The sequence below is a fragment of the Python bivittatus genome, unplaced genomic scaffold (assembly GCF_059951505.1).
Source record: "Python bivittatus isolate LINGU-HERP-01145 unplaced genomic scaffold, Pbiv_v1 ctg000330_np1212, whole genome shotgun sequence".
NCBI classification, from domain to species: domain Eukaryota; kingdom Metazoa; phylum Chordata; class Lepidosauria; order Squamata; family Pythonidae; genus Python; species Python bivittatus.
Genome location: NW_028277058.1, coordinates 53,201,839 through 53,308,022, shown reverse-complemented (window position 1 = coordinate 53,308,022; position 106,184 = coordinate 53,201,839). Strand labels below are relative to the sequence as shown.

Genomic DNA, 106,184 nt, shown 5'->3' with positions numbered 1-106,184 from the left:
CCAGGTCTCTAGTCCCCAACCCCTACATACCAGGCTGGACCAATGGGACTGCTGTCTCAAAATCTCCCCACTCCAGCCCTGGCTAGCAGCCAGGTCAGCCCATCGGGACTTTTGACAGTGCAGCTGTCCTACAAGGCCAGAACTTGAGCATTCCCCCCCCGCTTTTACTCACTCCAATGGCTGGCTCACGCCAGCAGAACAGCAGCCATGCCAGGCCACTCAAACCCATATGCCACAATCCAATTTCTTTAGTTTGAGACATTCATCCTGATATTATGGGCACTAAGGTTTTATAGTCTCATTTCTCGGGCCTGGGGAAAAGCTTTGAGTGCAAAGTGATTCTCCACTGCATCCATCAGCAAGTTCTGAGGAAAGGACAGAGACTCTCCTTCTACAGTAAATAAAATTATTAATACATTAAAAATGTTAGATTGAAACCATAATGTATGTATTTATAGCTTTTCTGCTTTAAAATTTAAGAATGTGTAATATGTATTGTTATGATGAGTAAATGAGTATGATACATCTAGCAGTGCCCGTGGGGTGGTTAAAAAAAAGAAAAGAAAAAAAGCACGGTGGCCCATGATGCACCGTGATAGCAGCCTTGCTCCTTTTGTACAAGCATGTGATGTGAGCACACGTACCAAAGGGGCAAAGCTTGCATTGTGATGCCATTATTTGCCATTGTGCTTTTTCTGACCCCTTTCGAAGGGTCACTAAACAGGGCAGTCATTAAGCCAGGACTACCTGTATACTAGTCATACAATGGCCAACTGCATCTATGAGAAGTTCACAAAGAGGACATTAAGGCAGTTCCATTTGCCTAACTGTGAGCCCAGGAACTACACCAAAGTCCCATTTCCCCTTCAAATCATGCCAGTCCTTCTCTGCTATTTTGGGGGTGGCACTACAGTTTCCAGTAAGTCCTCTGAGCCAGACGTTTGAGATCTCCCAGGGGTAATCCACTTCCAAAACAGACGTTTTTCTCCAGAACACTATGTGATACCTCAAAACTGCTTCCAGTTGATTTACATCTGGAAGCTGCCATATTGCCTTTGGAATGGCATAATCCAGAAGGGGAGTAGAATAATCTGGGGTTCTCTATATCTCTAATCTACACCTTTCAAACTAATGAAGAATCTTCATGTGGAAATGCAGCTGGAGAACTTCTGGATTTGTCAGACCTGCTTTTTGGGCAACTGCTCTCATCATGACTGATCTGGTATTGCTAAAACACAACAATAAAGGAATTTGAAGATCTTTTTATGATAGAAAACTATACAAGTTTTACTAAAGTCTGCACTGCCTTCCTTTCTGGACTATACTTGCCACAGCAGCTGAAGTGAGATCATTCTCAAAGTTATAAAAAAACTCTACAAAGCAAGATGTCATAGGAATGGCCTGTGTCCTTAATCTGAGAATGAGCATGCTATCAAACTGGGTATTCCAAAGAGAAACAGCACATTTGCAGTTGAAAAGACACAGAAGAAAATGTTGGATGATCTTTTACAATCCTACTCCCATGTGTGTTGTGGTGAAAAAACTCACCTTTAAAGAAAGCCAAACAATGGAGAACTCCAAACTAGTTTTCTTTATCACATTAGCAAAGAAACACATTGATCACCAAAAGCTCCCAGTAAGCAAAGCCAGGAGCCCTGATTTCAGACAACACAGATTTTATATAAGTGTCATCACATTATGGCATATTCTACAGAGTATAGGTTGATTCCCCTAGATCAGAGGGACCTAATCACTGTTGCTCATGACCTGGTCACCTCTTGTTTGGATTTCTGTAATGCGCTCTACATGGAGCTGCCCTTGAAGAGTATCCGGAAGCTTCAACTGGTGCAAAATGCAGTGGCACAGGCAGTTATGGGTGCCCCTAGAGCGGTACACGTTACACCTCTGCTTCGCGAGCTGCACTGGTTGATAGTTTGCTTCTGGGTCTAATTCAAGGTGCTGGTTTTGATCTTTAAAGCCCGTCATGGCATGGGGCCGGGTTACCTGAGGGACTGCCTCTCCCCGATTACATCTGCCCATCCCATCGGATCTGGCAGAGAAGGCATGCTGCGGATACTGTCTGCCAGGGAATTACATTTGGCGGGTCCCAGGAGGTGGGCCTTCTCTGCTGTGGCACCCGCCTTGTGGAATCTCCTCCGCCTGGAAGTGAGATTAGCTTCATCCCTCTTAACATTCCATAAGTCCCTCAAGACCTGTCTATGTGATCAGGCCTGGGGTTCCCAGGGGCCCGGGGAGATTTTATGATGGCTCCCTTATTAATTTTATCCTCTCCCGTTTTGTGTGCTTTTTCTGTTTTTTATATGTAGTTGTTTTTATGTATTTATTTTTTAATTGTTGTACGCCACCTAGAGTGACCTTGTGTGAGATGGGCGGCTATATAAATATGATAAATAAATAAATAATTGAATAATTGTTTTACAGTCTTCAAGATAAGGAAGTAGAGAGTGTCATCTTCTGAAGGCGAGGGTCTGCTTCTCCAGAGAAGAAAAATCACACGTAGCTAATAGCTTATTGAAAGCACAGATGCCCTATAAAGTACCCTTACATGTTATTGTAACAGGGTGACTCTTCTTGTTCTATAAACATGGGGAAGCCTGAATGAGTTTATTATCTGTATTCTTCAACTCAACCAAAGGACAGCTGACCTACATGTCAAAATTTCCTTTACACACAGGGAGGATCCAGTCCCTCATCCAGCTGCTTGTACAGGATGTGCTGATTTTGAGGCTGCCCAGACAGAAGAAGGGAGAGAGGAAGACTGGCCAACTTCTTCATACCATCGCTTATCTGCCTGCATGGAACGTAACCTGCTGTTGCTGCTTGAAGATTTGGTTTGGCTTGTGGACTTGGTTTTTATTACTGCACTCTGTACATTTTCTTGTCTCAGGCTTGCTTTCTTTGCCAGGGGCCCATTCTACCTAGCTGCACCCTGAAGACCACTCTTGGAAATGACTTCTTTAGCTAAACTAATCTAGCCTCACTTCTGCATGATTCTACATGCTAATTTTAAATCAGGAATTCAGGTGGACTCTGGCGTGAGTGAAAGATTTCTTGTTTTTTTTCTTTTTTCGTGTGTTGGAGTCTCCCCATCCCCATTTTTTATTCATTGTAGGTTTAATATGATAGTTTATTTTATGCTGGTTTTCATTTATTGTAATTTGTAATTACGCATTATAATATGTTTTCTATGTTCTAAGCTACTTGGCTTTTCTGAAGAATGGGGATACAGATGCATACACAGAACAATCATTTTAAAGTATAATAAGTAAATTCAGTAGATTAGAATGTTTTTTTTTCTATTTTTTTTTCATTTTTATTACATATAAACATGGGTCTTTAACCCTTCCTGAGAATATTGGCCTCTCTCATAGGAATCTCTTCCCTGACAGCTGAAATATTACCTAATCCACCTCCTCCCCAAATCATTTGTGGTTAATGTCATCATTTCAACATCTGCAGGATGCCTAGTGATATAAGCCAGGCAGGGCACTTGAGACATCCATCAATGCAAAGTTGAATGCCAGTTCATGCTGCAATAATCCTATAAGCATGAATACCCCTGAGGTCAACCCTGCTACTCAGTGAAAGCAACAACACATACAACTCAATATTCATAATGTAATGAGTTGCATAAAGAAACTACTTCTATGAAGTTTAGCTAATTATCAGCTACTAGCATAGCTTAGTCCTCAATCAGTTTTTTTTTTTTTTTTAAATTTAAGAGCTTGAGGCAGACAGGGGAAAATGAAAGTCCATGATCTTGCAGACAGGGATCCAGGTGACTGTGAGCTAAGAAATGACTAAAAATGTGTGATGATATATTTGATTGGATCGACCTTTTTTCTAGTACAGAGGATTATGCTAGATTTTAAATTACATGCTTGGACAAATCATGCAGAAAGTCTCGTTTATCTCTCTTGAATCATGAGTCCTGGATGCATAAAAGAATGCCAAAGGTCCAGAAGCTATCTCTGACTTCTTAACAATAAAAATTAGTTACAACCTTCAGCAAGTGATTGAAGACCTTCTAGTTATTTATTTATTTACCATATTTATAAGCTGCCCCAGTAAACTAGAAGTCAGGCACTACTAGTGTATGCAGTTAAAATTATAAGAAGTCCAAACAAAGGCAAATAAAAATTAAATATACGAAAGGCATAAGGACAAACTGGGGGCCAAATGCCTGCTAGAATAATATGAATTTAATTTACTTCATAAATATATGGAAAGAGGAGGCCATCTTCACTACTAGGGGTAAGTGAAGAGAAGGACCACCACTGAGAAGGCCTGTTGTCTGGTCTACTCCATGTGGGCCTTGTGGAGGGGAGATGGGTGGGCTCAACAGGCCCTCTCTAGGGGTCTGTACCAGCCAACCAGATTTTCTCTTGACAAGGCATTGTCCAATATATCCCAGTACAGTGCCATGAAGCACTTTAAAGATGATGACTAGCACTTTAAATTGGGCCTGGAAGGCAGGTGGCAGCTAATTCAATGACTTCAGGATAGAGGTAAGTCTATCTATAGCATTGTCCTGTCAGAAGCCTTACTACCACATTTTAAACCAGCTGCAATTTATGGCTCCTTCTGGAGGCAGATTCTAATATGGAGTAGAGCACCTAAATTGTGTGATACGAAATGTCATTGATAGGTCTAAGAAGACCAAAGTGGGTGTATTGCCCATCCAGTTTCTGACAATTGTCTACCGGACTGACTGAAGCTGTTTATGTCCCACAACTGAGTCTGAAACCTGACTGGAAAGGATCAAGATAAAACTGTTTCTTTTAGTATTGTCTGAGATGGAACTGCTACCATGTTCTCCACAATCCTCTCCAGAAAAGGATGTTGGAGACCTAGAAAAAGTTGTCAGTACTGACTGGGTCAAGGAAAGGTATCTTCAGGAGAGGGTACACTACTGTGTCTGCCTGAAGTGTTAATGGTTTTCCCAAATCCAGCTGCACACATACCATGCCTGACCACGTGGAGCAACCAGGAAGAATACTAGTCAAGATTACTGGTGGCAGCATTCAAACCAAAGAGGACCCTGGCTGTTTCCTCAGACTCCACAGTGCAAAATAATTCGAAATAATTCCACAAACATTGCTCCACTTACTGCTGTAGATTTTGTCCAGCCAGAGCCCAAAGCAGAGCAGGTATGAGCCAGTTTATCTGTTAAGAAACTCACAACTTCATCCAGCATGCCTGGTGGAGTTGGAGTTCACCCTTTCTTCTCCAGAAGGGTCTATGTTACACAAAACATGGCTGCTGACTGGGAATCCTCAGATGCAATAAGTGTAGATAAGAATTCCCATTTGCTACTGTTATCACCACTGTGTAGACTTAAATTTGAGCTCTTATCAGTGCTTGGTCACATTCACTTCTGGTTTTACTCCAATATCACTCTAGCCATCTCTTAAGTTGCTTCATTTCACTTGGCTGTTCAGTAAACCAAGGATCTGGCTGGGATATGCAATTGGAGAGAGGGTGTGCTGAAGCAATTATATCAAGTACTTTGGCTACCTCCACATTCTGCAGGCCAGTCAGATATGAGACAGAACAGTCTGCCAGAGTTGGGAAAAACTTCAACCACCCTCTGGAAATCATGTGGATCCATTAGGTGCTGGAGTGGATCGAAGTAATGGATCTGCGACCCTTGCAGAGATTCAGGGTAGTCAAGGAAGTGATCTGACTACAGCAAAGGACAAATACATATATTCTCTATCTGAATCTTCAGTCTCAGCTGTTCTGAAGCAAAGACTAGGTCTAGTGTGTGCCCAACCACATGTGGGGGACTGGGATTACTTGTGACAAGCCCATGGTTGCCATGGACATGAACTTTCAAATTACACTGAAATCCTCCCCTAGGGCATGGAGGTTGAAATCTCCCAGGACTAATAGTCTTGAGAACTCCACTACCAGTCCCAAATCAAGCTCCAGGAGCCCATAAAGTGCCACTGCTTGTCAGGGCAGCCCAATTCCATGCAAAGTCACTTGCATCAAATCGCTTTTGGAGAAGTGCTCTTTGCCACTGTTCACACATCTTCAAGAAAACAGCTACCTCTTCCCCATCCTTGAGGTTGCAGCTGCTGCAGGAATTGATAGCCATCTGGGCAGATTTTTGATAGGGCTATAACCCCATCACTGCCCAGCCAGGTCTCAACAATGTGTCGCAGGTTGGCATGTTCGTCTGTCACCATGTTGTGGTGGATGCATATTGATTTGCATTAACCAGCAGCAGTTGGAAACCAAGGCCTTCAACAATCCAATGACACAGGCCCAGGACAGAGGCTTCTAGTTTAGAATAAGGGACCTGTATTAACATGTTGGTGCCCTTCTCCTGGAATGGCCTACCCAGCACCCCCCATGATACCTTCCCCTGCTCAACGCATTCATGATATGGGGCCCTCTCATAGAATCCCAGAAGACCTCCCAGGTACCTGGCCATTCCTAATCCAACATGCATCATCCCCTCATTCAAACTACCAGCACCAGCCACCATGTACAGGCAGAGCACTTCTGCAGGCCAATCACACACTCAATTACACAACTCTAAAACCTGAGTGTCCTTAACTAACTATTATAGTAACTCCTCACCCTATTGCATCCTCTAACTATATTCTTGTTGGGCCAGTTCTCACCACCTCCATTCTCGGGAACTCAGTGTTTCCAGATATAACCCCTACCCACTCAATTTTCTCACAAGAGGGAGGTAATCCCTTTCCATTTTTCTCTGGTTCTCACGGAGGGGAAGCAGATCAAATCAAACTAAAGTCCTCAAAATCATCTTTTTGGAGGGTCCTTTCTACTTGCTTATCTCTGCAAAAGTATCCTGGCCAGCTGGACCTCTCCAGCCCAAAGCAGGGACACTTCCCACAGGCAAATCTGGAGGTCACCATGCAAGCTTTGGTTCCCTCTCCAAAGCCAGTGGTTTGTGCCTCCTGGGACGTGGTGTGTTTCCTCTCACCAGCCTGTTACAGCTTGCAGAGGCTCTGTTTCAGAGCTTGCAGAGGTTCATAGGATTTTCTCCGTTTCTCTGCTGTGACCACCAATTCTGCAGCTGCCAACATTTCATCAATAGCAGTGATGATGAAATTTCTAAGCTCTCCACTAAACCAACACAACATTGATCATTGTTCTTGTGCAGACTCACCTTCTGAGGACAAGATGCTTTGTCCAGTGACTAACAGCACCAGATGCAACTGGACACAGTGGGGATAATCTCAATCTCTTTTCTTTGCCATCACTCTCCCTCCAGTCACTTTCACTCCTGTCTTCTTCATTCAGCCGTCTTTCTTTCGCTTTCATGAATTTATTTTCCCTTCTCACTTCTTCAGTTAAGAACACTTTCACAGACCCTCTCATTTCCATTAATTGTTCCCTAGTTCTTCTCTTACCCTTCAGAAGCAAAACAGATACCAACCCCAAAGCCAAAATCTGTTGTAACATTCTAATAACTACCCATGGAATTAAACTAATCATAACAAGTGCCATCTTGCAATAAATAAATAAAAATATTGTTGTTTGTTGCAAATCAAACTTTTATTTTCTCAATAGTAAGAGATTTAGGCACAATAAATCAATAGTCAATAGTATCACCTAGGTCTGTCCCATTTTCAAGATTCTTTAAAAATTCCATCTGTAACAGAAGAGAGGTCTCCTGTGTCCCTAATCATTTTGCAGTATAAACCAGTGGAAATTAGATACCATCACTACCTCCTCTGTCTTTCCTCAGCTCCAAAAAGAAACAATTTTAGGTGTATAAGCTGATCATGTTATTGATGAAATGAGACCACTGCAGTATGAATGTCATGAGACTGCACAGGATGACCTACTTAAAAGAAATAATGGCTTAAGGTTAAATTGAAAGATGATGGTTCTCTTCATCATCTTTACAGAAATTTTAGCATAACATTAAATGCTTGCACAATATAACAACTATTATATGCTTTTCCATACAGTATATGCTCTAATTTAGCACTTGAAAGGAAAAAAGATGTCTTTTTCTTTCTGTTGTCAACCCTCCTGTTTTATTTTTTTCCCTTGAGACTGCAATGTAATTGTTCTTGTGGCCAAATCAATATCACCTCCTGGTTGACTGTCTTTGGGATTAACTAAAATAGAGTGTATATTGGCAATGAAATCCTGGGCATGCTTACTTAGAAATAAGTCTTACTGAGTTTGAAGAGTCTTACATAAATACATTTACATAGAATTGAAGCCTAAAACTAGCATTTTGTGCATACAGAGAAATAATCATCTTAATCTGCTACAGCAAAAACAATTAATCATGTGTTTTTCTGATAATCTTGAATCTACTAAATGGATTTCATTCCAAAAAAGCATAATATAAGTATTAGTTTTGCCATAAGATTCTAAGTGTTTTTACATGCACAGCATTTTCAGCATGTTTAAAAATGTCTGCGTTCAAATCATAGCACCTGGCTACAAATACAAAGCAGAATCCCAGAAAGTTCAAGTTTTAAAGAAAAGACCTAATAAGGCTAAGGGATCCCCCATTCCCTAAACATGGAAATGGTGGGAAAGAAGAATTATGCTTGGGCTCTAGTTGCTGAGCAAAAACTATTATGGTACAGTGCACTGAAATCTGAATTCTTTTCTCATATAGTACTTTAGGTTTTAAGACACTTCACTGAAGTCTCCTAGATAATAAAGGCTGAAAGCCACATAGAGATCTGCCATGATTAGTCTGATATTTTATTAATATTTTAACTAAGTTATTGAAGTTTTTTTTTTAAATAAAAGAAAAAGTTGTCAACATGTATAGATTTTTGCTTGTTATTGAACTTTAAGCTGCCAGGTGAGGATCTATGGTGGATTAGACGTCACTGGGAGCATCTCCACAAGCCGGGACAGCACCATGGCAAAGACTGGAGGCCAGAAAGCAAGTTCTGACTGACAACATTCTCTCTGGAGAAGGAGAGATCATGAGATCACCCACTTGTGCTCTGGATAGCTGCTGCTCATGAGGAGGCCGCAGAAATTGAGTTTCTTGTAGTTGATTGTGGGTTGAGTAGCTTGGGAGCTGAGGGATCACCATCACACTCAAAACTGCTGTGCAGGCTTTATGGACACTTGACCTGCAAAAGCCTCACTTTCTTAAACACTTTTGGATACAATTAATTTACAACTTAAGAGAGATCTTCTGACTGGCAGGAAAGAATAAAGACACTTGGTGAGTTGCCTTCTTTTTGAAATTAAGAAGAGAAAAAAAATACTATCTTAAAGGATTTTGACTTAAAAGTAAAAAGCTTAACAAGATTGTGATTTGAGAAAGTTTTAAATGGATAAAGGGGGCAGTAATTTTTAGAAAACAGAAGAATATTTTTTTCTTTGATGAAAGTGCCTTTGAAAATAGTAAAAATAACTAGACAAACAGGTCAGACCTTCATGGGAATGCTGATTGTTTATTATTAAGAAAAGTAGATAATTGGTGGATTTTACACTGTAAAAAGACAAGGGTTATATGAGCCAGACTGTATGACTGTAGCTAACAGGTTAAAGAATGTATGATAAAGTGGGCTAAGAATTTTGGTTATAATATACAGATGGATGAATGGAAAATATTTGGTCAAAAGGGTTGAAATTTACTTTATGTTATGATCTTAAAGAGAATTTTTATAAAATGATGTATCATTGGTACATGACACCAGAGAAATTATCTAGAACATATAAAGGCATTTCAAATGTATGTTGGAAATGTGAACAAGAAGGGACATCCTACCATGCTTGGTAGACATGTCAAAAAGCTAAAAAAATTTGGATCCAAATACACACATTGATACAGAGGATTTTAATTGAAGCCAGAACTTTTCCTTTTAGGACTAATGGATACACAGTTAGAAGTGTTATGGAAGATTATTTCAATATATGATTACTGTGTCTGTGGCGAGATTATTATATGTACAAAGATGGAAAGATTCAGCATTACCCATCATGGAGGAATGGTTCATGAAGTTGGCAGAACTTGCTGAAATGGCCAAACTGACTTCTTTGATTAGAGAAAGGTCATCACTGACATTCATCGGTGACTGGAAACCCCTTATGGACTTTTTGTGTAAAAAAGAAAATGATTTTGTGACATGGTTTTGATGAATAGGTTATAGAAAGAAGGGAATTATGATGTAATCTTAGAGGTTTGATTAGAATTGTATGTATAACTGCCAAGAGGAAGATCAGAAGCTGCTTCTCCCTATTTTTTTTCATGTTTTATTTTCTCTTCTGTTCTTTTTTACCTATCTCCTTTTTCTTTATCTCTTCTTTTCCTTTATTTTCTTTTTTGCTTTTTCACATTTACTATATTTTTTCTTTGAATGTATTTCTTATTATATATTTAAAATCTTTTAATAAAAAAAGAAGGCTACAGGAATTGATGGAATATCTGCAGAAATATGGTAAGCTCCAGAAGAAGAATCAGTAAAGTTTCTAACCAAATTATGCTAGCAAATCTGGGGAATGCCACAGTGGCCAAAAAACTGCAAGAAGTCAGTCTACATACCAATACCAAAGAAAGGAGACTTAATGGAGAGTACAAACTATTACACAATAGCCTTATTTTCACATGATAGCAAAATAATGCTTATGATCATCCAACACAGATTGGAGTTTACAAGGAAAGAAACATTAGATGTTCAAGCTGGTATTAGAAGATGACCAGGAACTGTTGCATATTGGATAATTGAGAAAGCCAAGGAATACCAAAAAGAAGGCAACATGTGTTTAATTGACTATACTAGTATTTTTAAAAGTGTGGTTTGAGGACCCCTGGAGGTCCCCCAAAACCTGCCAGGAGTCTACGAAATCAAAATTATTTACCAGATATTGAAGATATTTGCAAAAATTTAACACAGCGCACTCTTTTCATTATTTTTTTGTTAAAAAATAGGGTTTTTATGAAAAATATTTTATTTAATATTTAAATAAATTTAATATTATTAAATATTGTTTAATGTTGTTATTTTTACATGATTAAATAAATAAATAAATATATATTCTATGAATGTATCATTTTTAATTTTTAACATGATAAATATTGATAAATATAACACACACAAATAAAAGCTCTTTTGGGGCCCTCCATAATTTTTAAAAGTGGTAAGGGGTCCTAAGAACAAAAAGTTTAAGAAACACTGGACTGTAGAAAGGCCATTGTGTCAATCATGTCAAGCACTGGGATGTCCTTAGGCAACTGGGAATCCCAGAACATCTCATTGCCCTACATTGAGCAAGGCTGGATTAGAAGAGGAGTATGGCTTTAAAACCAGAGGAAGAAACATCAATAACCTGCACTATGCTGATAACACTAGTCTGACAGCTAAAACTGCACATGACCTGCAAGCTCTAATAATTAAAATAAAGGGACACAGTGAAAAAAATGGGACCACAATTGAATATAAAGACCAAAGTAATGACAACAGGAACAGTAGAGCCAATTTTTAAATGGACAGTGAAGATACTGAAGTGGTGGATAGCTTCTGCCTTTTGGGTTTGACTGTTAATCATACAGAGAGCCAATTTGGTGTAGTGATTAAGGCACTAGGCTACAGTCTGGAAGACCATGAGTTCTAGTTCCGCTTTAGGCACAAAGCCAGCTGGGTGACCTTGGGCCAGTTACTCTCTCTCAGCCCTAGGAAGAAGGCAATGGCAAACCATATCTGATATCTTTCCAAGAAAACTGCAGGGATTTGTCCAGGCAGTTGCTAGGAGTCAAGATTGACTAGTAGTAAGGTGGATGGACTTGATTACAGTGGTGACAGGTGCACCATTGGAAGATCTGAAGGGCCAGGTTGGGGACAAATCATCCTGAAAAAGGTCTATTTGTGAGGTTGCCAGAATCAATGCTGACTTGATGGTGCATAATCAATCAATCAATGCTGGACTAAACTATTGTATGAAAACTGTATGTCCCTACCTACTATATTTCATTACCCTCTCACTTGTTTTCTCATGTTGCTCCCACCTCAGTCACTGAAGGTGATTCCTTGCTGAAAATAACACTTAATGCCCTAATAAATGTATAAGTCTTTAAGGTGCCACAGGGCTCTTTATTGATTTTGCTGCAAAAGTCTCATATAGCTACATCTCCAGAAGCAAGTCTTTTTACTCTTTTTCATAGCTGCATGATTACACTTGCCAGATTGCAGCCTCAGAAATGTTAAAAAGGACTCTCATGCTGACAGAACTGCTTTCCTATTTCCTGAGATTCCTTTCTCTTACTTTAAATGCAATATTTAGGTTAGCCCAGATATGATCTTGCAGAGTGCAGAATTAGATTCTGCTTCTTCTTTTAAAATCTTAATCTGCTTCTATCAGTTTTCTTTCATACATTTAGTTAGATAAAATCTATAGGAACACACACTCTTCTCTTTGTACTACACAGTAGAGTGTGCAACTATAGTACATGAAAAAAAAAGTATTATACTACTTATTATTTTCAATCCTACTGAGGGTATATTTAAAGAAAGCTCCTGCAAAGTAATCTTTTGCTTTTGTATCTCTATTTCTCTCTTAGCAGTGTCCTCTGAAGGAAACCTACTACTATTGACAGAAACTCCAATGCTGATATGGGGGCAAAAAAAGGAGCAATGTTTTCACACAGAACTCATAAATTCACACAGGAGGAATTCTTGAAAAGATGTCATTCTTCACAAAAGGTAACCTGTGATATTATTTGAATTTATGCCTCTGTGTTTTTATTAAAACTGGAGTTGCATGTTGACATGATTTTTTTCCCTTTTGAGTCAGTGGCTAAATATAGTGGAACAAAGTGGTGTTTTTTCATTTATTTATTTATAACTGTTTCAACTGAAAAATTCTAAGCAGAGTATAACAGCAACAGCAAAGCCAATGTAATAATAACATAAATAAAATAATCTATAATAAAACTTAGTACATCACAAAAACAGTTCATCCAATAAGAACTCCACAACATTCAAGTCCCAAAGGCCTTTCAGAATCGCCGTATTTTTACAAGTTTCTGGAAAGCCATGTTAATGGGAGTTTCATCTCTTTGAGGTAAGCCAAGTTAGGAAACACATTCCACAAGAATTACTGGAATTCTATTTTATTGGTAAAATAAATTGGTATGTGATAATAAAATGGTATGTGAGTATATGGTAAAATAACATGGTACGGGAGTCAGATGGTAAATCCTCCCTGGTATGGCAGGGGGAAGGTGTCAGCCCTATAAGGTAGACCAGACTAAGAAACCAATGCCATGTGGGTCTAAAACTACTTTTATTAAATATTGCAAGTCTGCAGGGCTGGCTCTAGGCTAAGGCCAAGTAGGCACTGGCTAAGGGGTGCCAAATTTTAGGGGGTGCCAAAATTAGAAGAGACTTCCAAAAAACTCAATAAAAACATGAAAAGCAGTAACAGCACACCCTGCTCAAGGGTTAAATATAATTTCACAGAATTTTTGCTATATGACAACAGTGGGTGATGTAATTAAAATTACTTAGAGCGTAAGTAGGGTGAACATGTCCGAGAAAAGAAAAAAAAACTCCGAGGCTGAAAATTGTAAAGTTCATAAACTTGAAAAAAAGAAAAGAAACAAGAGGGTGCCTTTTTGAAATTCCTAACAAAATTGGAAGATGAGCCAAACCATAGGGGGTCCCAGAATGTGACTTCACCTAGGGTGCCAAAATGTCTAGAGCTGGCCCTGCAAATCTGAAAGTGTTTCCTCCCTCCTTCATTTTATTTTTTTTTATATTTCAGATTTGTCACCACCCATCTCACTGCAGAGCAACTCTTTATCTTCATGTGAATTAGGGAGGCGCTGATCTGAGGCATTTTCTCAAGTCTGATTCTTGGAATGGGCTCAAGCCCGCTTCCCTGACCCTTGCCTTGGTAACCCACCTTCCCCCGTCCCTCAAGGCCATCCTCCGTGTCCTCTACAGATGGCTGGTGAGAACCCCCAAGCAATTCCCAGGTTGAAAGGGCCTGGACAGGGGTGCCGAGCGAGCCCTGGCAACTGAATGCTCGGCAGTGGCACCATTCAGCTTTTCACCTAAACCTGCTTGCTCTGCCACTCCCCTCCCTCGGGTTTTCTTCTTGTCCCGCGGATGGCCCTGGGATTATTTAAAATGAGAACACGCAAATTGGACTATTTTGCATCTTGGCTCTTATGCAGATTGGGGAAGCTATGAAGGAAGCTATTTCGCTGGAAGGTGGAGAGAGAAGCCTAGGCAATTTATTCAGAACTTTCTTAACGGCTCCAGCGATTCCTGAGATGGGAAGCGTTTTGCGGGTGAAGCGGTGCAGGATGAAGGGCAGAGGCACTCCGGCGTCTCAAAGGAAGAGGAGGATTTTCTTTTCCTTCTTCACTGTGGCTTCCTAGGCGGGATATACAACCCGCACACAGATGAAGGCATACATCTGACACGCTGGTCTACCACTCCCAATCGTGAGTGGTGCAAACCTGGAAGCGCGGCCTCCACTCCTTCCCGCGCTTCCCCCGCTTTATCCTTCGCGCTCCCTCCGCCGCCTGCCACGAGCAGACGGTCCCGCTCCCGCTCCCGCCATGTTTATCAGAAAGGCGGAGCTTGCGCCCGGCAGTGGCCAATCACGCAGCGGGGCGCGCGGGAAAGCCGTTAGGCGAAGAACGGCGCCCCGTGACGCCACAAGAGCCCCCCGCGCGCCCCAGCCCCGCCCCTCCCCTCTTTCCGCGCGCTCGGGGATTCTTTTGGTCCGGAGGCGGCCGGGCGTCAGGTCGAGCGGGAGCGGGTCTGCGGGGGCGAAACCCCATTGCCCCTGGCTGGACCGGGGGGAAATATGCCGCGCAAGGAGCCGCTGACTCCACCGCAAGAGAGGAGCGAGGCGGAAAGCGCCATGAGGAGCTGCCAGGCACCATGGAGGCCAGATATCCTCCCTCCCTCACGGTTCCCACGCGTGGCGGAGGTGCCTCGGGTTGGCTGTCTGTGGAAACCCCGGGCTTGGGCAAAGGCTGCCCTATGAATTAGGACCCCCATTAGCGATTGGGTGGGATGTCCGTGCCCAACCTTCCCTTCCAGGCTCAGTCCGTTCATCCTTGGAAGGGAGGAAAGGTCCGCCGTGTCTTCCTTGGCATTGGAAGAAATGGCTTAATTGCTTCTTGTCCCTTGGGAGACATTTTCCTCCCGTATGCCATTATCCCTATTTAACAAGAACAATATATACCTGCCACGCCATTCCCTTTTGGAGAAGGAGCATTGGGCAACGCGTTAAGTGAACAATTTCTATTTCTTCTCCTTCCTCCTCCTCTTCTCTTCTTCCTCGTCCCATGTGCCATTATCCCTCTAACAGGAACAATATATACCTGCCACTCTATTACCTTTTGGAAAAGGAGCATTGGGCAGCATGTTAAGTGAATAATAATAATAATAACAATAATAGGTTTTTATGCTGTGTTTCTTATATATAAGTTCAAGGTGGTAAACATACATAATATTCCTGCCTCCTATTTTCCCCAAAATAAGCCTGTGAGGTGGGTTGGGCTGAGAGAGCAACTGGTCCAAAGTCACCCAGCTGGCTTTCATGCCTAAAGGATCATTTATAGCTGTGATCTCAGAGCTGCTTTTTGTAGAAGCTCCCAATGGGGGTGACTCTAGAGGACAACCCAGATATTCCTCACCTCCCCACTCGAAAACAAAGGTATCCTTGCAGTCTGAAGTGGGGGGAGAAAAAAGAATTGCTGTCTTCCAGATTATATTATGCCTGTAATATACACTCCAAGGAAAATAACCCCCTCTTCCCAACAAGTTGGAGAGTGCACGCCTGCCTATGCTATGTAGAATGTACTATTTGTTTGAAATATTTTTAATGTCCTCAAAGCAGGATTTTGGAGGCACTTTGTGTGAATTATTTGGGTGTCTATGATTAATACATCCTGTGAATAAAGATTTATTTTTATTTTGTAAGATGCATGACTTTTGCTTCTGCCTTTCCAATCTGTATTAACCATTGGCTCTCTAAACTCTTTGAAATACATTTTTGTTAATCACTGGTTGTAACTTTTTTATTGGTTGTGATTTTCAAGGATCAGTAGTTTTCAACATTTAAAATACTGTCTTATGCAATAAAGCATTCTTAACTGCTGTCCTATTGAAATGCCTATTTTAAGCATCTTGGAGCAGGTGTGTATGTATGCAGACATCTATATATCTAGGTTATTTTTGCGGGTATAACAACTTGGTGTGTATATTTCAGCTTAGTACCAAAGAGAAACGAGAAGCATGATTTATATTGATCTCTGATTCCCTTAACCAGCTTTCCATTTACATGGTTTTTAAGCATTATCCATGACAGATTTAGAAAAGGAAAGATTAATTTGGAAACTACCCTGGAACTGCTTAATAAATTTGACATTCCTTTTGATTATGTTCACGTGAAATACATTTTTAAGGTGAGAAAATATTATTTAATAGCTTTAGAAGTAATATTAATGTGCTAACTTTTATTTTTAAAGATACATTTATAACATACCAGATATTTACCAATTTAGTTATCATTTCTTTCAATTATCATTTGGGGCAATGGCAAATTCTTTGTGGGACACTATGTAATTGTGTGTTTCTTACAGTGCCATGTATGATAGTCAAACATCAGAAACCAGTAGAAGCACTACATATCCATGGTAGAACTGGTGGAATGTCATGCAAGTGGTATTGGCAGTGGTCACATTGTGAGGTTATTGTATTAGTTAATTTAACACATTAGCCTTATATATTCAACATCATCCAATCATATGCCTTAATTAGGAACTCCTAATTTCAACTTCTTTTTGCAAAAACTATCATGAAGGTACCCTGTTTGTATCAGGACCGTATTGCTGAGGGAGAGATGATCAGTGTCCACTCAGTGAAGGTAGTTTGGGGCTTTTTCTGCTAGCCAAACAAGACTGGCTCTATGTTCTTCTCTCTGGAAGGAAGCCCTAACCCACCTTTCCAGGAACAGGCTGATTTGCAAGCTGTTCTTTTTTAAGTGTAGGTGGCTGAGTGATTTCACCAAGCAGTCACTAAAGTAGCAATGCTGTTGGTCTTTTGTACTGTAGAAGCATCACTGCTTTGAAAGAGAACCACTTGCTGAGCTGTTCTGTCAAAAAAGTTTGGAGGTAGCTTTTTGGCTTTGAATATTATGACTAAGCTTACATTTCTGAGTAACCCACAAGCCCCCTAAACTTCCTTTAAAACTTTACAGTTCTGAAAGGATAGTTCACCTATACTGTCACTTTGATGACTTTGTTAAAATAAACTGAAGGAGAAATAATTGACCTTAAACTTTCAAATGTATTATTACTTTTCTTGACAAAATTAAATATTTTACATTTTAACTTAAATATTTTAAATATTTCCTCATCTCAAGGTAGAAATATTTATATGTTCTGAAATAAAATATTCTTTTATGATACAGCCAAATACTTCATCTTGCCTTTTGATTGTTGGAAATATATAGGCTTTTGCTTTTAAGATTTTTTGAAGAAGTCAAAATATTTGTTGAAAAACAGTTGTAATCTTGTAGCACTGGGAATTTAGTGCCAATGAAATCAATTGGTCTTATTTCTGGATAATAGATTACATTGTAGATATCTGATTCACTTGTTTAAATTGCTAAGTATAATCAAAATAGTTTGGGATGAATTTCTTAAAAACTGATTTAGGTTTTATCAAAACCCTTAAAACGTATGACCTGGATCTAGCCTAGTTAGGCTGAGGACACAGCAGATAGCCATATTAAAGTACAATCCTCCATTCCTTGAGTCAGCAGAGAAATATGCTGGCTTGTTTGCTGAACCTAATTCTGCCTCAATAATGAGGCAAGTGAGTGCTGCTGTCCGTAGAGTTTTGATACAGGACAAGCTAAGGAAGGTGATTTCCCCTCTCACTGAATGTCACTTGCTAGTGGGGGGAAAAAAGACAAGTTACTTTCCTTAACATGGCCTGGGGCTGAGGGAGGAGATGAATTTGATAAATAACTAGATTTGGGTTTAGCTACCTGTCAAATCCTAGGACAAAGATTTGTGGGGTGGGTGGGGCTGTCCTCTTTAACAAGGTAGCAGATCAGGCAATGGGCTTTCAGCTGAATGGCAAAAGATGCCTGGTTAAATAGGTGAAGTTGTGCTGCTTCATTTGGCAGTCCTCTCTGCTCCCTTGGTCACCAGAATGGAAATAAAGCAGAAACAGATGTTGAGAGAGAGCTCTTTATCTGTAATGCCTCTGATCCCACATATCAAAGAGCTGGTGAGAAGTAGCAGACTCCCAGATTCTTCTGCCACTTGTCCCAACCCTGCATTCTGCTATCAGGGTTCGGAGATATGTCAGGAGTACTGGAAAGTCAACTTGTGTGTCCTTTAGTGCTTGTCAGCTCCTTGGCACTTCACCTCACAACCTTCTCGCCATATCAATCAGCTGTTTTTCAAGCTATTTTTAAACAGGATGGGAGCAGGGCTGCGTGGGATAGCAGGAGAATCTGGGAGAGAGAGCTCCTAGCTGCCTAATCTCTAGTTGCATCTGATCTTATCCCTCCATAAGATCAGATACCTAGTGGATAAAGAGCCATCTGCTACCTCTTCCTTCCTTCTGCCATGGATGCAGAAAAAACAGGAGAGATGACTCTTTATCCTTGAAGTCTCCAATTGTAAGAGAAGCAGAAAGGGGGAGCCAACTCTACCTTCCTAGTTTCCAATCTCATGAAGCTGATTTATGCAAATGTAGATCTGGCAGGAAAAGAGCTGTGTATCCCAAATTACTGTATGTTGCATTCATAGGTATGACAGGTAAATATTAATAAAGTTTAATAATATTTAACTTTAATGTTAACAAGTGTCAGGGAGGATGTGTCTTGAAGTGATAAAATTTGTATTCTATCACACTTCACTATGCAGGGTCCTTTATCTTATCACTAAATAGCTGCTGTTTGGGTTGAGCCAGGTCTCTGAATCAGGATTGGCTCAATGACTTGACAGGTAGAGGGAGAGAGCAAGAACTGGACTTGCCACCTGCCAAAGCAGAATGCTCCTGGAAAACGGTCCCCTGGGATTGGAAGAGGAAGGGTGCTCACAGCAGCCTAAAGTGATCAACAGAAGTAGGGCCAATCCCAACTTTTGACCAAATCCACGGCAAAAATTGTGTTGGGAGAAAAGGGAGAACTAAATACAACTTTAAGCTGGCACAGATATGAACTAGGGATGAGATGAAGGCAATGTTATGGTGACACGTCATATAAAAACAACCAGCCTTAGAATTATCAATGAAGATATCTAAGTGGTGGATAACTTCTGCCTTTTCGGATCAACCAACAGTAAAGGAACAAACAGCCAAGAAATATGCTGCAGACATATTGGTAGAGCAACCATGAATGCCTTGGAAAAGATATTCAAATGCCATTAATGTGTCTGTACCTACAAAGAACACAGTGGTGCAAGCCATGGTTTTCCCTATAACACTCTGGAAGTTGAAAGTTGGACTTTGAATAAGCAGTATAGGAAGAGTATTGATGCCTTTGAACTTTGGTGTTGGAGAAGACTCTTGAGAATATCATGGACTGCCAAGAAAACAAACGGATGGATCATCAAACAAATCAACCCAGAGTTCTTACTCGAGGCACAAATGACTCAAATTATTTTACTTTGGACACATTATGTGAAGATCTAGCTTTCTGGAAAAGGCTCTAATACTGGGAAAGGTGGAAAGAAAGAAGAGGATGATCAACAGTACAGTGGATGGACTCAGTTACAGTGGCTATGGGTGCACCATTGGGAGACCTGAAAGAATAGGTTAGGGATAGATCATCATGGAGAAAATCTATGCAGTTGCTAGAAGTCGAAAACTACTTGATGGAACATAATCATATAAAAACAGTTACTGGGACATGTTCATGCCACAGTTGTGGTGTGAGGATGAGCCTTTAGATTGCAAACATCAGCCCACTAACCTGGGAATAAACTGCATTGGATATAGTGATATTTATTTATTAATAAACATATCAAAATATTGTCCATTTTTTTACCTTAACAGAAGGAGAGATATACAAATACCTGGGTCCAAAGGAGAAAAGCTACTTCAGATTTAGAATGAAGGCTTTTGCTAAATACAGTGAGGTGCCTGAGTTGGGACTGAAGCATCTTTCCCATTTCAGATTTGAATACTGTATGCCTCTAAAGAGAAGTCATGTTTAATTTTTCACAGTGATATCCATGAGGACTAGCTGAAATTGTATTCAGTTGAATGAACTGAACATTACCTGAAAAAGAGTGATGCTATAATTTAAGGAAGATTCTAAATTTCTGTGTAATTTATAGTAGGATATACAATATTAGCAAGAATGTAAAATCTTACTTCTAGCTGCAAATGATATTCTTTAGAATAATATGCAGATAATATTCTTGGCTATGTATGAAACAGATACATTATAGTACAAAATACCAAAATATATCTGAAATGTAAATCAGCTAAATAACTAGAAGGAAAAGTTGGCTCTTGTTCCTTTTTTGCTTGCCACTAATATTAAAAACTCATGTCCAAAAACTCGACATAATCGATTGATACGATATCCTTGTGATTACTGTGGGTACATAAATTAGCAGAGGTAACTGTTGTGAGATTTGCCCCATTCGACAGAGAAACTCTCGTGACACGTGTGGTTCACAAAGAAGGTTTACTCATGCGTAACGTAGTAGTCACAAGCAAAGCCAGGACTGGCTTGGTACAATTGCATCACTTGTTATATTCCCCCCTTCCCGCGCTTTTTCCCACCTCGTGATCGCGTTGCAGCTGTGGACTATTGGGCCCCCCAATGTCCCCCTTGATCGTTCATGATGGCAGGGTCGGTCAGAGTCCATTGTCCTTGATTGCCAGTCCCCCTCCGGCTGGGTTGGTCCCTCCCTGCTACGTGCAGACCCGCGGGTTCTGTGCTGCGTTGCGATCTTGTTTCGCTGCCCTGCGGCCCCGTTCCTTGCATGCTCGCGCCGTTATCAGTTCATAGTTAAAAGCTTCCGCTGTGGTTTTCCTGTTTAGCTGGCCGCAGGTGGCTCGTTAATTAGCGGCGCTTTCGGTTCCTCTTTTCCCCGCTAGCTACCGCCGGTGGATTCCGCGTGGTCTGGTTGCGAGCTTCCCTGCAGCCCCGTGCTTCCCTGAAGCCTCGTGCTGACCGAACCTGACAACTGTCAGCCATTGATCAATAACCCTAACCCATTTGGTGGGGAAAATGCATGCGACAGCCAAAATGAGCAGATGTAATTGATTGGTGCACAAAACTCACTGGTAGACAAAAACTTTTTGGTGAACAAAAAATGAAAAAGCTGGATAGTTTTGCTAGAGGCTTATAAATAAAGATTAGCCCGGGAACATGCTTATTTACCTGTTTATTTAGTAAACTACAGCATAAAAACCAAACACAAGTTGAAATAAGTATTGGTTTCCTATCTGATTGTCTTAGAAGCTAACAAGTCTGCTTTATGACAGCCCAGGGCTATAATAACTACCATACTACTTTACATTGGTATGCATTCAAATAAAGCTTTTCAGTGGCAAGGAATACAAAATATCCCTTCCTCTATAGAAGCCCATTCCATCAAGATTGAGAAATGTCTAAAACATTATTTGCTTTCTGTTCTGGTTGTGTTTTGAAAAAACATTACTCCATCCATATCATAGCTGCTTGATTTGATGTCCTATTGAATAAAATGCTGAACTAATGATGGCAAGAAGGTTTTTCTTATGTTCAGTTTTAATTTTAAATATGAGCCTGATTTTAAAGACAAGATTGGGGAATTGGATTTGGCTGAATTATTAAATATAGCCTTTTACCTGAGCCCTCCAATCCAGAGGAATCTATTTCATCTGGTGTCTATCTTCTCCAAGTGGGGAAGATATATGTTTGGTGAACTGGCCAGCCAGAAACTTCCCATGTGAGCTTGGGTGAAGTTCAGACAAAAGTCGACCCTGCTAACAATCTTACAGGGTAACTATAAGGTTGGGTGACAAACAGCAGTGGGGGGAAGAGGTCTGTTGGACCACAGTGCCACTTTCTTGGTTCAAGAAGTATCTAGGAATAGTAACAGAATGTATATCATCAATTTTATTTTTATATTAATGGTGTCATATGTTGTATATATCTTGTTATGCATCTTTTTTTCTTTTTAAGCAGGCAAGTGATTCACTGAAGGCTGGAACTATTACTATAGAGGATTTTAGAAGAATATATCGTGCTATAGCACATAGAGGTGAAATTCATGAGCTTTTCGTAATCCACTCTCTAAATCACAGAATACTGTCGCTATCAAATCTAGTTGCCTTTCTCAGAAATGAACAGTTTCAGGCTAATGCTGACGAAACAATTGCATCTCAACTTGTTGCAAAATTTGAGCCCATTGAAGAAGGTATGCTGTATCCTTAATTTCTGAATATCATATTTTTTTTACTAAATGGAATTCAGTAACATTAATCATTCTTTTCATATCTTTTAATATGTATACATTAATTTAGAAATAAAATCTACTCTCAGGAATCTGAGAGTATGGGCTACTTTTAACATTGAAATGTCATAGATTTTCAACACAAATTACTTCAGTGAAGGCAAAGATGGAATTGTCCTTCAGTTGTCATGCCAAAAATTCTTCTACTTGCTGGCATTTCCTCATGGAATTCGGCTGGTGGAGGGGAGAATAATAAATTATGTGCTATTTTGTCCTGCTTTCCAAAGTAGCTTTGGACAAGGACAGCCTGCTCATCTGCTCTTTCTTAAAGAAAAGGCCAATATGTGCATGTATTTTTTTCCCCCATTTTGTTTAAGCCAGCTGCTGCTGGAGCACAGTGTCCCTTCCTTCACTTGGTAGTAGTTTGGATTGAGAAATGTTTGCTGCTGGGCTCAGATGTTTTTACAATCCACAAATCCCCAATCCCCAATGAAATGCAAGGAGTTAACAGTGGTGATCTAAAATAAAAGCCAGCAGTAATTGAGCCCTGTGAGGATACCATTTTATGCATGTTGCACTGAAAACTTCATAGAATAAGGGACAGATATTATGTAGCTTTAACATTTCCATCTTTGCTGAATTTACATCCGGAAGATATAAATGAGAGGTCCAAGAAAATTAATTCTGGAAAAAAGGCATCTCTGGGCAATTTACAGTTTTATTCCTAGTTTATACTTCAATATCTGACATCTGTTGATGTATGTATGTATGTATTCCATTAATGCTTAATTCAATTAAAATTATAGACCCTACAATTTAATAAACAGTGGCCAGGTCCCATAGACCAATAATCAGGACTTTATAGCCAATGGTTTCAAAGGACAGTGATATATTTACTTGGGCTAATGTGATAATTCTTCTCATTTGCCTCTGGCTAAGATTTAAGTCAATATAGCATGACATGCTCAGACTGTAAGCTGTATGGCACGGGGAAAAGTGATATCCAGTCTGCAATTGTAATTGAAAGCAGGCTGTGCAGAGAAGTCTTAAAGAAAGTAGAGAGTAAAATGAGAGATGTAATCAAATGCTGATAAATCTGAAATGTGCTTTGAAAAATCTAATCCTGATTAAACTTACATAGATTTATTCTCAAAAAAAATTAGAATCTCTAATGAAATTTTAAAAATGACAATACATAATTTATGTATATAAAATTGTGATATGTTCATAGCCTGAATGCATTGCAAACTTTAAAATTTTTATTTATTTATTTTGAAGAATAATATTCTATTTTCCTATTAAAAGGTACACAAAGTAGCCTATGATTAATTTATTAAACTAGTAAGACTCTACAGAAGCAAAGCTAAAATAGCAGCATCAAATAAAATCAAGAGCTCCAAAAAGGTGTAGATGATGCAATGTTAATTGTGAATTCTGTTAAAGGCTTGAAAGAATAAGATTATTTTAGTTGGTTATTAAGGCATCAGAGAAATTAAGGCCCTCCGTACTTAATCTCAGACTTCCCTCCTAGCAATCTGGACAGGAAAAGTTAATTGCAAGAACAATATTAGTAATATTTATTAGAAGGAAGGTTAAGTTTACTATACAAGAATCCAAGTGAGTATTCTACTCTTAAATGATGCACTAATACATAGACAACAGGGTATTTGTAGCAATGGTCACTGGCTTCAAAATGGTGGGAATAACTAAAGCTCCATCCCTTTTTATGTGCCTGCTATGCTTGTGATGTACATTAAAGAGTGGGTGGACTTTGATCACCTGATTGTGTCTGCCATTTTTAGACTGTAGCTATGGATGTCCCTGAGAGATAATATGATGACAGAACCATCTTCGATTTTCTTGTGCTCTTACAAATACAGGGGCTAGAAGCCTGCTTTTGGGGATTAACAGAAACATGTTTCTGTTTACTGTTTTGCTATTAGACCTCTTATCAATATAAGAATCAATCCTCACATTTAAAAGAACAAATAAACAAGAGAACCAGAAAGGAGTAACGCTTGTACATCTAGAGGTCAGCATGTTTCTGAACCCTAGATGTACAAAAATTAAAAGAATAGGAACATTCAGCCTAAGGAAAAGGATGAAAAGAGTAGATATGCTAAAAATACAGGATTTACCTTTTAATATTTTAGATAATGTAATCCATACAAGTTACAAGCATAGCCAAATCCTACATTTGTCTATTCTGAGTATGTCAAAAGAAATTAGTGTACTTGGCCTTAATCCCTACGATGTTCTATCTAGAATTGCATCATTATATTTATCTCATAAGCATTGCTTAAAAAACTGTTTTATTTCAGAAAGTGTGTGCTAATTCATAAAGTGTTGAATTAGACATACAGGGCATCTGTCTTGAAATTAGGTTGCTTGTATGATGCTAATGCTGATCACAAAGGATCACAGACTGGAAAGATTTTTGTCTGACTCTTTCTAAGTATTACACTCCATCAATAGTTACTCAGTTATTTCAAGAATGATTTTCTTCCCTACATATGAAAATGAAATTGTTTCAGATCCATCTTATGCATTTTATGTCATGCTATTTAGTTGTGGATGTTGCATTTTAAAAAAACTCAATTTTGGAGAAAGTCAAAAGAAAAAAAAAACCACACCTATATACATATACATATACATATATGCATATACACATGCACATATGCAGTATATAAAAGGTGGAAGGAGCATCTTCCTGAAACAGGTAAAATAAACCCAAGAAACAGACAAGAAAAAATTACTAATGCATTTTTGCCTATTACATGGAAATGTTGCAAGGAGAATAGAGATGAATTATTCACACTAGTCAGAAAGAATTAATGGCTGTGGCCTCATTTCTGTACCTGATGTTAAAATATGAGTGAAGTAAAGTGGTATACTACATATGCTTAGGAAAAAAACCAAGAAGGAGATAAGGTAGTGATGGCTGACTAGGCTGCCATTCATACATATGACAAAATTAAAGCTTGGGTATTTCAGGCTGTCTATCCAATGGTCAAGGCACTGACCATATATCAGTGTTTCTCTAACCACAAAACTTCCTAACTCTGTAATAACTTACTAATAGGAACACAAGGAGTGTTTCCTACATCTCTAGTTGATGTTAATCTCTGGGTTAATTTTTCTTAATACATTTTGAACCCTAAAACAGATGCTTGAACACAATATGTATGGATTTTTGTTTGCTTCTTTGTTTTTAAAGTTCTGTATGAGTGGCATCTAAAACTTTGTTAACCCCCAAAAAGTAATAATCTAAATTATTAATATCATTTGAAATTCAGCCATGAAAGGAGCTGGTTTACTGTATCTTTTGATATTGCCCACATCCAGTGAATTTCTGGAACTAGTTATAATTAAATATAAAAGAAACATATGGATAGTTAGTACTTTAGAAGCCATGGGTTCTTCTGGGTTATCTATTCTTATTAATTGAAGAATGGGATAAGGTGAGGCTGTGAATTAGTTTGAACATAATGCTAACTTATATTCACCTTCACCATGGTATGACTATAAGGAATTGCCTAGAATATTTTACTTTTATTTTTCATTATGCCTTATGCTATCTGAATTAACATTTTAATAAAACTTAGCTATGATCAATTAAAATAAGCCAATCAATCTGTGTTTTAAAAAAATAGTACAGACTGCCAGCCAGTATAGTGTAGTGGTTAAAGTGTGAGATTAGAAGTGTGGAGCTTAGGGGTTGACTTTGGAAGCTCTCTGGATTGACTTTGGGCCAGTCCATCTCTCTCTGCTTAATCTACCTCACAGGATTGCTGTTAAGAGGACAAATAGGAGGAGGGAGCATTATGTATGCTGCCTTGAGCTCCTGTACAAAAAGCAGAATATAAATCTAATAAAATACATACATTAAAGCTGGATGATATGCTAATCAATGGGCAATTTCAAGTGAAGGAGCCATGCTAGGAAAAGAAAGAAAGGAATCTTTAGCTCCACTTGGACTGAGCTCAGTTTATGCATATTGTTACACCTAACTGATACATGCATTAGTTTTATAATCTTACTAATAATAATACACTAGCAAGAAGGAGGAGAAATAAAATCAAGTTAGAGGATGGAACTGAATAGGGTGCTAATCTGGTGTTTTATTTGGAGTTTATCTTTGATTTGTGTGACTATTTCTTATTCTTGATATTGTTCAGATTTGCCTATTACTGTATATATTTGGTTTTCATTTTACTGATGTTGTATGTTGCCCAGAGTCCTTTGGGATTGGGGCAAGACAATGCTGAGGCAGAGAGTGGTGGCTGGGCAGTAAGCCCAGACCTGCGGAGCTTTTTCAGAGAAGGAGAAGCCATGAGATCTCCCATCTGTGCTCTGGAATGCAGCTCTTCACAAGTAAACCCACAGAATCCAGAGGGACATTGCAGGAGAGTTGCAGGTAGAACGTTGGGAGCTAAGGGAGAAAGATCGAGCTCACATCCTCAAGCAGAGCCTGCTTAAAGGACACTGAGTTTGCCCACTCTACTTTCTAGACCGTGTTTGAGTGGCAAAATTTTTAAAGTTATAGAGATCTGCAGACCAGCAGAACACCTAAACCACCCAGTAATTGTACCTACGACCTGAAGGATTAAAGTAAAAGTAAATAAATAATTATATGGATTTAGAAAGAATTAAAAGCAAAAAGTTTGCCAAGAATGTAAACTAAGAATATTTAGAATGGATTAAGGGGACAGCTGAATTTGGAATATTGTTTATTAAAGTACTTTTGAACTAATTAAATAAGTAATACATACCTCTGTGGGAAAGAGGATTATTTAAATTTGTTAAGAAGAATGATTGGTTGACTTCCATAAATAAAGAGATAAGGGGAACTAGAAGCTGTGAAAGACCACGTGACTATAGGTAGTTCTCGAGTTATGACCATTCATTCAGCTACTGTTCGAAATTACGATGGTGCTGAACAAAGGAATTTATAACTGATCCTCAAAGTTCCAGCCATTGCAGCGCCCCTGTGGTCACGTGAACAAAGTCCGAGTGCCTGGCAATCAGCTTGCACTTATGACCAGTTACAGCATCCTACGGTTACATGATTACCATTTGTAACCTTCCCTGCCAGCTTCCCCCCAAGCAAAGTCAATGGGAAGCTGGCAAGGAAGGTCTCAAGTCACTGGGGTAAGTCTCCCCCCGCCTTTCTTCCCTCTCACACACTATGCCTTCCTTCCCCCCTTTGCTCACACACACACCACACCCTCTTTCCCCAGCCTCCCTGCAATCACACACAGGGACGCACGGACCCCATGCTCTCATTCCATGGCCTTTCTGAGCTTGCACTGCACTGAGCACCCCCTCCTCTGACTTGCGTGGCCTGCATTGGGCCTCCCTGGGCCTCTGTCCCCCGTGGGACCCCTGTGCTCCTTACCTGGGACTCCCTCTGCTTCCCACTTGATCCTGCCTGGATTGCCATTGCTAAGTGATGTGGTCAGGCGATGTCGCACTTTACGACCACATCATGATCGCAATTCCAGTCCCAATTGCAGTTGTAACTCAAGGACTACCTGTATAGAACTACAGAGTGCCAAAAGGGATTAAAGAGTTAAGGATTTAGGAAAAAAAGAAGCCTGTCTTTGTTTTCTATTTCTCTTTTCTGGATTGTAAATTAAAAGAGAAAAATAGTTACTACTAAAAAAGCAAAAATTGCAGAAGGGAGGAGAGCATCATTACAGGGCAAATAACAGTAAAAGGAATTACAGCAGAGATTTTACAAAAGACATTTGAAGAAATGGGGAAGAATGACACAGCATTAGTGACAGCATCAGTGACTGAGGCTGTAACTGCAGCTGTGACTGTATCAGTTAAAAGAGATCTGACTTCACTAGAAGAGAATGGAGGAAAGATTTACAAATATGGAAGAAAAGATGAACAAAAAATTTGAAAGAATCTACTACAGATGAGTGGAGAGGTTAAACAATTTAAAGGAAAAATGGAAATTTTAGAAAATAAGACAGAAATAATAAATAGACAAATGGAAAAAGATTTGGATAATTTGGCACTATTGGAATCAAGAGAGAAAGAGTTTTATTCTGGACTGAGAACAGTTCCAGAGGAACCTGGTGAAGATATTAGAGAGAGGGTTGTTGCATCCTTAGTAAAATTTTTGGAAGGGGATGAAGAAGATATGGATGCAGACGTGGACAAAGTATACAGAATTAATACAAGATATGCAAAACTAAGAAATGTACCAAGAGATGTACTTGTGTGCTTTGTCAAGAAGAAGACAAAAGACCAGGTTCTACAACAATATCTTAACGTTAAGGATAAACAATTCAGAAGTAATTTTGTTTAAAGAAATACTTATCAGAATATTGGAATTGGAGGAGATGGGATCAAAAGGAAGCATCGGCACAACAAATACAACCACACATTGAGGAAGAGACTACTATGTTGGGAGCTACAAGTATAGACTTTATTAACAGAGGAATGGATTGTGAAGATGGTTCTTGATCTGTTTGATGAGGGATAAAACTAAGTACTTTTATAAAAGACTGGAAACCCTTTATGGACTTTCTGCTGATAATGGAAAAAAATGAGTTGGTGACTTTTGCATTTGTAGATCAAAAAGGGTTGAAATAGGATAGAAGGGAACTATGTAATCTAATCTTAGAGAGGAAGGAGGGATAATGAGTTTGTTTGTAACTGCTGCAATGAAGATCTGGAGTCACTTCTTTAGTTATCTTTCTTTATCTGTATTGTTTTTCATACTTTTTATTTATATATGTTTTCTTATTTATCTTTTATTCATATAAAAATCTCCAATAAAAATTATATTAAAAAGAAAGACCTCTTCTGGGATGATCTATCCCCAACTTGGCTCTTCAGATCTGCCAACAATGTACCCACTGCTGCTGTATTCAAGTGTAACCAACTTGATGCTGGTCAGCCTCTTCTTCTCTTTCCATTCACCTTTCCCAGCATTATAGATTCCTCAAGGGAGCTAGGTCTTGCATAATGTGTCCAAAATATGATAATTTGAATCTGGGTTACAATTACTGTACAATAAGCAAATAAACATAAAGACAAATGGTAAATCTCACTTTAAAATTTAATTAAATTATTTTGGTAATATTTTTTAAAATGAACAATTCAACATTGTAGGCCAATTGAAACACAGCATGTTTTAAAACTTCTTTAAAGGTCAGTGTGGATGGTACTCTTATTGCACTGAGAAATTAGTTCCAAAGATGTGGGTTTTTCATGAAGAAATACAAGCTGGGCCCTTAATCTTTTAAAAACTTTCTGTAGCCAAAATCTTGTCTTGCTTTTTGCTATTTATTTTAAATTCTTAAAAGTTATAAAAAATAAGTCTTCATTTTTTTGTATTAAGGTTTGAAGGTACCCATCAGTTTTCAGCCTTGTCCCTTTTAAGGTGTCTAACTTCATTAAAGCTGTTACTAAGTAAATCAACTTTGAATATTAAGACTTTGAAATTATTTTTAAGGAATAAATGCATGTTCATGGGAAATAAATTATCATGGAATTTAGAGATATCTTCGAGGAACTCCACCGAGGACTGTGTCAAGACTTTGAATCAGTTATGGCAGTTATGCTGGGAATAGTCTGTCTTCAGAACAAGATGTTATAGAACAAGATATACAACAAATTCCATTTGAGAATACGAATGAAACTTTGGATGAGAATCTGCCATCAGATGCAAAGAGAAAACTGTATGAGCTTTTAAAAATTAAGAAATAAATAAAAAAGGCATTCTCAGAGAGTAATGGGAATAATTCTTTTTTGTTGGATTTACCAAAGAGACTGTTTAAAGAATGGAAGAAATTCATAATAAGGATCAAGAACTACTGGAACAGATTACAGAAAAGGATTGTTCTGTATATAAAAAAAAAGAAATATAAATTGGCTTATTTGACTTGTTTAAATGGGGCATGTTATTAGTCTGGGTGGTTCTTTTTGGATTTACTGATATTTTGACTGGAAAAATGTGGTACACTGGATTTGCTTATTTGGTGTTTAAATTCTTTATTTTCTGTATCCTAATTGTTTAGTATCGATATGATTAGTGTCTAATTGTGTGAATTTTTTTTTAGGAGAAATTAGCTCTTTTTGTGAGGTTAAATTTTAGTCTTCTTTGGTATTAGGATGCCAGGATTACTTTATATTTGTGAATAGTTTAGAGTTGAGATATGGAATGTTTATTTGAATGGAACAAGTTGTTATTTGGGCTGGTTATCTTTGGAATAGTTGGTATTTGGAATGGGTTGTGTATTGGAGTCTATGTTGTTTTTTTAAAGGAGTCTCTTTTTGTTATGTCAAACTTTAGGCTTGGTTTGCTTATACTTTTTTAGGCCTTTTAAATGGGGTTTTGCTCACAGTTAAGAGTCAAGGTATGGAAAGTTGAGTTTTATATTTGTTAATTAATTTTAATATTTTAGAGCTCAGTTTGGACTTTTTGCTGACAATTGGATGAGAAGATGTTACTTATTTGATTTCTTTATTACTAAGAGAGGGGTTATGGGATGAAGAGTTTATATTTCTTTAGAGAAGAAATTATGAAAATGTTTATTACTTGTAATGAGGGTGGGAAGTCACTTTCTTAAAAGGGGGGATTTTTTTGTTTTTGTTTTCTTTCACTTTGCATTATCTTTTATTGTTCTTTTTAAAATCTTAATAAAATTATTGAAAAAAAAAGGCTGGCTGGAGGTAAGGATGGGCCTTCTGAATGATTTTACAGGTAGTCCTCAATGACCCTAATTGGGACTGGCAACTCTGTTGCTAAGCAAAGAGGTCATTAAGCAAAACATAATGTGACCACCCCACTTAGCAATGGCAGTTCTGGCAGTCCCAGTTGCGGTCATAAAGAGAGGCACCATGTGACCATGACTTGCGACCTCCTGCCAGTTTTCCCATTGACTTTGCTTGTCAGAAGCTGTCTGGGAAGGTCACAAATAGTGATCACGTGACTGTGGGACACTGTGACCATTGTGAAAGGATTGGTTGTAAGTCACTTTTTTCAGTGCCATCGTAACTTCGAATAGTCTCTAAACAAATGCTCGTTAAGTGAGGACTACTTATATTGGGCAGTAGGAATCTTTCAGGACAAGGCCTTTGCTGCATTTAGGCAATAGAATAGATTCTGCTTCAAGACAGAATTACCTCTCCTTTCTGCAGCTCCTAGGTGCCCTTTGAGTTTGCTCCAAAAGAGTAATTGGCTAGAAATCTGGGATGGCATTTGGGTAGGAGGAAGAATGGGGATATGCTATTTTATTAGTAGAAACCATCCCAGGTAATGTTGAATTTTTTATAAATTGAAATGGAGTTTTTGCATAATCTTAATATAGTAAAATAAGTAATATACTAATTAAATTAATTAAATACAAATTATTAACATTAATTGTTTTTCTTTTAAAACTTAGTGCACAGATAGGATGTGTTAGGTCACATGTGGCCCCTATTACACTGAGCTTGATGCCAAAATTTGGTGGCAGATGTTAAATTTTGGCAACGTATTTTGGGGTGGTTTTTCAGGTTTTGAGTAGGTTTAAGTGTAGAAATGGTAGCAGTTTGCTTCCCAGAGGCCCATCATTTCCCTTTACGTATATTCTAAAAAACAGTCTTAGAAATGTCAGTTGTCTCATTTCCAGTGACAGTACCGATGCTGGCAGATGGCCTCTTCCAGGCTGTCAGACTGAGAGGCCGAGTTACAGCTTCTGACTTTCCAGGACTTTTTCGATGCCTCATGCTGCAGCTTGTGGCTGTAAGTAAAAGATGGTACATGGAACTTTAATGGCAAGTAATGAAATCATAGACAAATGCACTAGCAAATCATACCTACATCAAACAAGGCAAATAGTATATGTAAGGATAATTTACAAATAAGCTGTGGTATTAAGAGGATTCTGGTTATTTTAGGTTTGTTAGGTATAACTAAGAATGTGTGTGTGTGTGAAATCTCTAAGTTTAGCTTGACTCCTAGTAACTTCATGGACATGTCTACATAGTTTTTTGAGTGATAGTATATAAGTGATTTCCCATTCCTCTCTTCTATATATTCCAGAAAACACTCCTTGAAACTTCCCACATTTGCTTTTCTGTGACTTAGAAAAACATGTCAAAATCACTAAAATGTACTACAGTACATAAAGGCTAACCTTCCATCGCTGTACAGTACTCTTGTGAGAAAAAAAAAATGCCTCAGCAATTGCTAAATTATTCTCATGGCTAAATAGCATGAAACTACATGTCTAGTCCACTTGCCAGGATTGACTTGTTTTTTAGTAGCTGTTTTGCCAATGATTTCACAAGCGGAGATTTTTGTTTCAAAGTTCTCTGTCCAGGAGGAATTTTTGAACAGAAACGTGATGTAAATTCAATAAATCTTGCAGGTCAGCTTAGGAAGAAAATAGGTTAAGGTATAAGCCTACAAACTTACAAATATATTATTTTACTTATGTATCTGTCACTGTATCTATAGGCTCTGAGGATGGAGAGAGAAAATATTATGTTTTGGGTTTTTGGTAATACTGGATAATAAAGGCTATGTATTAGCAGAACTTAAATTGTTTCTTGATTTGCTTTTGTTATTTTCCTACTGCTTTTTTTTCTTATATTAAAAATATCTGGAATGTACACTTCTTGTATACAAGAAGTGTCACTGTCCCACATTGTTAAGATCTGGATACAAATATTCATGTCCATGTGGATGAAGCAGATTCATGGGTCTTTCACTTTGCAGGATTTGGTGGGTCATTGGGTAGCTAGATGAAGATGATGGTTCTGCTTACTTAGCTGCAGTTTATGTACAGTACCCCATAATTACATGGGACCACAAATGAGTTATCTTTTGCATCTGGATGCATATGCAGAGAGAGCCAAAGACGGATTGCAAAAGGAAGCATCCTTGTGAAAGATAATAAACAAGCCAATCTCCTCCGATCTGGCAGCTATGGCAGTTAAACTATCCTCTTGCCTGAAACATCTGAAATAGAGTCTTTAATTGCTGTTTGTGTTCATAAACTTTGTGTTTGAAAGTAGTATATTTAGTCTTATTGTCTTCTTAGCTTCTCAGCACTTAGCAATAATAGCATCAAATTTGTTGTATGGCAGAGACCTGCTGAAAAGGACTTTTGCTTGAACATCAATAGCAGCATAGTTGTGGAGTGTGGCAGTATGAAATGCAGTAGATAAATAAACAAATAGTATTTGGGATGTAGGTTCTGCTTGCAGCACTGGAATAGGAGGATGAGATATGGTGCGTTGTCTTCAGGAGTGTAGCCTATGCTCTGTTAACATTTGGAAGTATAGCAGTGAATGCAGTCATTTAATTAGCTACAGCTTACATATCCCAGGGGCTTAAATGTAGAAAAGTGTTTCTCCTTGAAAAACATAGTTTCTCTCTTTCTAAAGAACTTGTAGTGTAAGAAAGTGAGCCTTGGAAGTAATTGGAATCAAAGTGAAGAACAAAAGTAAAGCATGCTTTGGGTGGAAATAAAGTCAGTCATGCACTTCACACTCTCTGAAACCCCCATTTTATTCTGCCTTTGCATCTTTTTAAAGAGCCCATTTCTTTATCCTCAACCTTGTAAGTCCCAAATGCAAAAGTAAATATAGTTTAGAAAGAGAAGCATGTTATACTTCTTTTTTTTTAAGTCCAATAAATAAATTTATCTGATCCATGATAATTTTTTTCTAAAAAAAAAAAAAATCTAAAGAAAGGAAAATATTAATATCCTATCTAAACAGAGTATTTGGAAAATCAGTCCTATTAACAGCAAATGTATTTGTCTATCTGCTTTTTTTCAGCATTTCATGATATTCCAATGTGACTAAGGAATGATGTTCATTAATTTTATCCTGAAGTGTTTTTTAAAAATTTTATACATGTTCCTTATGTAGAGTAAGCATTTCTCCTATGAAACCTCATATTTAACCCTAATGCTGGGAGGCTCAGACTCTCATGATAAAAATCCCTTGAGCGTTTATAAAATGTGCATACATGCGTAGAGATACACCACATATCAACAGTACATTGCTATTTTATTTCTATATCTTTATATCAATATATTAATGTTGTGTGATAGAAAGGAGACAAAACAATTTTAATGGTGCTTAACCTTCATGTGTTTGAACAAGGCCTTTGAACTAGTTTGAGATTTACTATTTACTAAGGGCAAAAATAAAGAGATTTGGGTGTCAGATACAGAATGGGTGTTAAAATATCCAGTGACTTTAGGAAATCAGATCCTTTAAGTCAAAAACAAAATTTTTGGAAATAAGAGCTGCAGCATTGTTTTAGAATCAGAGGACAGCATTCAGCTAAGAACAGAGCTTTAAGTTTCATTGTGTTAATAAAAATAATTTAAGCACAGATAGGATTTAAGACCCCTAGTTGAGTCCCACTGAACTATTTTTTGAATAAAATATGAATAGGCTTATACTCTGACTGGCAAAATTGTACCCATAGGCCACAGAATCAAGCACAGCCCAGGCACCCCTTCTCCTCACAACCTCAGTAAATTAAAAGAGGTACAGTCTCCTAAGATCATGAAATCTTTTGTCATTTTGACAGTTTCAAATGAGAACTTGCAAGATGATGGTGCTTTGTTTTGTTTGTTTGGCATCTGACCATATGACAGACCACACAATGGTGCCCAGGTGAACATTCTGAAACAGTCACAGGCCTAGTACTAATGGCTTGTATATGGAAAAAATATGGCAAGATTTATTGGTTTACAGTATATACTAAATACACGCACAAGCATGTGGCATAATGTATTAGCTAATGTCAAATGTAGTTTGTAATCTAACTGATATATTCAGCATCAGTTTGAACCAGCAAAGACTCTTCAGAGGGAACCTCATTTATGTTAGCCTAACCTGAATAACCATGGTCAGACAAAAGCCATGGTCAGATGGTGCATCAGCCAAAGCTCATGAAAGACATCACTCAGTTACTGAACTGATAAATAAGTTTATATGAGCACATCAAATAACCCATCATATGTGATTCATTTTCTTTCAATTCCTCATCACTTAATGCAAGAACAATTTAGATTTTCATGTGTGATCTGATAATTCCATGTTTCATTAATGTATTTAGTCTGGAATATTTTCAGTTTGTGCTTAATTTTGTTTATATCCATGCTGGAGATATGTATGTTTTTATGATGTTCTGGCTTTCAGCAAAGAGAAAGAGAGAGATGACATTTGAAGGATTTATAAGATATGTGACTTCTGAGGACTGCACGATATTTAAAAGTGAGCACAGAACTGTTTACCAGGATATGTCCCGTCCGCTATGTGAATACTTTATTTCATCCTCACACAACACCTACCTCATATCTGATCAGCTAATAGGGCCAAGTCACCTGTGGGGCTATGCAAGGTATTTGTATCCATTTTGAATCATTAGTTTAATAGAATAAGTAGTTCAGTAAAACAGCTTCTTCTGTTTTCCTGAATCTCATTTCCAAAAGCATAAATTAAAACATCGTAAAAAATTAGAACCCACTGAAAACCACAAATAGAAAGCAAAGTAGCTAGAGTACAATTCAGTATGACAGATAAATATTTCAGTGTTGCCATCAGGTTTTGATTTAAAGGGAAGAATATACACTTTCAAAATATAAATTTACCAACGAAACCCATATAGCCAGTGCCAAAGCATGCTAGGGTAAGAACGTTTACTTTGCATAAATATTCCAATGCATGATTTACAAACTCATTTCCCTATATTTATGTATATATATGGAGTGTTCAGAGTTTCTAAGATTTGCTAGAGCTATTTTGAGGCAGACCATAAAAACATAATGAACAATAAGCTTCGGAGAAAAAATGAGTGCTAGAACTTATAGGACTCTAGGGTTTCTCATTAAAGAACCAGAACTTACCATGTTATGTGCTGTGCTTTCCCAATTCCAAGAGTTCTTTAATTTATGTGGATACATCCTGTGCATAGAAGGAAGGAGTCAAGAGCAGACAGAAGGAGATTGGCAGCAAAGGGAAGAACAAGCACTTTGAGCAGACATTGAAAACCCAGAGTTATCGGGAACCAATGTCAAGGATAAGGTTTAAGGTACATATGCTAATAATTGAGACAGGCCTCCCAAGAGTACTAGTTTTGTGGACCTGGGGACAGTATCTACAGAACGTTTGTCACTTAAGAGAGGGGAAAAAAATCTAATTGAGCATAGCTGAACTCGTAGTGACTACATGCATCCATGTAATTTTCTTGGCAACAATATGAAAGTGGCTTGCCATAAATTTCCAGGCTAGCTTAGAGCTCCACCCTTGAGATTTCATGACAGTGTCTTCTGCAAGTACTGATCAGGTCTGGCCATGCTTGGCTTTCTGAGATCAGCCAAGATTGGTGAGGTGCTGTTGTCCTGAAGTGTCACTTGGGTATGATGAACACATGCATACAACCATACAAAACATGAATAGCTAGCAATGTAAGGGGGTTAAAGGGGGACAGGGAAACAAAAGATATGAGTCATAACTCCAGTTCTTTAAAACTGCTGAAGCCTTTTCATTATTTCGTAGCACATGGCTCTGGTAAGACAGTAGGAATATATTAGCCCAGATAAATCATGTTATGGGCCTGCACATGGCTCCTTATGGAAGATCACTGAACACTGCTTAAAGGTATACTTCACAATATGAAGGCTTGTTTAAACAGCCACAAGCTTTTTGAATTTGTTTGTGTCTGACACAGATTAGTTTAAGAACCAAGGAATGGACCAACACTGACTGTTCTTGTAGGACCTTCTATCCAGTTCTGATCTGGACTCCCACAGAAGTACCAAAGATTTCACAAGAGAGTAGCTAATTGCTGTCCTGGATAGATCCTGGTGGAGTTTCAGAGGCTGGGTGCAGGAAAGAAAAGCAAACTAAGGATCATTGCAGAACCTGTTTTGGAATCAGTTGTGACTTCTAATAATCCTGCTGCTAAGAGACTATCTCTAGGTTTGTCTCCTCTGAGCTGTTATAATAAATTTTTGTGCTCTAGCCTACCTTGACTCTGTAGGACTTCCTGTTACATCTGTCTTTAAAATAACTTTTTTTAAACCATGTACAGCTACCTTATTTAATAAGGTTCTGTCTGACAAAATGAATGAACAAAGAGTGCTAATAGTAGTTTGCCAGTAGAGTTCAACAGAGTGACAAAAAAGAAGAATGAACAGAGAATCTGTATTTTGAAGGATTGTATATTCAGTTGTGGGGGGTGAAAAGTTTATCTCCTGAATAGCTGTTGAGTGCAAGAGTTGTGTCTTGAGAGCTATTGATTGCTCATTGCAAGTAACTGAGTGCTAAGTACTCCTTGCTAAGCAGAGACTATAGGAGGAATATAAGGGAGTCAGGGTCTAGGAAGTGAACTCACTGAGTGAATGGACAGAGATAGCTAAATAATACTTTTCCATGAGAGTTCTGTGGGGACTGAGGAAGAACTGATACATTTTCAAGAGCTTGTATCTGGGTAATTTGAAACGCTGAGATGGGATCAAGAGAAAATAAAGACGTTTCTACTGGTAGTGCCTTCAGAAACAAGAGTGAAGATGAATGTTAATAGTGGTTGTGGCATGTTTGTGTTCCTGTCTGAGAATATCCCAACTTAACATTTGCATTAAGTACAAGTTTATAGCACTCTTTGAAGGAAAAAAATATCAAAAGATTGGACCAGGAAGTAGAAACATTTCTGCTGATGAAATAGGATGCAGATTTAAAAAGGAGATGCTACAACAAAAACTTGACAATGGAAGTAGTTCTGTATAGAGAAGACAATCAAAGGAGCAAACTGGTGGATGAGAATAACAGCAAGAAGCAAGAGATATACTATACAAGATGCTCTGTACCACTAAAACTCAAAAATAGTTTTCAGGTTTCCCCCCCCCCCCCAGAAGAACAAGTTCTGATCTAAATGAGAAGGGAAAAAAATGCAATGTGAATCAAGAGTCAAGGTAGTTGATTTCTGAAGAATAAAGGAGATTCAGCTCTGCTTTATAAGAAGACAAAGAAGAGTCATGATAATTGGTTATCTTCATGATAATTATGAAGAATTAAAACAAACATATGCTAATTGAATCCATTTGATTTGAGTCTGCTCTCTGCCAGGAGCAATGACTGGGGATGTGATCGAGTTGAAGCCTAAGTGGATGAGTGAATCAACAAATGATATTGATGGGAAATTTGGTTTCTGAGGTCATGGTCTTAGCTATTTAGATGTTGTTTTGCTGGTTCAGGATGTTTTGCATCTCATAAGGCTGATCAAAATGTATTAGGCCAAAACACAACAAACTTGCTTCGAATGTCTGTATATTGTGCAGGTTGGATCCAATGAAGGCAAAAACCCTGAAGTAAGGAACTCCGATAAAGAAGTAAGAGTGTTGTTGCAATGGGGCCTTTTAAACTGCTCTGTTAAAAACCAGATAACAACAATGGCCCATAAAGCTAATGGCCATTGTCTCTTGCTTCTGTACAGGAAATATTTATTGATTTATTGATTGATCATATTTGTATAGCCACCCATCTCACAAGAGAGTGACTCTGGGTGGTGTACAACATTCAATTAAAAAGAACCAATAAGTGCATATAAAACAATAATTAAAATCATAAAAACTATAAAACGCACACAAAACAGGAGAGGATGGTGTTAACTGTACTAAGGAGCCATTGCAAAATCTCCCTGGATAAGCTACAACTCTTACTACCAGAAGGCAAATATGATTTAATAGTTATAATGGAATCCTGGTAAGATGAGTCCCTTAATTGGAATATAGCAATTGAGGAATACAGTTTGTTCAAAAGAAACAGAAACAGTAGAAAGGGAAGGGAAGTCACGTTTTGCATTAGTATCTATTTCTGCTCAGAAATCCAGGTGCCATTTAAACGTAGCATTGTAGAAAGCATTGAGATTAAAAAAAAAAAGTGGTAGAACAACGAAAGGCAATAATGTTAGTGATGTCTATGGCTACCTTCCAAAAGCAAATTGCAGCTGTTTCAAACAGGCATGAAATAGTAGTACTGTAAAGGTAGTCTTTAATTACCCTGACATCTCTTGAGAGACAAACTTTGCCAAGTGTGATTCTGCCAGGAAAATCCTGATTTGTCTTGTTCACAACTTTATCTTTCAGAGGGTGGAGGAACACACAAAAGCATTGGCCCTCCCACTTGAAAAGACTTAGCTGAGCAAGTAGAAGTAGGAACAGGAAATATCCATTTAATATTCATTTAACATTTAACATTTTCTTAATTTGAAGGGAAACTAAATTTGAGTGCAATTGACCATGTATCTTGGACTTCAGAAAAGTGGATGTCAATAAATTCAGAGCAAGTTGAATGGATTCCATTGCAGAAGAAGCTAATGGAAAAATAAATTCAAGATGGATGAGAATTCTAGGAGATACTAAAAGCATAATTGCAAACAATTCCAATGAGGAAATAATGGAGGACACAGAAGAAACCAACATAACTACACAAAAAGCTTATTAGAGTTCTCAAAACAAAACAAAAAGAGCACATGTAAGAGAGTCACGTCACTAAGGAAGAATAGATACAGATAGCCCTGGAACTGTGGAGGATGCTAAAACAAATGGGATTCTTTTCAAAATAAAAGGAAAAAATACTAAACTGTTTAGTGAAAATGGCAAACACTGTAACAGGTAACAAATGAAAGGTAGAGCTATTTCTGTTTTGGTTTTGTTTTCCCAAAAGAAAGTATGTGTTCTATTAGGATTGAAGCTCATTACTAATAGAAACATGGTCAGAGAAGACCTCTTTACTTTGAATGAGTAGAAGGCTATGAATTACATCCTAGAATCCTGAAGTAATTTGCTGATGGTGTGGTAGAATCTTTATGTATTGTCTCTGAGAGATACTGGAGAACTGGTGAAGTGCAAGAATGTAGTTACCTATGTATCTGTATTCAAAAAATGGGGTAGAAAGGTCTAGTGAACTGAAGACCAGTTAATCTGATACCAAAACAGCAGATCATAAAGGAATTGATCTGTTAGTATCTTGAAATAATGCTGTTTTTACCAGAAGTCAGTATACATTTATCAAGAGCAAATCTTGTCAGGCTAACTTTATCTCATTTTTAATTGGACAACTTCTTTAGTAGACTGTGAGAATACTGTAGACATAATATATATTGATTTCAGCAAGACATTTGGCAGAGTACCCCATGACATTCTAGTTAAGTGTGGGCTGAGTGGAATAATAATAAAGTTGGTATAGAGCTGGTTCAAAAATTGTATTCAAAGAGTGCTTTTTGATGGTTCCTTATCAAACTGAAATAAAGTATCAAATCCCACAACTATTCCATGCAAAGGACACAAAATTGAGTGAGATAGCTGATATCCTAGAAAACAAAAATAAAATTTAAACGTGTTGATTGGTTAGAGAAATGGGCTGAAAATAACATAATGAAATTAAACAGACAAATGCAAAGTCAAATGCACAGATATAGGATAGGAGATATTGTATTTGGGTTGGTAATGCTATTTGTGAATCTGATTTTGGAATAGTAGTTAATTGCAAAGTGAATATTTATTTATGCAGGTTAATATGTCTTTTCAGTAACACCTGACTCTAAGCAATGTGATGTGTCTGCGAAAAAGGCAATGCACTTGAGTAGTGTGTCCATTTCTGGGCAATTTACTTTAAAGAGGATGCAGATTAACTGGAACTGCTCTCCAAATACCTGAAAAGATGTTTCTCAGAAGGTCAAGAACTTATTTTCAAACATGTGCAGGACATGGAACAATAGATTTAAATTAAGATAGGCAAATTCCAGTTGAATGTTAGAAAAAACTTCCTACCAGTAAGAGCAATTCAGCAGTGGACCTAAATAACCACAGAAGTGGTATACTTCCTTTCCCCGTATATGTGCAAACTGAGTGAAGATAATCCCTGTCTGGGATGCTTTAATTTGGTTTCTTGCACTGATCAGGGGATGGACTCACTAGCAAAACTAGCAAAAACATTGTCTATTAGAATAATTGTCTATGATTCTAAAACTATATTTGATTACATTAAAAGGAAAATTAAAATTAAAGCCAAAGTTGGTTAATATTCAATACATGGATTCCCCATCTGCCTTTTAAAGTATTCCAGGAAATCATGCTGTGTAATGACTTCTGCATTTGTTGGGATCTTAAGACCCATTGAAATTAATGGAACCTAGTTTTATGTCCTTTCTTTGGGGCACAGATCTTAGTACACTTGTCCCTCAAGGGCTCACAGTGCAATAATCTTTTCCTAATAGCGATACATAATTTACTTTCCAGAAGCTGTAGCAAGTACAATTTGCATAGTATGCTACAGCAGTTGTGCCACAACATTAAGTTTTGGGGATACTGTTGGATAGCCCACTGTCCATTTTTTGACAGAGAAATACTTGCTTTAGAAACTTAACTTTTTTCCTGAGGATTTTTCTGAGTGAACTAGTCAAGTTAAAATAAATGATCTACATGATCTACATATAATATGCTTTATATTTTTCTTACATTTGCATTTCTTAGCACCACTGCAGCCAGACAACTTTTTAATCATCTGTGGTGTTTTTGTTATGAGTGTTTTCTAAGAGTATTTTTCAGACAAAACTTCCCACAGTATAGCCCTATGATGTGCCATTTCAGAATGTCTGGAAACATGTCATAGCTTGAGAATCTGTCACAATGTAGTCAGCCATCCCGAGTTGTGAGAATGAGATAAGCAGCCGTAGAAATTGTATATATAAATAAATAAAAACTGCTTCCATATGGAGCAATATCAATGGATGTTACCAAAAGTAGGTTAACAAATGTTTGTGAAACAAATTGAATTTGTGTTGTGTAGCTAGACCAGGCACCAAGGGCTTTCCTTTGCACCAGATACTGACTATTGCCTCACCACTGCAGCAAAAGAAAGCTGGCACTGACATGACAAACTTTTAATGACAGTGTTGACTGAGTAGCTCTGTTTGTTTTTAATAATATGAATCCACATACTGTATTACAATTCCTTGTGAGGCAAAATGTCCATGGCCTAGTTTTGGTAGAATTGGAAGTGGAAATTTTTTACACTCCTTCCCCTAGCTGCGTTAGAGGACATCAATTCCATTAGCTTCGCACCAGTCTAAGAATGCCAGCAAATTGTTTTTGTTTTAAGTTTCTCAGTAACTTATCTGTGATCCCATCTCTAACTTTTTTTTTTTTAGTGCTCTAATGAAAGGATGTCGGTGCCTGGAAATTGACTGCTGGGATGGACCCAATAATGATCCAGTCGTTTATCATGGATATACACTAACAAGCAAAATTAGCTTTAATTCCGTCATCCAGGTGATCGACAAGTATGCCTTTTTGGTAGGTACATGTGTAGCATACATGGCAGATGTTTTAAGATATTCTTTCAAATTAATTCCCCACATGCCTTCAGGGTTTTGACGGATGACAAGAATTCAGTAGTCTCCTCTCAAAATCATTTTCAGCATAAAATAGTAGGCACCTACTGCATGAACAATGAAACAATTTCCTCCTCCTAAAAATGAGCAGAGCCAAGTAAATGCTTCACTGCTCCAGTGCAGTGGAAAGGAACAGGTGAAAGAGGATGGAATGAATGATCTCTTTACCACCAAAATGGCTTTGTTCCTCCCACTGGTGCAGAAAAACCATATTGTTAGGTATGAAAGCATTTTATAGTAGAAGCACTATGAGCCGCTTACTTGGAAGCACTTTAAGATGCCACAGTATTTTTTGTGTCTTAATGAAAATATCTGTAATTGCAATATTGCTCATTTTAGTTTTATATATTTCCTATTTGTGCAATTAAGGATGTTAATAACTTTGAAATTGCATTTCCAGGTTTCTGATTATCCTCTGATATTGTCTCTGGAGAATCATTGTAGCCCTAAGCAGCAGGAAGTTATGGTGGATTATCTAAGAAGTATTCTGGGTGACAAGCTGGTTACATTTACAATAGATGAGACCATGCCAACTGAATTACCTTCTCCTGAGGTAACATTTTAAAAAAAATGTAATTGGTACAGTTATTTCTTGAGAAGTGTATGATATTCCTCTAAAACATTACTATACTTTAATTGCTGAAAGAGAATTAATTACATTATATTGTTTTACATTTAGAGTTATTAAACAAATAGGAAATAACCAATATGCCCCTATTAAGAAGAAAATGTGTGTATCTGAAGTTCAAACCATGGAGGAAAAGGAAATATAGCAATATAATATATTTTGGTTCTTGAATCTTCCAGTATGTGTCGTTTCAGCCTGAAGCTGAAAAAATCTTATATCAATCTGATATTTAATTTAGAGTGTACTTGAGGTAAAAAAAACTGTACAAGTGGCTTGTATAAAAAATATTTATTTTAGAAATATTTAAAAGCATTACAGAATTTCAGCTTCTAATCCCTCACTTTATTTTAAAGCATATTTTAAAATAACCAAATTAGTCATCACTTCTTTTGTACGAATCATTCTGTAATTGGTATAAATATGAATTAGGGTGTAAGGACATTACCAGAATAAAAATTCATTCCTTACAGACATCTCATGTTGTACTATTTAGAAGATTTGGGAAGGAATAACAAATATGTAAGACCTGTTGTCTTTTTGCCCCTAGTTTCCAAGCATAATTGTGATGTAGTTGGAAGAAACATAGCTACTCTGAAGCAGTTTGATTTTGGTGCTAGTAACATGTGAAGAGGCCCACACACTTGTGGTTCTGAAATATATTTACAGGAATATTTTGTTACCTTTAATGCATGGATTTATCTCAAATTTATATTTGAAGAAGCAATCAATTGTAACCAACATGAGGCATTTTCAGCAATGTACCTCTCTTCCAGTTGCATACTCTTTGATTCTTTTCTGCAGTTCATTTGGTCCAACCCAAATATTTTACTCATCTAAAGACACTAGTGGGAGTGGGAGCTGATGATAGGGCTGATTGATTGATTGATTGATTATGTGCCATCAAATTGTTTTCGACTCCTAGTGACCACATAGATAGATTTTCTCCATGACAGTCTACCCTAACCTGTTCTTTCAAGTGTCCCAATGGTGCACTTAACACCACGTACCTGAGGCCATCCACCTTGCTGCTGGTTGTCCTCTTCTCTTTCCTTCTACCTTTCCCAGCATTAGAGCCTTTTCCAGAGGCCCAGAGAGCTGGGTCTTCAAATAATGTGTCCAAAATAAGATAATGTAAGCCTGGTCATTTGTGCCTCTAGTGAGAACTTTTGGTTGATTTGTTTGATGATCTATCAGTTTGTTTTCTTGGCTATCCACACTATTCTCAGGAGTCTTCTCCAACACCAAATTCAAAGGCATCAATACTCTTCCTATCCTGCTTCTATAAAATCCAACTTTTGCTTCCATAGAGTGTCACATGGAATACCATGGCTTGCATGATTCTGATCTTTGTAGGTATAGATCCATCACAGCATTTGAATAACTTTTCCAAGGCCTTCATGGCTGCTCTATTAAGCGCTAGTCTGCAGTGTATTTCCTGAATGCTTGTTCCTTTATTGTTTGATGGTTGATCCTAAATGGCAGAAGCTATCCACCACTTCGATCTCTTCATTGTCAATTCTAAAGCTGCTTGTTCTACTTCTTGTCATTAGTTTGGTCTTTTTTATATTTACTTTTAGTCCCATTTTTTCACTGTGCTGTTCGACTTTTAGTACTAGGGCTTGCAGATCCTTTGCATTTTTGGCTATCAGGGTAGTGTCATCAGCATAGTGCAAGTTATTGATGTTTCTTCCCCCAATTTTAAAATCACAGTCATATGTTACTTTTTCCCATAAGGTTGAAAGAGTAGGGGGAATCTAAGAGTGATCCACAATGGGTGAGGGCAAGCGAGGCTGTGCAGCCATGAGGAAGCAATTTGCCTAGGAGAAAGAACTCCAAATCAAATCCAGAAGAGGATGACAAACCACTTCTGTATTTCCAGCAAAACTATATGGACATGGCTGTATCATTTAAATGAGTTAGGTGCCAATGATGATATCCTAAGATATAGTTCTGTAGTTATTGGGGACGAGTATAGAATCTCCATGAATAGTTCTGGAGGTGATGATGTAGCCAGACTGAAGCTGCAAGGAATTCTGGTAACTGAACTGAACTGTATGGTTTCTCACTTCACAGGGACACATACAGTAGGAACATGGAATATTAGAATCTTAAACCAAGGAAAAATTGAAATCCTCAGAGTGGGAATTAACTGTATTAAATTAGGTTTCCTAGGTGTAAGTGAAAGCCAGTAGACCAAAATGGGCTAGATGATTACATGATATACTGTTCAGGCATGAGTCCATGCAAAAGAATAGAGTGGGGATGATACATAGAAAATGAATTGCTAAGCATGTACTTGACTATAACCCAGTAAATGACAGATTGTATCTCTTAGTATCAGTTGGGTATCCAGTAAACCTCAGTGTTATAAAAGAGTATATCCCTACTACAGATGAAATGAAGGATGACATTGAGAAATTCTGTGGCAGCTACAAGTGATACTAGATGCAACACTAGGAAAGGACATAGCACTAGTAATAAATGATAGGAGTGCAAAAATTGGAGAAATTATGGAATCTGAAATAACAAAAAAGATTTGGATTTGTTGACAGAAGACATGTTAATAGAGTTTTGTGAAGAAAATTTATCATTCCTAATATCCACTTCAAGCAACTTAAACAAAGAATCTGTACCTCGAAATCACCAAATGGACAACATAGGAAACAAGATGAAAAAGTGCAATGTAGTCTAGTCAGGGCACTTTCAGGTACAGTTTGTGGAACAGACCATTCATTATTGGTGTCAATTATACAAATTAAACTTAGAATGTTAAAGAGAGTAATGGTGGCAGATCCGATATAATACAGTCAGAATATGAAATCTGTATAAAATTCAATACTTTAAACATATGTTAAAGAGAACATGAGGAGCTATTGGAAGAGATAAGAAATATTGTGAAAAACAAATTGGTGGGGGGGGGGGATCCCAACATTTTAAAGAGGAAAATATCCAAATGGCTTTCAGAGTAAGCTGTCAGGACAGCCAAGGAAAGATGGAGAAATGTTGAACAACAAGAAGAATGTTCAATGACTGAATGTAAACCTTCAACCATATTAGCAAGGGTGACCTTGCCAGGAGCTCCTTTTCCCATTATCTTCAGAAAAGATAAGGCAGTGTCTCACTCAAGCATGTCAATATATGAAGGAATATAACCCCCAAAAGGAAAATGAGATATCTTTTTAAGGAGTTCAGAGAAATCACAGGAAAATGTACAGCTAAAGTAGGAATGCTCAGGAGTAATCATGAGGCAAATTAGATTAAAGGAAGATGGAAAGACTATGCTGCAATCCTTTATGAACAGGATTATATCATGACAGAAACACTTGTAGGAAGGGAATGTATTTAGGAACAGACTCTATTAGAAAGTGAGGTGCAATAGGCAATAGATCAAATAGGAAAGCACCAGGAGATGAAATGCCCACTAAACTATTTAAAGCTGCAAGAGAAGAGGCAGTTAAAGTGTTAATAGCTTTTTGTCACTAGTCTGTTGAACAAGACTGCAGCTTAGACAGGGGTGTCCACAAGCGGATAAAAAACCTCAAGGTTGTGGGCATGACTGCATGATCAAAGTCCTGCCTCTTTTTAACAGGCTTCATTGCATGCATGCAAAAAAGGACAGGGCTTTGATTGTGCAGTCATCTGCTACCTTGCCTTTTTCAAGCTCCTATGGATGCCCACAAGATCAATGTATATTTATATTAAGGCCTACCTCGTGACAGTAAGAGTGGCAAAGCAACAATACTTCTCTGCTCTTATTGCAGCTGTGGATTACCATCCAGTTGCCTTGTTTAAGGTGATACAAGCCCTTCTGAGAAAGGAGGACTCGGAGGTTTACCTACAAGGCCGGGTGGAGGAATTTGCAGAGCATCTGTTGGTCAAAACTGCTCAGATTCGTTCCAAGTTGGACACCAGCTTTGATACAGGTCCAGTGGAGATGTCTGGGGCACAGTCTTGCCCTGTTATCTGAGAATGGTTTGATCCTGTTGGATCCTGAAGAAGTGGACAGGGTCCTTACTACTGTGAGCTTAGCCACCTGCTTCTTAGATCCATGCTCCTCCTGGTTAGCTAAGTTTGCCTGGAGGGTGTTGTGCAGTTGAATCCTAGCAATGGTTAATTCTTCATTTAGAGAGGGGGTTGTTCCACTGCCTCTTAAGGAGTCATTAGTTTGCCCCTTCTCAAGAAGCCACTGCTGGATCCTACCATGCTGGACAATTTTCATCCAGTGTCTTCCCTTTTTTAGGAGAGGTGGTGGAGAAGGTGGTTGTGCAGCAGCTTCAGCAGGCCCTGGATGATGCAGATTATCTGGACCAGTGTTTCTCAACCTCAGCGACTTTAAGATGTGTGGACTTCATGCTGGCTGGGGAATTCTGGGAGTTGAAGTCCATATAACTTGAAGTCGCTGAGGTTGAGAAACACTGATCTGGACCCTTTTCACTCAGGATTCAGGCCTGGGCATGGGACAGAGATGGCATTGGTTGTTCTTTTGGATGATCTCTGACAGGAGTGGGATAGGGGTAGTGCATCTGTTCTTGCTCTTCTTGACCTCTCAGTGGCCTTTAATACCATCGACCATGGTATCCTTCTGGATCAGCTCCAAGGGTTGAGAGGACGGCACAGTATTGAGCTGGTTCTGTTCCTTTCTGCAGGACCGGTACCAGTCAGTGTTGATTGGGAGTGAGAGGTCATGCCCTCGACCCCTGTTATGTGGGGTTCTGCAGGGTTCGGTACTCTCTCCACTCCTGTTTAACATCTACATGAAACCGCTGGGGTGAGATCCTTTGTTGCCATGGGGTAAGGTATCATCAGTATGCTGATGATACCCAGTTATATATCTCCTCCCCTGGCAAACTAAGCGATGCTGTTGATGTCTTGTCCTGGTGCCTAGAGGCTGTGGGGTTCTGGATAGAGAACAACAGGCTTCAGCTGAACCCTGGCGAGACTGAGCGGCTATGGGTTTTTGGGTCTTCTGGATCTGGGATCTTACTATCTTTGATTCTGGATGGGGTTGCACTACCCCAGACAGACCCTATGCACAATATGGGGGTCCTTCTAGACTCATGACTCCTCGAGGAGCAGGTGGCAGTTGTTGCTAGGAGGGCCTTTGCACAGCTTTGTGTTGTGCACCAGTTGCACCCCTTCCTAGACCATGAGGCTCAACTCACAGTCAGTCATGCCCTGGTCACCTCCAGACTGGATTACTGTAATGCACTCTACATGCGGCTGCCATTGAAGTGCATCTGGAAACTTCAACTGGTGCAGAATGTGGCTGTGCAGGCAGTTATGTGTGCCCCTAGGCATGTTACACCTCTGTTCTATGAGCTGCACTGGCTGCCAGTTTTTTTCCAGGTGTAATTCAGGGTGCTGGTTTTGGCCTTTAAAACCCTACATGGCATGGGACCAGGCTGTTTGAGGGACTGCCTCTTTCCAATTACATCCACTCGTCCTGTCAGGTCGAGCAGGATGAGTAAGCTGTGGGTCCTGTCTACTAAGGAGTTCCATCTGGCGGGACCTGTATGGCATGCCTTTTCTATTGTGGCCCCCACTCTTTGGAACATCATTTCCCCTAAGGTAAGGTTGGCTGCATCCCTATGCTTTCTGGAAAGCCCTGAAAAACTTGGTTTTTCCATCAACCTTGAGGTTCCCATGGTGAGCCTGCAAGAGGATTATATGATGTGAAATGATTGTTGTTCTCCTGCATTCTTTATGCTTTTTAATTTATTTTTGTTTATTTTTATGAATATACTGTGATGAAGAATATATATAAGCTAAGCAATGCTAACAAAGTATGGATGTGAGTAGGTATACTTCTGTATCCATATGGAGGTATGAAAGCAATACCCAATGCTGAATATGCTTCTCTGTTTTTCTTTTCTTCCATTCTCTTCTATGCAACAGAAGTTTGTATATCAAATAAAGAAGCTTTAGTCATAGAAACCTCTTTTCATACATATGGATTTTTTTTTGGAGCAAATATATTAACACAAGAATTATGCATATATAATGTATATCTGTCTACCTTAATATAGGTAAACCATCTAGGTTGGAATTTATTATCACAGTATTTCAATATCTGGATTTGGAAAATTAAGACATTCTGCGTTCATGGATTTGCAGAGCACCTCTACAATAGATAGAAAACTTTTTTTTTCCCCAAATATTTTGAGAGGGATCTGGATGCCTTCGTACTATATATTTCAATGATCTTGTTGAAATTAAAATTATATTCCACATGTTGAGGGAGGGTATTATGTGACATAATAATGTCAACTTATTTTCATAGGCACTAAAATTCAAAATTATGATAAAAAATAAAAAAATTGGAACACTTGAAGAAACACTTGGAAGGAAAGGCCTGGATAGCCACGGTCAAACAGAAGAATTTGAAGAGGAAGAAACAAGTGATGACGATATAGATAATGAGCTTAAATGCCCTAAACAATCTCTGGTTAAGAAAAGACGAGCACGTTGGAAAAGCTCAGCTCCTCCGAGAAAAAAACAAAAAGTATGTATGTGAAATTAAGTTTTCAAACAAAAATAGATCTTTCTTAATTGAATAATTCACATTTGAAGATCTTTCTTGATCCTCAAAGATTAGAAAAGTTCTGCCTCAAAGGAAGATTTGTCAGCTTCAAAGTTGGTTTATATGATGGATGTGCAGTTATAAACCATGCATTAGTATTTATCTGAAGCAGGTTTGCTATTTTTCATTTACCAGAGCTGATGCAACTTGCTTTTCTTAGGGCTACGGGCAGAGAGATGTATGAAGAAGAATATGAAGGTCAAGAAATGTTGGAAAATTTGTATGTTCAGTATTGCTTAGTGATGAACTAATTTCAGGAATGTACTACAGATACACAGCTTATTCTGTTCTGCATGTCTGCTGTCTTTTAAGTTCATGGCTGTCTTTTATTATATTTTTTAGTGTACACCTAGCTTTGTATAAGATATCTCAGAATATATTAGTGATGATTAAGTAATTATGCTTCCTAAATCATTTAAGGTTATAGCAAGACGATTGTTGGGCTTTAATGATTCCAGGCTTTTTGTGATAGAGTGGATTGGGAGTGTGATTTGGAAAGTTGAATTCAAATAAATCCTTTCTCACAGTCTAACCTGCTGCTATGCTCCAAGCTGAAGTTTATGGAGCTTTCTGGTCAGGCAGGGCAAGAATTTAGGTCACACAGGAAGTTGTCAGAACCACAGGTAGGTTACTGTGTAGTTGGATACGTGGATAGAGAAAACTCTGAGCACAGAGTGTTATTTTGTCCTTTGTTTAGAGAAAAACCAAGGATGTAAGAAATCCTGGATGTATATGAAATAGCACTGGGTTGAAATATTCAGCTGAGTTTTACTAGTCATATTTGAGGCATGGGTGGTAACTTTTCACATACTGTAGAACTGGATAAATTGTGGGGTGGGGGATAGTTAGCATAAAGTAATGGATGACTTTTTTCTTTTAAAACTGAATAATTGAAGCTGCTGTTTACATCACTTTTGTTTTGCTGATGGTTAAAAAAACCTCCCTTATTGCAAAGTAAGTAGTCCTCCTGCAGGTCATGAGACCTTCCTCCTCCCCTGCCTCCAGCATTCTGTTCCCATCCTTGTGGGAAATGACTGTCAGGTGGAGTAGAGGTTGGGAAGGAGGAAGAATGCTCAACTGTCATGTGAAGCCCCATTTCTTTGAATAGAGCATGTTCAGCAGTTAAAGGATCTTCAGGAGAGGGAGTTAAAATGCTCTGTAATGAAACTGAAGTTGCAGCGGGTGGTAGTTCCTGGAACGCAGAGGATTTTGCAGAGATGCAGAACTGCCTCCTAAGGATCAGAACATTGGGGCCTCCAAGTCACATTTAATGGGATAGCTCTTGAGGCAAATGATTATTTGGTTACATTTATTATTAATTAATACATAATTATATATAATATAATAATAAATTAATAACCATTTTTTTATTTGATTAAGTGATTACCATTATTAAAGGGTAGCAGAGAAACCAAATCCTCTCTGTCTTTGGAGTCAAAAGAGCCCTTTGTCATGGCAGCCAAATGACAAATGATACTCCCGCTTTTCCAACATGCTCTGTTTGGAATGCCTGGATATAACTCCATCTGAGAGCTACCTGCTATCAACTTCCACTGCTGAGACTGCAGAGGGAGAGGAAAAGGCAGCCCATTTTGCTTAGTCTCAGCACAGTGATCATCTGAACACCTTAACCAGAGCTCAAATTTGCTTTCTTCTTTCTCCTCTCAGGCTCTTCGTTTGTATCATGCATTTGAGATTGTAAACCTGTGAACAGGCATTTTATCTGAGGACTTTGGAAACTACCTTGGGATCCTTTTTAGGCTGAAGATTGGAGTACATATGCTCCAAATAAACAATAACACACCCTTTTGTACACACATATATACAAAATATGGCATTTTAGTAACCTGCAAACACATTTGTTTTGGGGGGCAGTATTATAATATCTGTATTATTGGCAGGGAAACTAAGAGACAGGACTTGCCTAATGCCACCCAGTCAAACAACTGAGATGAATTTTGAATTGGAATTTTCTGGCTCACAGCTGATGCTCTAAACTATTACATACTGTTCTACATATACTAATTTTTTATCATTTCAGTGATTAACCACTCCATTCCTTTCTTAGCATGAAGGACCCTCATGAAGGTTTGCAGATAGTGGAAACTGGTCATGTAATATTAAAGAATTAGATTAGGAGTTGGGAGACGGTAGTTCAGTTCTCCATTAAGTCACAAAGTCCGTTGGGTCTGTCACTGTCTCCAGGTAGTTGTAAGAAAAAAGGAGAGAATGATATAACTGTCCATGCTGGCTTGGGATGTTGGCAATTGTAAGCCCTAAGTCTGAAAGGCACTATATTATATTTAATGTAGAGGGAAGGTGCAATGAAGGTTCTGCCTTCAGCCTCAGATTTTTCATCCTCTTGGTCTCTCCTTCTTCTTTTTAGTAATGTTTTTAATTAAGGTTTTATGTATTTATATATTTTATGTTTTTAATGTTTGTTGTGAATCGCCCAGAGTTCCCCCATTGGGGGGAGATGGGCGGTTGAAAAAATTTAATAAATAAATAAATAAAATATGAACAGAAGTATTTTTTTTTCTCCTTAAGGGTTTTCAACCAAAATTATCTGACATTCTCATATAAATGTTAATAGAATGGTGAAAAGGTAATTAAATCAATCTTCAATTGCTGTCTCATTACTTATAGATGAAGAAAATAAAGATTGCCTTGGCACTGTCAGAACTTGTGATATATACCAAATCTCGAAAATTCATAAGCTTTGAAGATTCAAGAGAAAATCAGCTTTTTTATGAAAATAATTCAGTTGGTGAGGCAAAAGCCCGAAAGCTGGCAAAACTGATAGGTAATTTTTGGCATTCAGACCGATGAAATGGATGGTGTTGCTGTTTTCTCATGCTTAAGCCATCAGAACAAATAATATGCTTTATGAAACTATTTGTCCTGGGCTGGAAGGACGTGGAATGTTTCTGGTCTTGGTTCAGTTCTCACCATAAGTTCTGTAGCTGGAGATTTGCTTCATGGTACCTAATTGGCTGCTACAATTTGCCTCTGCTAAACTATGGAAAGGAAGAAGTAAATAAATGGATCTTGCCTTTGTTGTTGTTAGTTTTAAAAAATTAAATGTAAGTTATTAGTACATAACTAATGTGATGCACTGAACAATGTTCTTTGGGCCCAATTCAAACTAGAAACAATTCAGAACATATGGAATGTTGTCCTTCCTTATGCCTCTTTCTGCACCTATTCCCTTATCCAATTTATATACAGTGGTACCTCTAGTTACGAACTTAATCCATTCCGTGACTCTGGTTGCAACTCGAGTTGGTCTCAAGTCGAGGTAAATTTTCCCATAAGGTTCAATGTAAATACGGTTAATCCATTCCACCCTACAAATTTGGTTGCACCACGAGGCAAATTTCCCCATAAGGTTCAATGTAAATACGGCTAATCCGCCCTCCGAATTTGGTCGCACCCCGAGGTAAATTTCCCCCATAAGATTCAATGTAAATACGGCTAAACAGTTCTGAAACATATGCATTTTATTTTTAAACCTCAAAAACCTTCCAAACGCCACAAAACACACCACAAGCCTCACCGAACGTCTCCTTGCTACCGCGATCTCGCCCACAGAAAGCCGCGACCGCGTGGCAGCAGGGAAAATGGCCACGGATCCGGTTCGTAAGTAGAGGCAAGTTCATAAGTAGAGGTAAATTTTTGGGGCCGGAGCTGGTCGTATCTCAAAAATTTCGTAAGTAGGGGTGTTCGTAAGTAGAGGTACCACTGTACTTAGAAACTAGGTTATCATCACTTGCCTGCTAAAGCGCTTCTAAATTCAGGCTGAGAACTTTTAATTTAGGTTTTCTTCTGATCCAAAGCCAAAGCGTCAGGCATGCAATGAAGATGACTCCATATGATACTATGGCTGCTTTGTTCTACTAGCCCTGTTTCTACTGTTTCCGTAACAGTATCTGCTGGTAGAGATGAGGAATACACTGCGTTGTGAGAAAACTGCATTACATTTTTGTAATTTTTTTTTTAAAAAGCATCTTAAATGGGGGCTATTTTGAAGAAGAAAACTTCAATAGGATCCCAAACCAGGATGTGCTCGTGATTGAGATAGTATCAGTCCCCTGCCAAATGGTTTTCTGTTGTTGTCATAAAAGCTGCTTGCAGTGTATAGCATCCTTTGAGGCAAACAACAGTGTGGGAGAGCTTCAATAGGAGCTGTGAGACCATGTTCTGGATTGGAAGCAAGTTCTAGGTTGGGATCCTAGAACTGCTACCTCTTCAAATAAATATGACTATATATGTATAGTCTCCGATGAATCCAGCATGAGGTCAGTCTCTGATTGATTTGATGACCTATATATTTTGGCTATGGTAACCTCATGTAGGGATCATACTATAATCAATTCAGAAGCATCTAATAAAGCTAAAGCATGTATTTGAGATGAATAAAATGTCTTCAGTTTTAGTAATCACATTATATATGTTCAGGCAATAATGTGTGTTTATGTACAGGTGTAGATGTAGATGTGCTTTTAAGCTAGATTATTAAGTCCCTTGATGATGTTTAGATTTTAGATTATTTCATTGTTATTAATGTTTAATTTTGGAGATGAAGGCACAATTATAAATATAAAAAATAAATATAAATACTTCTTGACATAGCAATGACATGGACTGAATGTTTCTTTGTTGTTAACCAGTTTGTGAACTACAAGTAATAGTTTGGATTCACACCAATATTTTGAATACTCAAAATTTTCACACCAAATTTTTTTGTTGAATTTGCTGTTAATAGATATCAAAATATACATTTACTTTTTAATTGGTTTTATGAAACTGGCTATTTTTCATGCATTTTCAATAATGTAGTTTTGAATGTGTCTCTTTATAGCAAATGAATTTGTTCAACATACAGTAAGATTTATCACAAGAATATATCCTAGAGGGATCCGAACCAACTCTTCTAATTATAATCCTCAGGAATTTTGGAATGTTGGATGTCAGATGGGTAAGTGTTTTAAGATTATTATTGTTATTTTTTGATTACGTTTTTCTTCATGCTGCATAGTAATTTAAATGTAGTTAAATCACTTTTCAGTAGTATGAAACAGTGCTAAACATGAGTCTTCTAGCATTCTTCTACAACCAACGCAAATTTTAAAAAGGGAGGAAGAAAGGAAATCTGCATATGGAATAGGTCAACATGGTGGATGTATGATAAAACCAGAAGCTTTGCTAGCTTGTATGACCCAAAATGAAAGATAAATGTATGTTTTTAGAGTTTAGCTTTGCCTTCTAAAAAGTGGCATAATTCTGCCCCCCAAATTAGGTTTGTTTTAGGAGGCTGTAACTGTGTTCCTAGTAGACCTACAGTATAGTCAGTCTGAAGATGCCTAGTATATAGAATTCCCTGTTTGGCACCTGAACTTTCTAAATGGCTGGAACATCAGCAGCTCCCTTTTCCATTTGCTGTGACTTCCATGGTCATAGTATGGTACATCTTGAGTGATTGGTCTTCCCACCTACTAGAGCCTCCTCTCTGCCTTGAGAGGTAATTGGAGGGTTGCAGCACTAAAATCTCACTCCAGCTCGTAGGTAATACCAGAGATTAGATTTGCTTTCTCAATTTGTCTTTAGAGTCTTCAGAATGACTACTGCAGATATTTTGTCTAAGAAGACAACTCTCAGGCAGCCATTAATCCTTACCTATTTCATCCTAAGCTTTAAAGAGTCCATTTCTTAGTTTCTAATATGAAATTGCAAGAGTTCTATATTTAAAATAACTTTGGTGACCTCTCTCTGTGCAGATTTATTCTTTTCTTAGAAGTGTATAGAGCAGAGAAAGGAATCTGCCTTTGTTCCTGCAGGATTCCTCTTCTGTTTAGGCTCCATAGAACTTTCATTTCACTTTGTAGCCTCTTTTGCCTTATGGCAGATGAAGATCTAAGTATGGCTTCATAATGCATTGACTGTATATATAATATGGTTGAAACAAATTAGATGTGGAACATACTTATTTTTATGAAAATTTTGGCACCAAGACTTCCTCTTCTCTCCCTCTCCTTCTCTCACACAGACACGCTACTACTTTGGCAATAGTGATTATTTTTTGCATATATCATCAAACCACTATAAAAAAATGAAAAGGCACAGCTGAACTTGGGAAAGCAGGTGTGAATAACAGTGGAAGTAGTATTCTTCCAGTAGAGAAGTCCATAGCAGATTATGAGAACTTCGTAATATTAGCATTATGATAGATTTTTGTTGTACCCCAATCAATTTCTAAGAAATTCCACAACATGCTGCAGAGGATAATGTTATTTCAGTCTCTTTCCTCTAATCATTGCCTAGTGACAAACACATCTCCTCCCTTTGACTCTTAGTGTGTGTGCAGAGAAAGCATTATGAGGAAACACTATCTTTAGCCATTCCTCTTGCAAGAACATAAGCAGCCTTTTGGGCCATTGAAAGACAGCTGTCAGGTTGTCCCTGGAAATGTCTGGTGGCATTCTCATAGGTAAAACTACTGATAGGTGTAGACATAGAAAGCCTTTTCAAAAATTATAGAAAACAATTTCTGAGAGATTCTTCAAACTCTTCTCTAAATCTCTTTACAGGAATTTGTTTGTTTATTTGCTTGCTTGCTTGTTCATTCACTCAATTTATACAGCTGCCCATTCACCAAGCAACTCTGGACACTTTAGACAATTACTTTAGAGCAGTTACAGGCAATCTATATTCCATGAGTCATACAGAACCTAACTAACTTTTGGGGAGAGGTTAATTTAGAATGCTGAACAGAGTCTATTTTTCAGCAGAAAATAAAAGCACATAAACCATTTTTTAGACTTAACTCACACCCCAAAAGTCAACATCACCCCAAACAGGCCCCCAGGAAATCTTGGCCTACTCTTGCTTACATGATGTCACTATTTATAGCCTTTGATTGTCTCACTTCCTTAGCTGCAACCTATTTAGCAGTTTTTTGTAAAACCAGTACTTGAATAAATCCCCTTACCTGGATGGTAAAAATCGGTAGAATCATTTAAACAAAACATTGTAAAAAGATGCAATTGCTTGCAGCTTTTTGTAGCATCCATGTGTGCTACGTATGCTATCATAAAGGCTCTCAGTCTTTTAGGGGAATGTTGCTGCTTCATCACTGTAGACCACTGTCAACCCCGCCAGGTAGACCAGACCAAGAAATCAACTCCACAGAAAGGCTACAACTACTTTTATTGAGATTGGCTATAATAACAAAATCTAGCAAGTCTAATTGTGGTGTAACTCCTCTACATATAGTTCATTGAATTAGGGAGGTGTCTGTTCAAGTCACTTCCAAATATTATATGTCTGTCATGGGCTTAAAATATGTTTCAGTCCCTGTTGTCCTGGCAACAGATCTTAGATATCTCCATCAAGGTCATCTTCCTTACTCTCTACAACCACACATTGGTAATTTCATATTTGGATTACTGTTTTTTGCTTTATGTGGTGCTTAAGTTATCCTTGGTTCAGAAATTGCAACTAATGCAGAATGGGGTGCCAAGAGTGTTGAGAAGGGTACCTCAGTATACCATATTATACCAGCATTGAAGAATCTGTGCTAACCATTTACCAGGATCTACCAGTTTAGGATTTTGCTATTGGCATAACAGGCATTTTCATTCTTTTCATTCTTTTAACTGAGTACCCATTTTGAATGCATTGTTTTATTATTCCCATGATATTTTAAGACTTGTTTTAATTTTAAGTTACCCTGAACCATTAAGTGAGTGAGTAGCATGCAGATATTCTAAAAAGAAATGTAAAGACAAAAGTATTTTGGAACCAAATTGCCTAGTAGAATGTTTTTCTGTTTTAGACCCAGATGGTCAATTATTATCTACTATTTGTAATGTGATCTGTATATGCTCTCTGGCAGAAACCTGGTGGTGCCCACTCTCTAGAATGCTTCTGGAGATGTTAAACTTAGTTCAGTTTTGACCCATCTCTGCACCCAGGCCTTCTTTGTGTGAATGTTGTGTAAGGATATCTGTAGGATGTGCATGTGTATGGGTGTGTGTTTTTACAAATGTTTATCATTTTTAAACAACTTTTAATTGTCTTCGTCTAATTATACTTTATTAGAAACAATGTATACTGCTTCAAAAAAATTTTTTAACATGGGAAATGGTATAGCAATTGAATGAATGAATAGGTTGTAAGATGTGCACTACTCATATGGCCCCCATACTGCTTTTTATAGATAATAAAAACAACCAGATCTTTTCATTCATACTGTATTCATAAATCATTTGTCTGGGCTCTTTCAGAGAAGAAACTATCTATTCTTTTTTCTTGCCCTGTGCAGGAGCTACATGCAAGGAGCTATATGCAAGAAAGAATATGGGGATTATAACTGTGCAGTACTTCAAATTCAGTCTCCAAAACATGTGTTGGAGTCCATGAGAGCATGTGCTTGTAACTGTCTACGTCTACTTAAATAACAACTCCTTTTCCTAGCTTCTGCTTTGCTATCCCCAGAAGAGACCCAGCTGCTTTAAAGGTGCTACATTTATGCTCCTGTGTGCTCTGAAGTCCCTTTTGAAGATCAAATCTGAAGTGCTGCACAGCCCTACTGGGTATTTATTTATTTAGAAAATGTACATGGCCGCCCATCCTCATACATAACTCTGACTGGCAAATAATCAATATATAAAATGAAATAAAATAACCCCATGACCAAAATTAAATATGTCCAATACAGAGAAGAAAAACCAAGGCACTATATAACAATTTCACAGGTAAAACACACATGTATTAGCTCCCCCATTCATAGTCTGCATGGGAGCTTCTCCAGGGTTCCAGGATTCTAAATCACATGAAGAACATTCATAGTAGAGAAGGTTTCCAATTGCTGCCAGTCATTGTCTTCATATGTAGGATGACAGAAAGAGCAGAGCTAGCATATTTGTTCTTTCTTCTACTTTGCCTGTAGAGAATATCTGTTTTGCAACTGCCCGAAGAGGAAACTAAACTTGTTTATTCAGAAGCCAGAAATCCTACCGCATTTATTGAGGCTTCTCCCTGGTGAGAGAAACGGGAGAGCCACTTTGATGTACTGGTTAAGGCATTGAGCTAGAAACCAGGATACTGTGAGTTCTAGTCCCACCCTAGGAACGAAGGTGGCTGGGGGACCTTGGGCCAGTTCCTCTCTCTCAGCCCTAGGAAGAAGAAGGCAAGGGCAAACTACTTCTGAAACCTTGCCAAGAAAACTTCAGGGGCTAGTCCAGATAGTCTCCAGGAGTCAAGAGTGACTCAGAGGCGAAGGAAGGGAGGGAGGGATAATCAGATCTTCAAGAAATTATTTGACAAATTGTCATGGAGAAAATCTTTGTGGTCACTAAAAGTGGATACTGACTTGATGGCACATAATCAACATGAAGGAAGTTGTTTATGCTCTGAACTGTCATATGAGCCACATAAGGATGAATAAATTGTGATTTATTGCAGACATGACAGATAGGCTCTTATGGAAGAGAGTATGTATTTGATCTATATCCCACATTTATTTTGTACAACTGAAGGTAGCGTACATAATGCTCCCTCCTGTTTTCTGCAATAACATCCTATGTGGTGAGTTGGGCTGAAAGACTGGTCCAAAGGTACCCAGTCATCTTCTCTGCCTTTGAGAGGACCAGAACTCAGGATCTCTGTTTCTAGTTCAGCATCTTCACCTCTTTACCAAACTGGCTCTAATGGACTATGGAAATCTATCTCTTAAATGTTGTAAAGAATTTGAAGAATTGGGTTGGAGGTTTAGGAATGCTCCTGGAAATAACTTTACATTTTTATCCAACTTAGGGTTGTTTGACAACTGCGTTGTATTTAATGAGATCAGACCTGGTCATAGCAACATAAGCCTTACTAGTATTTTGATTGGAATAGGCAATTTTTTTGGGGGGGGGGTTCTTTTTTTTCTTTTTTAAGAGTTCAGGTGGTCCAGAATTTTATATCAGCATGCTTATGCTTCAGACCTACTGGTCCATTTACGATGAGGTTTAAATTGATTGCTGCAAGAGACATGGTCTCTATGATTATGCTCAGATTCTACAGAACTTTATTTCTCTTGAAGCCATATATTCCATCAGATTGTTAAAATGTCTTTATTTGTTCAGGCTTTTTAAATCTACCCATAATTTTCTATCCAATTTCTTTGTTTATGTGCTAAAACTTCTATGGAACTGAACTGAATTGTTCTAATTGCTTTTGATTGCTGTCGGTATCCCTGGAAGACATCTAAGCATGGGACAGATATAAATAAGTTAGAATAAAACAATATTTTTGTGTTGTCAGCTTCAAGTACAAGAGGCAAAATGAGATTCATTTTTAATTTTTAATCATGTATGTTTGCATTTTCCTTCCTATCTTAGTTTGTAAGGTGAAAGGGAGGATTAAAATCCAGTACCTTGAATAACTGCATAGTTTTAAATTTAAGTAGACTGCAACTTTTCATGTATCAGTTGAAACTTCCTTTTCTGCAGCACTGTTAAAATGTTAAATTGGCTGCCTTAAAGACAGTTTCTAAACAAATTAAGGAAGTGGTAACAGTGGACTGTTGAGACCCTTTAGGCTGGATTTCAACTTACTCATGAATTCTGACCCTATTGGAGATTCCCAGTTCAGTGATATTCAGGAAGGCTTTTTCTTTGTTATGATAATGAACCAGATAATAAACATCATCTGTTCCTGCGTCAGATATTGGATGTGATGCTGATTTAATGTTTATTCAGTGCACATGCATTTATTTCATATAAACAGAATAGGAGTTCTTGTGAGTTACTGTTAAGCATAACTTGTATTTCTTTCTGGCATACCATCAAGTACATTTGCTTTTTAAAATTATTGTTCTATTTTAGACATACTGTGTTTGTGCTTTGCTGGGCTGACTGGTGGATTTTCAGTTCTAAAATACCACACTCCGAGAGAATAGAAGATTTAAGGTCATAGCAATAGATTCAGTGTCTTTTCCCATGAATCATAATATCCCTTTTTGTTTTTGTTTTTTTTCCCCAAACAATGGCAGCTAAACAACAGAAAGTTCCAAACGGCTGAGCAAAGAAACTTCTGACAGTTTTCTGCTCAAGATAAACACCAAATTTAAGCATGGTTTTTAAGGGGAAAAAGTATTTGACCAAAGAACTGAAATCAGAAATACATGACAATTTTAAATGTTTACAAATATTGTATATCAGTCAGAGTACAACAAAAGGGAAGTTAGAAACAAAATAGTTACCTATATTGTTTTTAGTAATTTTCCTGCTTTCTACCTACCTACCTACCTACCTACCTACCTACCTCCTTCCTTCCTTCCTTCCTTCCTTCCTTCCTTCCTTCCTTCCTTCCTTCCTTCCTTCCTTCCTTCCTTCCTTCCTTCCTTCCTTCCTTCCTTCCTTCCCCTTCAAGTCAGTCTTGACTCCTGGAGACTACCTGGACTAGCCCCTGCAGTTTTCTTGGCAAGGTTTCAGAAGTGGTTTGCCCTTGCCTTCTTCTTCCTAGGGCTGAGAGAGAGGAACTAGCCCAAGGTCCCCCAGCCACCTTCGTTCCTAGGGTGGGACTAGAACTCACAGTATCCTGGTTTCTAGCTTGATGCCTTAACCAGTACATCAACCAGTACATCATTTCTCACCGCCCATCTTGTTAAAAAGGGACTCTGGGCGGTTTACAGAAAAGATTAAATCAGTTAAAATAAAACTTTTGCATTCTTAAATAACAAAATGGCCACTTTGGCACTTAGCCAAAGATTCAAAAAGATCTCTACAATCCTTTTTCTTACTGTAAAAATAACTTAATGTATTCTATTTTTGTGGTTAATTTTCCTTCAGTGATATGTTGAGCACTGACTGTACAACCTCAGTAACTTCTTTGTCCACTAATATTTTATCTCTGTATCTGCATTTTCCCCCTTTTTTCCTTTGTTTTCTCTTTTTTTCCCTTTAAATGATTAATAAAAATGAATAGTAATAATAAAAAGGTAAAGCCTAGCACTTTCTGGTTAAATTGCAGGGAGAACTGATACCACTGTTCAGTTTAACCATAAGTGATTACACAAATGAGTGGCCCATTTTCAAATATTTTTTGGAGAAAATTATATCAATAATTTGGTTGTTAACCCTTGTGGTTAAATTGGGAGAGTAAATAAGTTATTTTTAATGTATCAATAACCTCTAAAGAATAAGCAGAGTCTGTCAGGTGGGCTTTATTAGGGTTTCTGCATAATTATTAATTCAGAGCGCAGTGCAGTCCCCAAATATGAAAGGTACTTTTATATTGATGATATCCTCAGTGTAGATCATGAGACAGGCAGCCGAGATATTTCTAGTCTCTACAGTTTACGTTCTCACTTTCTGATCGCAACATTTGCCTTCAGTGCAGTCCAAGGTTTGCTCCCCATTCTCTAGGTTTTGAATGTGGCTGTTACAGGGATTTCTCAATACTGTAGTATGGCAAAATTAGAATCCAGAGAATTTCTGTAGGGAATGGGATGTAGGCCTGGATTCCATTTCTGGCAGCTCTCTACCCATATGACATTCAGAAATGTATGTAAATATTTCAGAGAGGCAGAATTTAGTTTGTTGTCCATTTGGAAAACAGCTGTTCTCCAATTTGATGGAGAATTACAAATTACTTAAAATCTTATTTTTAGTGGTTCAGTCGTTAAGTCGTGTCCGACTCTTCGTGACCCCATGAACCATATTGCGCCAGGCCTTATATTTTTGTAATATAAGGTATATATTTATATGTACACCTGCCCAGCTCAATTACATTTGCAAAAGTTAATTTTATTTTTAATTACTTTTCTTTTTTTCTTTTTCTTTTACAAAGTCACAGCATATGGCAGTAGCTAGTGATCCTTGACAGATCTCTAAAAATCTAAATAAAATTAGATCTGATAGGTTTTGAGAATGGAGATCACCTGGAAATAGTCCAGACTGGGAGGTTGAAAAAACTTCCCGGAAAAGGATGTAGCATCTCACTTGCATATGACTGCCAAGAAAACTATGTGTAAATGTCCCTGTAATTTTATTTTAATCTTTAGCAATTTTAGAAAAAATATCCATTCTAAGGATCAATATCTCTCTCTTTCTGTATTTGATCTCAAAATTGTTCCAGTTACATTCTCCTTAGTTATTGATTGGAGAATATAGTTTAGCATTAAGCAGATTTCCCCAATTTTTAAATAATAGAAAAATAGCAGTATGGTTATTATTGTTACAATTATGGTTTTGGTCCATAAGTATTATGAATCTTGTACCATCTGTACCTACTGATTTCAAACAGTTTCTACAGGGATTTTATAAGAAGGATGTTGCTGTTTCCAGGATTTTTTTCTGTTAATACACCTTTTCATTTCCGTTGCCAGAGATATGCAGAGATAGTAAAAAATTTAATGTTCCGAAGATGTTCGGTTGCCAGCCTTCCATTATTTTTTTTAGATTTATCATATTTTAGGAGCAGAAATATGGTCGTAATAAGCAGAAAAATGATTATGGAAGCAATTTATGTGTATTGTTTTGTAAAAGCAAAATTATGTCAGAACAAAAAGATCAATTCTGCCTTCAATTTCAGATATTTCAGGAAGAAGCATTTCTGGAAGCAGCAAAACATACAAGCATACAAACACACCCACACTATCCTTTTTTTAAAAAAAACAAGCAAACAAATCCTTAACAAGTATAAAAATACAGTAAATCTTCTGTCCTACATGTCATCTCCTCTGTGTATTGGAATTGTTGTGTAGACAATTGTTTTAAAAACTATTAAGAAATTTATGATCTGTTTTTCATATCTGGATTTTAATAAATGAAAATACTCTTCTAAATGCTCATTTTTTTCCAATGGTCACAATAACAGAGAATGGATTTTAAGGGATGGAAAATCAGTTTGCTTTTCAGTTTGCTTTTTTTCAGAAACAGCACAAAAAATTTTGGGGAATGCTATAAATACAATGTATCTTGGTTTCAGAAAAGTATTTGACAATATACCATATGACATGCAAATTATCAAGCTACTGAATGTGGGCTTTATGGCACAAAAGCTAAGTGCAACTGGCTTGAAAATTATACTCAAATATTGTGTCTTACCAATTTCCTTGAATAGAGTGCCCCAAGGTTCGTTTTGTGGGCCCTGAACTCTGCAATGCCCTTATCAGTGTCTTGCTTATCAGCTCTGCAGGTGGTACAACATTTGGTGGAATAGCCAGTCTCTGAGAAGGATCTTGATAGGTTAAAGCAACATTGCTCAGATTATGGATCATGACTTTTAGGGAGGGTCACCACAGAGTGGCTTCCTTGCACCTCTTTCCAAGCAAGCTTACCAGTTAGATACGTAAGTGACAGTTCCAGAGCTCTGTATAAAGCCTGGGTGGTGATGGTCCTCCACTTCTTCCTCCTGAACACTGTATTTGCCTTTCATAGGAGGGTTAATCAGTGCTAGAGGACATGAGGCTTCTATGCAGATCTGAAACTGTCTGTAGAGCAGGTCTGCACAACTCATAGAGAGGAAAGGGACACATTGATAATTAAAAATCCTCATGGGCTGTAAAGGACTAGCTGGTGTGCCGACCAGTTGTTTGGTGGCTAGTGGAGCAGCGATAGTGATGGAGCTGGTGGTGTTGGTGAGCTTGGAGGCGCCTGGCAGCATGTCTTTTGGAATGCCAGCTCCTTCCTGGCAGGGTGATGTTTGGCAGGGGTGAATTTATTTATTTTTTAAAAATGCCAGTGGGGTGCACAAGACTGTTTGGTTGGCCATATGTTGTGCAGGCTTGCTATAGAGAGATTTACAACTGAGGGGTAGCGAGGAGGGCTGCAGGACCTCATTGAGGAGAAAATTGGAAGAATAGGGAGAGGGATTTATAAGGAGCAACAGTGGGAGGAAAAGAAGGTGGGCTGTGATGTCACAGTGCAGCTGCACTGGGAGACAGAACACCAGAAACAGCTAACAGCCTGCCAGTGTTCTGCAAGCTGCAATGTTTTAAACATGGTTTAAGACAAGCTGATTAAAGGGGAAGACCCCCCCTTTTTTTTTTTTTACTTTGGTGAATGACAGAGGCTGTCTTCAAAATGAAACCAAATTTCAGGAATGACACAAAAGCAAGCATGCCCATCTTTCTCTTTAAGAATATGGTTTTAAATTTTACTGGGGGAGAGGTTACTTATTTCCAATGGAATTGTTTTATTTTGTAAAATTGTATAGCTATATCATTTTAAGCATGGCTTAAATTTAATTATTCAAAGTACTATATTTCTTGGCTAACTCTAAACCCAATGAAATCATTAGTTTTATTTGAGAGGCAGTTGCATAAATTCCTTCCAGCATTTTAGGAGATCACCATCTGAGAACTCCTAAGTTAAAAAAAATGGGCTGAAAATAACAAATTTATCAAAACACAAATGCAGTTATATACATAGGAAATAGAAATCAATCGCACAGGTATAAAATGGCAATATTCACAGGTATATCACTGGCAATAATATTTGTGAAAAAAATCTTAGAGATGTAGTTGATTATGAGCTGTATATGAATTTTGTAGCTAGAAAAAAGGCAAATGCAGTTTTAGATTGCATCAGTAGAAATCTAGCTTCCCAATTATAGGAAGCAGTAATTCTACATTTTGCATTGGTCAGAATCTACCTCGACAATTCTATTTGACAATATACCACATGACATGATATATTGGGCAATACAATTTAAGAAGGATTTGGGGAAACTGGAAGGTTCAGAAAGGCAATGAAGATGATCAGGGGACTAGAAACCTAGCCCACATTCACACAGATGCCAGCAGGAAACCCTGCTGCCCTAAATCCTTCTGCCCCCAGAATGGATCCTTACTGCACACTCAGACTGAGACTGTCCTGCCCTGCAGTCCATACAGCTTTAATGTGCAACATTCTGAGGGCCTTGATTTGTGGTTCTTTTCACAGACATGCCAGCTCCACACAACATAATTCACTATGTAAAAATGTGGCACGCACAATACTTTAGTCATTCCATGCACTGCTTTTTTTTTCTTTTTTCTTTCCCATCATAGCATCACCTAACTGAACTTTTGTTTTTTTATACCTTGAAATTATGACTTGAGTGGTTGACTATTGACCCTATCAACCACTGGGTGGCAGCACAGAGTTGAAGGGTCCCCCCCTCCAGTTCTTGGCTGCCATCTAGTGGTTATCCAGGGTGCAGCTGTTGAAGAACTGGGATATGCAAAAGGATTTAGCAGTGGAAACTGCTATGCGAGCTGTAGTGCTGTGAACCTTAACAAGATTATGTGAGGAGAGCAAGCAGCAGCCATTGGGAGAAAATCCCCTGCTATGCAGGCCATAAAAGTACAAGAGATGAGTTCTTTCAGTTATATTTCTGATTATGCTAGTTAAATCAGTGACAAGCTAGTCAATTTCAGGGCTTCACCCACCCTAGAATAGATATTTTCAAACATTTCCTGACCATGGAACCTGCTAAAAAAAAGTTCCTAGAGGCCCTGATTAAAAGTCAAAGCCCTAGTGATAGAAACAAAACTTGTGCTCGTTATAATTTATTTATGCAAATGTATATGTGAAACTTATTTCACAGAAATGGATAGCACAATTACAAGTGCTGGAATTTCTTTTACTTCTTTTGTTTTCAGTTGTCCTGTACTGTCTGCAATTGTATTAGTTTGTAGCCAATGATCCACATCTGGAAAAAACATACCCATTACTTAAGAATTTATTGGGCCTAATCAAAAAAACAAAATAAAAGTAATATGCATATTCTGAGAGGTGTATATTTAGGATGGTTATGTAGGAATGAATATATGATTGCCATATTTCATTATCATCATCCATATGTGGTCTGTAGTTTTAAGCAACTCATACATAAGTTGCAAGTAATGTCAGGCCTTCAGTCCATTGAATCAGGTCATAAATTTGTGTTTCCAGTGTTGAAGAACAAGTCAGTATTTAAAACTCTATTTTCTAATTAACAAGGTTTTGCAAATGCTCATCTTCATACAGTGGCCTTAAATTTCCAAACATCTGGAGGACAAATGGATCTTCAAATTGGGAAATTTTTGGATAATGGTGGCTGTGGCTATATATTAAAACCAGAATTCTTAAGAAATAGAGACACACAATTTACCCCACATAATATATCTGCAGACCATCAACCAGTTACACTTACAATTAAAGTAAGTTCATTTTGGTTATATTATTCTTTTCACTGATTTGCTTTTACAAGTGCTTATTACTGCAGTTTTCTGAGATTCCTGCCTGAATTCTTAATAAGAAGTTCCAGGAACTCGAGCTCGAAAATTTGCTGGCATCATTGTCCCAGCATGATCCCCATATTATTTATTTGCATATACTTGCTATCTTCTTCAGAGAGTTTTATGATAATACATAATAGCATGTTTCTGAAGTATAAACATGATTCAGTGTTCACACTTAAAAATGAGCCATGAGAAGATAGGGATGGCTGCACATATAATCCTGCTGATTCCATTAACATTGCATTCAGAAGCAGCATTTGAACTTGCTGCTTAGGAACGTGTATTGTTGGATGTAATTGAGTAGTTGAGAGGACCTACTACATTATCGAGTTTTAGAAGCAGATTAAAAATTTTAGTGCTTGCTTAGGAAACCACTGATGTTTGGTCTGACTATTTGCTCTGCTTTGTCATTTCTGTATACTGGCTGCTGGTTGTTACTTTATTTGTATAAATATTTTTAATTTAATTAGTGCTGTCCTTTCCTAGCCTGGCATTTGGAAGGTCTGGATTTCTAACTCTCAGAATTCGCAGCCAGTATGGCCAAAAGCCGCACTTGGCTAGGAGTTCTGGAAATTCAAATCTCAATATATTTGTCAAGTGGCAGATTGAGGGAGGCTGCTTTACACACCTAAGATATAAATGCAAATGAAAAGAATGAGATTTGATTTTGAGCAGACACAGGTAATGCTATACAATTAATTGGGTTGCTTTAAATATGCTGTTGGCTTCGGGATAAGATGAGTCCTGGCTATAAATATATAATCCAAGCAGATCATTAGTTAAGCTTGGTAGTCTCTAAAGTAGAGCTATCATATCTGGGCTATAAAAATTTGGATGACTCAATAGCAAGAAAGAGATTGTTGCTGTCTTTTTGGTAGGGTTAGTCTGGATTCCTCCTCCTTTCCTTCCTCCCCTCCCCCTCCCCCTTCTATTTAGTTCTATCCTAGACTCTATTTATGATATCACTCGGGTGCAAATTTTGTTGTGGAATAGGACTAGGGTCAAAGATGGTAGGTCATCACATCCAGAACACAACAAGGTGTGCATGTGTTTTTGTGTGAATATGAATCCTATCAGGTTGATGTGTTCACAGAAGCCTTCTCAGTTCTTTGGTTCATCCTCAGACTATTCTAACAAATGGATGGATGGCCAGGCCTCTAAGCTGGTGGTGTGCTGGGTCTTATGCATAAGGATTCAGATGGAAAGACTTGTTTCTCTCAGCATGGTCTCATTACCTTGCTCATTTTGCCTTTGCCTTTAAAAAGTCCCACCCTAGAAATGTACACTGGAGAGCCTTGGTGGCTAGAGCATTCGATCTGGATATGAAGAATCTGGTTTAATGACCTGTGAAGTAAACTGACTTTATTTGTTGTGAGGTTAAATTGGCACTTTGATCTCTGGAAAAAACAACAACAACCAGAATACATGTCTAGGAAGCAATGCTCTCAGATAAATACAGCAGTTCCTGTAATTAATCTTGGCTTGGAATAGTCCAAGAAGATATTGGTTGAATGTGTAGGGTGCCAGTTAAGAGCATGAATTCAAAGTTACACGGTGGTCTTAATTCAGTATCGTATTATATCAGAGAACAGAGTGGTTTTTCTCTTACCCTTTATTGTTTCCTTATGTTGGCTTATTTTTCTTAATATATAAATTCTGGCAAAGTGAGAGAGCTTGTAGTAGTTTGATCACTGGTTAAAACACCAAACTAGGAGCTAAAAAGCCCAATTGTTACAGGTAGTCCTCACTATCTGACCACAATAGGGACTGGAATTTAGGTTGCTAAGCGATTTGGTCATTAAGCAAATCGGAGCTGATTTTACATTTTTATGACAGTCGTTAAGCAAATCGCCATGGTTGTTAAGCAAATCACATGGCCATTAAGCAAATCACGTGGCTGTTAAGTAAATCCAGCTTCCCCAATGCATGTTTTTTTGCTGGAATTCACTTAACAACCACGTAATTCGCTTAACAACCATGGTGATTCGCTTAACGACCATTGTAAAAAAGATCACAAATAGTGATCACATGACTGTGGAGATCATAAAGCACTTTTCCCAAAGCTGTCATAACTCAGGACTATTGTTAAATGAACGGTCATTAAGCGAGGACTACCTGTAGTCCTGCCTTAGGTACTGAAGCCAGTTGGGTGACTTTGGGTAGTCACTCTCGCTCAGTCCTAGGAAAAAGGCAAGGCAAATCACTTCTGAAAATTCAATGAAAAGATGCAAGTATAGCTAGAAAAGAACCTTCAACGTTGAGTTCTTATTGCGGTTCAAATAGATTTAGAGATCTGCACCCTTATCCTTTTCACATATTCCCAGTGAGACACCTCTGAGGCAAGTGTGCAAAAAAGGCTGGGGGGTGGGCACAGCCCATAAGTGTTGTTTTTCAGTGAGGGGCCAGCTCTCGGGAATGACCTGAGAATAGCCTCCAGAATAAAGAGGAGAAAAAAAAATCAGTGCATTAAACTCTGTACCTTGCTGATTTTTTACTGCAATTTATTTATTGTTAATCAAACTTGCATCCCCCCATGGTCACAGAAATCTCAGTGGCTCACAAAGTAAACTGTACAACAGTATAAAACAGACATAGAACAAAAGCTCAACACAGAGCATGGCATCAGGCCCCAAAAGCCCTCCGGAAAAGCTCTGCCTTCAGGGTTTTTGGGGGAAGACCGACAGTGTTGGAGACCAATGAATCTCCAATGGGAGGTCATTCCCAAGAGCTGTATAGTTCCCTCCACCCCCATACTGCATGATAGGCATTGATACTTCCTTAGGAAAAATATTAATGCCAGTAAGATCTAGTGTCCTAGTTAATACTGATATCTTTTTCTGTGTCTGTGCAGCTTATTAGTGGCCATCAGTTACCACCTAGCAACCTCTCCAGGACTAACAAAGCTGACCCTCTTGTTGTAATAGAAATTTATGGCATTCCAGAGGACCAGGCAAAACAGCAGAGTTGTGTTGTAAAGGGCAATGGTAAGTGGATCATACTGATTCTGTCAGGCAGCGTTCTTTAGCCTGATACCTTCCAGATGGTTTGAATCTACAGATCCCCAGAATTTCAGCTCAACTGAGGGGCACCAAATTTGGGAAAGTATGGTATACTGTCTTAATAATTTCAGAATTCTCTAAAGTTGGCATATTATCTGATCATGAGTTTCCATGAGCACAAATATCCTGTGGGGTGTTGGGGCTTCTGAATGTCAACTTGACAAGCCCTGCCTTTCTGCTATACTGTAAAAAATTTGTTATGGTTGTCCATGGCTGTGTTCCAGTTAACTTTTTTTCTGTTTTCCTTTTTTTCCCCTTAGTCTGTGATGGTACTCCATCAAGTTCTTGTGGGATCCTAATGGTTCTGTGGAATGAAGTTTGAAAAATCTGCTCTAGAACTACAGAGAAACCAGGGAAATGTTCTTAATTAAGAGACTGCATACTGTGTTTATTGAGGGGCTCATGCAGATATTTTATTCAATTCCTATAATTCAGCACTGATTTTGTTTCTCAGACTTTACCTTTGTAAATCTACCACACCAGCAATTTGAATAATTTGAGGAAAATTATGTCTGAGGGTAGGGATTTGGTGTATGCTACCATATTTTTCATTAAGGATATATGAGTAAACAATTCATAAGGCAGGGTGGAGTAAGCCAATAAGTAGAATTGTGGAAATATACTCTTGAGGCATTGTTAATATATGTTAAACAGTTTTTCTTCCCATCAACAGCATTTATATTTTACAACTGCAAACAGTGATGGGTTTTCAGTAGAAGTGCAGTAGGCAGATGGCCATTGCAGAAGTGACTTTAATTTTAGATCTCCACGTGAACGTCACCATGCCTTTTAAAGAGAATAGTTGAGATTGTATTCGTCTTGCTTTCGTTATGGCCAAAGGAGTAAGCTTCATTACATTATATATTTCTTGTTCATTTTGTGAATGATTCAGTTTTGTATTCCTGTAGTCACTTGGAATAACCAGAAAAATAAATGAGAAGAACTTATGACTAAAACTCAGCAAGGTAAAGCTTTTTAGGGATCATCGTTTGTCTTATACTGCTTTTTTTTATTTCAGCTTTGTGTCCGAGGTGGAATCAAACATTTACATTTGATGTTCGTGTTCCAGAGCTTGCCTTAGTTCGTTTTGTTGTAGAAGATCAGCTTTCTCTTACTTCCAATGATTTCCTTGGTCAATATACTTTGCCACTTTTAAGCATAAATAAAGGTATTACATAAATTGTTTTTGTGTACAAAACAGTTCCAAATTTTTATCAAAAAATTTGTTATGATAATATATAAGAGAGCATTCAAGAGATTGTAATATCAGTTCTATTATTGCTGATACCAAAATTGTTCAAATAACTGCCGTACCCTTAATTTATGACAATGCATGATTGAATGGTGTGTTAACTTCCATATTTTTTTAACTTTCAGATGATAAAAGTTGTGAGTTATGCACTTTTCCCTTCTATGTACAGTAAATCAACATGCTAGTGTTCATTTGCAATCCTTTGCAGTATCTGGAAGCTACTCACTTTATGTTTTATTTATCTATTTATTTAATTTATATGCTGCCCATCTCCCACAGAGGGCGACTGTTAATAACAGGAACGTTAATGCACACTTCCACATATTGCTTACTGTTTATCTTATCTTACTAGGTCAGTTTAAGGGTTTAAACCATGCATATAAGGACCATCACAGTGCATACAATCTGTTTGGAGATTCCAATAGAAGAGAATATATGTTGCTCAGGGTTGAACTGTGCTGATAATGTTACCTAGTTGGGTAATGAAACATCTGCAAGCAAACGACCAAGCTCAGAGAGCACCAGGGACTCCACTGTTTGGAGATTCTTTTGGAAGGACCACCAGCTCCATATAGATAGCTGATTGTTGTCACCTTGATTCCCATGATAGCAGTAGGCATTTTTTCAGCACTGCATCTCCAGTGATTACCATGTGGTGCTTGGTTCTTTGTAGGGGCAGTATGTTTACTGCTTTCCTTTTTCAGTATTACTTTCACTTACAGACATTTTGAGGTAGGATAATCTCTGAAATTATGGATCAGAAGGAAGTTTCAGAACTAAAAAGGAAGAGTGAACAAAGAGTGGATCAGGTGTTCAGAGATCTCACTGAGAAACATCAGGTGAAGACCCCTGCCTAATTGGTAACACTGGAAGTTGCCCTATATCAAATCAGATATTGTCCATAGTGCCTAGCATGACTCTCCAAGGATCTTTTCCAATCCTACATAAAGTTTTCATAGAGTGAACTGAGACTTTTCTTATGCAGAAAGCATTCAAACCATCAGAGTATGTCCCTTCCGAGGTTGTCTATAACCACTGAACTATTGTAATAGTTTGTGATTACTGTACATATTAAACTTTTCCACAAATATCTAACTACATTGCATTGTAGAACCCATTACAAGACCAGAAGAGGAGAGAACAAAATTCCAATCTCTATAATCATATCTGAAAAATCTCTGTAATTCATAGAGAGTAGATTTTCACAGCTGCTATTTATTGGTGAAATGATTTCTGAGTAATACTGTGCGACACATTCTGGCATTCTTTGGCAAGTAATCAAATTCAGACAACATAAACAATTGTGATAACCTCTGTACTAATATAGTATATTCACAGTTGAAATTGCACTGCTTTGTTTTTCCTATAAAATGAATGAGAGTCATTCTCTTACACTGGAGGAGATAAGGATTTGTACTAAAAATACAACTGTGATAGAACCAAGCTTTTGTCCTGGTTTTGGTGTTTCCGATTTCTTGAGGAACAAGTTTGACACTTTCAAACAAATGCTTTACAAGATGCAGCCTAACTTAGTGGGCATGCTGAGGACTCAAAAAAGCTTTAGGTTTGGTTTCTTGATAATTATAGCAAATCACAGAGCTATGTTATATATGTATTATTGTGCATGTATCACTGTGTATACAATACATTAATTGATTGCTATCACATTGCAGGTTATCGTCAAGTTCCACTTTTTTCCAAACTTGGTGTCAACCTACGTCCTGCTTCACTCTTTGTACATGTTTGGTACTCAAGAAATAATATCTGTTAGGAATTCTGCCTGTTTCTTCAATAAAGATTCAGTGGTTTAATTATATTAAGAATTCAGTGTTACATTTTTTTCTTCTTGAATTCAGTATGCATTAAAGTATTCAGTATGCATTAAAGCCACATAAAATATACTTTGCTGAGTAAGAATAACATCCCCCTGTTGTATTTCCAACAGTCAGGCACCTTTCAGAAGATGGCACTAGCAATTTAGCATTCAGATGAATCCTGAAATTCCATAAATATATTGCATACATACATGCAAGCCTCATTTGACTATCATGACTAATTGCTACTGAAAGACTTGTCCTCTATAAATTGTTTTGCTTTAAATCAAAACCAATGATCAATTATGTATCTTAAGTTTAAAATTCAATTAGTTAATAATTATATAAGTTTTTATTATCCATCTATTTCTACATACATTTTGAATGCGTATCAGTATACTGTGTATACCTCATAGGTGATGGAATACAGGTTATATTATTTTGGCTTGTAAACTGGTCCCTAGATTACAGATCCTAATTTGGATAGGATATCATGAGCAGGCTTGAGATACAGCTAGGCTTTGGCTGTGCTTATTGTATACTGGCCAAAATGTGCCAAAACTGACCAGGACAAGCTGCATATGGTGCAGCTACAACTAAAGTTTGCAACCTACACTTTATCTTACACAAAACCTAGATGACAGCCTTAATTAACCAAAGCTATCATGGGCAACAGAGATCAGTATCTATAGGCCCATATGGCATGAGATTCTGCAACAGAATGGGGGAGGGGGCAAACTATGATGTGTGACTACATCCAACTCAGAACTAGTAGATTAAACTACAAGGAAGCAGGTTCAAGCTAGACATCAGGAGGAACTTCCTGTCTGTCAGCTGGTGGAACAGGCTACTACATGACATGGTGAATTCTCCTGTGCTTGAAGTTTTCAAATCGAGGCTGGATGGTCATCTGTCAGAGATGGTCTAGTGGATCCTGTACTCAGTAGGATTTTGGGCTAGATAACCTTTGTGGTCACCTTCAACTCTGATTTTGTAAAATGCCACAATGTTGGCACGCAAGTACATAATAGTGGCATTTGTGATGACATTACTGTCCATGTGTCTTCATGTTTGCATTATTATAATTTATTGCTAATATGGCTGCCTTCTAGTGACAATTGTGGCATATGAAAGACTGTGAATGGGAATGGAAGTGGAGTAAACGATAAGCACCATGAATTAAAAGAAATTAATGAAAAAAAAATAGATATGACATGTATCTGTGAAACTTTGAGAAAGGTTAAGGATGTAAATGAAGGTGGTCTGATTTTGTGGAATTTATGAATACATACTGGAAAGTAAAGGTGTAGGTTTAGTTATAAATGAAAGAGCTAAAATGTACGTCAGAAAGTATAGATTGATGTCCTATAGTTGTGGGTTTGTATGAAAATAGGAATCCATTGGTTAGTGATAGTTGCATGTTATACTCCTGTGAATGATGATAACAGAAGAATCAGATGTGAGTTTTGGGGGAAATTGTGCAACATCCTTAATGTGATCCAGGAGAAAAATATTCTCTTAGGTGGGTGGGGAACAAAATGAAAGAGTATAAAAAAAAAGTGATAGGATCATTCAGAGAGTCAGAAATGAATGAGAATGATGACTAGTATGCACCTACAGTTTACAATCAAAATGTTGCTCTTCTTTATGGTTCATGTCTTCATCAGCTCTGTTGAAGCATATTAATGCTCAATTAGCTTTTGTCGGGGAGACTTTAATTAGTTCCAAGAGTGGACTGGAGTGACAGAAATGTCTCCTCAGTTCTGTCATGACAAAACATACTCTTTATCTACTTTTTTTCTCTCTTCCTTCATTTCAATTACCCTTCAGCTCCAATAGCTTTCTAAGCTATGAGCTATTTAAATCAGATTTGTTTGTCTTGAAACTATTGTGTTTTGCCTGGGAAAAAAAGCCATTTCTGCATTGAATCCCAGGCTTAGTCACTGTTTTGCATCTTTCAAACAAAATGCCAGTTACAAAGCAACATCATAGTTACAGTACTACAATACAGCCACAATCCAAGGTTGCACAAAAAAACTTTTTTTAGGAGATAAGGAATTGCGTTTCTCAACAGCTGCTGTTTATAATATAGAAAATTACCAAATTACCACAATAAGAACAAAACAAATACAGTTAATGACAGTAATTGGGACTGGCAACTCTGTCGCTAAGTGATGCAGTCGTAAGTTGAAAAATGTGACTGTGCAGACTTACGATGGCAGTTCCAGCTGCAGTCATTAAATGAATCAACCACAGTTGTTAAACATGACATCAGATGACTGCGACTTGCGCCTCCTGCTAGCTTCCCCACTGACTTTGCTTGTTGGAAGCTGGCTGTGAAGGCTGCAAATGGCATTCATGTGACCATTGAACACTGTGAGTGTCATTGTGTGCCTGCTACTCTTGTAATCCCTTCCTTGCCATTGAATGTAAATGCAAAGATTAATTCCTTTCATGCTAATTATCCCGGTGCTGGGGTGAGCATTCCAAATAGCGAGGGAATGGGGAAAAGGGAAGCACAGTGGCAGTCATGTGGTTTCCCACTTTGCAACTGCTTCCCTTAACAACAGAACTGCTGCTCCCAATTGTCACTACACAAGGACTACCTGTTCTCAAGAAAACTATATTTGTACATTGCTATTTGCCAGTGTACAGATAGTCCTCAACTTATGACCATTTGTTCAGCGACTGTTCAAAGTTACAATGGCACTGAACAATGGTGGTTACAACCGGTCCTCGGAGTTCTGGCTGCCCTAGCACCCCCACGGTCACGTGATTGCAATCTAGGCACTTGGTAACTGGTTCCCACTTATGGCCGGTTGCAGTGCCCTGTGATCATATGATTGTCATTTGCAACTTGCCCTGCCGGCTTCCCCAGAAAGTCAATGAGGCTGGCAAGGAAGGTCGCAAGTCACTGGGGTAAGTCTCCCCCACCCGTGCATCCTTGCAGCACCCCCTCTGATCTGCACTGTGCCTCTCTCACACCCTCGCGCACCCTCCCTGACCCATGCTGCACTTCTTATGCACCCCCTCACACCTTCGCACACACTCCCTGACCCATGCTGATTTTGGTTGTGGGAAGCTGGCAGGAAGTTGCCTTGCCTGACGACTGGATTCAGTTAACAATGGCAACCAGGGCTTTAGGAATTGCTGTTGCTAAGCAATGCAGTCACACTTTATGACTGCACCGCTTAGCGATGGATATTCTGGTCCCAGTTGCCATCGTAAGTGGATGACTACCTGTAATAGAAAATTTCCAGACACAGCAAATCTATAATATCTGCTGAGGAGTAAAAGAACAAAACTATTTGTTCTGATCAAACAGAGTTCTTCTATTTTCAGAAGGGTTGTTGTTACATACTACTAAACATTTTCCTCACCCTGATATGCTGGCTAGTGATGGACTGAGTTTAGCTTAACTCCATGTATTTGGAAATAATCTTCTAGGAACAGAAATGTTGCCTATTGTAAGAGAAAGGTTGCTACCTTTGAAATTTCATGCGGCAAAATATATACATATGGCTTTTTAATGTTGAAGCTAATGAGAACCATTTGCAAATAGAAGAGTAGTAATTCCATGAAGATAACTAAATGACAATGGGCCATGAAAAACTCATTATAATATCCTGCGATTAGTGGTCTACTCTCTGTACTCAGTGGCATTCCTCACATATATATTCTCCAAGGCAAACACTCAGCAAATGTAGCAGAAGTGCTGGTAGAAAAAAGGGAAAAGAAACTAATGAATAAATAATTCAATTGTCTAAGACAATGTTCTTATTACACTATTCCCCTTTGGGTATCACTTTTCTTTGTCTAACTGAATATTGTTCAGTTATTGTTAATGACTCTTACAAATGTTCCACTACTTTCCATGATGAACCATGAAACATCTTTAATATGTGTGACAATGACCCCATTCTTACTGAAAAGGTAAGATGATAGATGTTTAACTGGTCCTATATACAAAAAATAAAATTTAATCTATAAAAATCCATTCCTCAGGAAGAACTGGCAAGGCTAGACCCTGCTTACTTAATCCGATACTGCTCTGAGAAAGTTTTACCATGTAGTGACATTAGCCTGTATCATTCAATGAATCAATATGCTAATCTTTGGACATACATGATTAATCAAGAAGGTGTGGCATAAAGTAAGCAAAGAAACTAATTTCAAAGATTTAATTTTGAAACTTTAGGATTTAAATTCCTATCAGATTGCCCTATTCTAAATGTCCATGAAATGTATTTACTTACACAATTTAGCTTTCTGCCAATAGTAAGCACCCAATGTGGCAAACAAAAAATGAAAGTAATTAAAATGCAGCTAAAAACAGTTCAAATATAATTTTCAACACCATAAAAACATCTGATACACCTAGCGTGCCTCAAATTCAGCCAGAAACCTGCCAAAATAAACATGCTTTTGCTGGTCAGCAGGAAGATATCACAAGATAACCTCCCTGACTAACTTTGATACAGAATTCCAAGGCCTAGAAGCACTCCACCCCACACCCCAACACAAACACACACACACGTCCCATGTTCCCTGAAGATGTACTTTTAACAACCCTGGACAAGAAGGAAATTGTGATTTGAGGCTCTAGGTCAGTGTTTCTCAACCTTGACAACTTTAAGATATGTGGACTTCAACTCCCAGAATTCCATGCTGGCTCGGGAATTCTGGGCGTTGAAATCCACACATCTTAAAATTGTCAAGGTTGAGAAACGCTGCCCTAGGTACTTCAATTGTCTGAAGCGCTAGAACACTTGATAAATGAAAAAGTTTTGTATGCTGTATGCTTTCTCCTAGGAAGGCTCCCTCCCGTTATCCTTCTTTGGATGCCAGACAAAACATGATTTTTCCCCTAGGAATTTGAGACTTACTAATATTTTAATTTAGAATAGTTTTAATTTTACTGCTTATTTGGATTAGCTGTTGTTACCATATTTTACTGATTGGTATTCTGTTTAATTTTCAAAATCCGTTTAGAACAATAATATTATTAGGCCAATTCAAAGCTGACACTCCACCTGTTTTTAAGGTTTAATATAGCTATTACCCAAATACAGATTTTTAAATTTTACTCCTGTCCAATACAGCCACCTTTGTTTTTCTTCAAAAATGAATTGTATTAATAGTTATTCACAAGTCCTCTGGGTTGTTTTCTCTGTTTTATGGTGGTATAAATATAGAGCCACCTTTATCTTTGACACCATATTAAAGAAGCTCCTGCCTTTTGTAAACAATCCTGATGTTTTGTTTCATGTTCAGAGAAAGAAGTGAAATAGAAATATTCACTAACCTAGACACCACTGACCTGGATACTGTTCATTGTGAAGGACTGCATGTTTTCATGAACCATCAGGCAATAAATCAAAGAGATCAGTTGAAATGTACTACAGAACTGTTGTTTTATTTGGCCATTATTTCATTCACATAGGCATTGTAGCTACTATAATGATCCATCATTTCCAGGTGCCTTCACCTCTTTTCTCTAAGTCATCATCAGTATATCCCAAGAGATTGAAGTGCGAGTGACTGGGAGCCTTCTCCGTAATTGTCTCCATGTTTCATCTGACAAATCGTAGAGGTTTTTCAGCATACCCATCTGAAATTTGTTATCTTCAGCTTCCATAAATTTCTCAAAATCCAAGGCAAATTGGTCCCGATGAATTAAATATATGGAACCTTCAGCAGTTTTACTTGCTGTCCAGTGAAGGTTAGCTGTTTTGAAATAATGTAGCTGCACATTATAGTTCCCTCTGATTTCTGAAATAGGTGGAGTTACTGCAACTATCCACTCTGATTTCCAGAGAATGTTCCAGAATTTCTTATATTGATGGCTTTCCATGCAGACCACAAGAAAAGGTCTATTTCTAATTGTTTTTCTGTAGACACGACAAGCTCCTGAAAGGAAATGTCTCTTCATGTAGTCTTCCAAGGTCACATTAAGGGTTTCTCTCCATAATTCTGCCTTATCTTTCCTAATATTACAATAAAGCAGAATTTTGTCAGCTCTTCTGTTCAGGTGATCAAATGTGAAGGAAAGTTTGATCTGTGGATCAAAGAAGCGATTCCCTCCCATGTCGTTATGGCGAGTCACCAGAACACTGTCTCCTTTTATGTTCCCAGCTGTGAAGTTCTTCTTGGAGTGATTGGCACACACCTGAGCAGCCTCATGCTTCATGAGTGTATCATCACAAACCAGAAAGCGAAGGTCTTCAAAAACATTTTTGAATTCACCTGGAGGGGATTGTTTTAGCAAATTGCATATGAATTTTATTTTCATTGCATTAGCTGATTCATCTACTTTGGATATTTCAGATTCAGCAGGGGGTGATGGTTCTGAATCAGGAAATGAGACTGCAAAACAAAACAAGAGCTCTTTTAAATGTTTGTTTTATGAATTAAACTCTACACTGTTTACATTTCTGCCAAAATAGAACAAAGTAGTTTTTCATTTTGAATTTTTCTTAATTGTCACTTCCACAAATGAGTCTAGAACTTTCTAGGATTAAGCTAAATCTAGAAATGAACATTAGCTTATCTGAGTTTCAGTAGAAGCTGTAAGATCTTAGCATAGTAGTTCATTGCAAACTAAATATAAGTCAGCAATGTGATGTGACTGAAAAAGACCTCCAATCCTAAAAATGAAATGCAATTTATGTTGCATCAACTGAAATATTATTTGTTTATCTATCACATTTGTAAGGCTGCCTGATTCCATAGCAACTCTACATGGTATATATATTAAAAATAAATTAACCACAACAATAGATCAGATATACAATAGACTTCCAGAGAAAATAACACCCGACATCTTAATCACACTGCATTCCCCCAAAGGGCCTACTACTCAGCCTAATCCAAGACCTGGGAGAAGAGTCAGGGTTTAAGGGCCCTTTTGAAGAAAGCCATGATAGGAGCAGTGGAAATCTCTGGAGGGAAGCTGCTCCAGAGGACAAATGCCACAACAGTGAATGATATTGTTTAATTGATGGGACACGAAGCATACCAACTCTGTCAGACTGATAGAATGGGTGGACACTGAAGGAGACATACAGTCTGTCACATGGGCAGACAAAAGGTGAGCTTGATGATACAGCTCCAGATTTGGAAAACCAAATCCTCCTTCATTAATTGGTAATTGCATTTTTTGTAAAGATATTCTCAGAATCGAAGAACCCTATAAAAAATTTCTAAACAAAGAATTTACAGTATTTTCTGAAAATATTTTCCAGATATTTGAACGGGGATTCCTCTCAGAATATAAGTCAACGTGGGAATAATATTCATTTTGAGAGCATTTACCTTTCTCCAAAGGGTGAGGTTTAATGACTCCCATCTATCCATACTTGAAGAAACCTCTTTATGTATCTTATTTAAATTACATGTTACTGAGTTATATTTTTTGGTATACATATACCTAAATATTTAATGGATGTGGTACAAATACGGAATTGATATTCCTTAAATGGATGGGTAACCAAATTTTCACCTACTGGCATCAATTCCAATTTGCATCAGTTAATAGAATATCCTGCTATTTTACTAAAGGCATCCATCATTTGCATCAACACTGGAATAGTAGTATGAGGTTTAGAGATAAACAAGGATATCATCTGCAAATAAAACCAATTTGTGTTCAACTGAATTATGTAAATCTCCTTATGTTGTCTAACAGCACAAGCCAAGGGTTCCACACACACATTAAAAAGCAAGGGTGAAAGTGGACACCCTTGTCTATTTCCTCTAAATAATGGGAAAGTAGCCGGAAAAAAAATACCATTAACCTTTACTTTAGATGTGGGTGACTCATATAGTATCTTAATCCATTTTATAAATTTCAAAGGAAATCCAAACCTGTTTAGTACAGTGAACATGTACTGTCTATATATTTTGTCAAAAGCCTTTTCAGCATCTAATGATAAAATTACAAATTGGTCTTTCTTTTTATTCAAGTCTATTAAATCTACAACTTACTTAATGTCTGCTGCTTGGCTAGTTTTTATAAACCCTGCTTGATCATTCTTAATAATGAATGGTATTACTTGCTGGGGCCCAATCTCCCTGTGTGTGGGGGGTGGGGGGTGGGGGGGGGGAGGAGGACCAGCAAGTCAAAAAGCAATCAGAGTGATCCAACCATGACAAAGGGCTGATGCCAAAGTCCTCCATTACCAGATCACATTGTAACTATCTTGAGACAAGATCCAGATCTACTGTGTGCATGTGTTTGACCTTCTCTAATTTAGGTCAGGTCCATGGTGGTCATGAAGTCCTTAACTATTGCAGACTCAATGTCACCTGGGGCAGATTAAAGTCCCCAAGATCTATCAGCTTTGGATATTCCACTGCCAACCTACTGATGGGCTCAAACAGCCCACACAAACTTGTCACTGAGCAGCAGAGGGGTCAGTACAGCCACAAGAAGCCCAACTGCTCCCTAGAGCTCAGTTCACATCTGATTATTTGTAGAGAAGAACTTAGGAAAGTCACCAGGACCTCTCAGATGACAATTACCACCTTCACCCTGGACTCACTAGTAGTTTCCAAATTATGGGAGTAATAGTTCCATTTTATTTTGGTCCTCCCTCATTTAGAGTATGGTTCTACTTTTTTCTGATCAGACCCAACTTTGAGTGTGGTTCTAAGAAGGATTCAGAAAAGAAATGGAACAGGTTGGAAGAAGTGCAAGGATGATTAGGGATTAGAAACTAAGTGCTGTAAAGAGAATAAGGAATGAATGAGTGCTGAATGAGTGAATTGAATATAAAAAAGTGAGTGACCAGTATAAAAGAAGTTATGTTGACGTGGTTTAGTCATTTAAAGAAAATGAATGAGGATTGAATCACAAAAATATGTGAAGAATGAGTGAACAGATCAAGAGGAAGACTGAGAAAATCATAGTTGGATGGATTTGATAAGATCCTGAAAAAGAAAGGGATAAAAAATTAAAGAGACATAAGACAATATATGCATGTGAGAGGTATAGTGAATGATGTTGGTGTAAAATACTTTAGCTATGTTGAAATGTTCTTTTTTTAATCTCAAACTTTTGCTTTCTTTGGCTTTTCCGCACTTTGGATTCATGTTGCTTACCACAGAAAGGAATAGCATGATGAGTATGTATATATGTATTTCTAAGATGGACATTATATTATCGTTAGAAGCTGTGCTGAGAATGATTTTTCTCTAATGAAGGATGAGTTCAATAAGAAACTATAAGAGAGCCAGATTTCTTTTTACATGGCCCAAGATGTTGCCTTGCAGAGAACATAATAACAAAGCTACAGTCGTGTGAAAAAGAAAGTACACCCTCTTTGAGTTCTATGGCTTTACGTATCAGGACACAATAACAATGATCTGGTCCTTTGGGGATGATTGGAACCTGGTTTTCACTGGTTCTAGTCCAACATGTCAGAGAACCTGTTTGGCGTAGAGATTAAAGAATAGACAAGAAACCAAGAGACATGTGAGTTCTAGTCCTGCCTTAGGCATAAAGCCAGCTGAGGACTTTGGGCCACTCTCTCTCTCTCAGTCCAAGGAAGAAGGCAATGATAAGCCACTTCTGAAAAATGCTGCCAAGAAAATTACACAAACTTGTCTATGTAGTCACCGGAAATCAAACTGACTTGAAGCACACACACACACACATACACACAGTCCAACATTAACTATTACACACTGTCTATGCTCCCAAAATTAATATGGCTTAATGTGGTGGCCTAATTTCTAAAACATACTAAGACAATGGCTGGTTTCCACAACATAATGAACCACAACCTACGTAATTTCATTTAAGCCTAGTTTAGTATGTGTACAAACCAAGCCAGAAGGCTTTATTAGTAATATACAAGGAAGTATTTTCACCTTTACAATTATAAGTCAGATAATTGCCCTGACAAATCAGGTAATGTTGTTGGCTTTCCCCCGCTCACAGATAGATATGTTTATATAACTTGGAGAAAGTTTTCCCTTAATAGGTATTTTGAAATGCCCAGCCCTGTACCGCTAAAATCTTGCATAACTACTCAATTGTTTTTCAAGGTAGAAATTATATTCTCTGCTGCTTGCTTCCACATCCTTTAAATACTTGTCAAGTACTGTAACAGTCTGTGAGAATATGCTTGAGAGACAGGAGGAGGAAGAGCTGCAGCCAGGGCAAAGGTCGGATAAGAGACATCTCAGCCTACAGAAGGAATGGAGATGTGGTAAGATCTCAGAAGTGACCCTCCTTAGTTCCCATGGAAAGCAAAGGCAAGGGGGAGAGGTATGCTTTCAGACTTGGAAGATTCTGTTACTGTAACCTTACAATAAAGGTAATGTTAGTACATTAGTTAGTACTAAGGGGACGCGGTGGCGCAGCGACTTAATGACGCTGAAAGTTGCCGGCCAGAAATGGTCGACGCTTCAGCGGTTCGAGTCCAGCCTTCGCGTTAGCAGGGTGAGCTCCTGTTTCCTCCCCAGTTCCTGTCAACCCAACAGGTCGAAAACTCACGTGAGTAGATAAATGGGGACTCTCACTCCGGTGGGAGGAAAAATGCTGGCGGCGCCTTGCAAAAAAAGGAGTCGGGAGCAGTTGCCGGTAAGCGCGAAAAACCGTGCGCACCCGAAAAGGGCGCGAAGCAACGGAAACCCCGCCTCCTGCGCTCGCCAGCTGGGCTCTGCTCTAGGAAGGAGGCTCTGGCAAACCACTTCCGAAACACTTGCCTCGAAAACTGCAAGGACTCGTCCAAGCAGTCACTGCAGGGTCAGCAATGACTGAGCGCAGATCAAAAAAAAAAAAATGTTAGTACGCATGGTATTAGTTTCTTGTCTGGATCACCTCGAAGGGCTGACAAGTACTGAGCTCCAGGTATTCTAATCACAGGGTCCTCAGCACGTTAGCAGGATTTTGCTAGATCACCCAGGTTGTAAGGAACAGATCCAAGTCAGTTTCTATGACATTTGTTTCACAGCCTAGAGTGACTGTGATGTGGTGTTTGAGATTTCTCTGGGTTTTACCGTGGCCGGCAGATGTTTTTTCCTTTGAAGCTTCAGTACCTCCAACTTGTTTTATGGATGGCTTGGCCTCAGACTTTGGTTCTTCACTTGGTTTTGGTGTTGGTTCAGTCTTGGAAGGGCCTGCTTCAAAAGTAACAATGGATTTTAAAAAAATAAACATGTGTTACCATTTACTCCAGTGTTTCTCAACCTTGGCAACTTTCAGATGTGTGGACATCAACTCCCAGAATTCCTCTTGCTGGCTGGGGAATTGTGGGAGTTGACATCCACACATCTGAAAGTTGTCAAGGTTGAGAAACACTGATTTACACAAATTGTAAGAATTACATTGACTTAAAAACAGTGGCCAAGTCTGGAGATTGTTCTTTCAGACTGTTGAGATGCTTGCATTTTTGTTTTTTAAGACAGCATCAGATTTTATCATTATAAAAATGACATATTTTAAGAGATATATTGCACATCCAAAATAAATCAAAACAAAGAAAAAGCTAATTACAGAGAAGAGTTTTCCTTTCCAGATTTTTTCATGAGCAAGATTAGGAGAAAATCAAATAATAACACGCTATCTATAGCATTTACCTGTCTGTTTAGGCTCTGTAGTGGGTTTCTGAGTTGTGGGTTGATCATCTGGTTTTTTGGGAGTAATTTTCTGATCACTTGGAGTACCTGTGGATGAGAAAATGCAAGTAATTTGAGTACAGAACAGTTGGAAGCATATTAACTTTTACAAAACAGAGATCCAGGGTATTCATAAATGGTTTTAGAACAGCCATTCAGTTAGACCATGAGTGATACACTACATGCTTCTGAAAGCTGCTCAGATGTTTGAGATTTTGCTTCCTAGCATTAAGGCTTACAGGGCTTTACTGTTACAGAAAGAGATATTAAGCATTTGTTTTGCATCTTCAGATAAAACAAAGCAAAAATGAATGAAATGTGAGAATGGTGTACTATCTGCAGGATTTCTCTAAACAAGACAGTGTACAAATGTCAAATTATGAAAACTGACATATGCTATATGTTACCTTCCTGTTTAGGCTGAGATGGTCCTGGCGTGGCCTGTGGGGTTGTGGGTTGGCTTGGCTTACTTGGAGAAAGTTTCTGATCACCAGCTATGCATAAGAAAATGCAAGTACTTTGAGCACAGAATAGTTGCAAGTACACTAACTTTTAAAAAATAGACAGAGGTCCAAAGGAGTCATAAATTGTTTTGGAACAGCAAGCCATTTAGACCATAGGTGATTTACCAAGACCATGGGGACTGCCTGCTTCTGAAAGCTGTTGGCGTGTTTGAGGTTTTGTTTTCCAGTAGTAAAGATTCCCTAGCATTACAGTTACAAAAATGCATATTAAGAAATCTGTTTTACATCTTCAAAAGGAAGGATAACCAAAATGAATAAAATGGAATGGGAATGGTGTTCTGTCTGGAGGATTTCTTTAAACAAGACAGCCAATGGAGGAAAGTCATGTTATCAAAACTGACCACATGCTCTATGTTGCCTTCTTATTTAAGCTGGGACAGGTTAGGAATAGGCTTCTGGGTTGTGGATTAGCCATCTGGCTTTCCGGGGGAGATTTTTTGATCACCAATAAGGTATATGGATGAGAAAATATAACTGGTTTGAGCCACAGCAGTTAAAACTTTTACGAGGCCAAAATAGGTCAGATCCAGAGCCTTCAGAAATTATCATATGGAGGTCAATATGGCATTATAACAGTAGTCTTCTTTATCACTTTTGGGCTTGTAATTGAGACAGATAGCATTCATTTTAGCTGTCTGAAACAAGCATAATTGAGCTCTAGAGTCTTTTCATTTAGAGCTCTTGACTGTCAATTTTTACCACATCACTCTGCTAATGCCCCCAATGGCTTTGACTTTAAATTTCTAAAATAATCAGCTTTCTGCCATGGACAGTGGTTAAGACTGCATCTCTCAGTGGGTTTTGGGTATTCAAGCAAAAGCAAATGCAACAGCTGTGGAAAAATATCCTATTAAATTCAAAGTCTGTACTCTGGCCCACAATCCCTATTCTGTACACTCATCAAAGAAGCAAGAGATTTCTATTTCTTTTGGTCCATGCCTAACCAACCAACCTTCCTTCCTTCCTTCCTTCCTTCCTTCCTTCCTTCCTTCCTTCCTTCCTTCCTTCCTTCCTTCCTTCCTTCCATTAATTTACATGTCACATTTATATAGCTGCCCATCTCACACAAAGCAATTCTGGGTGGTGTACAACAATTAAATAAAATAACCAGTGGATAAAAACAAGCATTATACAAAGATAAAAAGTAATTATTAAAATAAAAACATTATCACAATTTTTTTTAAAAATTAGATTTTAAAATATACAAACCCCGCAGAGAAAGCAGAATATCAATTACAGTGGAGTCATCTAAGAATGTCTCCAATTCCCAAAGACCTCCAGGCCTGATGACATAACCAGGTCTTGAGGGACTTCCTAAATGACAGCAGGGAAGGGGTGAGCCTAACTTCAGGAAGAAGAATATTCCACAAGGAGGGAGGTTTGCATTTTAAAAGTAGTGTTTTGATGAACATACTGTGGAAAAATTGATCACCCCGAGGTAGGCATTATATAACTAATTTCATCCTATTTGGGACTCATCCAACATAGGTAGCCTGATGTTATTCTATGGGGTTATTCTATTGCACTGTTTATAGTCATCTAAACTGCAAAGGTCAGTTCCCAGAAAAAGGCTTGAAGCCCACAGATTAATATCTAGTGACCTATGTCTGATGAATCCCAAATAGGAGAAAACTGATCATGTACTGGCCACCCCCTAGTAGGTAACATAACTAAAAATACCACATAGGATATACATTGTATAAAAATAGATAAATCCTCCACACACACACACACACACACACACACACACACACCAAGATGTCAAAGTCATGTATAAGCCCTGCACATGGGGATATAACATAAAGCAACATCCATCTCTCTCTGTTCTGAGAGCTTAAGGGAACATGGAATGTATATACCATGGAAGACCTTCTGTTCTCTTATTAAGCATCATGATGTTAGGACCATGAGGGCCATACCAATGCATGCACCCCACATTTGAAATCCAAGATTTAAACTCCGCTGAAAAGGTGTAGAAAAAGTAATTTTGGAAAATTCATTGTCAGGAAGTTCAAGATAATTGAATATATATTCCTAGAGTTTTTTTCCCCCCATAATTATACATATTAGCTTTCATCTGTGTGATCCTTTTTTCACCAGCAGCTATCTCACTATGATACAGGTATCATAAGGTTTAGCATTACTGGTAACAAAGTCAGAACATGCATTATCAAGAAGGGCATTGCCTATTTCTTGAGCTTGCTCACTGCTTGAAGGGTATGATCATTCCAAAATGTTAGATTGCTCTAGGAAGTACTAGGAAAGTAGCTTCAGATCTTCAAATAATTCTTCCCAATAGCTCAGGAAATATAGAAGAAAACCTTTGCCTCTTCATATATTTTAGAAAGTCAGTATAGCCTTGCCTACCACTGGATCTAGTCAGGCATTTTTTTTTCCTATAGACTTTTCCTTTAAACATTGTTATGAAATGTCGCTAAACTGAAAATATGTCCCCTAACATAGACAGTTCAACAAAAAGGACATACACTATTACATTAGTTCCTGCTCGAGACATCTTCCTCAACGTTGACTAGGTCACTGAACAATCACTAAATTATTCCTCAGAGTAGAAATAATGACTCATTAGTTCCTCAGCATTTGAAGCGTGTGTGGGCCCCAAGTAGCAATTGCTCTTCAACACATTGGTTGAACTTTGTTAGAAGATCATCCTATTTATAAGCAGTGATAGAAGGGTTAGCATTTAATTTCTATTTTTAAATGAGGTGGCTTCCTTTGTGTCACAGTTGTTATTTGTAGGCAGCCAGAATATTCAGCTGATTATTGTTGAGTTTCCTTTTAGGTTTATCAGAGCCTTCAGGTTTCTTTGTCTTTGCACCCTGGACATCCACAGATTCTTGTGTGGCCGGTTTAGTATCCATATCCTGTAGGTAATTTCTTTCCCTTAGTTCTGGTTCAGTCATGGAAGGACCTGCCTCAGAAGTAATAGTGGGACTTTTTTTGTCTTTTCATAAATAAATAAATAAACAACAAACAAACAAAGAAATACTAAACACACGGATGCATAGTAACAGCTACTCAATCCAAAAAGAGAGAGTTATTTGGAATTTTACCAGGAGGCTGGGGACTGACTGGCTTTGCAGACCCTTGATCCGTCTGAGTTTCTTTCTTCCCAGCGACCTTACCAACTTTTCCTAGTATGAAGAAAGATATTGAAAAATGTGCATTGCAGCTTAAAACACACACATAGGACATGATTTTATGCTTTCCTGATCCAAACCTGTGACCCCCCCACTGCCAATGCATCAAAATTAAAAAGTGTGGGCACTCCCAACTAAAAGCTTCCTTTTCTGGTGAAGGGTTTTCACATTTTAGCCATAGCAAACAGAATAGCCAGGAAAAGCATCCACTAAATTCAAAGAATTTCTTCAAACACAACAAAGACATAAGTAGGTCCCCATTTTCTCAACAAAAATGGACAGGCTGAACAAATCCACTTTTCTGCCTGGGGTAACAGTGTGGAGCTTTAATTGCAGGAAATGGTGGGTGTTCCTTTTAGACAGAAATATCCCTCAGTTTCCTTAATAGCACTGATGCATAGCTATCTTTAAATGCATCTTTAGCCTTCCTCCTGCAGTTTAATATGATATTTTGCAAGTATCTGGACAAAGTTTTCCCATTAAAGAAGAGGTGGGAAACCCATAGCCCCCAAAACTCTGTATGAAGGCCTCTTCAGCATCTAAAAACTCTGCTGCTGAAATGGGTTGGCAAAATAGACAATTTTGTTGCTATTATTTTTTAAAAAAATATAATTCAGAGTTGGAATGATAGCAGGAGGCCAGGTTCAGCCCATTTCATGAATGTTTTGGGACTGGGAGGCCTATGAAAAACAAGTTGTCCCCATTTCATTCATAAATCCTGCAAAACTCTGTTTAAAAAGTGGCTAAAATAGGAATGGGAATGGTTTTCATCCCTGAAGTCACCTATTCCTATTTTCACTCTTATCCTCCTCCACAGAACAAATGAAAATGTTCATCTGAACCTGTTCTAATGGCATCATCACATCCTCAGACAGCTTAGTGAGACCCTCAAGAAGGTTGAGAGGCTGAACTGAGACCAGTAAATGTTTCCCAACCTATCTTATGGGTATGATACATTTCCCTGAGATGCTAGGCATAACTGCTTAAGTCCCCCACAGATAGAAGTGATTTCCTGTGTGCCTTCGACATCTTTTTAAGCACCTGTAGAGGGATGAGACCCAAACACCCGCACCAGAAGTTCCTCAACTTATCAGCTAGGATGTCAGCCAAGATCTATGCAAAAGCAGAAGAGTTACTGCATGTTAAGCCATGGTCCCACTTGTGTTGTAAGGTTAGCAACTTGAGTTTTATCTTGGTTTTACCAGGGGTTTCTGGTTTCTTGTCCTTTGCAGCTTGGGCATCCACTGCTTCCTTTGCTGCTGGGGCAAGCCCAGAAGCTTGTGGGTCTGTTGTCGGTTTTGGTGCTGGTTCAGTCGTTAAGGGGGCTGCCACAGGAGGAATGGTGGGACCTGCTGTTTTGTTTTTTTTTTAATATATAGAAAGACATTAAAAACACAAAGAAAAACAACAACCCATAAAGAAAAAAGAAGGAAAGATGTTATGTCCAATTAAGTGATAAGGGATGATTTACCAGGAGCCTGGGGACTGACGGTTGTTGCCGGTTGTTGAGCTGTTTGAGGGTTTTGTTTCCAAGGGAATTTGCCAGAAGAAGTAATACAAGAAAACATATTAGGACTCATATATTGAAACTTGAAAAGAAACAAAAACAAAGGAAAAGTAATGATTCTAAGATTGTATTCTGCCTTTCAAGATTTCTGTAGTAAGACTGAAAATTCTGGCAATTTGGAATGTCCAAAATCTCATCCCACCTTGTGCTTTGCTTTCCTGTTGAGGCTGAGATGGTTCTGGAGCGGGCTTCTGGTCTGGGGGCTGAGCGCTTACAGGTTGGGGAAGGACCTTTGCAGCACTCACAGTACCTATAGATGAGTAATTGCAAGTTGTTTGAGCATGTAGGTTTTACAAATAATTTAAGTTACAAACCACAAACAATCAAACAACGGCCCAAATTATCCATAAAACAATATGTAAGGTGTGATTCCCATCACCCCCTGTACAGTCCTACTGAGCACCATAAAATTTTGCTGGTGAAATGTGTTGACAAATAGACAATTTTGCTGATATGATTTTTTTTAAAAAATGTAATTCAAAGTAGGCATGGCAGACAGAAGCCAATTTCAGCCCGTTTAATGGCATATTTTGGACAGAGTGGATGACCAGCAAGTAGGAGGCCTCTGGGAAAAAGCTTATCTCCATTTCATTCTTAAATCCCACAAAACTCTGTTAAAGGCCCGAAAACAGCCTCAAAGTGGTGTTTTAGAACCATCTGGTGTGAAGGTTGTGAGTGAACATAGGAATGGGAATGGTTTTCATCCCAAAAGTCACCTACTCCTATTTTCACTCTTAACCATCTCCACAAAACAAATGAAAATGTTCATCCGAATCTGTACTTGTGACATCATGATATCATCAGATGGCTTACTGGGAACCTCCAGAAGGTTGACATGCTCCCATGAGATGCCAACCATCACTGCTTAGGTTCCCCCTAGACATTATTTTTTTCAGTGACAGAAAGAATTTCCAATGTGCCTTCTACACCTTTAGGGATGTAGAAGAATGAGATCAAAACACCCTCATCAAAAGTTCCTCGACATATTGCCTGGGATGTCAGCTGACATCTAAGCAAAAGCAGAGGAGTCAGTGTGTATTAAGTCAGTTGTGACATTAAGGATGGCTAGAATGCCTCTGAAGAGCAATTTGAGTTTTATCTTGGTTTTACCAGGGGTTTCTGGTTTCTTGTCCTTTGCAGCTTGAGCATCCGCTGCTTGCTTTGCTGCTGGGGCAATCCCTGAAGCTTGTGGGTCTGTTGTCACTTTTGGTGCTGGTTCAGTCATTAAAGGGGCTGCCGCAGGAGGAATGGTGGGACCTGCTTTTGACAGATAAATAGATAGGTAGGTATGTAGGTAGGCAGGTAGGTAGATGATACATAGATACAACCCAGAAAGAAAAAAACAAGGAAAGATGTTATCTCCAATTAAGGGGTGATTTACCAGGAGGCTGGGGACTGATGGTTGTTGCTGGTTGTTCAGCTGTTTGAGGTTTTTTTTTCCATGATAATTTGCCAGATTTTGCTGTTACAAGAAGAAATATTAAGATATGAATATTGAAACTTATTTGCCCACCCTGTCTTATGGGTATGACACATTTCCCTAAGATGCCAGGCATCACTACTTAAATCCCCCCATAGATAGAAATCATTTCCTGTGTGCCTTCTAATCTTTTTAAGCACCTGTGGAAAGATAAGACCAAATACCTTCACCAGATGTATCTCAACATATTGGCTAGGATGTCAGTCAAGATCTAAGCAAAAGTAGAAGAGTCAGTGCATATTAAGGCATGGTCCCACTTGTGTCGTAAGGGTAGCTAGAGTGCCACTGGCAACCAACTTGAGTTTTGTCTTGGTCTTACCAGGAGTTTCCGGTTTCTTGTCCTTTGCAGTTTGGGCATCCGCTGCTTGCTTTGTTGCTGGGGCAAGCCCTGAAGCTTGTGGATCTGTTGTCGGTTTTGGTGCTGGTTCAGTCGTTAAGGGGGCTGCCGCAGGAGGAATGGTGGGACCTGCTGTTTTTTTTTTTATAAAAAAAAACATATAAACGTTAAAAACACAAAGAAAAACAACAACCCATAAAGAAAAAAGAAGGAAAGTTGTTATCTCCAATTAAGTGAAAAGGGGTGATTTACCAGGAGCCTGGGGACTGCCGGTTGTTGCCGGTTGTTGAGCTGTTTGAGGGTTTTGTTTCCAAGGGAATTTGCCGGAAGAAATAATAATCACATCCTCAGACAGCTTAGTGAGACCCTCAAGAAGGTTGAGAGGCTGAACTGAGACCAGTAAATGTTTCCCAACCTATCTTATGGGTATGATACATTTCCCTGAGATGCTAGGCATAACTGCTTAAGTCCCCCACAGATAGAAGTGATTTCCTGTGTGCCTTCGACATCTTTTTAAGCACCTGTAGAGGGATGAGACCCAAACACCCGCACCAGAAGTTCCTCAACTTATCAGCTAGGATGTCAGCCAAGATCTATGCAAAAGCAGAAGAGTTACTGCATGTTAAGCCATGGTCCCACTTGTGTTGTAAGGTTAGCAACTTGAGTTTTATCTTGGTTTTACCAGGGGTTTCTGGTTTCTTGTCCTTTGCAGCTTGAGCATCCGCTGCTGCCTTTGCTGCTGGGGCTTGCCCTGAAGCTTGTGGGTCTGTTGTCGGTTTTGGTGCTGGTTCAGTCATTAAAGGGGCTGCTGGAGGAGGAATGGTGGGACCTGCTTTTTTTTAAAAAAATAAATATATATATATAGATGTTAAAAACACAAAGAAAAACAACAACCCACAAGGAAAAAAGGAGGAAAGTTGTTATCTCCGGTTAAGTGAGAAGGGGTGATTTACCAGGAGCCTGGGGACTGCTGGTTGTTGCCGGTTGTTGAGCTGTTTGAGGGTTTTGTTTCCAAGGGAATTTGCCGGAAGAAATAATACAAGAAAAAATATTAGGACTCATATACTGAAACTTGAAAACAAAGGAAAACAAAGGAAAAGTAATGATTCTGAGATTGTATTCTGCCTTTCAAGATTTCTGTAGTAAGACTGAAAATTCTGGCAATTTGGAATGTCCAAAATCTCATCCCACTTTGCGCTTTGCTTTCCTGTTGAGGCTGAGATGGTTCTGGAGCGGGCTTCTGGTCTGGGGGCTGAGCGCTTACAGGTTGGGGAGGGACTTTTGCATCACTCACAGTATCTGTAGATGAGTATACAGGATTACAAGCAGTTTGAGTATACAGGGCTTTTAAACAATGTATATTACAAAGCAGGAACAAGGAGATGATAGCCCAAAGTATTCATTTGTCAATAAGCAATTCATGTGAAACATGATTCCTTTTTTATTTTATATATCAACTGATGAAGTTAGTAGATTTCCTCATTAACAGATGCATTATGGAAGGAGATTTTTAGTTGACCTGTCCTGAAAAGATTTCAGAGAGGTATAGAGGCTGTTGTAGCTCTTCCTTCATTTAGGTATCCTCTAAGATCATCGTCAGATATCACCCTCAGTCTCCATTCCTGTTTCCCAATGGTTTTAATATTGAATTTTTTTCTACTGAGATAGTGTCTCATTGGGTTTCTGACATTTCCACAATAGCAAACGAATAAAGTGTGTCTACACACAGTGGAAGCCTCACATACTTCTACTGTGTCATCTGGATCATTAAGCCAAAAAACTAGTCACAGTTTCCTTAACACATGGGCTATATTGTGCTAAGACATTAACCTGCTTATATTTTTAAAAACATTTTTACTAAGAGAGGACTGGTAGTAAATCTCTGGCCAGCTACAATGCCCACATTGTTGCAATTTACCATTCTTTTAGCTTTACCATGTTTTTCGGGTTCCTTTGTCTTTGATGTTGGAAGTTCTGCAGGCTGTTTTATCGTTGGTTTAGCATCTGAAGATGGTGGTTTTTTACTGTCTGTTGGTGCTGGTTCAGTTTTGGAAGGGCCTGCCTCAAAAGCAACAGTGCGGCCTGGGATTTTGGAAAAAAAAAGTAAATATTATTTACATACATTTGTACATCTTTATTTTGCTTGCTAGAATGCTATAACACACAGCCCATTGAAAAATTTGTTTAACAACTCTGAAAGCCAAAGAAAACATTAACATGTGTATGTATCACCCTTAAGGAAATCTAATAAGGAATAATCTTCCCCAGGAATACACTATCCTTACCTGTAACACTGGAGGATTCTGGAGTGGGGGTCTGGTGTACTGGTTCAACTTTTTCTTTAAAAAATTCAATAGAACTTACATCTGAGTAACTACAGTATATGAAAGGTTCAACTGCAGGTTAACTGACATGTATTACTTTGTATTGGGGTAGACAACTTTTAGGGGGGCAAAGGATACAGCTTGGTTTCAAACAATATGCTGAACACCATGCTTTCAAACTGTGATTGGTCAGGACAATGAATTTAAAAAAAAATGATTCATATTTCAATGTAGTTAGTTGAGGACAGTTACTAATTTCACAATTTGCCTTGTCACACAAAAAATTATAATTTGGCACCTTGTGTTAGAGGGGTTGTGGTAGCATTAAAAGTGCTTCAGGGGTTGTATGTAGCTCTGGGGCCACAAATTATACCATTTATCATGTATAAAAATGTTGGATTAAGCAAATACATGTAGCACCTGTCACTATGCAAAATTAAAATTCAATTAAAATACAACTGAATCCTAGTAAGATGGAGTTGCTGTTTAAAAAGCTTCTAGTCTTATGGATCCTCCATCTATGAATTCTGATGGGTAGCAATCCCCTGAAGGAGCGGTGTATAACATGTAGGTTCTCCTGGATTCATGGCTCTTGATAAAACAGCAGGGGCAATGTGTGGCCAGGAGAACCTGTGGCCAACTTCAGCAGGTCTGGCATTGTACAATTTTATCATCTCTCAGTTAGATTACTGCAATTCAGTTTATATGAGGACACCCTTAAAGGCAACTTGGAAACTTCAGCTCGCACAGACCTGGAGGTATGTTTGTGACTGATGTTAGCTGGTTTAGCAGAAAAACACCTTTTCTGTGGGAGCTGCCTTGTAGCGATCCAAGTCAAGGTGCTGGTGAGCACCTACAATTAATTTAGAGTTTTTAATAGTTTTGCTTATACTATTTACTGATTTTATGGAGAGATTTTATGATTTTAATGTTTTATCTTGTATGTTGCAAATCACCCAGAATTGGCAGAGTAGATAGTACATACATTTTGCTAAATAAATAAAAATAAATAATCAGATTATCTCACTTAAGAGTAACCTGTCAGATATAACAATTCAGTTAAATAGTTCAAAACCAGAGAATTGTGAAGTGTTAAAAAAAAACTTTTAGTGCAACGACTGAGATCTAAGCAAAAGCAGAAGAGTTACTGCATCTTAAGCCATGGTCCCACTTATGTGGTAAGGTTAGCAACTTGAGTTTTATCTTGGTTTTACCAGGGGTTTCTGGTTTCTTGTCCTTTGCAGCTTGAGCGTCCGCTGCTGCCTTTGCTGCTGGGGCTTGCCCTGAAGCTTGTGGGTCTGTTGTCGGTTTTGGTGCTGGTTCAGTCATTAAGGGGGCTGCTGGAGGAGGAATGGTGGGACCTGCTGTTTTTTTTAAAAAATAAATATATATATATAGATGTTAAAAACACAAAGAAAAACAACAACCCACAAGGAAAAAAGGAGGAAAGTTGTTATCTCCAGTTAAGTGAGAAGGGGTGATTTACCAGGAGCCTGGGGACTGCCGGTTGTTGCCGGTTGTTGAGCTGTTTGAAGGTTTTGTTTCCAAGGGAATTTGCCAGAAGAAATAATACAAGAAAAAATATTAGGACTCATATACTGAAACTTGAAAACAAAGGAAAACAAAGGAAAAGTAATGATTCTGAGATTGTATTCTGCCTTTCAAGATTTCTGTAGTAAGACTGAAAATTCTGGCAATTTGGAATGTCCAAAATCTCATCCCACCTTGCGCTTTGCTTTCCTGTTGAGGCTGAGATGGTTCTGGAGCGGGCTTCTGGTCTGCGGGCTGAGCGCTTACAGGTTGGGGAGGGACCTTTGCAGCACTCACAGTACCTATAGATGAGTAATTGCAAGTTGTTTGAGCGTGCAGGTTTTACAAATAATTTAAGTTACAAACCACAATCAATGGCCCAAATTATCCATAAAACAATATGTTCCCATCACCCCCTGTGGAGTCCTACCTAGCACCACAAAGTTATGCTGGTGAAAAGTGTTAGCAAATAGATAATTGATATGATTTTTTTAAAAAAATGTAATTCAAAGTAGGTATGGCAGACGGAAGCCAATTTCAGCCCATTTAATGGCATATTTTGGACAGAGAAGAGGCCTCTCTGGAAATATTTCCCAGCAAGTAGGAGCCTCTGGGAAAGAACCTATTTCCATTTCATTCTTAAATCTCACAAAACTCTACTAAAGGCCCGTCTATTAAAGGATTTCTATAGTACGACTGAAAATTCAGAGAATTGAGAATGTCAAAACCCACATCCACCTTGCACTTTAACTTCCTGTTGAGGCTGAGATGGTTCTGGAGTGGACTTCTTGTCTGGGGGCTGATCACTTACGGGTTGGGGAGGGACTTTTGCATCACTCACAGTATCTGTAGATGAGAAATTACAAGCAATTTGAGTACACAGGGCTTATAACCAATTTATGTTACAAAGCAGGAACAATGAGATGATAGCCCAAAGTATTCATTTTTCAATAAGCAATTCGTGTGAAATGTGATTCCTCTTTTATTTTATATATGAACTGATAAGGTTATAACGGTAGATTTCCTCATTAACAGATTCATTATGGAAGGAAATTTTTAGCTGACCTATCCTGAAAAGATTTCCGATAGGGTTACCAGACATCAGGCAAAAGAACAGGTTCTCCTTTTTGTCCTCATGTCCTCCATCGGGCAAGCATAACTGAAAATGAAATACTGTCCAGCTTTTTGAATATCTCTTCCTGAGCAGCTTTTCTTTGTGGCATAGGGCTTCCCTAAGAAGTACTATTGCAACCACAAGTTAACAAGCTTTGCTCTGTGACCTTGGGCCAGCTTGCACTGATGCCTGAAATTGACAGGAACTTAATCAGTTACAATGCTGAAGGTTTTTACCTCCTAACTGGCTCTACCACATTGTTGGGATTGAAAAAACAGTCTTCTGATACTGGAAAAAGTAATTTCATATGCATGTAAGCCCAAGTCCGTCCGTCCGTCCGTCCGTTTTCTTTCTTTCTTTCTTTCTTTCTTTCTTTCTTTCTTTCTTTCTTTCTTTCTTTCTTTCTTTCTTTCTTTCTTTCTTTCTTTCTTTCTTTCTTTCTTTCTTTCTTTCTTTCTTTCTCTCTCTCTTTCTTTCTTTCTTTCTTTCTTTCTCAGTTTCTCACTGTAATTTTTGGTGCAGATGGCAAGAAAGTTAAACAGTTAGTGTGTCCTCCTTTCCAAGTGTCCCCGTCCTCCTTTGCCTGTTCAAAATAGATAACCTGATTCTCAATGCTATAGAGAATGCTGTAGCTCTTCTTTCATTTAGGAATCCTCCAGGGTGTTCATTTCCCCATTCTGCTTCCAATGGTTTTAATACTGGAATTCTGTCTTCTGAGATAATCAGCTTTTCTGCATGAACCACTGTTGGTTGTGTCTTTCATTGGGTTTCTGGTATTTACACAGTAGCAAATGAGTAAGGTAAAACAAGATCTGCTAAAAGCAAGATCTACTAATTCCAAGGCTATATTCTGAAATACTAGGACTCTACAGATACTAAAATGAGTATTTTCCTTTCTGGAAGCCTTGAGCAAAGTCCTGCTCTCAAAGTGCTTCATGAAGCAACAGAATCTCTTTCTAAGAACAAAGTAAGGCGACAGCATGTGTCCTTTGCCTTAACAGGGACTTGTAAGAGTTTTGCACAGTACTGCAAATTGTGCTGTAATTACAAGTGTTGGCTCAGATTGTGAAAGGAGACAAAGCTGCTTCTTCAGGCAAATTGTGATGTCTCTTTGCTTCAACAAAGCACAGCATGTTGTCTCTGCAACATGAAGCCCCTTATCAGGGCAAGTCAAAGCCATCTGTGCAAAACTGCATAGAGGTTGAGGGAACACAGACCTCCTTTTAGCTCCCGGCTGTTCAGTGTCAGTACCGTCTGAGGATTCTCGTACTTTGAATATTTCAGGCTAAGATATGTATCAGAAATTTCTGAATGATTAATAAGTATTATGAAGGGTGTTGGTAGTTTGATAACCAGCAAGGGTAGCACAAGTATATAGGGTCTCATCTCGTAGTAATGTTTCCTTGGAAGGTAGGTAGGTGTTTGCACATTATTTTAGATTTCCACCCAACCTACTTTAAAAATGCCAGTTTCTGCCTGTCTAAATCAAGGGCATATATTTGGAAAACTGAAGGTGATCAGAAACCCCATAAAGCCTTGGATGAGGGATTTAGGACCCATTCAAAATTTGCTACATAATTGTTTTATTGTGACAAGTGGGGAAGTGTTCCTATAGCAGTGGTCGTCATGAAATGGGAAACTAGATGTTTAGGTGTTCAAATCCAAGCTTGTTCCCCTAGAAAAGAGAAATACTCTACTTATTTAATGGGTCTACCAAAATCTACCATGCCATTCAGCATGATTTTGTTATCCTCTGCATACTGAGTTAGAACAACAGTGTGCCATCTGCCCATACTCCAGAGTTTGCTTTTCCTTCCAAAACTAAGAGACCTCTTCCAAAGCACAGATTTATAATAATGTCATTTAAATAAAGTTTTCTTTTCTTCCATATCACTTTACTGTAAACATTATTATTTATAATTTGGCAGCCACGTTCCTTGTTGTACCCAACTATGAACTAAGATTGGTAAAGGCCTGTCTTTGCATTGTCCTGTGTCAGCTTTGTATTGCTATCCAAGGCTATATTCCTGCAACACGCAGTTAGAATCCCTTTAGGCCTGGGCATTGAAAAAGCTTTTTCACATTATCTAGACATCACTGAATCATGTCAATTATTAAAGTTACGGCGTAGGACCTATAAGGTATTTGGGCTGCTCTTTCACCAAAGCAGGAAGATTTAATTATTGTATCTTGAAAAACTGAAGAAGACTTCAGAAATACTTCCTCAAGGGGTTCCCTACATTTTGGAGCCTGGATGACATCTGCCCTTTGTCTCAGTCAGCCATAGGTGCAATTTGCAGTTCTGAGGAGGAAGCCTAAACAGACTCATTCTTAGGGAGAATCTATATTAAATGCTGGTGTGGTTCCCATTTATGGGATTTGTGACCTCTTTAACTCAAAACTATTTCTGACTATATATATAGATTTCAGTACTGAAGCATTTCCTTTCTGTCTGCTTGTTTTGCAGGTATCACACACCTAGCCTTACTTAATGCAGGCTAATATGATCTCTTGCAAAAATTCTGACACAGTTTTACCTTTGTGAGGATGTTGGAGACCTGAGGAGACTTACCTGACATTGCCTAAGTGTCCTCATCACTTAAATCATTTGGATATCCTGATGTGCTTCTCCTGTGACATCTGGACCATTTGCTGTGTGATAGGCCCAAAAGACTAGTCACAAGTTCCTCAACACATGGACGGTATTTTGCTAATATGTTAGTCCACTTACATTTAAGAACATTTTTTTTTACAAACAGAGGGCTGGTAGTAAAAAATCTTTGGCCAGTTGGAATGTCCACATTGTGACAATTTATCATTCTTTTAATTTTACCATGTTTTTCAGGTTCCTTTGTCTTTGGTGTTGGAAGTTCCACAGGCTGTTTTGTTGTTTTAACTTCTGAAGATGGTGGTTCTTTACCGACTGTTGGCGCTGGTTCAGTTTTGGAGGGGCCTGCCTCAAAAGTAGAAGTAGGGCCTAGGATTTTGGAAAAAAATAAATATTAAATATTCTTTACATACATTCATATATTTATCTTCTGAGAAAGCTTGCTAGAACTCTGTAACAAGACCAGTTGAAAAAATTACTTAACAAGTCTGAAAGAAAGACGAGGAAAACAGTAACGTTGAATGAGTGTATGTATTGGCCTTAAGGAAACATAATAATCAGTAATCTTCCTCAGGAATACACCTTGAACACTGGAGGATTCTGGAGTGGGGGTCTAGTGTACTAGTTCTACTTTTTTCTTTTAAACAATTCAATAGAGCTTACATCTGAATAAGTATATGAACATTTGGTCTGCAAATTAGCCAACATTTATTACTGGTCAACTTTTGAGGGGGCAGTGGATACAGCCTGGTTTCAAACGATATGATGAACACCATCCTTGTGACCGGTCAGAACAAATGATTTTTTTAAAGAATTGTTTCACATTTCAATGTAATTAGTCAAGGACAGTTACTCATTTCATAATTTACCTTACCACATTTGAAATTATAATTTGGCACCTAGTGTTGCAGACGGTGTGGTGGTCACATTGTGATAATCTAGCATTCTTTTAGTTTTACCCTGTTTTTCAGGTTCCTTTGTCTCTGAAGTTGGAGCATCCTCAGGTTGTTTTGGTGCTTTAGCATCTGTAGGTGGTTGATCTGTACCTTCTTTTGGTGCTGGTTTAGTTTTTGAAGGGCCTGTTTCAACTGTAGCAGAGGGACCTGGGATTTTAGAAAAAAAATAAATATTAAATTACTTTTACATAAATCCATAGGTTTTTATATCTGTGAAAGCGTGATAAATCCCTGTTATACATAATCACACTGAAAAATTTGTTTAACAAATTCTGAAGCAAAACACAACTCTGTGTGGGTGGGTGTAGGTTGGCCTTGGAGGACATATACTAAGCATTCCCATTATTAGAAAAAACAATAAAATCCTTCCCCATGTATATTTTACCCTTATTTTTAGCATTGGAGGACCCTGCAGCTGAGGTCTGGTTTACTTGTTCCGCTTTTTTCTTTTTTGAAAACATTTACAATGACTGCAAATGAATATAGATGAGAAAAGTTGTGTTTTCTGCACACAAAAATGATCTGTTGAGGCTGTCACTCACTGTGACCTGGAGAAATGCCAGTGAAAACAATTGTTTTGTCATTCTATGACATCAAGGGGAATGGAACCATCAACTTTTCTTTATGGTTACATCTTGATTCAAGATTATCTGAATTTTCTGCAATGCAGAGCAAGTCTGATTTTAGAATTATTTTTTGTTATAATTCAGGAAAGTCCTGAAGAGGACTATTGCTACTGATATTTCCAATCTTTTCAAAGGTTTGTGCATCTTCAAAAACTTTGCATAACTTACATGCATTTAATTCAATACATTGAGAGGAATTTATATCTCATTAAATTTTTTAAACATTAGGCTACAAATTAGTGTGTGTGTGCGTGTATGTGTATATATATATATATATATGTGTGTGTGTGTGTGTGTGTGTGTATATATATGTGTGTGTGTGTGTGTGTATAATTTTGTACTGGGATGGGAAACTTTTTGGCAGTCAAAGGATGTACTTGGACTTCAAACAATACTTGGGACATCATGCTTCACTGTTTTGGATCAGAACAAATTATTTTTTTTAAAAAATAAATCAATTCACATCCAAATTTAATTAGTTAAGGATCGTTAACTAATTTTATAATTTGCTCCATCAGATAAACATTATAATTTGGTACCTGTATTACTAGGGCTGCGATAGTCACATCAGAGCTTCCCTGGGGTACAAGTGGCTCTGGGGCCACAGACTGTATCATTGTAGTGTGTATTAAAATATTCTAATAAATTTTAGATTAACCAAACATATGAGATATCTGTCAATCATGTTGTAGTCGTAATTACAAAATCACAAAATAGACTGCAACTGAATCCCAGCTAGATGTACAGTAACTGCTGTTGCTTCAGGAACTTTTTGTCTCCTGAAGCAGGTTATGCTTAATCTGGGGATTCTCCTGGACTTATGACTCCTGCTAGAACAGCAGGTAGAAACTGTCCAGGAGAGTCTTTGGCCAGCTTCTGCAGGTCCACTGGTGTTTCTTGGACCAAGAGACAGTAAAGACAGTAATTAATGTCTTCATCATTTCTTAGACTACTGTTATTTGTTTTATATGGGCTAGCTTTGAAGATGTGTTAGAAGCTACATCTGGCACAGGATGCAAAGGCATATTTGTTGACTGGAGTTAGTGTAGCAGTTGCACCATTTCCTGGATTATGAGGGAGTGGAGACAGTAGTTCATGCCTTTGTTATCTCTCAATTAGACTGACCTATTTTAAATAAAATATTTAGTTGCAGATCCCATGTTTTGGATCATAGAAACAGCCAGTCTGAGAGCTAAAAATGCAACTGATCTGAAAGCTCTAGTAATAAAAGCTAAGGAGCACAGTGAAAAAGTAAGACTAAGATTAAATATAAAGAAGACCAATAATAACAACAGGTACAAGAACCTGGACAATAAAGATATTGAAGTGGTAGAAAGCTTCTGCCTTTTAGGATCAACTACTAGCAGTAAAGGAACCAGAATCAAGAAATGTACCACAGACTAGCATTTGGTAGGGTGGCAGTGAAGGCCTTGGAAAAGATATTCAGATGCTAGGATGTGCCTGTCCTTACAAAGACCAGAATTGTGCAGGCAGTGGTTTTCCCTGTGGCACTCTATGGAAGAAAGAATATTGATGGTTTAAACTTTGGGGTTGAAGAAAACTCTTGAGAATACCATGGATAGCCAAGGAGTTACTTTAAAAATTATCCAGAAGTAGTGCTTTGGACCTTGAGAGACTACAGCAACTCTCTACTACAGTGTTTTTCAAACTTGGCAACTTTAAGATATGTGGACTTCAACTCCCACAATTCCCCAGCCAGTACTTTAAGTCCACACATCTTAATTATATCTAATTTGCACTAACACCATATATCGTACCTCTCCATGTCTTTCTAACCTTGAGAACCAATTCATACATGGCTTTTGTGTACAACATGGGTACCTCCTGATTGATAGGATGGGAGAAATGGTATATTGCTTGCAAAGGAGTCTGTAAATTAGAAATCCTGGCTTGCATAAAATAGCATGCACATCACTGAGGTAAAGCTGGCATTGGTTGTCCCTTGGCATAATGACCTAAATATGCCCAAATGTATTGATATTATGTTCTTACCATTTGCAGGGAATGCACCATGTGGCACAGATATGACTAAGGCAGATAACTTAATTTACTCCTTCTCTATCTCAATCCTTAAAAAACAGTCATTTACTGGTGCGGGTGTATTTAAAAATCCTTGAAAAAGACATGAAAAATAACATGTACAAAATGTTATTTTATTAATTTTTAAGTTTATTTTTCCAAATCTAAGATCTCATTTCCAATTGCAGTCTTTGGTTTGCTCTTACTCTGCCTCTTAAGACTCTTCTCCAGTTTCCCTCTCTAATATACTATACAGGCAGGGACTTTTAAAACTTTTTTTCCCTCATTAGTATTTTTAGATTTGTTACTTTTAGATTTTGCTTACACTATAAACTTCAGAATGCCTTTATCAGAGACTATCTTAAAAGTTTTATAAAGATTTATTGAATTGATTTACTGTAATCTCTTTCATTTTCTTCTTTTCAATTTTCCTAATACATATCTGATATCATTATGAGAACTTTTTGTACTGAAACAAAAATCTTTCTAAGAGATATATTATCTGACCAAATATTAAATAGCTTTGCAATCAGCTCATGTTGATTACAGGTAAGAAGAGGACCCTGTCATTGTTCATTGAACTAGATGGAGAATTAATAGGATATGAAGACTGAAAACAATTCCTAATTAGCTTTGACTTGCTCAAAGGGGTGAAGATGGCTTTTGATTTGATTCTATGTAAGTTTTGATACAAGCTAGGATGACATACTTTTCTGACTGTCACATCCTCTATGTTTTCTTTGCCAATGTTTCCATAATGTCATAGATCTCAGAGATTACTCATGAGTTCCCCTGTCTCATCTATTTAATTGGTCCATTCTTCAAGTTTAGGGGAGGGGGAAACCCCCCCTGTAATTATGAGCTGATGATCTTCTTTAACATTGGATATAACGCTCTCAATCTCAGTTGTTTATACTAGTAAGGATATTCTGCAATACTATAAATTACTATAGATAGATGATAGATAGATAGATAGATAGATAGATAGATAGATAGATAGATAGATAGATAGATAGATAGATTTTCACAATCTTAATTTGACTCTCATTTTGAATAAAGCTTGCAGAAAAGGTTAGCATCTCTGGCAAGAACATGTCTTAAAATATGCGGGGAAACCATATACAATAACTTCCCCCTTTGTTTCTTCCCTCCAAATTATAAGAAGATGATTGTTGGTTTTTTATTTACCAAGGTCTTTATACCTTACCCCATTTTCTTAATTATGCTCGGTCTCAGTACAATGGAAACAATCGTAAGTGGTAAAGCCGAGGAAGCAAATAGCCTGTTTTGTTAAATAGACTTTTACCCGTAGTAGCATTTCAATTAGAGAAAAAGGAGGTGAAACAAAATGATCAGCTGATGCTTGATTTTGAGAGAGAGAGATACATATTTCCCACTGTCATACAGGGATTCAAGGAGAGTCCCTGAAATCAGTAGTTTGATTTAAGGCAGGGAAGATAAAGGAATAAATTTCTTTCTATAATGTATTGGAGAAAAATTCCTGGGAAACCCCCAGCACCCTTCTCCCTTCTCAGTCTGCTGAGTGATGAGATTCGGGATTGTTTCCCTACTCCATTAGGACATGGTTTAAAGTCTCCAAAACACCTTTATTCAATGGAGTCCTTGGGGTTCTCTGAGCTTGGTTGTCTTCTTGCAAACGTTTCATCACCTGGCTAGGTAACATCTTCAGTGCTAGAATGGAATGGGGTTTCCTCTCTGTTTATATACAGTGGCATGCCCTGCCAGTGTTGGTGGGGGTGGGGTTTTTGTTTTGTTTCATTTTTTCCTTCTCTGCTAGTTCCTTGATTAAGGTATTGTTTACTAGTCTGTTGGTAGTTTCTGAGATGTTTCTGATGTATGGAAGAATCATGGACCTCATCCACCTCTGCCTCACTACCTATTTTCAGTTTGATGGACAAATATACCAAAAAACCAGAGGCACACCCATGGGATCGTCACTGTCAGGACTCATTGCAGAGATTGCAATGCAGCGCCTAGAAACTATAGCACTTCCACACATACAACCTAAAGTATGGATCTGGTATGTAGATGACACCTTTGTTATAATAAAAAAAATGAAATGAAGATGTTACCTAGCTGGGTAATGAAACATTTGCAAGAAAATAACCAAGCTCAGAGAACCCCAAGGACTCCACAGTTCAACCCTGAGATACACATATTCTCTTCTATTGGTACGTTTATTCAATATCTGCCAAGTCTGGGTCAAAGCACACAAAGGATACATTTGATGTTTCCTTGGGTGAAACCCTGAGTACCTGCCCGAGCAAGCTTATATGGTTATTTTCACACAAAGAGTGACAGGTAATAGAATCACATTGGCAGCTTCTACACAAATTATTCCATAGTTGTTCATCTTCCAACTAATCCAGAAATTCTTGGTTTATAGTTCACCTTGTGCATATGTAACAAAGTGGCAACAGGCAATGGGTAGCAATGGACATTTCCAGCCATCCACAGCTGTTGCATCAGTAAAACCAGCGGTTTTCTTAGACTGAGGCCTTGTCACATAATATGCTATTATATGTGACATTTAGGCTCCTCTGTTCTTCTGTAGTTGTCCTTATTCCATACTTCAGAACAGTTGTTTTAGCTGTGCCTTTGCACATGCCAACTACCAGGGCATCTAACAACTAAGATCATGGCATCTTGTTTTTAATCCATATTCCCTTCCAGGGGCTTAATTCCTCTATAGAAATGGTAACCTCAGGTTGGGATACACTCATTAGCCTGAGATGGCTTTAAAAGAGTTTCAGACACGCAAAAGCAGGATTGTTTTATCGAGAAGACCATTAGGTTCCTCCCAAAGCAGTACAACCAAATATGTTGAATG

At 38.2% G+C, this 106,184-nt stretch overlaps 1 protein-coding gene across 1 annotated transcript; it reads left to right on the top strand.

Annotated features, from left to right (window-relative positions):
* Window positions 1–15,607: 15,607 nt before the first annotated feature.
* LOC103064700 (1-phosphatidylinositol 4,5-bisphosphate phosphodiesterase zeta-1-like) lies at window positions 15,608–73,401 on the top strand. The gene is made up of 13 exons (XM_088141520.1): window positions 15,608–15,666; window positions 16,282–16,417; window positions 22,159–22,390; window positions 35,600–35,801; window positions 42,612–42,756; window positions 43,255–43,407; window positions 49,763–49,984; window positions 52,709–52,865; window positions 54,924–55,040; window positions 67,066–67,238; window positions 70,171–70,303; window positions 71,397–71,546; window positions 73,304–73,401. The coding sequence occupies exons 1-13, from the start codon at window positions 15,608–15,610 to the stop codon at window positions 73,399–73,401; spliced, it is 1,977 nt and encodes a 658-aa protein (XP_087997646.1).
* Window positions 73,402–106,184: the final 32,783 nt, after the last annotated feature.

Coding starts and splice junctions, on each gene's coding strand:
- LOC103064700 (XM_088141520.1), top strand. CDS start 15,608: ATGGGGGTGACTCTAGAGGACAACCCAGATATTCCTCACCTCCCCACT. Junction 42,757..43,254: donor TCGACAAGTATGCCTTTTTG/GTAGGTACATGT, acceptor TTGCATTTCCAG/GTTTCTGATTATCCTCTGAT. Junction 55,041..67,065: donor GAATGTTGGATGTCAGATGG/GTAAGTGTTTTA, acceptor ATCTTCATACAG/TGGCCTTAAATTTCCAAACA.